The sequence below is a fragment of the Saccostrea echinata genome, unplaced genomic scaffold (assembly GCF_033153115.1).
Source record: "Saccostrea echinata isolate AGI-Se365-2 ecotype Australia unplaced genomic scaffold, CSIRO_AGI_Sech_v1 ptg000016l, whole genome shotgun sequence".
Classification (NCBI taxonomy): domain Eukaryota; kingdom Metazoa; phylum Mollusca; class Bivalvia; order Ostreida; family Ostreidae; genus Saccostrea; species Saccostrea echinata.
This window is the reverse complement of record NW_026889765.1, coordinates 4,718,133-4,862,311: the sequence shown is the minus strand read 5'-3', so window position 1 is coordinate 4,862,311 and position 144,179 is coordinate 4,718,133. Positions and strand designations below refer to the sequence as shown.

General features: G+C 32.0%; 3 protein-coding genes across 7 annotated transcripts; 2 read left to right on the top strand and 1 right to left on the bottom strand.

Moving 5' to 3' along the window:
- Positions 1-61,775: 61,775 nt before the first annotated feature.
- On the bottom strand, positions 61,776-105,425 carry LOC133188363 (rho GTPase-activating protein 15-like). 5 transcript variants are annotated; one of them, XM_061323751.1, is made up of 17 exons: positions 104,680-105,425; positions 90,319-90,546; positions 85,677-85,808; positions 84,241-84,321; positions 80,750-80,830; positions 77,778-77,828; positions 76,706-76,764; positions 76,097-76,277; positions 75,098-75,196; positions 72,963-73,050; positions 72,202-72,231; positions 69,344-69,466; positions 68,873-68,971; positions 66,417-66,494; positions 63,033-63,161; positions 62,466-62,571; positions 61,776-62,242 (listed from the first exon to the last, which is right to left on the bottom strand). In XM_061323751.1, exons 1-17 carry the CDS (start codon positions 105,331-105,333, stop codon positions 62,071-62,073), a joined length of 2,391 nt encoding a protein of 796 aa, XP_061179735.1. In that variant the 5' UTR covers positions 105,334-105,425; the 3' UTR covers positions 61,776-62,070. The 5 variants fall into 5 exon arrangements, with proteins under 5 accessions (XP_061179735.1, XP_061179736.1, XP_061179732.1 ...); XM_061323748.1 differs by having other exon boundaries at positions 61,780-62,242; positions 80,621-80,830; positions 104,680-105,421; XM_061323752.1 differs by lacking the exon at positions 84,241-84,321 and having other exon boundaries at positions 61,777-62,242; positions 104,680-105,424.
- A 4,291-nt stretch (positions 105,426-109,716) lies between these two features.
- On the top strand, positions 109,717-111,699 carry LOC133188838 (uncharacterized). The gene has a single exon (XM_061324321.1). The coding sequence runs from the start codon at positions 109,717-109,719 to the stop codon at positions 111,697-111,699; it is 1,983 nt and encodes a 660-aa protein (XP_061180305.1).
- Positions 111,700-115,012: 3,313 nt separating this feature from the next.
- LOC133188362 (uncharacterized) lies at positions 115,013-123,214 on the top strand. The gene is made up of 10 exons (XM_061323747.1): positions 115,013-115,108; positions 116,051-116,179; positions 117,389-117,974; positions 118,515-118,605; positions 119,073-119,207; positions 119,845-119,968; positions 120,286-120,417; positions 120,936-121,273; positions 121,600-121,741; positions 122,794-123,214. The coding sequence occupies exons 2-10, from the start codon at positions 116,062-116,064 to the stop codon at positions 123,093-123,095; spliced, it is 1,968 nt and encodes a 655-aa protein (XP_061179731.1). The 5' UTR covers positions 115,013-115,108; positions 116,051-116,061; the 3' UTR covers positions 123,096-123,214.
- The last annotated feature ends 20,965 nt before the right edge of the window (positions 123,215-144,179 follow it).

Genomic DNA, 144,179 nt, shown 5'->3' with positions numbered 1-144,179 from the left:
GTTAACCAGTCATGTGACCATGTGTCCTTCATCCCCTTAAACAGGAATGCTTATTCCTCTCTAAACACACAATAAACAAAATATTTAGATTATACGTGAAAAACATTAAGTTCCAGAGTTATTTGTACACTTTTTTGAATTAACTAGTATCTGCTAAGTCTATTCATTATGAGGTGTTAAAGGATAAACTGTAATTTTTAGAATATTGCAAACAACATACCTTGAACAGTAGCCACAAAACCACGAAATGGACCAACTTGATCAGTGGCCAGATGAAGGGTTAGAGTTGTCCCCACACTCTCATAAATCTTGTCATATTTGAAGTCCTGTAGAGAACATATTGAAGCTATGGGTTCTTTCCCTTCTATTTTTGGCCCTTGAGAATAAAAGAATATCATTACATTTGCATTCTGTTGAAGTAATGATTTTCTTGCCTAAATGCAAAAAATATTTAATTAATCTTTTATGATTTGTTTTTCTTTTAGATCTTGTTTTTGTCTTTCTAAAACACGGCTTAATTTTATTCTTTTGTCCCCATATAAGCCTTGTAAGTTATGTAATTGCTAGTAATTTAACTTAAACATTTCACAGACGTGATGGATAACTCAACATCTCTGTGTTGTGTAATGTTTTAATTACACACAAAATTGTGTAAATTTTGATTTTTAACTTACACTAAAATCGTTTGCTTAAATTTCCTTTTTTGTTTTTGTAATGTTTAATATACAAAGATAAAATAGGTTACAGTTGTATGTATCTTAAGATCAAGATCTAGTAAATGAGTTTAGACTTTCTTCTTGGTGCTAGATTCATTGTGACGTCATAATTGATTTAAACTTAATTTTCCCGTACTTTATGGCTTCAATAGAATTATGTAGAAAATAAAACCTTTTCATGGAATTCAATTTGAAATCATGACAAATGTAACCCCGATACCCTTATTCTGTTTAATATCATTTTAAAGTAGAGATCAGGAAGATATGAAAAACCGTTTTCTGAAAGACTGTACGCAATATTGATACATTTTCTTTGTCTGAGATGGAAAAAAAAACTCCCATATTTATACCAGACTTTGTTCATTTTTCATTGAAAATGGGCAGTTTATAATATGTTTTTTCCGATGAGTTTGCCCCAAAATTATGTTCGGATACCCCTTATTTTACCAAGCTATATTTGTAAAGGATCATTAAAAGAATGTGTATCTCAAATTTGAGAAATCTGCTGGCACCTTAGCTTTCATTCACTAGATCCTGAACTTAAAACAAAATACCTTGGTATATATCAATCCTATCACAACAAGAATTTTTACACTCCTTATGTACTTCAACATCAATATATTGGAATTTAACAATAACGCCAGTTGGAGATGTCAATTCGTATATGCAGTCCAGGTTGCTAGCAAGTAAATAAAATATAATCATTAGCATAACATTACATTGTAGCATTACTTCAAACGAAATTCAAATAAGATACACAACAAAGAAGAACGAAAAAGAGACTCACGATTCATATAAGTTTGGAAATTTTGGAGACGCAATCTGTTTTTTCTCAGTAATTTGGATCGGCTTCGGATCCACTGGGCAGTATTCTGAAAATTCTAATTTTGAGAAAAATCTATCAAAAAAAGGTATCACGCAGGTTGTGCGAATTTTTTATACTCAGCATGAATGTTGAAGTTGGATTGGTTAATCAAAAACTTTAAATACCATTGGAAAAGGTAAATTTAAACAGCTTTTCTGTATTCAAAGATAAAACAATTAAGGTTGATAACGTATAAGTATGATAACGTCGATATTCACTTTGGAAGAAAGAAAACAAAATAATCCCGAACATGACCCCTTACTGCTTCCATTGCTCTGTTTCGAATTGATTAAGGAGGCTGATAGCCAGATCCTAGCTAGATTGCAGAACTTATACTTTATTAAAAGATACAAAATTTCCTTTTTTCGCAGAGTATAAATGTTATATCTCTTAGTTTCAAATTAAAATAAACTGATTGTCATATATAGCAGTATTTTATGTTTACATCTAAAAAAAAACAAATGGGGTTACAAATATGTAGTCCTTTGCACAAAACATTTATTTACATTTCATTCACATTCATTCATTTAATAAGAAACAGAATTATCTTCATCAGATTTTAAAACTGGATACCATCTCTTATCTTTTATCATAGGATAACACTATCAGCTATTTGTAGCCTTCCTTAAGTAGTTTCATTAATATTTAAAAGTTACACCTTAATTTTATGCCGCATACGTTACATATGAACTACTGTATGCAATGTTTGACCATTTGAATAATTTACCAGTAGTTCCTTTCTTTTCAGATCTATTAATTACAAATATGATAAGTTGGGTTTTTTCATATCATGTCAAAAACGGAAAGTGTGTATCCATGGTTTCCCAATATTTCGTATACCATAACTTTAAGATTGTGTAAGCATGATCTCTTTTTTCCAAATAATATCACAAATGTTATGTGTTTACAAATAAAGATTATTCCTGCTCTCAAATTAATAATTTAATTACATGTAAATCACTGATAACATTTTAAGTGTCTTTTTTAAACGGAAATGTTAGTTTAAATACGAACTTTATACCAGAAAAAATGAAAAAAGTTCATTTCAGAAATAGGTGAAATAGAGTTGAACTTTGGTATCTCGAACACTGATATCTCGAATACCATGGATATTTCAAAGTGATTTTGAGGTCCCCAACCACTTGTTCTTTGAAGTATTTTACCCTCAATATCTCGAATATTCGGATATCTTTTCTGTCCCATCGAGTTCGAGATAACAAAGTTTGACTTTATGTGTGATAACAAATGCAATGTTTTTTATTAAGACCTTTGAAAGGACAATACGCTTTCCACTTCTTATTGCTCCTGTGAATTGTTGAGCCATATCTGGATCTACATTTTTGTACTCCATCTTAGAATAAATTGTTGTACCAATTATCTAAACCTACCATAATCCTTGGTGGCAACCAAATTCACTTCAAATCCCTTTTCGTAATCATGAGTTGTCCTATCAGAATTAAAATCTATCCTAAGCTCTTTCGATGGTGTTACAGAAACTGGTTTAGATATTGGACCACTCTTTGCACAATCGTTACAACAAACAGCTTCTTTGTTTGAAACGTCTTAAAGGAAGAAAAATAGTTGAATATCATGAAAATTGGTATCATATTGCATATCAAACCTATGACTATATATATATATATATATATATATATATATATATATATATATATATATATATATATATATATATATATATATATATATATATATATATATATACATATATATATATATATATATATATATATATATATATATATATATATATATATATATATATATATATATCCTAATTACAATAACTTTCAATTTGACCAGAATTTGGTTAAAAAGTCTACATGAACAAAATGATTCCAACAAGGTTTGTAAAAATATCGTCTCTGCTTGTAAGGCTCATAATTATATCTGTATTTTAAAAGAACGTGGTTTTAATTCTACATCTGGCATTCCTACTTATATACACAGTTCACTTTCTCAGGGGGAAATTCTTCCTAAATCACATTTTCGTCTTTAATACTTTTCACATTCCAGTCAACGATGGTGAGTTCAATCTACAATACCTACAGGTATACTTGATTCCTAAGCTTTAAAAAAAATATTTACAAACAAGATGTGTTTGTGAAACACTGATGTCCCCGTATGGCAGCTTATGGCGAAGGTTAAAGTTTCTCAAATGCAAGTCAAACTCCAGGTCAAGAGATCAAAAATGTTGATACCCAAAGAAAGGTCTTGTCTCAAGGAATATACTTGTGAAATATGAAAGTCTTAGCACAAACTGTTGAAAAGTTATGGCGAAGGTTAAAGTTTTTTAAAAGTAAGTAAAACGTCAAAGTCAAGGTCAAATGGTGCCCAAGGGAAGGTCTTGTCACAAGTGATACACATGTTCATGAAATGTGAAAGCCCTAGAACCAAACATTCAAATGTTATGGCCAAGTTTAAAGTTTTTCCACAGTAGGTCTAACTCCAAGGTCAAAGGGTCAAAGTTGTTCCTATCCAAAGGTAGATCTTGTCACAAGGAATGTACATGTAAAGTATGAAAGCCCTAGCACCAACTGTTTAAAAGTTATGGTCAAGGTTAAAGTTTTTCAAAAGTAGGTCAAACTCAAGGGTCTAGGTCAAAGGTCAAAGATGTTGGTATCCAAGGAAGGTCTTGTCACAAGGAATACACTGTGAAGTACGAAAACCCTATCACTAACTGATAAAAGTTAGGGCCAAGTTTAAAGTTTTCAAATTGAAGTAGTCAAACTCTAAGGTCAAGGTCAAAAGGTCAAAGTTGTTTGTATCCAAGGGAAGGTCTTTTCAAAAGGCATACACATGTGAAGTATGAAAGCCCTAGCTCTAATTGTTCAAAAGTTATTGCCAAGGTTACAGTTTTTTCAAAAGTAGGTCAAACTCCAAGGTCAAGGTTATTAAAGGGTCAAAGGTGTTGGTATCCAAAGAAAGATCTTTTCACAAGGATTACACATGTAAAGATTAAAAGCCCTAGCACTCATTGTTCAAAAGTTATGTCTAAGGTTAAAGTCTCATAAAATTTTGCAAAGTGGGTCAAACTCCAAGGTCAAAAGGTCAAATATGATGTTAAGAAAGGTCTTGTCACAAGGAAACACATGTGAAGTATGAAAACTATAGCACCAACTGGTAAAAAGTTACTGCCAAGGTTAAAGTATTTTTTTCAAAAGTAGGTCAAACTCCAATCTCAAGGTCAATGGGTCAGAGGTGTTGGTATCCAAAGAAAGATCTTTTCACAAGGACTACACATGTGAAGTTTGAAAGCCCAAGCACCAACTGTTCAAAAGTTATGGCCAAGGTTAAAGTCTCATAAAATCTTGCAAAAGTGGGTCAAACTCCAAGGTCAAGGTCAAAAATGATGGTACCCAAAGAGAGGTTTTGTCACAAGAAATACACATGTGAAATATGAAAACAATAGCTCCAACCAATTAAAAGTTATGGGCAAGGTTAAAGTTTTTGCGGACAAACAGACAGACAGACAGACGGATGGACATGACAAAAACTATATGCCCCCGAATCTTCGATTACGGGGGCAAAAAAAATATACATTCGGGTCAAAAAGTGATCTTCAAGTCCTTAGAGAAATTAAAAAGACAAAGATCTAACAATTGGTATGAAACGCCTCAGCCGAAGAACGAAATAAGAGCCTGCTTTCAGTACGACCAATTTTTAAACCGAAGCAGGTTACAAAACGATAAATTGATGTAACAAGGATTTCAACAATCTTGTTTGAAGTTAGCATTTCATAAATTTTATGGTATTTATAATGATCTTGTTTGCAAATAAAACTTATCACTGGGTCGTCGTTTTTAACTGACATAATTCAAACCAATTGTCAGGTTTTGTTTTTGTACTGAATTTGACTGGGGAATCTTCCGTTTAACTGATCAATACAAAGGGCTCACGGCAGGTGTGACCGATCGACAGGGGATGCTTATTCCTCCTACGCACCTGATTCCACCTATAAAAATTTCCTGAGGTCCGTATTTTGTGCCTTGCTAGAGGTTTGTATTGTTTGTAGTTTTTTTTTTTAAGATAGATCACTGTTCACTACTTTTTTTTCTTTTTCATTGGTAAAAAAAATCTTTGTATGGCACGGTTTAGCATAAGAAAATTCTATGTTTTAAAATTCATCACCCTTTTTTACTATCATTTTTAATAATATCAATAAAAATGCATGAAATCATTTTTTTCATGTAAAATAATCGACAATTTCTGGGTTTATCTTGATGATTTACAATCATTCTTAGAAAAAACATTAAAGAACTAAAATAAGTTTTTGCTTACCACCAGCATAAACTTCCAATACATCTTCACAGGGAACACTAACGTTGGAAATTTGATAAACTATTCGCATATCTGGTTCTTCGGCAACAAATCTCCATTCGCAAAATAAAAATCTACATAAAAATGAACAACTGTAAAGCGTACTAAGCTTTCTTAAGGATTAATAACGAAAAAAAGCAGAACCTTTGAAAAAGATAAAATGTTAGGTAAGTTTTGAAAGTATACGCATATGTCATCACACTTTTTCTCAAATTTTAGGGTAATTGATATAATGAAATATTCTTTCTCAACAATACAAGAAAACAGTCTATTCAGCCTATCTCTCTATCGTCAGATGTTTTAAGTAAAAACAGTATTTCAGTAAGTGTGGATTTTGATTTTTGTTTTACTTACTTTTCATAGGTGGTTTGGTTAGCTGGAGGAAATCGAACCGTGACCCTCTCTATACCCACAGATATTGTCTTCTCTTCCTTACACTGTGACAAAGCTAAAGTAAAAAAAAAAAGTATCTTTTTATGTTCCGCAAGATTTGGTATTGTCATAAAAATGTTACTCTTGTTAAACATTTTGTTTTCATTGAACGTAATTAAGATATATTTACATGGAATTCTTGTAATGTAAAAGGACTCAAATGCTTAAGGGGTTTAATTTTCGTTGTTTCCGTGGTATAAAGAGATCCACGAATTTATGACCTGAACGAAACGTAAAGTTTCAAATGTATTTCAACTCAAACTTTCTACAAACACGAAATAAAATAATCCCTATGTTCCAATATTTTTCCATAAAACTACAAAAATCGACATCACAAAAATATGAGCTTTTACACAATATACAAAGCGTTATCAAAAGTTTATACACTTGTGCTCAAATAAAAATAGAAGAAAGTGGCAAGATAATGAATGCCAAAAATTTGAAGAAGCTTAAGAGACTTGTGTCAAGAAGTGAAGTAATGTTTAACATATAAATACTAATTAAGCATGTCAGGACTTAATAGACTTAGTTAATTATTACTTACATTTTATTATGAAACAGGGAGAAAGATTTGACACACACGAACAGCTAATTAACCATCATTTATAAAGATGTCATTTTTTGGAAAAATCAAATATACAATAAGTATTTTGTTTTATTCATAGCTAATAATGTTATCTCCATAACTTCATCATTTAAATAAAGAATACATGTACACAATTATATGTAAGAAGTATCAATGAGAATCAGTATTTGTGGATCATTTAGCAATTAACAAATATTAAGTGGGTATCATGGTCATTTCACCCTTTATAATCATCCTTCATATTTTCATTAAAAAATTTTTAAAAAAATTAATACATTAACACTTTATCTAGGTAGTTTTATTTGCAGTGTATTCATGTCGTCAGTTTTTAGTTAAAATAACCTCTATGCGTATATGACTTCAAATAATTTGTAAAGTGTCATATCAATTAAGTAAAACAACATTATCTTGGGGTATTTAAACACCTGTCACGTGACCCTCATTATTTGTACATTAAAATAGTTCAGTAGGCTAGTTTAGTATGACATAACTTTGATATATCAGATGTTAATGCACAGTTGCAATGTAAATAGGTCATAAAGAATTTCCCATAGATATGGAGACACTTTCATGTCACGTTGTCAAATGTGGTAATTCCTTTTTTTTTTTTTTTTTATAAAACTGAATGATGAAATTACTTTATGATTAGAGACATTGACTTTATTTATTAAGAAAATGTGAACAAAAAATCATAAAACAAATATAATTCCGCATGTAATACACATAAACATTTACAATGTGTATATTTTCAACTTTTCTACGGTGTTTTTTATGGATTTGATTTGTAGAAGTGACTTCAAGAAACGACATTTGCTATAGTCTGACATGCAAAATAAATGTGAGAGAAATAAGAATATAGCAAAATGATAAATAGTTGAAATGCATGTGTTTAGATATTTCAGAGACTTTTTCTGTATTTTGACAATTAAAATTAATAGTTCGTACAACGAACAAATTTTAGCAAACATTTTATAGCTCCACTGAACAAATACGTGGAATAATGAGCTTCAATTGTCAAAGGAGTTTAAAAATGATGCTCATTGACCCATTTTTAGTTTTATTTTATATCAAATATATCAAACGTGCGCGTGTACCAAGTACATAATAATGTAATATTGATATTGGTATTTCACGAATAAACCTGGTGACTATGGTTTAAAGCTGTTGTGCATGCATGTAAAGTTTTAAACTGTTTTGCATTCACCTAAATGTATCAGTCATTAGAATCAATCTTATTTTTCAAACGCCAAGAAATATTTTCCAAATTTCAAAAGGGAAATACAAATTTTCATTAATACCAGTCAATTTTAAAAAATAAAATTATCAAAATATTTTTACCAGGTAATATATATTATATATACATCATGTGATAGATCGCTCCATAGAATGAAGAATATTTTTGAATACTTATCAGACGCGCTGAAACATGAATGAAGATTTATTTTTTCAAATCAAAAATAGCACTGGAAAAAATAAAATAATAGAGCATTGCTGTATGTTCTGGAACAGTAAAAATTCAAGTCTTTCCAGTGGACAGCTTCAATTTGTTCTAAAAGGAAGAAATGTTAACAAATATATTGTAATCTGTCGACCAGAACTTTATTGTATTTCAAACTATATAAGATATTTAAATATCTAAGAAAGAATTTGTGTCGGCACATAAAAAAATCAAAAATAAAAAAGCATAGCAAAAAATTCTGCACTCTATAATTAATCATCTAATTTAAAGTACCGCTTAAAAGATTTAACCTTTTTCTTAAAAGAAATTTGAAATATTTCACATTTTTTATCAAAATAACGTCATTAAAAATATTTTCCATCAAAATAAGAAAAAAATACAGTTTTTCCTCATATTGAAATACCAAATGATCTCGAACAGAAGGTTAGCTGCGTCTGCATGCTTCTGCACATTCAACCGCAGGATATGGTAATGATAAAATAATGTTATGTTAATGAAAGGAAATAAGTTTGTTATACTAAATCTTACCATAATGAAAATAAACCACAAGGACTAGCCAAACACAATATAAACGGTCCATATCGTACAAATGTATTACCACCATCTGCCACTGAGGTATTCAGCTATACAAGTTAAAAATTGAGGTGGAGAAAGAAAAAATTGGGAAAGGGGCGATAGAAGAATTATCATAATTAAACATGGAGACAAGACGGACATGATTAATGAAATTTAGTATCTGTGTGTTCACACAAACCAGTTACACTGGGCCCACGAAGCTACAGAAATGTCATTCGGTATATTTTCATTCAAAATGGAATTATTCTGCCCTTTTATGAAATGTACGAAATGCTATGTTGAAAATCGTCATTGGCGGATCAAAAGAAGAACAAATTTTAGTTACATCAGAAATGAAAGTGAAAAGTGATATACAAACATAAAAAAAGAACAATGGGAAAAACAATTTGCACATTGATAGACAGTTCGATGTTTTTTTTTACCTTATATATTAATACACTTTCTGATTTTGAATTTCGAAAGTTTTAAAATTTCGTAGAACAGCCTGACATATTAGATATCTAATAAGGCAATTTAAGTGCTATCAATGTATGCCACATATATGAATTTTGGACAGTAGTGGGAAAAAGATTGGTTTGCAATAAAGATTTCTAGGAACTCATAACATGATTAGGTGTTTCCATTTTTTAAAATCATACATACAAATGTCATACATGTATTAGATGATTAAATTTCGATTTAATGCAAACATAACGTGTGTCAAGGACTCTGGAACGTAGGTTTTTACCAATTTAGATGCTTTTGTAATTTTTTATTTTTTTTTTATTTTGCGCATATACACTAATGAAATCTCTGAGACGATTTTTCATTTCCCAATTCAGAATAGATTATTTATATATGTATACTTTTTTAAATCTTCAACTGTGAATTGAAAAATACCGTAAATTTTCATTTATTTTCATATCTAAGCAGGGTTGTTTTTTTGTTGAATATATGTTAACAGCCTAATATTATATTTAAAGCATTACCCATAGCATTCCTCAAAGACTATATTTCTGTCTCATAACTTGACTTATTCTCATAATAAATCTTCTTTAATTTATTTTTTCAACAACGAATATTTTCGGGAGTTGTCATAAAATACAGAGGACAGGTAAAATGAAAACTTTTTTTTTTTTTTTTTTACAAATTAGGACGATAAACATTACTATTTGAGGGAACGTGAATTTAAAAAAAATAAATCAAAAGGTCACAGGTTATAAGGCTAACCTTATTCAATTTATTTTCATCAAGGCCACAATCTTGCATAAACTAATTAATTGGACTGAAAAATGAATTAGTTGTTATTACTTACTGGATATAGTTTTCTTATTTATCACTGATGCCTATTTTTTCTTAAATTTCTCAGGTCAAGATTTTTCAAGGATCTTAGTATCTTTACTCCCCAAGGAACAAATTAAACAAACTTTCATTTCAGCAAGCGGTGTATTGGTGCATGATTGTCAAATACTGTGCCTTTGTATAGACGGCTGCATATAGGTTTCGAGGACCGTAGTGTATTACTCCGGTAGTTGTCCAATAAAATGAAGGAAATTGTATTGCATTTATAAAATAAAGTTTTGCTTTAAAATAAAATACATTTTTTAAAAAAAATATTCTTTTAATGTGTTATCGAGAACATTTTTACCTGTGGTCAAGCTATTGTATGTATTTTTTTTTATTAATGAAGTTTTTTTCAGGTGATTATGAGATGATAAGGTGTAAAATACAATATGTTTATATAAATCTGTCCAGTTTGAAGACTCCTCATTGACCATAATTAAATGTGCATAACCTGGTATGTTTTTGATTTATCAAATGTTAGCTTTGTTTCTCAAGATTTTTATCCGGTGTTCTCGATACTTCATTATAAGAAGACCTTTATGAGACCTTCATAAAAGCGCGAGGTACATATTAGTAATTTCCATGAAACAAATTTTCACTGATTAATTATAATTCGTGGACAATCAAACGAGGCGAAAGCAATAAAAAATTACAATCGTACGTAGAAAGTTATATACGAATATATAAGCAATCTCCTTTAAAGTCTTCAGTTCGGAAATGTTATGGTCCATACAATAACCTTGTTTTCAAATAAAATATGTTGTTAAGTCGAATGTTGATTGACGTATTTCAAAAAAAAAAAAAAAATTGCCAGGCCATTATTTTGACACTGATTTTTTTTGTTTATCCAATCTTATGACAAGGAGCACACGGCGGTTGTGACGAGTCTACAAGGGATGCCTTCTCCTCCATGGCATCTGATCACACCTCTGTTTGCAGAGGTCTGTTTTGGCTCTGCACATAATTTGTATTGTTTCGATGACCTTTTGAGAATGATCATTCTTTGTCTTCACATTTCATCCATTGACACCTTTTAACGATGTTTAGGAAAGGGATAGGGTTAGAAACAAACAAGTTAAAAAATATAATTTTAACATAGTAATAAAATAGTCACACAGTAATAAAAAAAATGACAGGCGAACAAAAGAAATCCTTTATGAACAGATTTTTATAACAGATAAATTCCAAAAAACATAGGAGCTGTAGTGACAAGAATATTGTAGATGTGAGCTATCAATAGGTTACAAACTCAAATAAATAGCACAAATCTCATGAATTGAGTTAGTAGGGCATCCATTGTTAATAACATATCAAAATGTCCCACATATTAGGTTTCAACTAGATTCAAGAAAAGTATAATTTTTCAATTTACATATAGAGTCACAAATACATGTAAATTCCTATTTTTGAGTATCATACCCCTTTGCCGTTTAGAAAAGTGTTTACAATTGAGTTTTCTATAATTGTAAATTAACTTTCATCAAATTATTCACTAGATCTATGCAACTCGACTTTGATTGTTTTAACATTATTCAATTATTAACTGTTTAGAAGGGAGACATTACAAATTATCAGGTCTGAGTAGGGTTGTCAAACGAGGGTGCTTGCACCCTAGGGTGAAAACTCTTTGTGTTGTCTCTCTTCTAAATAGTCCATAATAGTTTAATTATCCTAAAGAATCTAAATTTAATACAATAGAGTATATATTTTCAGTCAAACCTCTTTTGTTCTCCTATGCACTGATTTGATTCAATACTTTCAAAATCTGTCAACAGATAACTTTGACGTCACTTTTAGAATTAATTGTTTACCGATCCCGCATTTATAATTACCGTTATTCCAATTATATGCATGAGTTATCTCGTTTACGACATTTTATTTTCATCTAAAGGGAGGCAACACAGTTTCACCCTGCACGCTCACTTGCGCTATTTTATTGTCATATAAAGGAAAACAATTGTTGTCACCCTGTGCGTGAGGGAGACATCACGAATTGTCTCCCTGCAGGAAATATGAGGATAACGAACAGTATTCAATCTCGAAAGTCCAATGAATCGATACAAATTTGGAGCGGAGCAAACATGGACCTCAAAATGGAGGTGGGATCAGGTGTCATGGAAGAGTGAGTTCCTTGTCATGATCGAGAAAAAAAAAACAGAAAAATCCGTTGACAGTTCAGTGTATAAATAATGGCCTAACAATTAGTATGAAAACGTCAGTCAGCATTTGACTTGCTTTAAACCTATCAGATTGACTGTATCATTCTAAAGGATAATAACAGAAATTCTAGCTAACGTAAAAAAGAACACAACAACCGTTACGCTGCATTCATTATTTCTATAGCACTTTCTCAACATTGGTCAATTCTGGACAACTTTATTTTCATGAAACAAGCAGTTTAGACATTCTTGAAAAGGCAATATACGACAGTTGTTCGGAAGGTTCGTGGACTACTGTCGTAACTTTTTTATTTAACGTCATATTATGTCCAAATTGGTTAAAATGTTCCCAAAAGAAACATCATATGAAGTATATAAAAGATTAAAATATCGTGATTTATTTTTAACTTATTTAAAGATAAAAAAAAAAAATACGAAAATTGGATGGCGGAGCAGGTCAAAATTTTGTAATATACAATCAATACACTAAATGTCTGTAGTTATATCCTCTGTACATGTAAAATGGTACAAAAAGAAAAAAAAAACCTATACGTTCAAATTAAGAACTGTTACATCGTTTCATATTCCAAATTATGACTTCATATTTGCTTAGTTGGAAAGAAATCAATTTCAGAAGATAGGCAGTCCCCATTAAAAAGGGAAAAAAAGATGACGTCGTAGAAAGTCACGGAGCAGCAGTTAACGATACAATAAATTGATGTTGTACTATTGAAAACTTCGGGGGAAAAATCTGAAAATGCTTGAGGAAGTAGGAAATATGTCAAAAGTGAGCCATGCATAAGCGTGTACATGGGACAGGCGGTATTTGAATGATAGAGACTCTGTATCAGACGAGGACGATCTGTGAGGAAACCGATTATCTGCAAATATCTGTTAAAATCTTTAAAACGTTAGTAAGGTCATGTTAAGAGTTAGGCGCTTCACATTTGCTGATCTTGTGAAAGCACAGTTACGCAATAAAAAAAATATAACATTGACAAACAAAATTATGCTACTGGAACAAATGTTTAGCAAAATAAATTTCAAGTGATAAAGAAACGGTTCTAGTAAGTGCACTGGTATTGGGCTATGCTGTGTGAAATGTATAGGGAGAATATTTTTGTGAACCTCATGACGCTATATGTTTTTGACGTTGTAATGTTCTTGAGTTTGCTCCGTGGTTACCAAACATGTTGATTTTAAAATTAAATAACATGACTTCTATTAAATCACATGGAATGACACTTCTTACATCAACAAAATAATCATTTCGTACATAAAATAATGTGCTCAATTTAAATTTCTTAAAAATATTATAACGAAGATTGACATGGTCCGCGAACTTTCCGAACAACCTTAGGCCTCGTACTTAATCACTCTTGCTGTATTGTAAGAGCAGATAACAACTCTAACCAAAGTTTTCAAAGTAAAATCTGGTTGGAATTTTTGTTTTCATTGAACATTGCTCAAATATTGTATCAATAGCATTGTTACATTTCCAAAGAATGTCTATTCTTATACACAGGATAAAACTATGCCACTCAGTCAACTCAAAGTTGAATGAATGGCAAAAGTCATTCAGCCAGGCCTTTAAATGAGAAATTAGTTGACTTGATGGCGCAGTTCCATCCTAAGATAGTTGTCAGTTAACGTACTCGAGAAAAACAATTTACTGTCCGGATACCACGGCTTAGGTACTTCTAGAGAGAAATGCGTACAGTCCTTCAGAATCGTTTTTACATGATTTCATGAAAAACAGATAACAAACGGGGCAGAATAGGAAAATTTAACATTACTTACTTGAATTAGGTGCTGAGACAAGCAGATAAAGAACAATAATTATCAAATTCGAGCAAAGACTCATTTTTGTCACTACTCAACGTCTGCTTCCCTTCATGAAATCTGTAATAAAGTTGTTTTTACTGATTTACTCTCATCTGCTCGAAATATAACAACTTGTTGATTTCATATTATCATGATAAGAGATAAGAAATTGATTTTCAATTTCTCCATTTTTTTTATTTTAATGAAAATGGGATCCCCACTTCTCCTTTATCGACCAGTAAGCTTTAATAGATTGTACTTTTGACTCATTTTGTTAAAAAAATTACCTTACTTTTTAAAGAGATAATAAAATCTGAGAATAGGTATGTTTAATTATTTGATAAATATCTTTGTGACAACGGAGGGACGAAGAAATAAAAAAGTGAAATATGGAGATAGTGAACAGTATAACAGTATAACAGATAAAAATTTTAAAGCTTATTCATGAGGATCCATCAAGTATATTTCTTTAATTGCTGTCTTGTTTTTTTTTCCCATTATTTTGTCATTTTGATTCGCAGCTTGAATCCTGAAAAAAAGGGGATCAAATGGTCATGGACATCTGAGATGCAGAAAAAAATTACATGCTTAAAACTTTGGAATTTTAAATCATCCCAGAAACTAAGAGCGAAAATAAAAATATAACAAAGAAAAATCTGGTGCTTATTTTACATTACATTCAAAATAGGACAAATAAAGTAAACATACTACAGACGTAAGTAACATAACGTGTAATACAAGGTTTTCCTGTACATTTATAGATTTATTTCCATTCTTGCGTAGGTTTTTGAAGTATTTGGGTACTTATCCTGGCGCTCAAGTATTACTTAAAAACATAGTAAACATATTTTTAGGTATGATGCTTACCGGTACGCGAAAGTATACCATCAAATCTGTTGAATGAATTTGCACGAAATAAAAACCAGCTGATGTACCTTTTGTTTGCTTTATTACTAGATTTCAGATCTGAACCGCATGGATATTATATTTTATCTTGAAACTCGATTTTGTGTGTTATTTTATCTTTTGCATCGGAAAAGGTGACAATAACAAGCGGTGAATTATATCATAATTCTAAAATGCATCAAAACTTAGAACACAGTAAAATCGACATCATAGATCCCTAAAAAAAACCAGTTGGGGGATCAGATGCCATGGTGAAGTAAACATCCTATGTCGACCGGTCACACCCGTTGTGAGCCCTCAGTAATACGTAATCAAAATAGGTATGGAAACAATAGCCTAATTTTTAATATTTAAGATATCATTCAAATGCAACCTAATGACTGTGTTTGAAAACGAAGTCATTATAAAGACTATAAAATCTGTAAAATACAAACTTTGTAAGAGGCTTATTATAATTAAGTCTCAGTTTGTCAGTAGCAGACTTCGATTAAAACACAAGACATGATACTACTTGTCGATACATTCAAACATGACAGAGACACTAAATACCTGTGATAACAGAACAATGCTACATTATTATTGCAGATTGACAACGGGATAGCTGAGGTCATCCTAGTTGCTATGTATAGTTAAGATTGTTTACCAATGTCTCTATTCAGTAGAACATGAATTCAGCTATGAAGCAGAAATGGCAGACTCAGTGGTGTCTTTTATTTCAAGTTCACTTATACATGATACATGATCTATTATGTCGAGATATGGATGAGAATGAACATTTTTTTCTTGATTACTGTAGATTCCTAAATATACGCGAGGAATAAATTATCGCTTAATTACGCGAGAAGCACCGCTCGCGAAATAAAATTACTCGCTTTTATTTTTATGGTGCTTTAATGTGTGTAAAATCTCTAGATAAATCAACCATTCGCGAATTATTATTCTCGCGATTTGACGCCCTTGGGTCATTTCGCGATAATAAGTACTCGCGTAAAATAAGGAATCTACAGTAATTGTTGCTAGAGAAACACAAATATACACACATTTTCAGAGAGAAATAGAATGAGTAAGGGAAAGAAAGATAGGCTTGTCACCGGAATTGTATAATCATGAAACAGTTCTCCAATGCATAGGCGTAAAGGTTTCAAAAGTTTTAAAATTCTCTGGATGAAAAAAGGGAAAAAATTGAAAATTAATTTGAAATAAAGTATTACAAAGATTTTGCTTCAAATCTCAAATTCTCGGTATAAAAAGATGATGGTTTTTTTTTAAAAAAAAAAACAATATAATTATTGACATCATCTTCGTCATGCATTATTCGTAAAGCTGAATGATTGCAATAAGCTCAATGTTTAAATTCGTGTTATTACCGAGTACTCGGTTAACCGATGAACCGTTGAACAATGAGAGAATCGGTTGGTAAATCTGCTACTCGGACTTTAAGGAAGAAAAAAATAATTTTTAAAAAAATCATTATTTCTTTTTCAATCAGGAACCCCAAGCTCTAGTGGTCCCTTGGTTTCTTCTGTTCCTCAGACACGGTCGACTTCACTTGATTAGTTTTTAGTTAACATACCCTAACAAAAAATACTATAGTAAACTATAGTTAACTATAGTTTACTATAGTTAACTATAGTACCAAAGTAAAAACTTTGGAACTTTGATTCACTATAGTGAAAACTTTGGAACTTTGATTTACTATAGTAAAAACTTTGGAACTTTGATTTACTATAGTAAAAACTTTGGAACATTGATTCACTATAGTGAAAACTTTGGAACTTTGATTTACTATAGTGAAAACTTTGGAACTTTGATTTACTAGAGTAAAAACTTTGGAACTTTGATTTACTATAGTAAAAACTTTGGAACTTTGATTTACTATAGTGAAAACTTTGGAACTTTGATTTACTATAGTGAAAACTTTGGAACTTTGATTTACTATAGTAAAAACTTTGGAACTTTGATTTACTATAGTAAAAACTTTGGAACTTTGATTTACTATAGTGAAAACTTTGAAACTTTGATTTACTATAGTGAAAACTTTGGAATTTTGGTTTACTATGGTAAAAACTTTGAAACTTTGATTAAGTACGATAAATCCCGTGGAATTATGTTTTTGATTCCCATTCTTAACATTTTATGATATGTCAAGTTTAAAAACCCGACCTCTCCCCAGAAAGAATAATGTACAAGATGTGAATTTTAATGTAAAGGTTGTCGCCTGCGCCGATAAATAAGCAATATTTATTTCAATGTATTTAATTTTAATGTTATGCAGATGTAACGTAAGTCTTATTTATGGAGAAAAAAAAATATATTATAAAAAAAATGTGTCATTTAGAATCAAAATATCTGCTTCATCAGTTTTAGTCAACATGATATTTTTAAAAATTTATAAATGTATATATTACATTTGAATTAACTACATTGTATATTTGAATAAAGATGTACAAAAAAACCCAGCCCCCAACCAACCCCATATCCACCCCATCCCCTGCAACGGCTAAATAATAATAATAATAAATTAATAAAAATACATAAGTTGTTAAACTAATGAAAAAAACTTTGAAACTTTGATTAAGTATAGGGAAAACTTTGAAGCTTTAATTAACCATATTAAAAACTTTGGAACTTTGATTTACTATAGTAAAAACTTTGGAACTTTGATTTACTATGGTGAAAACTTTGGAACTTTGATTTACTATAGTAAAAACTTTGGAACTTTGATTTACTATAGTGAAAACTTTGAAACTTTGATTTACTATAGTAAAAACTTTGGAACTTTGATTTACTATAGTAAAAACTTTGGAACTTTGATTTACTATAGTTAACTATAGTAAACTATAGTTAACTATAGTTTACTATAGAATTTTTTTGTTAGGGTAATTGAAGGTTATGAAAAGCAAAGCAAGTTTTGAAGACCTGAGTTATAGTTAAAACTATACCTGAACAGTAATTCAATCCCGCAGCTTTAAAAAAAAAATGGCGCCTAGGGCATACAGAGTGTGGATTTTTTCAAGCATGTATTTTAATTGTCAGTGCAAACGTGACGATCAAAGAACAAAATACATTTAATTTTATGATTACATTTTTGCTCTATTTTTTTTATAATGAATAATTATTATCATAGTATTTGGAAAAAAAAAAGTTATTTGTATTACTATGCAATTAAGATCGATATAAAGAAACTGAAAAATGCAACATTCAAAATTTCAATAAATTCAAATTAAGAACTCAAGAGTTATCGCCCGGATATTTTAAAAGAGAGTCGGTCATACATGTATCAAAAATACGTCATGACTTCCTGTTATGGAGGGAAAACATAAACTGTCAGTTACTAGGTAGTATCTGATATTTATTCTAATGTTATTTTAGTTGAGAGAGATTTTTTTCTTCAAAATTTTCAAATATCAGTTTTGTCTGCAGCTTTAGAAATACCGTTAGATTTGATTACAATTGCCCTCGTCATAATTCACAACTGCAGAGGAAAATAAGGTCAAAAGAGGTTAAAGGATATATTCAAACAAAATATCAGCTGCCATGTGCTCCTTCCTTTTCACGATCCGGTAAACGGAAAATCCTTAGACCATTCTTTGTGAAAATAATGACCTTATAATTTGTATGAAAGATCTTAGTCAACATTCAACCTAACGACATATTGTATTTGCATTTAAGGTCATTGTATCGACCATAGAATTTGTGAAATGTTCTCTTTAGATGAGATTGTTTATATCCTTCTAACATTAACTTATTTGTAAATAGCCTGCCTCGTTACACATGTCACTTTGGTGTTCACATTAACAAGTACATTTCTTTTCTATTTTCTTTCTATAACTTTCTAAGGTTGCATATTCATGACAAATACTAGTAGATAAATTATAGTTTTGTATCTATATATCAATAACTGATCGAATCGATATAGTGTCAGGGACGGTCCTTCTTGATATTTCGTTCCATTAGTTCCTTTGTTGCAAAAGAGATTAAACTTATTTATTAATTATATAACCTTGGAAAACGAAATAGACTTCAATAAAAGTTTATGAAATACAAAATTGTGAATTTAGATTACAAGGTTTACATCAATTCAATCTTACTGAGATGATGGTTTTGAAAATACAAAAACAAATATGAAAGTCCTTTACTCAGGCAAATATAAATAAAATTTACACCACTATAGTCATTTCATGGTGGTAGAGAACAAGGAACGCGATGATTCTACTCTGACCTTTGGCGACCTTGTTCTTTGTACATTTGTGCTGTGATAGGAAATATACTTCCGTCTTTTTTTCAAAAAGAAAAATGCAATATGAACAGCTACGATAAAAAATATCATAATTATTCCAACCAGAGCTTAAGTCATTCTGTGTAATCATTTGTATATACTATTGTCATTGTCAAAAGGGGAACACTACTAGAAACAAGGAAAATCGTTTTGAATGAGAAAGAATAGGTAGTTGCAGGTGAAAAATGTGGTTGAATTATATGGTCAAATTGTATGAGAGTTCATGTCATACAAATTCAATTATTTCCCATTTCCTCTCCATTTTTCTGATGTTTTGTTCGCATTTCTTTATTTTTATTTCCTCTCAATAGAAATGATTTTTATTGGTAATCTAAATAATAAACAAGTTTCTTTTCTGAAAGAATAAAAAAAATCATTTGACAAAAATGTGTTATGTTACCTATTATCGAACGATTTTTCCCCAGTCTTACAGTGAGGCATTGCTTGGCTAAGCTCATTTGCAACAACGCTTGAACAAGAACTTTCTACCTTGTTGCATTTGGAGACATGCAAAACCAAGTGTAAAGGTAGGTAAAACCCCAATTTTCAATTTACTTTGGAGGAAGAGTTTATCAGCACTATATAAGAATTCTTAGTGATTAGATAAACCTCATAAACCGCTGACAGTATTGCATTATAAGACTGCATTAGATATACTGAGCAGCCTTTTTTATTTAGTATTTTATTTTTCCTTATTAAACTTTCCTATATTTCGAAGGTGATGTATTTTAATACATAATCGTATGTCATATAACGTTTTTTTTTAAATCTCTTCTGTTGTTTGATATCCAGCTGGTCGTATTCTTTATCCTGAATATTATCACTCTGAGATTCAGTGTATATCAAAATTTACAAAACGTTGTTAATCTATCGTGTCATTTCATTGAAACCGTGCCTTGCATTTTTTGAAATAAAGTAAATGATTGTTCATCATATTATTCACTGCAAAACATGATTTAAAAGTGTATGTGATCATTGATTCATATATATTTTAATAAGGAGAAAACAAAAAAAAATACCTATGTCGACTTGACAGTCTTCTCAAACCCAGAACCTTGTTACAAAGCTTTTACAATAGCCACTGACTGTCATAACATTCCCGTCGCCCGCGTGGCGCAGTGGTTAGAGCGTCTGCTCTAGAGTCGCGAAGTAAGGAGTTGATCCTTACGTCGCGGATTCGAATCCCACTGTGGGACGTGGAGGCCGGTCCTTCGGATGAGACCGTATAAACCGAGGTCCCGTGTCGCAGTAGGTGCTGGCACGAAAAAGATCCCTCACTGCTCAATGGCCGTAAGTGCCGAGTATAGGACAAAATTTGCAGCTCTCCACCGGCAATGGTGGCGTCTCCATATGAGTGAAAAATTCTCGAGAGGGGCGTTAAACAACATACAATCAATCAATCAATCACGCAGGTAGGTTAAGGCTTCCCGTAGAATATGACAGTGCACTCTGTGCCTTCACATCTCTGAACTACCAAAATATGACGTCATAATGGAAAATGATGTCAGGTCACTGCAAACCTGAGGTGTTATTACGGGGAGAGTGTCATGAACTTTACACTTTATTTCAAACTGCATGTAAAATGCTAGACAGCTATTGCAAAATTCACGGGTCCTTAAAGGTTTTTTAAGTCTTATATGTCCGAATATTTTAAAAATACACCGCTTACCTACCCTTGATTGAAATTCATCATTTTCAAAATGCTTATGAAAAATATACTTTTGAAATGTACTCTGTTTTATACCCGTGGTCGGAGGTAGAATTTATTTTGTGTGTATAAAAGAGTCTGGCGCAGGTGATTAATGAGGATTAATCTGAGAATTTTTGTGGAAATCTGTAAGAAGAGGTTGTTCTCTAACTGAATCTTGCTTGGGAAAAATGTGTGTTGGCTTTGTTTTAATACAGATTACGATATTGTGTGGAAAATACCCTCAAATTTGTAGGTAAGTTGAATTTCTCAGGAAATATTTTGTACCCATGTAATACTATGACTTTTCCCAAGCACATTTCGGATGCACAAGGATACGATGAGTTTATTTATATAACAAAATGATAATAATTATTGTGTTAATCAGCTGCGCCGAAGCGATTTATATGTAACACTTCAAAAAATTATAAATGAACGTCACGTGATCAACAAAGTCATGTGATATCATAACAAATATGCTAATATATAGCCGAGAAAACCCTTTATATAAATTGAAAGTACTTATGTTCAATACTTATAAATTAAAACCAAAACCGACCTCGCAATGACATATTATGTTTTGAGCGCATTTTAAAGCTTCGGGAAGCCTTAACATAGCTGCGCAATCATAACATTCCCTTTTCTCTACAGATTCTCTCCAAGTGTACATATAACCAGTGAGGCTTTATATTGTACAATTTGTTTTGTTTTTTTTTTTTATTTTGCATATTCTACATTCATATATTTTGCCCGTTATCTAAAGCTAGACCATTTTTCATGTGTACAATGTATATTTCATCCGACTATTTTAAAGGTCAGCAATTTAAAATAAATCTTTGAGAAGAAAGCGTCATATCAGTTTTGTTAACGTTTCATTAACAATGGAATAAAAATCCTAAGGGGGAAGTGAACATTTTATGTTTGCAATTTAGGCTTTTGATATTTTTTTTCATTGATTTATTATCTTTTTTACGAACATATATGTTTCCTGATTATATTAAAATCTCTTACTTATTAAGTTCCCAACAATGATCGCTATCAGACGGAAATATTAGCAATGATGTCCAGTATATTTCTTTAATCTCTAGACTTTTGGGGGGAAAAGTACATACCGGTAGTACAATACAGTACCAAAAGCATTTCATTTAAATATTGACTTAATTAATAATTATTTTTAGATTTATATATAGAAACTTCATTTTGTTACAAAATACTCCCTTTGTCCTTTTTTGGCAGTTTCTTATCTTCGCACTTAAATGGTTTAGTTATAAACAATCAATTTTTATATTTATTAAGACACTCCAAAAAAAGACTTTTTTTTGAAAATTGCAAAGCACAATATTAAACCAAATGGAAAAAATAAATATTCAAAACAACGTCTATTTGTAAAATATTTAAATAAAAAGTTTCAGCTATTTCAGTTTCATGTTTCTTTGTGGTTGTGTTCCATTTTATGTTAACCTTGTTCTTTGAATACAGTTCACAAATGGACATAAAATGTAAAGCAATCTTTTCTTGAATGTTTCATATAAGTCTGATATGATATTTACAATTCGTTTAACAATCATTTTCGGATAAATTTATTCTTGAATATTCAATTCAAGAAATGCTGAATACACTGTATTTCAAACGTAAAAAATACTCTTCAAATGATGCCAACAATTGGAAACTTCAACTACAGTTAAACCTTGTTATCTCGAACTCAGTGGGACTGAGAAAAAACTTCGAGATGTCCGAGGATTCGAGATATGCAGGCTAAAATACTTAAAGAATAAGGATTTGGGACTTCGAAATCACTGTACTATATTATTTCCTCTTTATATTGTGATCCACTTTGTTCTGATGTCCTCAATATTATTGTGTTTGTATGTGTGTTTCTTCTTTTTAGTTGTGTGAGAAAACATTTTAAGTAAGGCACTAATATATCACGGAAAAAATTGAAGAATATTTGGCGTACTTTCGTTTTTACCGAAACAAAATGCTACTTCAACTTACAGGAAGAAAACATGTTACATTTCTGGGTAAGTACCTTCATTTTTTTTTAGGGATGTCAATTTTGTCAATAATTAATATTCGAATATTCAATGAAAGTATTCGAATATATTCGAATATTCAATAAAATAAATAAAATCTGGTTTATTTTAAATACCGGTATGCATCATCCTACTCTCATGAAAGGTTTAGCGTAGTTATTCTTATATTGGAAGGGAAAATGTATGAAGACTTTTGTATATATATACAATAAAGAATTCTATTTGATAATTGTCAATGTTTGAAATAAAAATTGATTTAAATGTAGAAAAGTATAAATTTAACAAATGATACATGTGTATTTATAGTAGCTCCGAGGAACCAGTCGCCTTACCAACGATAGTCGTATACTGTTCAGATTTCAATACATGTAATTAATTACAATTATCAACCTAATAAGAGATATGATTATAATCTTTCATACAATGTTTTTAAGGAAGAGAAGGACCTTGAGCTGAAAAAATACTTGTCATTCACTTTTTTCATATTTTGTATATTTCTAATTAAGTATGTCCCACATATCTTAAAGCAGTTAAATCATTAGGTTTCTTACCTTATTTTGGAGATATTGATTGACAAATACTATGCCCTGCAGTATCTAAGTGGAGTTTTAATTCTCTATGTTTCCGGGCGCATTACTCTGTCCTTAATGGGATTTTTTAAGCATACATAAAAAATATAAAAGTGGACATGTGTCTTTTAAAATATTTCAGAGTATAACTAGGATTTAAAATTCGAAAAAGCAAGTTTTGTCTATCACACTGCATCTGGATAGGGAAAATAACTCACTTTTTAAGACAACTTAAACAATAAAAAACGTAATTTACAAAAAAATTCTATAATTCAATATTTTTTAATTTATGTTGAAATGCAAATCCTTCAAATTATTGATTATCTGTAAAAGTTTCGAATGATGAAGCTGACCTCATTATTTCACAGAACATCGTTAAAGAGGACATAAGCATGACAAAAACGTGTCATGTTACATTTCTCGAGTACGGGAAAAACCAACTATGACGTCACACGTAAGCTAAATAAGCGAAATAAGATATACCTACATAAGATTTCCGTCATCAGCCATGCAAAAATAATTTTTGTGTTCCCCGTTTCTCAAAATATTTCATCATATACATGTACTGATTATGACCTGTTTTTACATAATAATACCGCCCCTATGTTCACCGAGTATGATCTTGCTGTACTAACAGATCGTGTATGACGTCACCGACTTGTTGGACGCGCAGTTTAGGGAAACAGAGGAGTGGATCAATCTTTTTCATAATTTGTTATTGTTTACAAGAATGTTAAAACTTTTTTTATTCTTTTTATATAAGATGGTAATTAAAGTTAAAAAATGCTTTACACGTTTTGCACTTATATAAACGGAGACTATGACGTAGTAAAACAGAGTCATGTGACCATGTGTCCTTCATCCCCTTAAATATAAACAAATATTACCATACACAATTTTCCTAGGTAATTAACTAATTTCCCGATAATGAATATAAAATTCAAGATTATGCACAACTTGAGATCATCAAGTAATTTACACATTAACTCGGAAATTGAGCCCTCTACAAGATTAATTACAGACTAATTCTATCGGACAATCATTCAATGATCAATTAAATTTATTTTGATAAGTTTACTCTTCAGGTCTTTTAGACATTCTAAAAAGGTTTTCTATTCATTCAAATGCAAATCTTTCAAAAGAAAACCAGTTCAAAAATCGGATTTCAACTTAACTTAGATTTTCCTCTTGATCATTTACTTTGATATCAATGTAAATATAATATGAATTTTAAAATATTCCAATAAGAATGCAAATGTGTTATTAAAGTCTCGTTTAATTGGGGAATGTTATTACTTCACATTCGGAATTATATGAGATTATTGAGCAAAAAATGAACAGATCAACTGATGAAGTAGAAAAAAAACTCTCAGTTTTGCAAAAAAGATAAATGCAACAAAACACTTCAACTCAAGACTGCAGAAAGAAATTGCGAATTCCAGCAATACTCCACCCTCCAACTTTCAAAATGTCATTAAAAGAAACGGAAGCATATTTTAGCGTTCAACACAGCAGCACTTCTAATACTATGAAAATTAAGAACATTTAAGAGTATACACATACCCTGGTCATGACAGTTTTAAGCCATGTTGAGATAGAATCATTGGCAACTCTGTGGATTCACCTAGCTAACAAACAAAAATGTATGTCTTTTCTAAAATCGTTTGTTCTCTTCATATATTCTTTTAACACAATTATCACCTATAATCTTTGATCTGAAGGATAAGCGTTCAATTCTACACAGTTTGTTTGACATGCAGGTCTATTCTACATTAGACGACCTTTATAATACAACTTATATTGTACATTGCCACTTTTCTCAATTCCATCTACATCAATAAATGTAAAGACTTACATCTAGCTGCAATTAACATGCAAAATTTACGAGATTTATCTTTTAATGACAAATAATTTTCAATAAAAATGGAACTCGTAAATTTACTCACCTTGGCATTGGTCATTTGCAAAATTATTTTGTTAAAAAAACATTCTGATTGTACACACAAGTACTCTGAGTTTGACACTAAAAAGATGCTTGAGTTTCTGATTGACAAATCTATGTGGTTTTTGGAGACCAGATCTTCCAACAATCTATTGGAATTCCCATGGGTACCAATTGCGCCGTTATTAGCAGACCTTTTTTGTATTCATATGAAGCAGAATTTGTCCAAAATCTTATATGTGAAAAGAATAAAACACTTGCTGTGGCCTTTAACTCGACATTTAAATATATCGACGACGTATTGTCAATTAACGATGGTTATTTCCATTCTTATGTCGATACGATTTATCCTGGTGAGCTTGAGATAAAAGATACCACAGAGTCTGACACATCTGTTTCAACTTAGGATATTTTACTTGAAAAAGACGTTAATAGTAATCTAACACCTAAGCTTTATGATAAACGTGATGATGACTTTAACTTTTCAATCGTCAACTTCCCTTACTTATGCAGCAATATACCTTCATCACCTGCACACGGGGTCTATATCTTTCAGTTGATTCGATACGCAAGAGCATGTTCTACGTATGTACAATTTCTAAAACGAGGTAAATTATTGACAAACAAGTTGATGAAACAAGAATTCAGCTGTCTCGTTTAAAGTCAACATTTCTATTTCTATGGTCGATACAATGACCTTGTTTGCAAATACAATTTATCATTGAGTCAAATGCTGACTGACGTTTTTCATACTAATTGTTAGGTCATTATTTACACACTGAATTGTCGACGAATTTTTCCGTTATTTCCCGATCATGACAAGGAGCACACGGCGGGTGTGACCAGTCGGCAGGGGATGCTCAATCCACCATGGCACCTAATCCCACCTCTGATGTTTTGGAGGTCCGTGTTTGCTCTGCTCCTATTTTGTATTGTTTAATGGACTTTTGAGCTTGAATACTGTTCGTTATCTCCATATATTTCATATTTAAAAGGAGATAATTTCCTCAGTACAAACAATATATTAGAATCATAAGTAAGCAAATTCTTTAATGACCTCGGAATATTTTTCGTTTGTTTTATTTTGTTAAGTTGACCGAGGGTTTAATCACAGCCGATTGACTACATGCACTTGAAATTTGGCATCACAATTACGCGTACGTGTTTTGGGTTCAAAGTTCACATGGTTTACTTTACTCTTGTTTTTACCAAGCTGTGCAGTTTCCAGGTCTTTCAACACTTTTCACAGTTCATTGAAATTGTCATCATTAAGACCCTCTGAACATTTCGTTTATCATTGAGGCCAATTCGTCGTCCACATTTTCGTCACAGTCTTCTTAACCTTCTAATCTACATCAAGCAGTTCTGCAATCCTCTTTTGTTCACTGGGTTCACAATCCCTATCAACGTCGACTTCAGACGACTGGTTTATGTTAGGAGTCGTCAACAAATGCCCTTCCTCCAATTCATTAATATTTCCATTATTTAACTGTTTTGTTCATTTTTTCAATCTTCCGATCTTGGATATCTTGATTTTCTTTATTTTCTTCCTCCACCAGTCCCAGCATAACAACAGCTGAACAAGTCATACTTCCAGTAACAGCATGTTTTTTTTTTCATTATTCTCACACAAAACAGTTACCGCTTTCTTTGCTGGTAACATTTTTCTCGTTCGACTTCTTCAAGGAACCTTAAGATGACTCATGATCTTTTACGGCGCGGTCCCATTTCATTGTGTCACGCCATTTTTCACACTTTGATAGTCTCTAAACCAAAATAAAAAAATTCACCAGCAAATTAGAGAAAAAAATGTCTACGTTATATTGTGACGAGTATCCAAATAAATAAAAAAAAATATAACCACTCCTTAGTTATAATTGTGATAACTACCAAATACCATATCTACTCTCAAAAGCAAATCGAAGTACACAAAGTAAGCATCTCATAAGATTCCGGAAGTGACGGAATAAAATTGATCGTATGAAAGGAGATACTCAGAATAAGTGGGACATGAATTGTTATCATGATTTAAAAAATATGCTATTCTTTAAACTTCCTGCATGAAAAAATATAAGAAAAAGTAGTGTGTGAAAACTTCTATTAAATGAATTTTCACTGTTTTAATTCATACCATGTATTTTAATTTTACACAGGAATTCTATTCTTCCCTTTCATGATTGATGCAGATGCCAAATGTTCTTCTATATATGTGAATAACATATGCGGCACGAGTGGTCTTTTATATGACTGTCAAAATGAGCATTTAACTTCTGTACCACGGAACATTGCTTCAGGGGTAATTGCTATTGATCTGTCGGACAACGATATTTCAGTATTAACCAACTCAGATTTTGAAGAGTTTGGGACTCTGAAAGCATTATACCTCAACAGAAACAAGCTGCGACGTATCGAAATGAATGCATTTCAAAATTTATCTCAGCTGTGTATTCTAGATTTAAGCTCGAATGACATCACAAAAGATAATATACAGGAAGGTGCATTCAGACATTTAACGTCACTTATAGATCTCAGAATGTCTGGCATCCTTTTCTCTACAGATGGATATCCTGATATTGAAATAGGAAGATTAACGTCATTGACAAATCTGTCATTAGATATTATTCCTACATTATATTTTTCTAGAGAATTCCGGAACCTGAAAAGACTACAACATCTAGAAATTTTATCATCAAATTATTTCACATTTGACAAATATTCGTTTCAAAATTTGGAAAATCTAAGTATTAAACATTTAAACTTCCAATTCAGTGACAACGCTGCTTGTGAACACAATTTTGAAGATATGCTTTGGCCATTTTCTTATCTGAAGGGATTAACTTTCTGTACATATTGTGGTTTGAGATATGCTTTACAATCTTTGAAAAAATTACAATCCTATCAAATGGATTACATAAACTTTGAATATTCTATATCTTCTAATGGAGTACCTAATTTCCTCAGAGATGATGACGTAGCATTTCTCAAGAACATTTGTGTAAAATCCTTTTCTTTGCAGAGCACAAACACTGTATGGATACCAATATTATATCCTTCAAGATTTATGAATTGTATTGAACAAATTGATTTATCGCATAATTCACTAAATAACTTTCAGACTTTATTTATGTTTGTGCAAGCAAGTAAAATCAGAGCTGTTGATTTTAGTCATTTGACTGACTGCCAAACACCGAGCTTAAAAAGAAACTTTATGAACTCAAGGGGCGATCTAACAATGCTTTCGGTGAACGTCACCTTACCGTCTTCATTGGAAGATATTACTCTTTCGTATTCTTTTGTCAGTATGTATTTAGAAAAAATGCAATTAAAGATATTTGGTAGAAACCTCAAGACCATAAACTTATCATACACAGGATTTCCTTTGTGTTCCTATCGTAATATAGAATTATATTTACCGAGTCTAAGAATAATTGATGTTACAGGTTGTTCTTGTGAAAATTTATACTTAAAATTTTTAAACAATCTTCACTCTTTAACTGAAGTTCATATGCGTAATACCAACTTAAACAGAGGTCTAGCCAAGGATGTCAATGGCTTGTTCCTTCATGGATTGTCGACATTAAAAATGGCTGATTTTTCAGAAAACGGTTTAAAGGAGCTGCCCCCAAATTTGTTTCGTAGCCAGACGTCTTCAATGAAGAATCTGAAACTCAGCAACAATTTATTTTCCACAGTACCACGTACCTTACTTCTCACTCCGATGCTTAAATTTCTTGATTTTAGATCCAACAAACTGGCCTTTTTTTCAGATGAATCCATTTCTGTTATTGACAATTTACCCGACATAATGATGGATGTCAGAAGCAATCCTTTCGACTGTTCTTGTAGCGCTCTTGCATCCTTAAAATGGATTAAGGAAAATATCAGAAAATTTGTTCATTTGAATCTGACGTATTGTAACAAGGACCAGCAGAAAACTGTTCTTGATGTTGTAACCAATGTCCAAGCATTAGAATTAAAGTGCATTTCCCAACTCTGGTTGGATATATCTTTGACAATTTTGTCTTTCACATTTTTGATTTTGTTAGTGGTAACGATATTGTATCGATATAGAATGGTCCTTCGTTATGGAATTCTGAGAATAAGGTTATTCTGGAGACGTGGCTTTGCCCTTAATTTTACACGAGAATCGGCTTCTTTTGATGCATACATATCATATTCTCCTGTTGACTCCATATTTGTAACTTTGCATCTCTATCCTAAGTTGCAGAAAGAAAACCTTCGCATTTCTTTCCAGGATAAAGATTTTGAACCCGGAAGCACCTTTGCGGAAGAGGTTGTTAAGTTTATAAACATAAGTAATTGTGTTGTTTTTGTAGTTACAGATACATTTTTGAAATATGACTGGGGAACCTATGAAATCCAGGTCGCAAAGATTCACGCAATTCATAAAAATGCACGAATTTTATTAATTATAAAGGATGACATCGGAGTTGAAGATCTTCCTCGAGATCTCTTGTACATTTGGTGGAAGATTAAACCAATCAGATGGTCCGATAGTAACAACGCATCAAAGAAGGAACAGTTCTGGAAAAAATTGATTAAAGCTATTAGGGAATCTTAACATTTCCTTGATATAATGCTTTTCATTGTTGAGATTGCAAAAAGTTTGTGTTGTATCCGTTTTTCACAATCAATATTAATGTGTTTTGAATGATATTCATGAAATTGTAAATTATGTGTTAGCAATATAATCAGATATTAATAAGTATTTTGTTAACTCTTGAACTAAAACGGCTGCTTTGTTTTCTAATTCATTTATTTCATGTGAAAGCTATGAGGTGTCGTTATCCTATGTTACACCAGTTTCAAAAGATCCATTAATAAAGTAATTAACATTTTTACAAATGTCATAAGCTACATTTTCTACTCAGGCAATACAACTTGAACATATTTGTATACATATAGTATAATTTTCAATTGGTAGAATATTTATGTACTTTAATTTATAGTTTACATCAGGTCTAGCATATATTTATGTAAAATATGTAATTATTTATAAACAATTTAAGAGCCAGTCCGCGAGAAAACCATGCAAAATTCAAAAAATCGTCCAAATGGAAGGTTGCAACATTAGGATTTTTAGTGGCTTAAAATTTTCTGCATAAAAGTAGAAGTCAGAATATCTACAAAAAAATGTTGAACCTCGCATCTTTTTTTAGTAACATCTCATTTGCATATTTGCCATAAATCACACTAAATTATACAGAAAAACCATACAAACTTTTTAATTCGAAAAATGACCTCCTTCTGCCATCAGTTTATTTTCAAATTTTGTTTTCTTTTCAAAATCATGGTCTTATTTATACAATTAATGAAGAAAAATGTAATTCAAATGAATGTTTTATTTTTCAAAGGTCTATTTATAGATCCTAAATCAATGAGTATGATTTTTTAGCCATATTTAGATGCTATTTTCTCTCAAGACCAAGTAAAAAATTAAATTAAAATAAGTGTAATCTTTAGAATAGTCTTAGGTCTACTAGGCAGTAAAATATTGAGCTTGGGAAATAATATCTACATGTTGATAATTAACTTTGAAACACCATACGTAGCTACAATTTCACATATTTTAAATAACAGTCTATTATCATATTTATAGACTATTTCTTAAATATCTAAATGAAAAAAAAAAGATTCTAAGTCTAATATATTTTTAAAAATAGGAATAACTAATTTAGATACTTCATATAAATTTCTAATGCTCATTTTAGACCCCTGCAACCAATTTCCTGAAGTTAAATTGTTATCTCCCCTTGTTGGAACTCTTCAGTATTATTGGGTAAAAATCACAGTCCTGTATATCAACATGAAATAAAGAAGGTTATGTGTGATCATTTTATATGAAACTAGTGAGTTGTGGAGCATAATTGCACTATGGAAGTGGAAAAACTCATTTTTTAAGATCTTTGAATGTGAAAAAAACCCAACAATCCAGCTTGAACAAGCAAATAGCTCCTGCGCTGAGGCTTTTTATGTTGTATCGCTGTGTAGAAATGGAAATTGTGATAAACTGTACTTGTTAAAACCTTTATTATATGCTTTAAAACTTCTTGATGACGTTTTGTTTACTGGCGTGACAAGCAAACATTGTGCATGTATCATTGTATCGGATAGAGGGCTCATCCTAAAACAAGCAAGGACAAAGCAAGTATCATGATACACGTCTACAATATTCCGCTTGTGCAAAGAACAAATGATTGCAGCCAAAACATATTCCATTCTGCGGTACAAACTGGTAAGAATTACAAACGGGCATGAATGTTAGATCTATAAACATGATAAAGGATTGATAATTTCATTCAAATGGGAAGGGGGTGCTGTCGAATTTTGTTATGGCATTTATTTTATTATTTTTATAGTATTATTAATAAAATTGTTTTGTGCTTTGTAATTTATTTGATACTTTGTCTGAATAACCATAATAGTAACAATAATACCCTTGCAGACAGAGTTTAATTTTGGAGATGATAGGAGAATTTTTTTGTATATATGTGTTCACTGAAAACAGTTGGCGGTGGGGGGGGGGGGGGGTGGCACCATTCAAGGTCACTTTAACTTCTTTCCAGTGAAGGAGAGATTATTCATTTTCAAGTTTAGGTTCTATATACATGTGTATCTACCCAGTAGTTTTACCCCACCCATGCACCCACCTCCGTGCAAATGAAATTGAAATGGTTGTTCCCGAAGAAAATGCATGCTATTATAAATAATTAACAATGGTTTATTGTTTATCAGGACGGTTATACCAGTTTCAAACTAAATCAAAAAAGTAAGGTATGTTTATGGATTGATATTGAGAAATTTATTAGCTGTACATACACCCAAATATGTAAAGGTACTCGCATAGGGTCATAAACATAATTTTGGTAAAACTTTTCATTACCTATAAAATATACACATTTTGTATGTCTATTACCAGTCACAATGTAGTGCAGCATGTGTAGATGCAGTTTATCTAAGGAATTTAAAATGACCATGTAATTTTATTGAAATAATTGTGCTTACAGGTCTGTACACACATTCCTTTTCACAAGACTAGAATACTGTAACATGTATGATATTCAATGATCTGATATATATGCCTATTTATACAAAGCACTAAAATAATTTAATATACAAATACAATTTTTAAGCGGATGTTGAAAATATTGGTATCAGGCGCGGATCCAGGAATTGAAGTTGGGGGGGGGGGGGGGGGGAGGAAGTAGATAGGGGGTTTGGGGGCCGCCTTGAGGACCCCAGTGGGTTCAGGGCGAAGCCCTGGTGGGGGCTCAGGGGGCGAAGCTATTGATTTTGTAGGGTAAAAATGAGGTCTACCAAGTAGACATTTTACATTTTCTCGACGAAACTATGACTTACGCTAACTTTGACAATTTTAGGGATGGCGTGGCGCCGGGTGCGCCCCACTTAAATCCGCCACTGGGTATGTTGAAATTACTGGATAACACAATTGATAACATAGTTAAATATTTGGAATCTAAAACTGGAAGGGGGGGTCATTGTTGTTAGTGGTATGAAGAGTAAATTTTGGAATATGCAACAACTAAACACCTCAGAGCCGAATCTCCGCACTTTATTTTTTTTTCTTAAGCAACAAAATATAAATGATTTAACAGTATATCATTTTACAAAATCCATTTAAGTAAGATTATAAGAAAAAAAAAATGAAATAATAAATAATTTAAAAAAAAAATCCAGATTTTAATAATGATTTTTACTTATGTTCCTCATATATCAGAATTATACCGTAATAAAATCCACATGGATGTAAGAAAATTAAGTTCTATGATTTGAAAAAAAAAATGCTTAACTCCCTTACAGAGTATTCTGTGTAGCATTTCGTCATTTTTAAGTCAAGTATTTTGATAATTCAAAAATGTGGTTTTGACAAGATGGCGCCAATTTAAAATTAACAGAATGCAAACAACTTATCGGAGGCTCAAATGTGTTCAAGTCTCATAATTTATATGTATGGTGAACCGTGATGTAATAGAGTCCTCCAGAATTTAAATACATGTAAATTTCATTTTTTTTTTTTTTTATTATAGAGAAACTAATAAAATGAAAGAAAAATGAATATTCAATATGAACGTTGAAAAATTACAAGTACGAATGAACATTTTATCATGAATTCATTCCATTTCTAAACAGATGGCAGAATGCTAATCCTCATATTGGGGGGATTTTTGAAATTTTTATTTAATTTTCAATTTTATTATTTTTTAAATTTTAATTATGGTTATAAAGAAAATAATAACATTTTTTTCTTATCTAACAACAAGCATTTATAATTTAAAGTTCTATATCTGACTTTGTAACCCATTGGAATTTGAAGAATTTTTGGGAAAATTGGCAATTTGTAAATCTCAATATCTCAATAAATTATAAAATCCCAAGCATAATATTTTGCGAAGATATTATTTTGAGTTATATTTTGACAATAAGATCAACAATTTTAATTTTGTAGCTAGGTCTTGGAAGATTTTAGCCATTCAATATGTAATAATTTTGTCAATTCTTCAAAATTGGCATTGTGCCAATTTTTAAGAGTTGTCTACCCTTTGATATGTTGGATATTTGATTATGATAAATGTCAGTTTTAGAAGAACATAGTCATATGTTACTCTAAAATACCTTAAAGGAAATGCAAATTTAATTTTGAGTAAAATAAATCAAATGTAATTTTTAAGATTTTGCTTTAACTATTTAAGTGCATTTGCACTTAAATGTGCAAAAAGAAGGTGGCGCTTCCTACGGCTGCCATGTTGGATGATGAGGAAAATTTTTCGCTTTTTTGAATTACATGTTTTGAAGTCTAACTACCCACCAAATTTCATCAAGTTATGACAACCTTCGATTTGAACAGTTTTGCATGGTTTTCTCGCGGACTGGCTCTTAATGACATAACTTAACATTACAGTTACATGTTCGTAGCATAAAGTTAAAACTTTTTTAAAAGAAATGTCATCAAAAATGCCATACTCTATATATGTATTGAATAGATTCAGCTCCTTTATGCCTCACATAAGAAAATAAATTGTATTAAATTTACTTGGTGTCTTTGATGTTCATTATGAAGTATACAAATGTAATTTCTGCAATAAATTATTAACTGTTTGTATTATTTGGTTAACTGTGGTTCTATAGACTTCAAACAGTTTCCCGGGTTTTCCTTGTTACCTCGTAATACGGTTTGGCTGCTTCTCTCTCAGTCATGAAATAAGTGTTAGTTAGTTAGTATATTATTGATATAGTGATAAAATTGTCACAACAATATCAAGTTTATGTTAGAAGAGGAACTGTTATTGTACAGTGACCAAGTTGTTCAGGAACTCTTAGGAATATTTTAGGAATACTTCGCTATTTGAACCCTAGCGAAGTATTCCTAAAATATTCCTAAGAGTTCCTGCAAATTTCAAGAGATTTTTCAAAACGTGACTTTTCTTGGGACTAGAATATGCAAGTATCGTATATAGTTCTTGAATAGATCTAGAAGAGTTGTATTATTGACAACATGAAAAGAATGAAAAAGGAAGATATCGTGTCTTATCAAATATAGTTTTTTAATGCATGAAACTTTTGTACAGTGTATTTCATTTTTATTCGATTCTACTCGCTGAAATATTCCTTTTCAGATCTGAAAGAGATACATTGGTTTTGACTTCTTACCGATTCCACAGAATATATAATATTCAAATATATTAAGAACAGGGAACTATATACATGTACGATACTTGCACATTCTAGTCCCAAGAAAAGTCACGTTTTGAAAAATTTCTTGAAATTTGCACAATTGTATATACATGTATTCATGAAAAATTTGAATTACCAAATTATAATATAAATTAGACGTAAATTATTAGAAAGTTTTGTTTTTGTGGCGTCACAAACTGTTTTTCCTTTATTTAAGAAAGAGGAAAAAATGAACAAATTTGTTCAATATTCTCAGAGTGCAAATTTGTTCAAGTACAATATTTACAAATTCAAAGTTTTATGGGGGCAGATATTGGCCATTGCAGAATTTAGCTTTCTACATTAGTAGGGTTTGTCAATATTTATGTAAAAGTATGTGCAAGGATCAGATATGCTTCTAAAAATCACACAATTCTATAACATTTCTTCAAGCCATGACATTCATCCTATTTACTTTTTTCCCTTTAACCTTCTTGCAAAAATATTATCATATTATTATATTAAAAGAAAGTTGTGATAAAACTAAAGCAGATAAAATTAAAACAGAATTTAGAAAATCCTGCGTTGCTGAATTTGAGTTATCTGCTGTTACAATGTATCCAAGACAATGTCAGCAATGTGAATTCTGCAGGAGAATAATGCCAAAACGGGCCCATGAAACTGCTTTGGTCACACTTTTCAATTGTGTATCAGATCAGCTTTAAAATTTGCACCTTTTTCCAATTGCGAGTTCATAGCTAAAGCACGTAAGTTTATAGGTCATTCCAAACACTAAACAACTCTGAGAGCCGAAATGAGAAAATGACAGGTATTTAACTTCCTCATCACCAACTACCCAATGGAATTCCATACAAATTATGCTTTAATGTGAAGTTGTGCAAATAAAAGGTAAGTGATAGCGATGTCGTACTTGATAAATCAATTTCCATAAAGGTAGACGACGGTAGACAAATATTTATCGCTTAAAGAAAAATACATGTATTTGGATGATGTTTTCAAGCTTTCTACTTTCCTGTGTCATTTCACAAAATTTACGCCGATGGATCTACGACTTCTGCTACATATCCGATAATATTTGAACTACAGAAAAAAAAAACTTAATTGAGGATAAAGATGACCATTCACTGATTAAAAGATTTCTAAGGTGCATACGTGTGCTGATTAATGTCAAGCGTGAATAAATGGACTTTTTTTAAATTGCTAGGCATTGATTGTATAGATGATCTTACGTTGTTATATATATATATCTGTTTTTGTTTATATGATACAAGCCTGACATATTCAAAACCAGAAGTTATGTATACCGTATGCATGTCAAATATATGTGTTGAACATTGTGAACATTCGTTCGGGACGGAACAGTAAGGAAGTCTTAGCAGGGTTAGTGTTTTTCTTTTTTCGCCAAACCTATATTAAACAAGATGTGTTTGTGAAACACTATGCACCCGGCGGCAACAAAGTTCGAAAAAGCTATTTTTAGCGTATAGGTCACAGTCAAGGTCACAAGGTCATTGACCTTGGTGTCATTTGAAAGAACTTAATTAGTGGAGTATGCATACCAAATATGAAGTCTCTATCTCCTATGGTTCAAAAGTTATGGCGAAGGTTAAAGTTGACAACAGACAGACAAACAGACAAACAGATAGACAGGACAAAAACAATATGCGCCCCCGATCTATCGATCCGGGCGCATAACAAGTACCTATGACCCCTCTCTTTTTTGGTTTTCAAAAATACAATGATCCAGGACGTTAGCCCCCCCCCCCCCCCCCTTAAACACACTTCTTATTTGTTTCCAATGTATATCGAGTGCTTTCAAATAACACATGAAATCGATAATGCATCGCGTTCTCGCTTCCCCCAAACCCCATTCGGCAAACCTCGGCTGATTCCGTCACCTTCATCAAACCTCGGCTGTACGAGGAAGCTTGATATGCGTCTCCGCTTAACATTTGTGATAAGGCTGCCTGTTTACCGCTTAGGGAAAACGTAACGCTTTGAAAACGATAATAAACATGCATCTGACATACGATAAAAAATTTCAAAAGCATTTAAGTAACACTAAGAATAACACTTACCAAGAAACATGCACTTAGTATCTTTACATAATGACATGTTTGTTAACGGATCGAATTCAGCACACTGTGCACGTGTAAATGTAGGGCGCAGCCATATTGCGTATAAAGTAGCTCCGGCTCAATGGAGGTTTACATGATACAGCCGAGGTTTGATGAGGTACGAATCGGCCGAGGTGTGCCGAGTGCCCCAAACCCAACCCTACCCCTGTGTTCTATTAACTTTTCTCTCTTTTTGCTTACTTTTCTTTTCGTTCTCTTTTCTTTTCCTTTCTTTTCTTTTCTTAGTTAATAGGTACTCCGATAAATATGGTTTCTACTTGGAATCTAAGGTTGTAGGTGTGAAAACTGCAGCGTTAATGGCTATATTTCGGAAGATAGATTAGAACATTCAACATCCATTCATTTAGCCTAGTCTTAACGGCCAGTAGATATTCTCTACATGAGTGATCATGATCGGCTGTTTGACTAAGGTTAATAGTCAGTGTCCTAAAATAAACTGTAATGTGATAGAGGTTACTTTTATTTCATTGCAGATGTATTTTATATCCACATCTGTATTTTATAAATTAAAATGATCATATTTTTTTAAACGTTTTAATAGCATACAAAGTGTAATGCTGCGGCACGGATAAGTTTAAATGTGGCCGAGTCTAATTATTTCCACCCTTGATATTTTGATAAATTTTCTTGAATGAATTTTTTATTATGTTAATTATATTAATTATTTTAAGATAAAAATATCAAATGTTCACCATTCCGATTTCTAAGAGGGCCATCTAAAAAGTTATCAAATTTCACTATGGGAATTTGTTTGAAAAGCGCCAAATTGTCACATTTTCACCATATTTTTTTGTATTTCTGCCCTAGAGATTTTGTTTTCAGTCAAATACATGAAAGTTATTGTAAAAAGTCAACAAATTGTGAAATTTAAAAAAGTTGACCATCTGGTTTGGTCTAGAAATTATTACAAAGTTTATTTTTTTCCCAATGCCCAAGACCTCTAAATTTGCCATATTGCGGTGTTTAACAAAATGTCCATGGACGTCCCTTGGCGTCTTGAATACTCAAGCGAGTCAAGTGTCATTCTTCAGCGTCATGCATTTAATTCTGGAAAACAGTGACGTCGTGAAAAGCCATTTCAGCATTCATTCCTAAATATTGTCGTAAAAGCACATTTTAAGACCCATAAACGTCACAGATAATGTTAATTTGTATTACAATTACAATACTTGGATAGATGTTATGTTGCAGATACGACTGCATGAAACTAAAAAGCTGCGCAAAGTCATGCGCACTGAATTAGACAGGGCCTCGTTAAACATGGTTTAAAATAGACTACAGCCTATACGGTTAACAGGAACATAATTATACAAAAGTATGCGTGCAATTCTTAATTTCTATAATTAGTTTCTGAAATAAAATAATTCGTGTTGGATTTAACTCATTGTATTTTCCTAGACACGAAGATAACGATATTTAATCCAGGGCGATTCAATACGTCATCATTATTTCTCAAGGTGACGTTGCATAAAATTGAACCAACAGATATTGATAAAGATTAACTACATGTAGTTAGCTTTATTTACCATGAAATTTCACTGCTCACTTCACTTTACTAACGGGGGGCTTTGAAAATTGACACTCATAATTTGACCCTTTTTTATAACTTTATACATGTATTTAATAAGTATCAGGAAGTTAAACTTACACGAAGATTATTTATGACCTGTTCTGCTTTCAAGCAATAAGTTTTATATTTATTTGGGCAAGGTTAAAGTCGCACGGATAAAACATTTGATTCTTCCTTAACCGTAACTGTTTAATACCAAGATTTTGAAAGCAAACACTTTTATTCCTGGCTCACAGGACGATGTACAATAACCTTGAATCATTTATTTGTCAACAGGATGTAAGTAAATTGATTCCATGGTCTATTTCTTTTTGTAAGATTAAATCCAGTGTCTTTTTACACTTTCAATTATTCTTTTGGGTTTTCTTGTCGCAAATAATAATAGAGGGTTGATATATAGGATCCAATTGTGTGAGAGATAAAACAAATTTAAGTACTTCCCCCCTTTTCCTCCCTTATATTGTTCTGCTTATTCGTATTTCTTTCTTTTTTTTTTCTTTTCTCTCTGTAGCGATGATTTTTATTGTACGCCAAGGAGCAAACTGGTTTCTTTTGTAAATGAGATGATTTTTATTTGTCATAGATGTTTTATCTTATGTTGCAAGGGTTTTTCCAAGTTTTCCCATTGCTTTACTAAGCTTGTTTGAGCTCCATTTTTTTTTTAATTTTATCTCCTAGGTCAGAATTTACCTCAGGAAATGCAAGACAGACACTAAAGGTACGTTGACACCTCATTTTTCAACCTACTTTAGAAAAAGACTTTTTCTCAACAACTGCGATTTTTCTTGATTAGATCTACTAGACATACTTAACAAATCTCATAGATTTGCATTATGAGATTACAATTAATATATGAAGCAGGTATTCTTATAAGATTTCTTATTCTCTTCAAAGAAGGTTGTTTGTTTTTATATTTCAAAGATACGTCTTACTTTTGGATCCCGATGTGTCAATATTCTAACATGAATATATGCTATTAAGATTTTTTTAAAAGAATTAATTTTTCAAACACAATTATAACTTTTGATCTACTCGGTTGCACTAGACCCATCTGGCCACGTTCTTTATCGTAAATATAAAAAAATTTAGACTTTGAATATCTCGAATTCTATTGCTTATTATGTTCCCCAAACGAAGTTTGGGAACATATTGTTTTTACTCTGTTTCTTATTATTATTATTATTAAGGTCTTCCGTCTCCACGGAAGACCTTATAGTGATTCTATTGTTTCTTATTAAGGTCTTCCGTCTTCACGGAAGACCTTATAGTGATTCTACTGTTTCTTCTTCTTCTTATTATTAAGGTCTTCCGTCTTCACGGAAGACCTTATAGTGATTCTACTGTTTCTTATTATTATTATTATTATTTTTTTTTTCCCCAAAATTTTGTGCAGGCGATTTCTCAAAAACTATTCAGTGGTTTTAAATGAAACTTTCAGGAATTATGCGTCGTCAAATGAACTTTGTTCATCAGAAGGAAAATTTGGAAAACTCGCTTCTGGTGCCAAGTTATTGACAGTTTTCTGATTTTAAAATGAAATTTTGTCCCCCCTTTTTTTCAAAAATGGTTTAAGATATGAACTGGAGACTTGTTAGAGATGATAGGTTATGTCTTCTAGATGAGGGGAATCACCTTTTTGTGCGTCGTCAATACTTCCGGTCGTTACCGGATGCGAATTTAAAAAAGTCGTATTTTTAAACTTTTTTGTTTTTCTATATTTTTCTTTTATTTTAATAAGGTTAATAGAGACTCTTCTGAAAATGCTTTATATATAATTTATTTTAGAATTGATCAATCCAAACTCTAGATATTCGCATTTCTAAATTTGAAGCGGGTCCAAAATGGCGGCTGTCTCTGTAAACTCCGATAAGTAGGTCAGAATTTACGGAGTCAGCCGAGCGTTTGTGTGAATGAAAGTACCATAAGGATCAAAGAAATGTGAAGGAAATGTTGGATTGTCACATCACAATTACGTTGCAATTCTGTTTCGCAATATAGTTTTAATCCGGGGTTTCCTCAAAAGTCTACAATAATTTTTCTTGTCTGTATCTCAAAGTAGAAAAACGACATGACTACAAGTGGAAATACGATAACTACAACCTTTTGTTTTACACCACGGAAAAAAACTGATCCTAAACCATGGTTATAAGTAAAAGCTTTTCAAGAAACTTGCCTGACTAAAGCAATCAATATATAGTAATTATTACGTGGCCATTGTTTTTTCCCCATGCAGGCTTGTGTCATATTAAATGAACAGAAAAGACAGAAATAAAAAACCATTTTTTTAAAGATTGTTTAATGAAAATGATTTAAATATTTTTTTTTTTCTAAAAGATGTTGTTATTGAACATAAATGGTATCAGATTCCTTGACCGTCGCAGGACGAGACATGTTTTTGGGCGAAACATTCTAGTCTTCCCATGAATGTGTAACTAATCGGGATAGTCCACTTTGGGGGTAAACAGGAAAATAAAACTTGTAGAAAATCTTACCTAAATCACTGCTTCAGTGTTACTTATCCATACGATATATAATAAGTACAATATGATAAAAATACTTTCTCAAGCTCGATATTCAGGTTATAAGAACATACATTTTGAAATTTCATTGAAACCATCACCATTCAATAGAAAATACATTCCGAAGGATATGCACGAATATTTACCCGTGACATTTCGCGCGAAATAATGTATCGTGATCAACCTTTCGTAGTAGACAAATGGTCTGATGCAGAAGTATATAGAAGTGCAGAAAAAGATTACATGGACATGCCTGTATATGGAATTACATGAAATAAAAAGTTGAATACATAAAGAATAAAAGAAAGTAAACAGTATCAACAGAGAATGGCTAAAGATATGAATATGAAACTTGCTGAGGTGATAGAGCATCAAATGTAGATATATTGATCGACAATTAATTTTCGTCGTTCTTACTTCCGGTCGCAAACGAAAGTGAATTCAAAAATGTTAAATTTGCAACTTTTTTGTTTTTCAATATTTTTCTTTGGGATTTACAGGGTTAATAGAGAGTCTTCTAGGAGTTTTATGTATGTTTTCATCTTTTTGATTGAAAAAGTTTGCAGAGATTTTTAATAAAATTCACTTCCGGTCGAGTGATTACCTGTCCTCAAAATTAGAATTTATTCTCACAATATTGCTCAGCAACAGTTAACGACTGAAGTCTAAAACTTTCATGTCTGATAGTCAGTCATCAGTTTATTTAAATCGTGAGAAAATCTTGTATCGCCGTTACTTCCGGTCGTGACAGGAAGTGATGCAAAAAAGTGAATGGTTAATGGTTAGCTTTCTTGGATTTTCACGCTGAATTTCTTTTATGACTTTTTCAGAGTGAATTTTTGCTTTTATTTTCAGAATCGGACGGAAGACCTCTCATTGCTCGCAATGAGTTTCTAGTTATTATTATTATTCTTTTTTTTTGACAAAATTTTGTGCACGCGATTTCTCAAAAAGTATTCAGTCGTTTTCAATGAAACTTTCAGGAAAAATCAGTCATTGTATGAACTTTGTTCATCACAAGGAAAATTTGGAAAATTCCATTTTGGTTCCAAGTTACGGGCAATTTCCTGATTTTAAAATGAAATTTTGTCGCCCCTTTTTTTCAAGAATGGCTAAAGATATGAACTGGAGACCTATTGGAGAGCATAGAACGTGACTTCTAAATTTGCAGAATCGCCTTTTCGTTCGTCGTCGGCACTTCCGGTCGTTTACGGAAGTGATCAAAGAAATCGTAAAATTTCAACTTTCTTTTTTTAAATGAATACTTACATCACATTATTGCATCTCTTTTGTAGTTTCGAAATATGTTGGTCCCACCGGAAACAAAAACGTCAACTTCCGGTTATAAGAGAAAAACTACATAATTTGAGTATTTTTCTGTCCCATTAATATCCTTTGTAGATAAAGTATTTGAAATGAATTTTAAATATGTTATTTAGACTGCAAATATCTAGAGTAACCTCAAATATCTTTGTAAAATTCACTTCCGGTCGCGTGTTTTCCTGTCCTCAAAATGAGAAGTTGTCTGAGCAAGATCTCGGAAACGGTGAGAGATTAAGACACTAAACTTATTTGAGCAACAGACCTTAAGATGTAGGCAAAACCATTTGGGTTCAGAGCGTCAGCCGTCACTTCCGGTCGTCACAGGAAGTGATCAAAGAAATCGAAAATTTCAACTTTTCTTTTTTTAATTAAAAATTGCATAACTTTATTGCATCTTTTTCTCAGATTCGAAAGATGTTGGTACCACCGGAAATAAAAATGTCAACTTCCGGTTTTAGGAGATAAACTACGTTATTTTTATATTTAACATTCTCGTAAATATTGCTTATCGATAAAGTACTTGAAATAATTTTATGTATGTTGTAGATACTGCAAATGTCTAGAGAAAAGTCAGAGATTTTTATAAAATTCACTTCCGGTCGCGTGTTTACCTGTCCTCAAAATTAGAATTTGTTCTTACAATATTGCTCGGCAACAATAAAGGACTGAAGTCTAAAACTTTCAGGACTGATAGTCAGTCATCAGTTTATTTGAATCGTGACAAAATCTTGTATCGCCGTTACTTCCGATCGTGACAGGAAGTGATGCAAATAGGTGAATGGTTAATGGTTAGCACGCTGGATTTTCACGCTGACGACCAGGGTTTAATCTCCCAAGATGTCTGAATTTCTTTTATCACTTTTTCAGCTTGAATTTTCGTTTTTATTTTCAGAATCGGACGGAAGACCTCTCATTGCTCGCAATGAGTTTCTAGTTATTATTCTTTTTTTTTTTGACAAAATTTTGTGCACGCGATTTCTCGAAAACTATTCAATGAATTTCTTTGAAATTTTCAGGGATAAAAGGTCTTTATATGAAGTTTATATAAAATTCCGTTTTTTGGTAAATTCGGTTCCAGTGCCAAGTTATGGACAATTTCCTGATTTTAAAATGAAATTTTGTCCTCGAAGGATCTAAGAAACGGCTAAAGATATGAACTGGAGACTTATTAGAGATGATAGACCATGACTTCTAGATGTTCGAAATTACCTTGGTTTTCGTCGTCAGTACTTCCGGTCGTCACCGGAAGTGTTCAAAGAAATCGAAAATTTCAACTTTTCTTTTTTTAATCAAATCTTGCATCACATTATTGCATCTCTTTCGCAGTTTCGAAATATGTTGGTCCCACCGGAAACAAAAACGACAACTTCCGGTTATAAGAGAAAAACTACATAATTTGAGTATTTTTCTTTCCCATAAATATCTTTTATAGGTAAAGTATTTGAAATAATTTTTAGATATGTTATTCAGATTGCAAATGTCTAGAGTAACGCCAAATATCTTTGCAAAATTCACTTCCGGTCGCGTGTTTTTCTGTCCTCAAAGTGAGAAAATATCTGAGCGAGATCTCAGAAACGGTAGGAGATTAAGACAACAAACTTATATGAGTAATAGACCTTGAAGAGTAGGCAAAATTATTTGGATTAAACTGTCAGCCGTCACTTCCGGTCGTCACAGGAAGTGATCAAAGAAATCAAAAAATTCAACTTTTCTTGTTTAAATTAAGACTTGCATCACCTTATTGCATCTCTTTTGCTGTTTTGAAATATGTTAGACTCCTCCGGAAACAAAATCGTCAACTTCCGGTTTTAGGAGATAAAATACATAATTTCGATATTTAACTTTCTCATAAATATCGCTTAAAGAAAAAGAATTGAAATGTTTTAATACATGTTGTAGATATTGCAAATGTCTAGAGACACGTTAGAGATTTTTTTTTATAAAATTCACTTCCAGTTGCGTGTTTTCCTGTCCTCAAAATTAGAATTTGTTCTCACAATTGTTCGGCAACAATGAACGACTGAAGTCTGAAACTTTCAGGATTGACAGTCCGTCATCAGTTTATTTGCATCGTATGAAAATCGTGTGTCGCCGTTACTTCCGGTTGTGACAGGAAGTGATGCAAAAAAAGTGAATGGTTAATGGTTAGCACGTTGGATTTTCACGCTGAAGACCAGGGTTAAATCTCCAGAGTGTCTGAATTTCTTTTATCACTTTTTCAGCTTGAATTTTCGTTTTTATATTCAGAATCGGACGGAAGACCTCTCATTGCTCGCAATGAGTTTCTAGTTATTATTATTTTTCTTCCTGGGTACTTTTTTGTCCGTGAGTGATCTCCGAAACTATACATCCGATTGAGTTGAAACCTTTTTAGGGTTAGTAGGAATGTTATGTAGATTTGCGGAACGAAGGTCATTTTGCGCGCACGTGCATGCACGTGCGTGTGCGTGCAATGAGTAAAATGACCAATATACTTGATATAGCCATAACTTTCATATCTTTTGATGAAATACTTTGATACTCGGAATATAAGGATATATTAATAGTGTAGACAAGATGACATGTCAGAATGTACATGTATGCACGTGCGCGCATGCGCATTGATTGAAAATACCAATACAATTGATATAGACTTTACTTGTACATTTTTTGATGAATTGGTTTGAAACTCAGAATATAAATATATATTAGAAGTGTAGACAAGAAGACTTGATCAGCTCACACATGCATGCACGTGCGTGCACGGGCGTGCGCGTGCAATGAGTAAAATGACAAATATACTTGATATAGCCATAACTTTCATATCTTTTGATGAAATGCTTTGATACTCAGGATATCAGGATATATTAATAGTGAAGACAAGATGACATGGTCAGAATGCACATTCATGCACGTGTGTGCATGCGCAATGATTACAATAACCTATACAAATGATATAGACTTAACTTGTATATTTTTCGATGAATTGCTTTGAAACTCAGAATATAAATATATATTAGAAGTACAGACAAGATGACATGATCAGTGCACACATGCATACATTTGCATGCACGTGCATGCGCGTGCAATGAGTAAAATGACCAATATACTTGATATAGCCAGAACTTTTACATTTTTTGATGTAATGCTTTGATAATCAGAATATATAGACATATTATAAATGTAGACAAGACGACATTGTCAACATGCATATGCATGCACGTGCGCGCGCATGCAATGCTGAAATGACCAATATACTTGATATAGCTGTAACTTTTATACTTTTTGATGAAATGATTTGATACCCAAAATATGTAGATATATTAATAGTGTTGACAAGATGACACGATCATCATGGACATGCATGCACGTGCGCGCGCGTGCAATGCGGAAAATGATAGATATACTTAATATAGCCGAATTTTTTTTATCTTTCAATGAAATTTGAATATAAAGATGTATTAAAAGTGTAGACAAGTTGACATGGTCATTTTGTACATGCATGCCCGTGCGCGCGAGTGTAATGCGTAAAAAAAAAACCAATATACTTGATTGCCTTATTTAATGAGGCTTACAGGGAATAAGACACCAAAAGGAAGTTGGGGAGCGTTTGGGGAACATCTGTAACGGTCCCCGTTACAATTAATACTAGTTCAGGTTGCCCTTCCCATTTCTATTCCTTGTACATGTCAGTAAAAACTATTTGCTGTGTGGTATTAAATCTCCTCCATTTTAAACCATTATAAAAAATAAGTGTGAATGATGGCGCATGAATAATGTAACAAAAAACATCATATAGCATATCTATGCCAACTTGTATGAAGGATTCGAACCCTATAGCTATGTTACAGAGCGTTACAGCTTTTGTGATAGTTACTGTATGGCAACATATTTCTAGTCCTTTGCCTTTCCCAGTTTATAAATTCTCAATGACTAGTTCACATTGTAAATTCTTTAACGAGGTTGGAACCTGATATTTAAAGTCTTAAACTTTTTTTATCAAGTATATTTTTAGTTTCTACACACATAGCCTAATTAAAAATCAAAACAAAAAATGGGGGTCAATATGCTTCTTTCGGCGCTACAATACATTTAATTTGACCTTTTTGCACTGATATTTGTGTCTTAATCAAAAATCACATCTTCGACGTTTTCCCTCCAAAGTTTTTATCCAAATAAATCATGGGACAAAATAAACTATTAGTCTATTTAAAAAAAGACGCATTAAAATTGTGACGAAGAAAAAGTTTCAAATTGCTTCGCATAATGAATTATTTGACCTTTCTGCACTCACAAAATGTGATTTTTCTGGCATTAAAAATTTAAAAAGCAAGAGAATTATTTTAAAGTCTTAAACTTTTGCTGAATTTAAGCAGATTGATCAAAGTTATCTTATATATTCAGAAAAGAAAAACAAAAGTGGGGGTTTATGATCTAAATTTTTAGATATTACAAAAAAAGTGTTAATTTTATGTTAAAATTGGCTCAATTTTTTCCTGGACTTTCAGAATATATTTACTATATTTGTCACAATATAATGAAAGAATTCATAAGAAATAATTTATTAGATATTTCAGAGCCAGCATAATACATTTCACTGCAAAAAACAGCTCTATGTGCAACCAGCATGGAAAAATAGTAATTTAAACTTAACAGTACTGTATATATTTCAAATTGGAAAAATTTATCATTTTCTTCTAAAAAACCTTCCGCCACAAAATATAGTTCCTGGCTTAATCCTATTTTAATGGAATTTCATCGCGGTTTTTTCATTGGATATTGTTTAATTTGCATTGTAGAATCCAGATTCAATGTTAGAACATAAAAATGATGCAGAATTTTAGAAATAAAGGTCCTGACCAAAATCTGCCCAAAAGCTCAGGATCGAACCTCCTTAATTATGTTTTACACGTATTCTCATTTTTGTCCAATCTCAAACACTTAAACAATTCATCATTGTCCTAGGAATACTTCATCCGACTTTCACTCCTACAAAATAAATTTGTTTTAGCATAGTCCAGGAAGTTGAAGGAATTTCACTCTTACAAAAAAAAGTTTGTTTCAACATTGTTATATTTAAGTGTCAAGGAAGGACTTAGAGTTTAATGGATCAAATAAAAATCAGCAATCGGAAATATCTTTCAGAAAAGTATCGCCTCAGTTTTTTTTTACATGAACTGTAGGATAAGAATCCGAAAGGGGAAGTCAAACTTTTTGTCATTTGCAGTTTATGTCGTTATATTTTTCTTATTTACAAATTACAAACGTAATTGTTTTCTTGTTCCTATAAAAATCTTATATTACCCACAAAGGCCGTTTCCAGACTCAAATTAGGATATATTAGCAATATTTCCCAGAATATTTCTTTTGTAATTTATTACTTCATTCAATTATTTCAGTGAGACAGAGTATGTATATTTTATTATTTAAAAATATCTTTGTCTTTCCTTATTATTTTTTTTATTTCAATTCCCAAGCATTTTAATATTTTTCTAGTTGTGTGAGAGATCATTCTCAAATACTGATTCAGTGAGGAAACAGTACTAGTGAAAAAAAATTGCTTGTGTTCTCTTCATTGGCACAAAATGTTTCTTCAACTAAAGCCAAGAGAAAATATTACATTTCTGGGTATGTATCTTCGGACTGTTGCATGTAATCAGCCTGAGAAAAATAATCATGCATAACAATGTTTGTTCTCTGCATCTGCATGTGTGGCCTAATTCCGTTTACAAATTAAGACTCTTAGTCCAAAGGCCTTGAAATCAAAGGTAAACAAAATTTGATCAGTGACTCATCAGAGTTGACTCACGTATACTAAAAATCAACTCAATATCTACAATCGTGTAGCTGGAATTCTTGAAAACTAGATAGGTCAGACTGAGTGACAGAAAGAGGCACATGCAAACAGGTATATGTAGATACACGAAGAGGAAGCTTAAAGTGCTCTCCAATCTTATTGGTAAGGGAAAATCAGCTTAATTAGCATTTTATCCCCAGATATAATTTCATCATAGATAGAATATCTCGACATATCTATTATTTTTTGTCGAAAAATAACATTGAGCATCTAAAAAAGACATTTGAATTGAGAAGGCTACGAGTCATTATCATGATGCCAAAAGAATGCATTCTTAAATTCTTCTTATTTCAATCTACAGTGGAATGAGGCATCTAGACTACAGGCAGTATTATTAAGCCTAATTTTTTTTTTTATCAAATCAACTCAAATATTTTTTTTTTAAACAGGAATTATCCTCTTCCCTTTCTTGATTGATGTAGATGCTAAATGTTCGTCCAAATATGTTAATAACATATGCGGAATAAGCGGTCTTTTATATGACTGTCAACATCAGGAAGTTACATCTGTACCAAAGAACATCGTTTTAAGAATAATTGGTATGGATCTCTCATACAACAATATTACGAGTCTTACAAATTCAGACTTTGAAGAACTGGGGACTATGAAAGCACTATACATCAGAGGAAACAAATTACAACATATCGAAATGAATGCTTTTCAACATTTGTCTCAGCTGTGTATCCTAGACTTAAGTTCCAATGATATCAAAAAGGATTCAATACAGGAAGGTGCATTTAAACATTTAATGTCACTTATAGATCTAAGAATGACTGATAACCCTTTTTCAAATGATGGATATCCTGATACTGAAATAGGAAGATTAACGTCATTGAGAAATTTGTCATTAAATGCTATTCCTAACTTAAATTTTTCTACAGAGTTCCAGAACTTGAAAAGGCTACAATATCTCGAAATTTCGTCAACAAAGTATTTCAAATTTGACAGTAACTCATTTATGAATTTGAAAAATTTGCGCATTGAACATTTAAACCTCCAATACAGTGACAACGGTGCTTGTGAACACAATTTTGAAGATATGCTTTGGCCATTTTCTTATCTGAAGGGATTAACTTTCTTTACATATTGTGGTTTGAAATATGCTCTGCAATCTTTGAAAAGATTACAGACCTATCAAATGGATTACATCAACTTTCAGAATTCAACACCTTTTAATGGCGTACCTGTTCTCCTCAAAGATGATGACTTAGAATTTCTCAATAAAATTTGTGTCAAATCCTTTTCTATACAGGACACAAACACTGTATGGATACCAACTTTATATCCTTCAAGATTTATCAATTGCGTTGAAAAAATTGATTTGTCGCATAATTCATTATATAACTACCAGACTTTATTCATGTTTTTGAGAGCAAGTCAAATAAAAGCCGTTGATTTTAGTCATCTGACTGATTGCCGATCACCCACCTTAATCAAGTCCATAGGAAATCTAGGACTCTCGATTAACATCACTCTCTCATCCTCATTGGAGGAAATCGATCTTTCTTATTCTTATGCCAATCTATATGTAGAAAATGTTCAAATAATAAAAATATTTGGTAAAAATCTAAAGAGGTTAAACTTACAATATATAGGTTTTCCTCTGTGTTCCTATCGTAATATAGATTTATATTTACCGAGTCTAAGAATCATTGACGTTACAGGTTGTTCTTGTGAAAATTTGTACTTAAAATTTTTAAACAATCTTCACTCTTTAACTGAAGTTCATATGCGTAATACCAACTTAAATAGAGGTCTAGCCAAGGATGTCAATGGCGTTTTCCTTCATGGATTGTCGAAATTAAGGATGGTGGATTTTTCGGAAAACGGTTTAAATGATTTGCCCTCAAATTTATTTCGTAACCAGACGACTTCAATGAGGGATCTGATAATCAGCAACAATGTATTTACCGCAATACCACGTACCTTACTTCTCACACCTCTTATTAAGTTTCTTGATTTACGATCGAACAAACTGGCCTCTTTTTCAAAGGAATCCATTTCTATTATTAACAATTTACCCGACATTATGATAGATGTCAGGAACAATCCATTTGACTGTTCTTGCAGTGCTCTTGCATCCTTAAAATGGATAAATGAAAATATGGAAAAATTCGTTCATTTGAACCTGACTTATTGTAACGAAAAGCCGATGATAACTGTTCATGAAATAGTTACCAATGTAAATACATTAGAATTAAAGTGCCTCTCGAAACTCTGGTTGGATATATCTTTGACAATTTTGTCTTTCACATTTTTGATTTTGCTAGTGGTAACGATATTGTATCGGTATAGGATGGTACTTCGTTATGGAGTACTGAGAATAAGACTATTCTGGAGACGTGGTTTTGCCCTTAATTTTACAAAAGAGTCAGCTACTTTTGATGCATACATATCATATTCTCCTGTTGACTCCATTTTTGTAACTTTGCATCTCTATCCTAAGTTGCAGAAAGAAAACCTTCGCATTTCCATCCAGGATAAAGATTTTGAACCCGGAAGTACCTTTGCAGAAGAGGTTGTTAAGTTTATAAACATAAGTAAATGCGTTGTTTTTGTAGTTACACATACATTTTTGAAATATGACTGGGGAACCTATGAAATCCAGGTCTCAAAAATTCATGCAATTCATAAAAATGCACGAATTTTATTAATTATAAAGGATGACATCGGAGTTGAAGATCTTCCTCGAGATCTCCTGTACATTTAGTGGAAGATTAAACCAATCAGATGGTCCGATAGTAACAACGCATCAAAGAAGGAACACTTCTGGAAAAAGTTGATTAAATCTATCAAAGAATCTTGAATCTTGTTTTAATTATGGGTTTTTTGGTCTTGGAGATTATGTATTTTTATCAAAAAGTTGTGTATTATAATTTTATCGTCGTCACATGATATCTTGTTTTGCATGATATCCATGAAATTATGAGTATAAAGTGTTAATAATGAAAATAAACAGATACCAGGCAGCGTCCTATTTACTCTTGAACTTCAACGGCTACTTTGTTTTAATCAAATTCTTTTCAAGTCAAAGCTTTCATTTGTTGTTATCTTATGTTTACATTATTTTAAAAATATCTGTCACTGTAGAATATTGTTAATTCGTAGTGTATTTTATTTAACTTCAGAGTTATTTTTTCTATACGTATTTTGTATCTATCTCCTATCCTTCTTTTTGTCTATTTAATAATAGATTATATGAATATATATGTTTTTTAAGAATTCATGGAATAATTATCACTCTCAGAGACTCATCTCAGTATATCATTTCTTTTTGTAATAATGAAGGTTTTTTAAGGTTGTTAAAAATGATACACTCTATTGTATAAGCTACTTATTCTTACCCTTTTGCAAATTCTAATTGAATAGAAAAGAAATTTCAACTAAAAGAAATTGATACACATGTACTTGATATTATATGTTTCTTGAAATATTTATGTAAATACAGGTATATAATTTACGAGTTTTTTTTTTAAATTGCTTAATATCGCAGTTTTGTCGTTTCCATTAGTCCATGTTTTTGTCCTGTTCATCATTCATATTGCTTACAGGACTTAAGATATACGTAGATTTTGTTCCTTAATGCTATGTATATATTTGTTATAATAAATTACATTTGCTTTGTTTGGATTTTTATTTCCTTTATAATAAAGCAAAGCAAAATTTTTGCAAAAGAAATGACTTATCGCTCATTACAATTTCTGTTTATTTCCCTTACATTGTTCTTAAAGGAAGAGAATCGAATTTCATAAACCATGTTAAACTGTCTTTAGTTAACATTGTAAAAGATCTTCCACACATGAAATCTGTTCGTGATCCAGGAAAATTTCTAAAATATTAAGAATTTGTAAACTTTCTATCATGTTCGAAATTATACCTCTCAGCAACAATCCTTATTAATCTTTACAATTTTTTGTTAGAGGTTCGTTCCTGAGCTTTTGAGCTGATTTTTGTCTTGTCTATCTTTAAAAAAAAAACATCTGCGCAATGGTTTAGTTCGTATAATAAATTTGGATTCTAGATTGCAAATTTAACTACTTTCAATTAAAACCCCATGATTAAATCTCATACCAAAAGCATAAAGTGAGGAACTATATTTTGTGGTGGAAGGCTTTTTTGAGGAAAATAATCAATTTTTCTCTTTCCAAGTATTTACAATATTGTTAAGTTTAAATACCTATTTTCCATGCAGCCAGCACAAAGAGTTATTTTGTGCAGTGTTTAACACTGTTTTATACTCGTCCTAAATTACACATTTATTTAACTTTCATGGATTCTATCATCATATTTGACAAATATAGCAAATATATTGTGAAAGTTCAGGAAAAAATAGCTCCAATTTAAGGACATGCTCTACCTAATTATGAACTAAAATTTCTTATCTAAAATTTCTTATTCCCTGTTTGATTTAAAAGTTACAATTATTGAAGGACCTTTTTGCGATTCATTGATGTTTGGCAATATTGTACACCTCCTCTAAATCATAAATTTGGGAAATACCAGCTAAAACTATATATGTTAATTTTTCTTTTAAAAAAATATAAGAATTTTTATCATTTAATATCTGGTCAAAACTCCTGGTAATGTATGCTGATTTTTTTGTGTAAGAACATCTTATGGTACTATGATGTAAAATAGAGAATATTAATATTTTAAAAAATTATCAGTGGGAAAGGCACATTGTAGGGTTTGTGTACATGTACTTAGCGTATGTCCTTAAGTTTAAAATTAACACTTTATTAGTAATATCTAAAAATTAACATCATAGACCCCCACTTTTAATTTTATTTTCTGAATATATATGATAATTTTAACCACTCTGAGTAAATTCAGTAAAATGACATTACTTTCAAATGATTTTATTGTTTGCTAGATTTTTAATGCCAGAAAAATGACATTTTTTGAGTGCAGGGGGTCAAATAATTGACCATGCTAAAATTTTAATGTGTCTATTCAAGATGAACGGGACTGTGTTTGTTCCAATAATTTATTCGAATAAAAAATATTGGAGGAAACAATTGAGCTACATGTACATGTATGTGTGTAGATTCTAAAAATATACATGATAAAAAAAATCTCAATATTTTAGATAGCAGAATCCAACCTCCTTAAAATCATATTATTGTGAAATTGTGAATAAAAAATTAAAATCTATGCGGTTACACATTTTCATTTTACTCATGTAATCATGACTAAAGTGATTATTTTCAAAATTTTTGATTGTATCATCTGTCCTTAATTCCAATTCCATCTTTTGGGATATGCATTTGATGTGTAACAAGGTTTTTTTCCCTTTCTTTGTTTGTTTTTTCTCCTTTTTTTCCTTTGGGTATTTGGGGTCGAAAAACTATGTTTTTCTAAAAAAAAAAAAAAAACCCTTGTTAATAGAACTCACGCATTAGCTATTTCGTCTTTAGGAATATGATTGGTGTTAATTCATGTTCTATTAATGTATAACAATGATCTGGAATTTTTATTTTTCACCAGAGAGGCCAAACGGGGGCCGAAAAACAGATTTTCTACAACAACAAAATTGGTTTCCAGAACGCTTAAATTTCACGCAGTAGCTAAATCATCTTTTGGAATACGATTGGTGTTGTCCTGTAGATGTTCAATAAGGTTTAGGAATTTTCATTTAATTTCATCCTTCAGGCCAAATTGGGATAAAAAAAAAACATTTTCTTCAAAAACCTGGTTTCCAGATCGAATTTTTACATTTTGTTCAGTACTCTAATTATCTTCTGGAATATAATTGGAGGTGTCCTGTAGATGTAGAATTAGGTTTCGGAATTTTTATTTTCCTCCACGATGCCTTTGAGGTTAGAACATATAAAACTATTTTTTAATAAAACCATCTTTCCAAAACTCGGTCCCTTTTTAAACGGAAATTTTGCTTATTAAATTCATGAATTTCAAACTGGTAGTGAATTTGTTATATGAAATACTAATATAAGAGGCCAATGGACCACATAATTACCTGAGCATTTTATGCTCAATTTGATACCTAGTAGTTATGTAATTTATGATACCTTCTATAGTTACTCAGGTACGAAGCAGAGTAGTCGTCCGCGTGGCGGAGTGGTTACAGCGTTTTCTCTAGAGTCGTAGAATACGGAGTTCATCCTGTGTGAACTGTGTGACGCGGAAACCAGTCCTTCGGATGAGACCGTATAAACCGAGGTCCCATGTTGCAGTAGGTGCTGGCACGAAAAACATCCCTCACTGCTCAATGGCCCTAAGTGCCGAGTACAGGTTATTTGCAGCCCTCCACCGGCAAGTGGTGGCGTCTCAATACGAGTGAAAAATTCTCACAGAGATGTTAAACAACAAACAAAGGAGAGTACGTTTAGCTGTGTTTCTTGCGTGCGGATTTTAATGTTATGACAGCATCTAGTTTATTTCTTCATTTTATTTTTAGGGAGATTCGTGGTACATGTAGTTTCTTTGTTGTCAAATTTATTTTTATCAATTAATTAATACTTTTTTCTAACCTATCATTGGATCAAATTTGGTTGACTTGTGTCATACCAATTGTTCGGCTTTTGTTTTCATACTCAAATTGACTACGGAATGTTCCGTCTACCTGATCAATACATAGGGCTCACGGAGTTTGACCGGTTAACAGGGGATGCTTACTCCTCCTAGGCACTTGATCCCACCTATGAATTTTCCAGGGGTCCGTGTTTTATGGCATCTTCACAGAACTGTGTTGTCTATAATTTTTAATACTTTTTTTAGATTAATCACTCTTCATTAGCTTCGCCTTTTCCATTCTCTGTGTGTTTTTGATATCTATTTTTCTGGCATATATATGGTTTTACATATTTTATTAACTTCAATTTTCGTCTCATTGCGATAAATTAATTTTTTTTAATAAGCAGCCTTCAATTATATTGAATGTCAGTTATATTAATCTTAGTAGTGAAATTATAATATTCAGAGTATGTGCCTTTGACCGTTTGGAGATGTTCGCTACATATATATATATATATATATATATATATATATATATATATATATATATATATATATATATATATATATATATATATCATAAAAACAAGAAACTTCAATTAACACAATCAAGATATCTATTATTTATTCTCTTTTAAGCTAAGGAAGTCATGCACTTATAAATCTTTCTTAATATAACATGTGCGTTTAGATTTTAATTTTTGAACAAAACTCATGAAACTACATTTTTTTTAACAGTATGGCATTGCATTTGTGAAATTATCCATTTAGTAAACTTATTTCTTATAAACGGCTTAACCGATATCCATGTATAAACTGCATATACCTTAAATAAAATGATACCGTGAGTATAACTATACATTTTTTTCAAAATTTACTGTTTTCGACATCTATCAACTTAAATTGAAAGGGTTTTTAGAGATTTTTAATCCACAGACATAAGGAACAGTTCTATAAAACAACTGTTAATTCCATGCAGATGAGCATTAATTTTGATAAAATCGTGAACACTCGGTGTAAGCCACAGTTCAGTAGTCGTACGGTTGCTCTGCCGTAGGATTTCCATCTGAGCAGGGTCGACACGCGCAGTTTACAGGGATTGCCACGTGAAACACTCGGAATCCTCTGGACGTATTAGGACAAGTCAGTGTCACACTCCTCCTCAAAGATGCTAAAGGCTCACAACAAGTACAAAAGGAAACAAGACGAACTGCCTGTTCATCATATCGCCATTCTGGTACAGCACGTGAATGACAGGTGCCCCGACAAGCAATCGCTTTCACAACTTTGGAATGACACCCCGGGTGGGAAAGGGAAAGTCCAACAAGTCGAATGGCACATGTTTCAGATGAGGAATAATGTTGACGTTTTACTAGTAATGTTTCGTCCACCGTAACACAGTTATTTCCTACGATTATTAGTGAAAATATAAATTCTAATAGAAACAGGTTCCAAACATAGTACCGTCCGACTGCATTCATTGCAAAGTCTCAAAGAGAACTGCTTCTTCTATACAACGATTTGAAATGCCATGAAAAAACCAATTCTTGATATAATCTGGCTGCTGAGAAATGAACTGGCGATGGATTTTTTGCTCACTTTGTCTACGCTGAAGTGGCAAATGACCGTTTGGAGACGTTTGCTATAGTACTTAATATCTTCTTCTGTTTCAGAGAGCGTGTTCTGCCTGTCACGCTGTCGTTCAGAAACGTTCATTAATCTCCATTACATACTTTCCGCACCTTCTTTTCGTGTAACGGACGGTTTAAATTTATCATGAGACTATTTGAATGAGATCATTTTGAAAACTTAAGTCTAACACATCATGTTTGAATTAGGTAACATTGATTTCAATTAAAGCAAGGTTTGGCAGCATTAGGTTTTCACTGTACTTTAAGACTCAACGCAACCCATTCAAAATACAAATTTTGCTGACTAGAGTCTGTAGCCACGTCCTGAAAAAAAATTGTATACGTTATTTGTGTGTATTCCCTCATTTGTTGTATATTATGTTATTCTTGTTTGTTTTACAATTATTCGGTGAAATCTTAACCATTTTCATTGAAACTCAAGATAAATAATGAATAGCTATTGAAATAGCAGAAAAAAATAACGTCCAGGCGCGAGTTCACAAGGGGCGCCCCATCCCCCATCCAAAACAAAAAAAAATTAAATATAATTTCACTGTCATACATTTTTGTGATAAACTTTGGTGTCAAAATTGAGCTCTTTAATTGCTGATTCTCAGGGGCTTACAAAGATTTTGGAACCAGTTGTAGAGACCCCACCTAACGCAACCCTAGACCCGCTGTAAGTCATTAAAATATTTTTATAGTTAAATACATGCAGTTAATTTTACTGGGTAGACTGTGTACTACATGTTTCAAGCTTTATCGTCAAATAATGAACTGTCCTAAAACTCTGCTTTCAAACTTATACAAACTTGATTAAAATTACAAATATTAAAAATACAGATACAACTTTACAACACGCATAAGGCGTGAATTAAGTCCCTTTACACAGCCGATCTAGCGAAACTTAAAAATTGATATCTAAATAGTATTAATCGTTAAAAGTTTGAAACATTAAAACTTCCCTGGTTTAATGCAGGTTAAACAAATTTTTCAACGGTTTACTAATAATTTTTAACGTGTTTCTTTTATGCCACTAAAGATTTTTAAACATATGGAACATTTTTAAAGGTCAAATAGAACATACATGACAACGTATCTTACCCATTGATAATTTCCCCAATATATTCGTATTTTAAAATCACAGCACCATCGTCAGATGTTCTTTGACCAGAAAAATTAGCATATCTTATCAGGGGTTCTGAACAGATATGAAATAAAAATCATGAAATGCTTTGTCTTGAGAAAGAAGAGGGTTAAAACATGTTTCGTTTTTGCAACTTTATGAAATAAAATCAAAATTCAAGAATATGTTAAATGTTTTATTAATACATTTCTTGTTTGAACAAAAAACAAGCACACATATTTTAAATATTAATCCGATCTATACATATTTGTATTAACAGATTAGAGTTTTTGTAACATAATATTTACACGATAATAAATGTTTCATATATCAACAAAAAAATATAATGAACTCGTTGTTTTGTATAAATCTATCTATATATAGCAACACGAAATACTATGTTAACAAATGTTCATTTATACCCCTTGTACTCAGTTCAATACATTCAACTGAAAACATACAAACAGGAATGTAAAAAGCATCACATCTTCAGAGTGCTATTTTTTTTTTTCTGATTTGTCCAAAAACATTTACCTAACAACCCACTGCAGACTCTTATTCAATTACATGTACTGCTTAAAATTATTTTATGCTTCATTTGGTCCTATACATAAACTGAAGTTAACAAACACACATAATAAATTTCAGGAAAAGTACATGTAGATATTCCATGAAGGAATCTTTCACATTTAAATGACACGTTTTCAAACAAAATCCACAATAACCTTTATCCCCAACAAGAAATATAAAGTCTGCGATGTCCCTTCAAACTTGAAACTGTGTGATGATATAAAAAGAATTTTAATGGATGGGGAGGTTGAAGGGTCTTGGAGAAACATAAAAATAAAACAGCGACTTTGACATAACATCAAAATGTTCTCCTGGTATAAAATGTCGAAGTGAACATCAAACGCTGTACATAGAAGACAGTACACAATCACAGACAATGTCTTCATATAGCACCATAACTGTAGGAAGATCAAACGAGAATGGACTGGTATAGGCTTATATCAATAACACAGAACAGTAAGTACACACTGGATGTTCTTAATATTCTATTACAATAAATCCATCTTTTTACCTGTCTGTCTTCATATTAAATAAGGAAAAATACCTCTATGGCATTCTATTTTCATATTTATGATTAAAAGAGGGCAGCAAAAGATTAACAAAACGATTTGATATAATTTATGAAGGAGAAAAAATATTTGATTTAAATCAAAGATGCTATGTCTCTGCATTTTTCTAAAGTACCCAAAACTCCACAACATGATCATATTCCATAATTATAGGGAAAAGTCAATTTTAGTATAAAGTATAAAATTTATTTTAGTCCATAAATTTTCTGTTACTAACTTACAAAATAATTTACTGATATTTCATCAATGATATTCTTGTATGCTGAACGAAAAAGATCAATGCATTTCAAATCAATATGGCAGAATGCAGAAACACATGAATCACAAAATGTAACAAAAAAAGGTAAGTTGCTGTAGTTTATCAAGATATATAAGCTAAAAAAGATTGTCAACCGTCAGGTGAGTTTATACATGATTAACACATATTCATTATCTAGTAAGTATCAGCATATTCTCTAAGACTTTGGCAGAGAGTGTGGACTGATGTTTCAAATTACCGTAATATAATAATTCAACATGCATGAAAGATAACTCTCAGCCAGGTATATATTTTTCTCTAACCCTGAAAAAATTTTGAACCATTTTTGTTTGTTTTAATTCAGAAATAAAAATTTTTCATTTAAAAAAAATAAATAAGGAAATATTTCTAAGGGAATGTATAAATGCAGTTTCTTACCAGATCGAAATACTGTAAATCACTTTTTATTTGCAAGAATGTTATTTTTGAATAAGTACATGAGGCTGCTGCTGCAAACATTTCATTCCTACTTCATATATCTGTATCATGAAAGATTATTTAAAACAATAACCAAAATATGTGAAATACCTAATAAATTACTAGTAAAATAAGGTGTTACGAAAGTTAAGTGATCTATTCTTTTACCACAAAAATCATATTTGACGAAATGGAAAATTCTTCTTTGAAATACATTCCATTTTTATACTGAAATGCAGATGTAAAGATATTTATCTCAAAAACGAAGATATCAGAAAATAGAACATATATATAGAAATACAGAAGAGAAATGTGAACAGTTGGTCCATTGTTGTAAAGAGAAATGTTAAGAAATTATAACCGGGTAACATTTGTGTCCCTTTGTATGTTTGAAAAATGTTTGGTTTGAAAAAAGTATGTCTAACTCAATTATTTTTCCATTCAAATACACAACATAAAAGTATATCAAAAGGAAAAAAATGAGTTCTGCTTAGAATCTGTGCTGCATCTCAATTGACTTTTAGATGATAAATATGACCCATAAACTTCGGATGGTACAGTGAAGAAACATTTTTAAAAAACATACCTGAAAAACATTATTATGCAGACTATAATTCAAACAATATTGGTGAAAAAAAGGCATCAACCACAAGCACCGATTAAAATAATCAGGAAAAAAATTCCTTGCCAAATTTGTAAGATTTTGCTTACAAGAATAATAATATTAAATTGAATTCATATCTATTTAAAGAAGAAATGCTTTCAAGAAAATAGACATACCAATAACAGAATTAAATAAGAATATCTGAATCATGCAGAATTACAGATAGGTTCACATAATGTAAAAACAGGAGATAAACCAGTGGAAATACCTGCTGAACCTGAATAACAAAAATGTACACAGGTTCAACGCTATCCACTGAATACCAAAGCATACTAATTACTTATATATCTAGAAAAAATTTACATATTCGTAACTAACCTCTAACGATAGTAGTAATCATTCTCTGCCTTCCAACTGCAATATTAGCAATAAAAGAAGAGTATTTAAATAAAATGGTAACAAGGGAAATTATGTTTGTCCCAATTATGTAATAAATTTACAGTCAAATCTTGCCATCTCCAACTAGACAGAACCTAGTTTAAACTAAATATCTGTGGATTCGAGATAACAAGGTTAAAAAACATAAGGACTACCATATTGCTTCAAAATATCCCTAGTATTCGAGATATTGGTGTTCCAGATAATGAAGTTTAACTGTAATTATGTTATACATTGTATATTGTTAGTAATACTCTCTGTAATGTCTGATTATAATTTGTTAACACATTTTTGCATTTAAGTAACTATCATTTAAATGACAATGATTTAAAAGATGTATACATAAATTATGAATTAAATGTAAATAAATATCTGTATTTAAAAATAGAACAGAATATATACATTAGGAATGTTACCAAAATGGAATGTTTTCATTGAGAACACATGCACATCTACATTTGAATAAACAAGCTGTTTTCAGTAAACGAAAAATTAATCTGTTTGGATGTGATTTCTTGTGAAACATTCATCATATTTAAATTTCAAGAAAAAAAAACTAAAATCTAAAACAAATGAATTTCTTGCTACTGACTAAGCTTTACAGCACATACAGTAGAGAATTTTAAAAAATCATTTGTCAAAAAATTTCTTTCAATTTTCACCATCAGATATTTAGCATTTAAATATAAAGGAAATCATTAATGTTTAAGCATAAAGCTAAATCTTAAACAGAAGAAGCTATAAATAAGTTTTGTAAATAGTTTGCAGACTTTGACAGCACTTTGTAGAAAGACAACAAAAACTCTCCATTTTGGCATATACTGAGCATTCTTTAACAGCCGGTCATCCTTGAAATCACTAATGACCTTGTAACATTTGACCTCTGACCTTGTCAGATAGGACAAATTCTCTACAGCTGTAACTGATGCCTCTGTATCTCTGATCTCTCATGTAGTTTTCATCTCAATAATTCCCAGACTGATTCCTCATTTTGAAAATCATCATCTTACTTTGAGCCTTAGCATAATACTTTTACTTGTATTTTTTCTTCTATCCCAATCTGACCAAGTTCTTTCATACACAGTATTTGTAGTCTAGAGCACGAAATAGAGAAAAAGTGCACTGTACACAAATCATGCTTCTTTTTTTTCACCTAAAAATATTTCTGTACTCCAAAAGACAGTACTCTACAATCCGACTCTGGTAAATCATATTGGCAGCTAAGTTTGGCGTTACAGTCTCTGGCCAAATTAACGTGGGGCCAAAGACTATGGCAACACTATGGACCTGCATCCGATTCTCCTTGCTATGCTCTATGACCCTACAATTAGAAGGACACCATTTGTTCATGTTTGCTTCTTTATTTATTTATTTTTATCTTTATCATTCTTTTGGAATTTAAAAAAAGAAGACAAATGCATTAATAAAGGACTGTAAAAAAAAAAAGACACACAAAGAAAGAATTATAAATTTACATATATTCAAGGTTGAAGATTTCCTATTAAGATCTCAAATGAAATATTTCTTATAAACTTCAGACTTACTTGCATAAGTGGGCAAGCAGGAATTTCAATGTTTCATAGTTATACTTTGGTAGTGTGTTGATTAAATCTCTCACGGCTTTTAAACGATCATTGTTCTTTTCCTTGCCTTTTTAAACAGTAAATGAAATGTTCCGTTAATTTACAAAAACTATAATATAGAAGGAAAGTCAGAAATCCAGGATCCAATTTTTATTATTATATGAAATATGATAAGAAAGACCTTTTATCATCATAGACAAAATTTTTCAATGGCAGAAAAAAACATTTCTTGATATTTCCAGTAAAAAATTATGCATTTCGGAATATCAAACATCATTATCTCGAGTATGATGGATGTGTCAAACTGAGTTTGAAGTCCAAGACACTTAAATTTTCTAAATATATTTTAACCTTGATATTTCAAATGCTCAAATATCTCAAATTATTTTCTTGTCTCCACTGAGTTCGAGATAATGAAGTTTGACTGTATATATAACAAAGAGTGATTTATAAAGATGACCTTAACAATCTCTTAGAGATGGAACAAAACATTGATTAACAAAGGCATATCAAAATCTTCCCTCTTACCTAGAGCAGGAATAAACTTGTCAAATACTCCAAAAGTGAACAAAGGCTCTTTTAATTCTCTGAAGAACAGTTTAAGGGAACCAGTTAAAACATGGATGTCCCAGCATTCATCCTCTAAGTTATAGTGGTCTGTAATGTAAGATGATGTGATGTCAGGAAATGAAGAAGTAGTCACATACAAGTTCTTAATTACTTTGGACAAATACTTAATATCATAATATGTTGTTGAAAGGTTGAAAGGTTCATTATACATGTAAGTAGTCTCAATTTTAGTAAGTGGTTAAGAACTTAAATGTAGAATTTGCATTAAATTTGTATGTCCCTATTAAGTTTCCAAACAGGCAGAACAAATAGTATATCATTCAAAATAACATTCATAAGTAAAAAAAAAAATTGTTATATAGCTATCACTATTTATTTGTATAAAACTAGCTACTAACCAAACAAATCTTATTAGAAGAAACACTCTGATGTTGAAATATTTTACTCTATCCGATTAGAAATTTAAATTAAATTTTCAAACAAAATCAAATAGGAATGATCTAAGTGCATTACTCATTCATAGACATGCTATTTTCATTTCATTTGTAAATTTGTCAAATTAAGTTCACACAAAATATGGCCAAATCACGTAATTTTATATATATCTCGTAATTTTGTGCAAATTCATGCTATAAAAGACAGAGAAGTTAAAGAAATTAAGAGTTAACTGAAATGCAGAATCAAAGTCTAGAGTTGTGCATACATTTGTAACATGTTTAATTATAATATTTCAAAAGTCAAATTTACTAAAACATTTTATCAAGTATGAAATTTTTTCAAATAGATTGCTCCAAAATAAATACTCTGATATTCTAAAAATCAATCAATGATATACAGTGGAGAGCAATGCAGACTAAGACAGTTATACTTTATTGTGTACTTCTTGTCTATTACCTTTCTGAGTCTCATTTAATGTGTTGCGCTCTGCATCTATTTATTGTTAAAATTAAGAGAGAAAAAATAAATACAAGCTATTTAAAAACATGCAGGGTTATTGCTTCCATTTTTGTTTTTAATCTCCTTTTATATACATGTAATCAACAGTGGTGAAATTGTTTTCTTCCCCTATCCACTTTCCAAATTCTCTTTTTTTAACAAAGTAACTGCACAGAGAGAGTTTCTCAGAATATGTTTATTGTAGTGATGCAGAAATTTTTAATAAAGGCTTGTCATCAAGAATTATTTTAATTTGACAGATACTATTAATTGTAATTATGAGGCCAAATTCCTCTGCCCAATTCCCATGAGATGAAGATAACAGGTACCTGCTTGATCAGAGAATCTCGAACAGAAATGATCAAGACTGTCACAGTCTTCTTACACTAACTCTTGAAGCTTTGTAGTTCATGTACCTCATGAATTTTCAAAAATTTAATTCATTTCTTATATTTACATTATTTTCTGATGAGTTGTAACAAATTACGCCATTCAACTGTCATTTTTAAAAGCAAAACAGTTTGCACTATAGTTTTGACGTCAAGTACAGTATAATGACATAACAATTGCGGTATTCATGCTCACCAATGGTAGTTCATGACAAAATGAACAGTCTTCTAATTTGCAAAGAATATTAATGAAAAATATTTGGAAATATATATATATATATATATATATATATATCTATATCTATATATATATATATATATATATATATATATATATATATATTAGCTGTACAGTATATCATGAAAAAAAATGTGTATTTTCTTGATTTTAAATAAGAAACTCTTAAGCTTACACCTACAGAGAATTCTCCCCTAAAACATACTTTAAAAAAAAAAAAAAAGATACCACCTTAATTTAAAGTCACAATGACCTCAATGTAGGGTGTGACATACTCTCTACTTAAGATGCATTAACTGACCAAGTTTGATGATTCTAAGTGTAATAGTTTTCCAGTCTTGCATGACCTTGACAGGATTTTGCCATATTTGGCTATATATCATCTTCATTGAAGGTCATTATGACCTAGTTTTATTGTATGACAAACCTTCTATCAGCTGATTAAGTTTGATTATTCTATCTTCACAGAACTTAATTTATGAGCCAAACATGAAAAAGCTAATAGACAGATGGACATGAACACCATAACATAATACAACCATCTTAGGAGGGGCGTATAAAACAAAATTAAGGAACTGATATAACAACCCAACCAGTAAGTCATATATCCAGGTCTTAATTTTAACATACATATCCTATAATACAGAACTCTTTATTTTAACTTTACAAGTTATGATTAGTAAAACAGAAACATGCTACTAATCTGTATTTAAATTGTTAACATAAATTCACGTCAAGTTAATAAAAATTTAAATAAATGTTAGGAAGTATTATGTCATAAAAGATTATGTTCCATGCATTTATTTTTTTTTTATTATTTCAATACAGTGCTGAATATAATTATAAACTCTGCTTCTGTACTTATTTTACATGAGAAAATATTTAAAGCTAGCTGATATTCACAGTGTATGTCATTGAAGTGTACAGTAACATATATTCATATGCAGATTTACAGCAATTATGTATAAATATGATATTCATATGTAAAATATACACTACAATAAGCACTTATTAATTTCAGCATAATTTCCCTAATTTTGGCCAAGGATATACAATAATTGCTGCCCTATACAAGGTCAATACAGTCTTTTTCTCTCCAAGAAGGACAGTATTTACAAAATGTTTAAGTGTTAGGGAATCTGAATCAGACTGGCAAGGTGAATATTATTCTTTGAGTAAAATGATTGTTTTGAGCATATACAATAATTGTTTCATAATAATTATGAACACATCGATTTGCAAGACACATCTTTTTTTCTGTTTTCATTAACTCAAACCATCAACTCATATCCCTGAAGAGTACTCTTGATTGTACTGCTTGAAATGTCATACAATTATGACATCATGATTATATGTTTAAATAAAGAAACCCGACATATCACAATTACAAACTAGAATTTCTATTTATGTTTACATGTCAATGGCACACAAGGTGAATGTTATATATTTTCAAAATGTTAACTAAAGATTTCAACCAATCAGAAAGAGGGATATCTCTTGCTTATCAGTATTTCATAATTTAATGGACAAGAGTAAAATATAATTGCTAAAATGTCATACATTATACTAATAACCAACTTTCAGCTCTCACCTTCATCCATCTGGCAAAGAATGCTTTTATTCCCCACCCCACCCCCTTCCATTTCAATTCTTACATAATCCATCAAGGTGCCTCAGGGCTCAATAAAATATGAAAATTATTACCATGCCTGCAAGATCCAGGAATTTTATACTTAAAATGACCTTGACCTATCTGTAAACCATTTGTTCATCTCTTACCTTGATCAACCTGGCACCTGAGTTTCTGGATTTGAGCAAGATTTCCACTTATCCTGTACATCCCATCATGATCCAGACCTATAAATACAGAGTAGGAACCTTAGGAAGGAATAGACATATAGAAATAATATCTACAACACTCACATGAATAATATCAATTATCAAATCATGGTAACATCTTCTTGCTTCTTCATATAATTTGTTATATAATAATAATAAAATATATTGCAATGTACAAAGGAAGGTTAAGGTTTCCCGTAAAATATCACACTACATCTTATGCAGCCACTTCTCTGAACTACCAAGATATGATGGCATAATGCAATATGACATCTAGACACAGCAAACTTGAGAAGTCATGACGGGGAGAGTGTCATAAAGTTCACATCTTATTTCAATCCATGAGTAAAGTATTAAATGTTATTGTAAAACTCACGTCTTGACTGTTGTTTTCATATCAGGGTGTGTAATTATTATTGAATATTAAATATTTACTTTGTTAAATGACTCTGGATTGAAATTGAGTGTATTCAATGAATATTACAAAACTTTGAAAAAAAAATTCAAAAATTTTTACTTGGTAATAACTTTTGAATGAGAGAAGAGAGGGCATTGAATCATATTTCATATGTGCATATTACCTTTTACCTTGCCAAATTTACCTCTTCTTTTTTTACCTTGTGACCTTAACCTTTAAGTTTAACCCATAATACTTTTCAAAACTTCATGACTTTGACCTAGAAGTTTGGCCTACTTAACTAAAATTTAAACTTTGGTCCTTACTTTTGCTCCAGAAAAGCAGGACTTTCATATTTTTTTCATATGTGAATTACTTGTGACTAGACCTTTTAGATTGTACATGTACTATATTTGAACTCATGACCTTCATCTTGAAGTTTGTACACTTTTAAGAAACTTTAATTTTCATGGATGCAACTCTAAATCATTCTAAAATTTAAATTTTTCTTTTTATGATGGACTGCCAAGACAGGATACACAGACAAGACAGTTAAAATATGGCATAAATAATTGCATCTAACCACTGAGACACCAAAAGTGGGGTACCAAAATTCTTAGAATTTGCTTGTTTAGCTTTATGAAGCATTAAGAATTTTCATGCTTTCAAATACTGCAGGTTTTAACAAAACATTCTACCCAAAAAAATACATTATTCAACTGAGGCTTTAACATGGAGTCATGTTTGGTGCTTTGCAAATGCAGAGCCAAATCCAGAAATGTATTTTGTCCAGTATTCTATAAACTGTGACTCATGCCTTATTTGTACAGATCATTTATTTACAAGCTGGTACTTATAAGTATTACTAAGCACCCTAATTAATAAGATCAAAATATTTTAGTAATGAAGAGTATGTTGGATGTTTTAATATCCTTTTTACAAAAATACAGAAAAAACTAGAAATATGTCCATAGGACATGAATGCCCCGCCGAGGGTATATTAGTAACACAACATTTTAACACAAATTGAGAAAAGTGAGGTCAAGGTGAAAGGAAAGGTCAAGGTGAAAAAATATTGATGCAGTTGAATAGCTTACATCAGTATGTATCACCATATGCAGTTTGACACTAATTTAAGAAAAGTGAGGTCAAGGTGAAAGGAAAGGTCAAGGTCAAAAATTGTTGATGCAGTTGAAAATGTTACATCAGTATGTATTAGCATATGAAGTTTGATAAAAATATTAGGAATGGTTTCTTTAAAACTGAGCTAAACAATAATTTAAGAAAAGTGAGGTCAAGGTTAAAGGAAAGGTCAAGGTCAAAAAATATTGATGCAGTTGAATAGCTCTCATCAGTATGTATCAGCATATGAAGTATGATAACACTATCTTGAATGGTATCTTTAAAACTGAGCTAAACACTTATTTAAGAAAAGTGAGGTCAAGGTCAAAGGAAAGGTCAAGGTAAAAAATATTGATGCAGTTGAATAGCTCTCATCAGTATGTATCAGCATATGAAGTTTGTTAAAAATATCTTGAATGGTTTCATTAAATCTGAGCTAAACACTAATTCAGAGGTCAAGGTCAAAAGAAAGGTCAAGGTCAAAAAATGTTGATGCAGTTGAATAGTTTACATCAGTATGTATCAACATATGAAGTTTGATTACACTATCTTGAATGGTATCTTTAAAACTGAGCTAAACACTAATTTAAGAAAAGTGAGGTCAAGGTCAAAGGAAAGGTCAAGGTCAAAAAATGTTGATGCAGTTGCATAGCTCTCATCAATATCTATCAGCATATGAAGTTTGATAAAAATATCTTGGATAGTTTCTTTGAAACTGAGCTTTGAACAGAGCTAAATGCAAAGTGTGACGGAAGGACAGATGGAAGGACGGAAGGACAGAAGGATGGAAGGAAGGAAGACGGACATGACAAACACTATATGCCCCGGCCATATTCATGGCGGGGCATAAAAACATGTCCCATTAAGTGAGAGTGACCTTTCTTCTCTATCGCCACAACACATTTCTGCACAAATTTAGGAATCTTTCCTTTTTCTCTCTCACAAAGTTGTTTAAGATGAGCTCCAAAAACAGCATCTGAAAAAAAGTGCAAAATTTTCTATCTAAATATCACAAGTTTAATCCTGCTTGTAAAGATGTGTCAAAATTATGAACTAATCAATGTATGTAAAACTTATAGAAATAGATTTCACTTGACAATAATTGTAATGATAAAGCTTTCAAAAAGCAAAAAGTGTGTAAAATTATACTTCAGATACAGTGGCTATCAAAAAAAAATTAAGCACATACTTGTGCATTCATATTAACATTTTCAATTGATAATTATTAAAAAAAAAAAAATAGGATTTTTAATTGGATAGAAAAATTTCTTAATTCTCAAGGGATAACTGTGTGTGGCACAATAAGTATACAAGAAATGGCTGAATTGAAGGATTTACAAGTAATTACCCTTGATAATGCCCTTTTGCTCAAGAGACTCTTTTGTGGGTCTTGATTTTAAGAAGTTGAATAGTTTGGTCCTCATTTTGCCCCTCTCCAAACTTCCTTCCTCATTAGAACTTCCTTTTCTGACTGAAATGTTATTTATCAACAAAATTAAATACGAAGAGAAAAAAAATTAAATACATTATCTTAGATAAGCCAGTATACAGTAACCACTCAATAAAACTGATTATATCTTATATATACAGGAAAGGGTGTAATTTCTTAAGATAAAAATAGTTATATATAAACAAAAATATCTAAAATTTTCAAAACTCTTAAAGCTAAGTTATGCAACATTTAAATCTGGTTCATAACATGGATCAAAATATTGAACCGAAAGTAAAATCAGTCTGTTTTGCAATATGATGCAAATATATTTATATGCATGATGTCAGTAATTTTTGGAAATGCATATACAGTAAAACTGGGTTATAGCAAAGTCCTTGGGACCTGTTAATTTACTTCACTATATCTGTAACTTGTTGTATATCCATAAAATGAATTTATTAAATTATATATAGCAAATTCACAATACCAGTACACATTTTCCTTTTAAGTATGACTACAAAATATGTTCGGGTAAGTATTAAATACAGACATTATCTTGCAGAACTAAAAATTTCAGATGAATTTAATTTCAAACATAAATACTTGTGAAAAAATGTCATTTTAATGCTTTGAATTTTATTTTAAATGATGTACATTACATTATTTTTATCTTCTACAGGTCACAAAATCAATTCGCTACATCTGTAATTTTTTTTTTTTTTAAATCTCATTTCAATATTACAAGGAATTGTTAAAATTTTGCCTGGGATCCCCAAAAAACTTCATTAAATCCAAAAATTCGCTATATCCATGTTAATACTTAACAAGTTTTACTGTATTGAGAAATAATATATACTAGGTGTAAAATAAATTTCAAAAAAAAAAAAAAAAGGCATGTATTGGGTAACAATATGTTTAATTTGATAGGTGTTATTAAGCAGTAGTTTCCATTTTTTTCATTATATTATATATATTTTAAAGTTATTATTACAAAAAATATAACAAATCAATTTGATCTAAGACTTTCATAGATTTTTTTCTGGTGTGTAACACCTGAAATATATGCATGTAGATACAGTAAAACTTGTTTAGTATGAACATGGATATAGCGAATTTACAGATATAGCAAATTTCTTTGCAATCCCTGGCGAAATTCTTAACAGTTCCTTTAAAATTTTAGGGATATAATGAACTCGGATAAAGCAAATTTACCATTATAGCAAACTGATTTTGTGTCCCCTAAAAGTTAACAATCATGAATTACATCTTTTATTGCGAATTTTTAAAGATCTAAATTTTTTTAAATGTGAACTGATATTAATTTTTTAACTATTTATATTTGAAACTCAATTCATCTGAAAACTTTTGAACTCCTGGGTAAATATTGTAATGTATACTTCCCTAAATACATTTGGTAGTCATATATATACATGAATGGAAAAAATCTTTATTGCAAATTCGCTATGTATACTTTAAGGAAATCTTTATATGGATATAACAAATTACAGATATAGCAAAGTAAATTTGCAGGTCCCCAGAACTTTGCTATAATCAGGTTTTACTGTACACAGGTTTACTTATTTTAACATACATATAATGTTTTATGTTAATGTTCCATATTATAATCAATCATGTTCCTTAATCACTGTAAAATTTGAAAGTCAAAATCACAGTCAATCACTACGTTATCATTATGAAAATGTTGTTTGTTTGTTTGTTGTTTAACATCCCCCTAGAGAATTTTTTCACTCATACGAGACGCCACCACTTGCCAGTGAAGGGCTGCAAATTTTGACCTATACTTGGCACTCAGGGCCATTGAGCAGTGACGGATCTTTTTCATGAAAATATTTTCAATGAGTTTTACCTTCCAGATCACAAAGGAATTAAAACATACACTCTTTGTCGGCCTTTAAACTGCATCAAAAAATTTCTTTGCAAAATACGGTTTAACTTTGGTATCTCAAACACTGATATCTTGAATACCATGAATATATCAAAGTGATTTGGAAGTCCCAAAGTTTAACACTTATCCTATGAGTATTTTGCCATAAATATCTCAAATTCTTGGATATCTCCAGGTTTTTTCTCAGTCCAACTGAGCTCAAGATAATGACATTTGACTGTATAATAAACATGGCAGTTTGAATCTTTATACATAAATTAAAAATTTGAAAATTATAATTAAAAGGATTATGAGATTAAAGCTTTGGAATGTGTTAAATGAATGAGCTAGGATAAAAGTGTTAAGTTTAAAAGGAAATGAAATTGAAAATCCTTAATTTCATTACTAAAAATGAAACAAAGAAAAAAGTAAAAGTTTTTTGCAAATTCAAAGTAAAATTATAATTAAACAAACTGATTAAATTACTACAGTTCTTCAAATTAGTCGTTGACAAGTATATTTTCAAGTACTGACAAATACCGAAATACATTCATTTCAAGAATCATCTCACTTTTTAATAAACTTTACAATTTATTTATATAATGAGCTTCTAAAATAATATATTCATAAAACCCATCAAACTTCTCACATAAATTTGTCTGTAGCATATGTATGGGACTTAGTATGATTTAAAAAGTAAAGCTAATTAAAGAATTAAATTGCATTAAACAGAGCTTCTATTACATGGTGATATTGATGTCAACATTTTCTTTCATTTTTTGCAACCTCTGTAAATTTAGAATAATTCTTGCAATATTTATGACATTACTTATTAGAATTCTGTTAAATCAGAGAGAATTATAAAAGCAAGAGATGAGATGAATATTACCTAATGTTAATGATTCCTTTGAGGGGCTTGCTAATGTAATAATAATTAATGTAATGTAACAATAATGTAATAATAATGTAATGTAACAATAATGTAATAATAATGTAATGTAATAATAATGATGAAACATTTACATTTATATACAATGCTTTTAAATACGCTAGTAAATTTAGCTGAATTTTTCTTAGAATACAATTAATGAACGAATTAGTCAGAAAAAACTTATCATCTTATTTTAAGTAATACCGAAACTTTTGTCATTTCACAAAATATTTTATAAACATGTTCTTCATAAATATGTAAACTAACCAACAGTCCACACACATATGTTCAATAAAGATTTGCATTCACCTTTTTAATTATCAATTTAAAATGCATTTATTTAAAATTAGCCAAACAATAAAAACTAATTCCCTTTCACTGTAATAATTTCTCTGACATGATATTAACAGCTTCCCCAACCAATTGCAATTTCCAGTTTTTTTGAGAAAATCAGAAAGAGGTCTAACAGTGTAAATATTCATTTATCAAATTATTACATTTTACTCTTATTAGGGAAATGTCTTGTTTTGGAGAACTATAATAAGATATTTGTAGGTTTGAAACAAATATGTTACAAATCCTAACTGCATGTACAAGGAAAACATAAAATCCAAGAATACATACATCGAAATGAAATGAAAATAAGAGGAAGATTCTTATAAACTGATGAATATAGGTACATTATAAAAAGGACAGCAGCCAATATGGTAAAAACCTACTTTTAAAGGAAGGTTTTTTCTTTGGCAATTTTTCTGGTTCCGGCCTTAACTGTGACGGTGAAGGTGGTGTGACATCTGTAGATCCTCCCTGTATTAAAAATAGAAGTCATTGAGAGTATGAACCATTTAGCCAGGGTTCAACATTCAACTTTCGAATGAGAGAAGATACAGATTTCATATATCACATTTGCATTGCTTTTGACAAGTCCTTTGACATACTAATCAAAAATTTTAATACTAGTTATAACTTTTGAAGGAGGGAAGATTTGGCTTTCCTATTTCACATGTACATTACATATTGACATCAACTTTTAAAAAGTACAAAGTACTACAATATCACTTTTGAACTCATGACCTTAAAACTTGATTGATCTACTTTTCAAAAATTTTAACATTGGCCATAACTTTACATTGAGAGAAGATATGGCTTTCATATTTCACATGTCCATTACTTGTGACATGAACTTTCCGAATGTACTACAGTCAAACTTTGTTATCTCGAGCTCAATGGGACTGAGAAAAACTTTGAGATATCCAAGGGTTCCAGATATCGAGGGTAAAATACTTAAGAAATACATGGTTAGGACTTCACAACCACTTCAACATATCCATGGTATTTGAGATATCCGTGTTCGAGATACCAAAGTTCAACTGTATATTTTTTACCTTGTGACCCTGACCTTGAAGTTTGACCTACTTTTCAAAAATTTTAATATTGGTAATAACTTTTGAAAGAGGGAAGATATTGTTATTCTTTTTCACCTGTACATTACCTGTGACATCATCTTTCCAGAAGTACTATCAATTTTAACCTCATGACCTTGACCTGGAAGTTTGACCCACTCAAAAATTTAAACATTGGTTATAACTTTTGAAAAAGGATAGGGCTAACATAAATTATTTCTATGGTGCATTACCAGTGGTATCACCTTTCCAGAAGTACTACCATTTTTTGACCTCATGACCTTGACCTTATAATTTGTCCTAATTTTTCCTTTTTTTTTTACTTTTTCTGTAGCTTTTGAACCTAAAGAGAAATGGTTTTCATACTGCTACATGTCCATAGCCTGTGTCAAGACCTTTCCCCATATAAGATGATTTTTTGCCTCATTCAATTGACTTTGAAATTAGATAATGTACTTTTCCAAAATTTAACCTTGGTCAAAGCTTTCGCACCTAACAGACAGGGCTTTCATATTTTTTTCCTTTGTGCTTTACTTGTGACATTCAGAATGTACTATGATTTTTGACCTCATCCTCATGACCTAGACCAGTTTGACTTTCAAAAACTCTCTTCACTGTAACCTTTTGATGCAACATTTATGCAGTTTTGGTCTGATAGGGCTTGCAGTTACTTGGGAATGGTCTTATCTAAAAACTTAAAACTATAGTCACTCATCCAGAAAATGTAAGTCTGACTCAAATCTGAAGCAGGTTTGAGAGATTTCATCATTTAAAGTTTTTAACTGCAATATATTACAATTTTAATTGAGCTTTGATTTTTGTATCAAATAATGGGCCAAATTCAGGCATCACCATGTCTTTTCCTTTTAAATTAATAGAACAACTATAAAAAAAAATCATTAGGAAAAGACCCAGAAAGTTTTTGGACTAAAAAAAGACAGGCAGACATAATGATTACTATAAGACACCCACAGATCCTTGCAGTGCCCTAATAAGGTTTGATGCTTAAGTAAATTTTAACCTCTCCAATACAGAGTTATCAAGTAAATGAATAGAATTCAATCAAAAAGATTGAATGCTCTTTTCTTGAAGTTCTTGCATTGCAGAATATCGTACACAAGTAAAACTCTTCTAATACTGAACAGTAATATTTGTTAATTAAGATGTCAAATATTTGAATTCCAGCTTCTCACTCTATAAACACAACACAAGCTCATCAATCATTTAAGATGCCTATTTCTGAACTAAAGTTATACAGTTGAACTTTGGTATCTTGAAAACAATATCTCAAATACCATGGATATGTCCAAGTGATGTCCCAAACACTTTTCTTTATGTATTTTAAGCTCAATATCTCAAACCCTTGGATATATTGAAGTTTTTTTTCTAGGTCCCATTAAGTTTGAGATAAGGTTTGACTGTACGAGTTCTATGTTAGAAAGACAACTCACCAGACTTCTTATTGTTTTATCTATTTGAGTTAGCCAACTTATCATCATGATGTCATCCTCAAACTGTAGTATATACTGGTCTCCTTGGCTCGTAGTCAACTGTAAATAAACTCTGTCATTTCAATCATAACCATTTTATTCTTAACATATCAATACACAATCTTCATTACTTAACCTCTGATTGTGGAGGAAATACAAATATTGGTCATTTTAATATCTGTTTTAAACATTTTAAAATAAAAACTAGAGGAACTTTGAACAATGACCTTACAAAATTAACCCCCGCTCCCCTAAAAATATAATGGCAAAGTTCATGTAAGCCCAAATATGTGTTTGATCGAAAGATTAAATAGGAGGTGCACAATGAAACTATGTAATTAAGATTTTAGAAAAGTCTCATTAAATATATTCAGTGGTATTTTTGAAGTTACAGATAAGGGAGGGGTACCTACTCACCCCATATTATAGAAAGAATGGCAGTTTCCATGTTTTGCTATAGTAAACTTCATATGTGTCTGATCAATACATTAAATAAAAGGTGCACAATGGCACTATGTCATAAAGTCTCTGTAAAAGTCTCATTCAATTTTATTCAGTAATATAGGATGAGTTGCCAAAAAAACATGGGTACCCCCCTCCCCACTCTTTATTATAGAGTGAATGGCTGTGACCATGTTTTGCTATGGGAAACTCCAAATATGTTTAATGAAAATGTAAAATAGGAGGTGCACAATGGCACCATGTAATAATCCAGATTTTATCAAAGTCTCATTAAGTTTTATTGAGTGGTAAAGGAGGAGTTGTGGATAAGAGATGGGAACCCCCCAGCATAACAGATGGAAGAACAGACAGACAAGTGGACAGACACCCCCTTTTCAAGCGTGGGGTATAATGAGCAGTATGTGAAAAATTGTCAATTCTTGGACTGAAAGAGACAGTCTTCCATTGCCATAAACATTTTGTTGTTTCTTTGTTATGAGTTATAGCCACTCCCTTTACCTTTAAATACTTCTTGTTAGCCTTTTCCTTGCCATGCTTTTCTACCATCCCCCCATGTAAGGGTACTATAAACTCTGGTCTTCCATTTGGGGAACCTGGCTGGCTTTTTGATGCCCTTAGATCCTTATAAAACACCATATTAGAGCCAGATAGCTTGACAAAGTTCTGGTTTGAACTTTTTCTGAAAAATTTAATATAAAATATTTTTGTCATCTGAGAATCATATTAAAATGCTATCCCCCTATATCCATGTATCCAGAATATCAAAACACTATGACAGGGTTTTACTGTTCCATGCAGTGAAGTTGATGGTTTTTTAATATTTACAATCAGATAATTGCACAATGTTTTAAAAATCTCTGCAGAAAGCAGGATTTTTAATATTCCATGCAGAAAGTTAGGCAGTGATTTCAATTTCCATTCAAAGAATATGTAGTTATATACTCTTTCAATGAATGTAAAAACATTATCCTTATATTTTCTTCATATTAAATTCTACTGCATAGATTATCAAACACCACCTTTCAGCATGGACTATTAAGAAATTAAAGTGAAAGCAAAAACATTATTTCATGCCCCACATGAAAAATCAAAGGGAAGAACTCTTACTTCTTTGGTTTTCCAGCCTCCATGACTTTGGCAACCTTGAAAGTTCCTGAGAGTCCCTCCTGTACAAAATGTCAAATAATAAATTATGCTAATGCTTTGTTTTGTAAAATGCAATTTGATTTGCTAATGGACTGATGTTTGAGGTCGTTAAATGAGTATTAACAAGAGTTAAAGCTTTTGAATGTGACGTCATAATAGAACAACGCAAAACATGCTGCTTCACGATGTACTTCATATAACCAAAAAAAATAAGATGTAAACATCAAACAAAATGCATAAATTGCATTAAAATAGTAATAACTACATGTATTTCCTCATTTGTAAATTGCGACTGTTAATGCTGATTTAAGGGTTGCAAACATCCACTTGACCAGTTCCGATGATGTGTTGCCAGTAAAACTCAGTTTGCGACTGTAAAATCAGCATTAACAGTCACAGAAAACAAATGAGAAGACAGCTATTCCCAGATTTTTTGTCTCTGTTTTCTTCATTATTTGTTGCAACATTGCTACAGAAACAGAATATTTGGAAGGAACTTCAAAATTTTTTTTTAGATCAGTGCAATGTACAACCTCTTGAAAAATTGACATCTCTAGTTTATATATATGCATATGAATTGCCCCCTTTTTTCAGGTAAGTTGTCAATTTTTTCCCTTATAATGCCCCCCCCCCCCCATTCAAAATTGATCTTATATACGTGCCTGACATTTATTTTTCTACATTGCATCTAAACAAAAAATTTAAAATGCCAAATTAAGATGACTGGTAATTAAATTAAACGTTTATTTTAACCCCGCTTCTCTCATTGAGTTTGGATAGGGCTTAAAAATAAACAAGATGGCATGGATTGCTTAATAAGTTTGCAACATTTAATCACTGAATCATATAATAATACAATTATTGCTGTTTTTTCAGTTAATACAATGATTTAGCCACCTTCAAAGTACAATATTCACCTCGTCCTTTGAACTCAGTGAATATAGTACTCCTCAGGTGGCAAAAACATCATGCTGACCTCAAAAACAGTGCTAATTGTATAATGTTTTACATACACCAGTATATATAATATCACCTGCATCTGTGGAGCCACTGTTGCACTTCTTTGGTCATTGGAAACACTTTCCTACAATAACAAGGTCAACGTCATTCCAAAACATTACACTGCAGAATAGTACAAGTAACATAAAATACAAGTTAAATAGCTCTCTTTCTTGAAAAACTGTAATCCTTTCATCTCTATGTAGAATATTTACAAAAATGATACAGAGGTAATCTGATGTCTTATAAATCTTAAAATTTATTTTCACAATTAGCATTATTGAAACAAAGAAAATATTAAAAATATTTTTCATTTATATTTTATAGATATTTGCTTTATAGTCATAGAACCTTCCAAAGCTGTGAGAAAATTTATATGAACTGATTTCATTGTAGGATTCAAGCTGCAAGGCTGCCTTATATGATTTTTATAATAATTAATTATGTTTTCTTTAATCTAACAAAAATATATATTTAGAACAGAATCTTTGGACCACTTCATGCACAGAATACATCAATTCAAAGTGCATGTTTTGATTGAAGCTTGTTTAGTCAATACCACACTATATATATGTACCCTTATAAATAACTTTGCATTTTATTTATATATATTTATTATTTTTAATTTATGCTTTGTTATGCATTACATCAAGAAAAGGTTTTTTTTTTTTATTATAAAATTATGAATTAATTTAAAAACTCTGCATGACCTTAATGTAGAAAGAACCAGAAAAGTTTTTTAAAAAGATTATAATAATGAACAAAAGTGATTGAATCAGATTATATATCGTTCAATAAGTAAATGATATTTGGTAGCTGTGCACAATTATCTAAAGTCATTATCAATAAAAGTATAATCAAAACTCATAAACACATGATAAAACAAAATCATGCTAAATTCATCCAAAGACAGTAAAAAGTTGCCTCTCTCAAAAACATGCAAAGTTTTAATTTATTCACACACACACACACACACACACACACACACACACACATAAATATGATATCATTGCTAGCACACAATTATTATGCAATGATTCATGCTGTCTAGCTTTTGTTTTCAGATTTTGTGGTAAGTACATATTAAGTCAGATTCATTAAATCAAACCTTAAATCTAAAATGTTACCAAGAATTAATCAAAAATATGATTTTAAAAAGCAAAAAATTTCTTCTTTTTTTAAAAAAAAAAATAATTAATAAATTCTGATACATCATATTTTCTTTTAATTCAATGGTCTAATTTGTATTTTAAGTTATTTTGCATTTAGCATTTTGAATAAAAATTTAAACTTTGGTTATTTTAAGAATATAAAAGATAAATAATTACGTTTTAATCAACATTTAATTCAATTTTTATTAGCAACTCAATTCAAATACCTGTGAAATGGGTTACATTTATCTCTAGTATTAAATTTAAATTTATGACAAACTGTTATTCATGGATAAATAATGACCTTCATACACAGTTTATTGTCATGGTAACTTTCCTAGGATACAGATATGAAATACAAATCACATATTCAGAATTTCCTCATCAGGTAAGTTATTATTTTAAAAAATTCAAAACTTTTATGATTGAGCTTCTTTTCACAGCCTCTGGTGACATTTTTAAAAGAATTAAATCCTATGGTCACTTTTTTACGTTTGTTCTGTATATGTATTACAATTTCTTTTTGATTGCCTGTGACCTTGAGGACTCTCTCACACTGAGACACTGAGAAAATTATATTGTATACAGGGGAAAATACTGAGCTTATTTATATTATTTTCAACATAGGGTGCCTAGCTTTTACATGTACCCTCAGGAAAAATGTTCTCAGTCAACAAAGTTTTGATGAGCAGAAATCACTGTTGTTTACCCAAGAGGGGAAAAATGCAGATGAAGTGTTCAATTGATTTATCTTGGCCTATCAAAAATGTTAAAAATGCTTGAATTGATTAAAAATTGATTGATAAACTTTAGATTTCAATTTATTTATTTTAGATCTATGGGCAGATTACTCTTAACTACATAAAAATTCCACGTAATCAGAACTCTTTGGTGTGCAGTTACAGTCAAGGGAACTTAATTAAGTTCTACTAAATGCTTCTTGGATTTATTATGTCTAACACCAATTTTAAATTTCAGTTTCCCTGCTGAACATTTATATTTAATTTATAGAAAATTAACTTAAAGACATCATCTGAACTACATGTTGACATGCACTTAAGGAGTTATTTTCGGACATAATTCTTAAAGCTTAAGGTTCCAAGGATATTAAATTTTATTTTACTTTTTAATTTAATTTAAATCTAATTTAATTTAATTTAATTTAATCTACATCTTAATAAACTAGCTCCTAAAAGTTACTTTATTTAGATGTGGAATTAAAATGAAATTTAGTGGATGCAATCAACTGCTCTTGCAACAAAATGGACAAAACATTTCCAGTTAAAGTTTATCAATGTCAAGATCTGCATAGAAAAGAAACGTAAAGTAACTGATTTAGACACAGTGTATTATCAAAGTCTGATTGAGAAAAATTTTTACAGAATTCCATAAAAAATATTATTTCACAAAAATGTATGCTCAACACGTAAAAAGCTGAAATGAAAAGAAAGCCAATATAATTAAGTATAATATCAGCAAAGGAAAAACAAAGGGATGATAAGTTAACCAACCAACAAATGGATAAAGAAAAGTTTTCCTGGTTTCATGCATATACATAATGGCCAGTTTAAAACAAACTAAGGAGAAATTTAAAACAACTAAAATCTGAACAATTTTTAACTTAGAAAATGAAAGGCTGGTTTTCAATGCATTAAAAGCAAATCATTAACAAGTAAAATGGAGAATTTTTCTCAATTAGTCCACCCTTGTCACCATGACAACATACCATTATGAGAGGGGTAGACATGTTGGCAGGCAAAGTTTGCGACTTTGGAATTTGTGCAGATGCATGTATGGTAGGCATATAGGGCTGAAAGTTAATTTTGTTCCCAATGATCAAGGATTGGGCTTTTACCGATCGTGCCATTCGGGGGGACCTGCTAGGGGAACGTGTAGGAGGGGGCCCAACAGGGGGCGGACTACTTGGTTCATCAATCTGTAAAAAAAGCATAAACAGAGAAAAATGTTCTGATTAGTCATTTAGTCAATTAAAATGATAATGCACATTGTTAAAAACTATAGCATGCATTAACAAAGATTCAGCAACTCTTTTTTTTCTGGAGGATTAGTCTTGGCAACATTTCAACAAAATATTAGAATATGCACATATATATTCAGGGCTTTAAATTGTCTATATTTGGAGCCCATCCCCAATTCAAAAAAGAAATTTTTTTTCTAACTGAATGTGTTGATTTTTCCATTAGTCATTTTCCCCCAAGATTTAAGAACGTTACAGTTACATATGTAATATGTAATAACTGAACTAGTTATTCATATTCTTCTATACAGAAAAAGGTAGTAACAAACACCAGAAACTCAATTTATAAAAATCATTTTTCCAAAATTCCCTAGAGGATTGCTAATTTTCCCAATTTTTACACACTCTGCCCAATGTGAGAGTCCTGTATATTTTCCCCCAGACGCTACCTCAGCTTTGATCAACAAACAGAGAGGGTATAATTCAACATTTATTTGATGAAACTAAGTTTTTCTTCACTATAAAATTACTTTTAGTACAATTTGTTATTTTATATCAATTTTTTGTGCTTTCGGTCAATTATTTTACATCTGTCTACTTAAATATAAAGCTGAAAAATTTTATAAGTACTTTATCATCATTACTATTTTGAACGCCTTAAATTAATACCTTCACTTAATTCTACACCAAAACGTTTCTTGGGACATTGGTCTGGTTTGTTAGAAATATGGGACATTTGGCAATACAAGAGGCATAGAAATTTTATTATGAAAATACAAATATGTGGGGGGGGGGGGGGGGGGGGGGGGGGGAACTGAAAATTTAGATTTAATTAAATAAAGAATTCGATCCTCATTACTTTTCACAATTTGTACACATTAGTAAATCCCATGATGCAAATGATAAAGAAATGTTTTGGAAATGTCTTTTTCAATTATGTACAAGAAATAAGGCGTTGACAAACATATATAATTAAGACGCCATGCATCCTCCATAAAAAATAAAACTTTTGAAAGTTTAGATGATTTACAAAGAGATTTCACTAAAAATTTGTTTGTAAAGACTTGTAATCGATTGATCCTCACAGTTTTACAAAAGGGCATACTTGTATGACCAAGACCAAAATGTATGTTAATTTCCTAGACATTTGACTTACTTAGAACAAATACTGAATGATCTGATATCTTTTCAATATTTTAATAAACAATGAAAAATAAGTCCTATAACATGAACAATTTAGCATATCCTAGTATGGAAAAAGAATAAAAATGAAAGTTTGAGAGTTAAATACTCTGGTAGTGGATTTCTTCTATATAATAATTATACATATACAGAGTAAAGTAATTAAAGTGTTTGCCTGGTAATACATAAATTATAATTTAAAGATTCATATCTGAAAAATAATTTTGATGCTTATCTAGCTATACTGACAATGTGTGGATAAGTGGAATGTTGAAGTAAATACTAAATGCTGATCATGAGAATCACTATTATTTATTATATAAATGTTTTGAGATACCTAAATTGTCTAAATTGATTATGTTTTGTAGTTTTGCAAAACAGAAGAAGAGCTACAGAAGCACACTCTAGATAATTAAGCAAGGAGACAATGTTGGAATCTAAAGAACCTGGATACAAGATACATTTGCACACTCAAATTTAAAAAAGCCTGCAGTCTCAACTAGAGTCCCTAGGACTGTAGCTAAATTTACAATTTACCAAGGATCTCAAGCTAGCAAACATTATTTCAATTTTTTTTAAATTAATATTTCTAAAAGCATATGATGGGCTTAGTTACAAACAATTGTCATACTATACATGTTCTGTTATTCTAATATGAATAATCTGACAAATAAACAGAAGAGCACGTATCCTTTGCAACAATAAAATACATTGTATATATTTATAACAGAAACTTCCTGGTTATAATACTCTGAATATGTCACTGAATCTTGAAATAGTCTGAACCTGTGATGAATGTTTTTCACTTATATAACAAATAATTTTAATTATATATAAATAGAATACAAGTTCCTTCCTTTCTGACCTTGACCTTTGAATAATGTTCTCTGCTACCTCTTATTTATAGAAATCAAAGTTTTGCAAACCACACAAAATGTGTGACATTTTTATTTTGTGACCATGAGATTTTGCTTTACAAATAAGTGTAGCACATCATTTTCATGAGGTCTTTGGTTGGTAAATGCAAAGGACAAGGTATGGTAACGGCCAAATAGGCCCCTTATTTGATGTAAAAATCAGTTTCAGTTAAAATTGTGATAGTTCGTAGTTAAGAACTCAAAACAATGCTTGTTTTAAAACAAGCTCTAATTTTGATTCAAAACTTACACAGAGGCCACAAGAGGGTGCAGAAGTAGGACATTTTCCCGAATTTCCTCAATTCTGTTGGAAATTTGTCAAATTTGAGATACTTTTCACTTCGGGAAACATAGAGCACAAGCTTGCCTATCTGAGATTTTTATACATAAGGTGCATCTGATACTAGTGAATGAAATATATAAATTTGGTAGATAGGCAAGCTTGTGCTCTATGTTTTCTGAAACAAAATGTGGTGTAAAATCGATGGAAATTCGCGTAAAAATGAGAAAATTCGGAAATTGACATATTTTCTGACCTTCCTGTGACCTCTGGGTATCCCATAATTTAGAACCAATACTCATTTGAAGACATTGGTGGCAACAGGTTTATATTGATAAACTGTGGCATCATTCTAAAAGACACCCCAAACCAGGGGCCAAAAGGGTGTCTTAGCCTATCTTGTCCTTTATGAATGTTCAATACAAATCTACACAGGAGTCTATAATTGTTTGGGATGCAAAAATAAGATGATGGTTAAGTCTTAACATACAAATGTTAAAGTGAAGAGCCAATCTTCCAATTCACTTATAAGCCCAACATAGTTGGGTCCGTCCAGGCTTTGTGAAACAGGTGTGAACAATGAAATTATGGACAGAAAAAAAATCAAGTTGTCTTTTCTGGTTTAGGGTCATGAGAATTTTCTTTGTATTTATACATTATTTCTTTTTAAAAAGTATGACACTTTATTTCAACAAATTTCAATCACTTCATGCAAAAATACTTTCAGATAAGGTCAATTGAAATAGGTCCATTGGTTTTCGAGAAAAAGTAGGAAATGTGATACATTTTCCCACAACACTCTGAGCATGCATATCAATTGATGTATGAAAGATATCAAAACATTGCAAGACTGATGCAGGTGAGCTAAATCCTAACATAACTAGATGCAGTAACTGAGATCCCATGACTAAGACTACAATCAATGGTCAATTGGTCATCATGATTATGGTGGAATACATGCAGTACTTATATATAGACCATGCACACACCTTCGGGAGTTCCCAGGCAGACTCATCACCGTCAATTTTGAAGTAATACCGCTGACCGTCTTCGTTGACTTTTGAGGCCCACTATGACACATGCATAAAGTAGAGAAGATGTGATTATGAACAGAGATATTAAGGGGGTGCAACAAAAACACAAAATCTCTACACTACATCTACTATTATAATCAGCTGAAAACTGAAAGTTTAACTTTTCATTTAAAATAACTCTCTTCCACAATTAAAGATTTGAAATCCCTTTTAGCAGTTATCTCTGAAAATTTGTATTTTTATTTTTACTCCATAAAGCATTAAACTTATGCTTTTCTTCTTACTCTCTAAACTGAATAATTTTATTTGACTTTAACTACTGAATTAATCACTGAAGTAAAATTTCTTCCATGTCGCGATCTTTTTTCCTAATGGAATCTAAATATCTAAAAACTTTTATTTATATATGTCCCATAATTTAGGATCAAAAGGAAAATAAAGTCTCTGATGAAGCTGTAGCTCTACTGGTGTGTTCTGTAAAAGTGGACAAGAAGAGTTACACTTGGACTGAAACACCAAAATAAAAAAATAATGATAAACAGAATAAAGTGTCTTGATAAAGTCTACATGACTGTGCACAAAGTTTTATCGAAATCAAAACCAAAATTGTAGGAGATGTATTGTTTTGAAGAATTTTACATTAATATATAAATTTCCATTTTCAGTAACTAGGGCAACACAGTTCAACCATTGATGATCTACACCTTACCAATGCATATATATGTACTAAGCTCTTCTAGTCTTTGAACAGTAATAATAAAATAAAAATGCTGCAATATTTCCATAATTCTAGTGATTGATGCATGAAATAGCAATTATAAGACCACTACAAATGTGCATATAAGCATATAAACAAAGCCAAGACACTCAAAGTAATGCATAAAAAAGCACTAAAAAAACGGCTTTGATACATAGAAGGAAGCAATGAACTTAACCACAATTTTAAAAAAAAGTGTATCAGGGAAATTGGAGGGGGTCAATAATATAAAACATCAACTATTGATATATTACTGAAATAGAATCATCCATACTTCATTTTTACAAGCATATACACTGTACTTCATTGAGGATGTAAAATTATATATTTTGATTAATAAGTGGTTGTTTGCTATTAATATGCATTATTTAGCATTCAAGTCAAAGTATGATTATTTTTTAATATCAAAATTTTTTTTGTTTTATTTTAATGAAATATTACTATGTGTCTTGAATCCTTCTGAAAACATAAGATACAACTTATACACTTATTTTCATGTATTAGGCCAATTAATTCTAATTATTCAGAACCACAAACTATTAAACCTACAATTAGAGAAACTACACCCTATTATATTTATTATCACTACTGACTACTACTAGAACAGGCAACTAATAATAGAACTCTCAATAACCTTCTCATTTGTGGCAGAGTTAACGAATATTTTCCCCGCAGCACTGTCTTCCACTCGCCATCCACTAGGCACGGTATCATTGTTTACGAGGATTTCAGGTAGACTGACCTTCCTACTGTTCAAGGCTTCAACCTAAAATTGCAAAGTTTGTACTGATTAACAGTTCCAACTGATGAACTAGAAGCATGTCTTTAACACATCAATGTCATTCTGAGGGTTATACTGTATTTATTACATGTATTGCAAAATTGAGAGTTGTCAGGTTAAGGTCATAAGTAATGTCAAGGTAACAAAATTTTGGTATGGTTAAAATGCTCCAGGCAAAATGAAGCATTTTGCATGATGTAATATATAGCCATACATTTGGAAATGTATTTAGATCAGAAGCAAAAAGCAAGGGCCCTCGTCCCTATAGCTGCAATATTTGAAAAGAATGGCAAAAATATTGCTAAAGAGCAGCTTTGGAAATAAAATTTTATAAAGGTAAAAATGCTCCTGACAAGATGATCTGCATATAAAGTCTTTAAATAGTCAATATAATAACAACATTTCAAAAAACATTGATCAACAATTTCAAAATAGTATTACATTGATCGGCATCAAATTAAGACATCCGAAGTAGCGAGATGAATAATGATTTAGATCAGAAGCAGTAAGTCCTAGGTTGAACATCAATTATTTACCATTTTTACCTTATATGACTGAAATTTACCTCACGTGGAGCCTTCAAAACAATGTGTGCACTATTTATAGAAAGTCTTTCCAAAATGTCTAAAATACTGACCAATTAAATTTGATTGAATTATTTTATAATTTTTTCTTCAGAAATACGAGCAAGTTAAAAATGTGTTGACAAACATTAAACCTCTCAAACACCTGGTACATTTTAAACTCTGTCAAATATAAAATTTCTTAATTCTGTGGTTCAAATGTTATTTGGATGCTATATAAGGTTAAAGTTTATGATAGAAATACAGACAGAGAGACGGTCAGACAGGACAAAAACAATATGCCCCCCGATCTTCAATCTCAGGGCCTAAAAATCATCTAATTAACCCTGAAGTTAATAGTGTAACATAAGTATATAGATAGGAGATACATTTTCAAGATCTATAAACATAAAATATTTAATACCGGTATGTATATTCTACATTGTACATGCAGTTTGCATAATTTTATCAACGATAATGTAAATAATTATGAATTTATTATTGTCAAAGATGTACATGTTGTAAAGATCATATAACATGAGACCGTATGTAACAACCAAATCTTAATACAATCATTTAATTTCATGAAATGTATACAATGCCAATCCTTGGTCAAGAAGAAAATAGGATCCTTATTTTAAGTCTTCAGTATCACCAATCATCATGACCTGCAGGTCAAATTGTGAGGACATATCACGTATTCTTGAGTGGACTGTTAATCATGATTTTGTACATGTATTTCAAAGCTTAGCCTAGAAGTATTTTTTCTGCAAGTGGTGATTCTTGCAAAATTACACAATTAATAAATTCCTCATGTTATGTTTTGGAAATATATATTACAAGTATTAATCAGTAACTTGATCCAAAGAGCCATATCACGTCAAGTTGACAGGCGCGGATCATCACATCAAAGGAGATGGGAAGTTTGATCTAATGATCCGTGCCTGTCAACAAGATGTACATGATTTGGTTCTTCGGATCAAGTTACTGTTATAATGATAAATTTATTATATACCCCTCTATAATTCGCAAAATATGATAAAAGAAAACTTTTGGGATCAATTATACAACTTTTATCCATAAAACAAAACATTTTTTTAAGGAACTATTTGATATGCAAGAAAAAATGTCATTTTTACTGTGTACTACGTCATCAGTTTCAGAGAGGGGTGCCCCTAATATGGATTCAGAAAAACCAAAGTGTGGTGTTCTGGAAAGTTGGATCACATGGTCACAAGATTGCATGAAATCAACAGTAAAACTGAGTGAAACACAGTTGGGTATATAAAAATCTACAGTATCGCAACCAATAATATTCTGAGATTTCTTTATGAAATTATCTCTGAACATTGCTAATAAATTAGTGCTCAGATTCCTAACCTTGTTACATTCACTATAACAATAATTTAAAATGTAAATCACAGGTTTCAAATATTTTTTTTTAAATAAAAGAGATAATCTTATTCATATATGAATATTTAGCATAGTATTTAAATGTACACGTATATAAGTAAGCATACTGTTTACAGGGTTATATTCGCCCTTTCACACTTGCAAACAATTTTGTCTCATTCTAAATTCGACAAGTCACAGTTTTTTAAAAAGAAATTATACTGCGCTCTTTGAATTTGCCCCATTTTAAATTCGCCCGAGAGTACGGCGAAAGGGGCAAAAATGAAATGGGGGTGAAAATTTCCCTGTATACAATATAGTTACTTTTAAAATATTGAAATACCACATGTAACTGAATTTTAATGCTACAGTAATAATAAAACACAGTGAAATCAATAACACTTCATGGATTGGCTCAACATTCTTATATACTGAGAAGAATTCATTATTCATACTTGTCAATCATTTAAAACACCTGATATATACTCACTCAAAATATGTTAACAGTAGATTTAATGTATTCATAGAAAACAGCTCTCCAGAAATAAAATTGATTTCACGTACAATACAAAATAATATGACAAACTTCACATCTTACCCTTCTATGAACATAATGCTCTTGGACAAAGCTATATGGATTCACATAATCTGAGATTTCCTACATTAAGATAGTAAAATCAAAACATTGCTAAATGGGCTTAACAATGTGTGATTACATTTCAACAATAAAATAAAACATTATTGTATATTTTTTTTTCAATTTTTTCTAGTTTCCCATATCAGAGATGTCTCTAAAATTATCTTGCTCAAACCCTTGAAGCTGGTATAATAAGACCACATTGAATTGTCTATTAAAATTCATTTAATTCAAAGTGAACTCAACAGATTTTAAATTTTAATCTTTTGAATGAGATGACTTGGCTGCTTTCAAATGGGTAGTGGAAAACCTATCCTTAACTTAGATATCTAGCTCTCTTGAATGATCATTTAACTACCTGCTAGTTGCCAATTTTTTTATACAAATATCCTTAAAAAACAAGAAAAAGTTCAGAACAAGTTTGGTGAAGTCAAGCAAAAAAGTATACAATCATATAAATAAGCATTTTAATTCCCTAAAATGGACTCCGAAAAACAACTCCAGGTTGTATAACAATTGATGCAAAGTAATACATTACTAAGGTGACTATCATTAATTATTAATTGGCACTTAACATATTTTTGCTAGTACAACTAGCAGCCAGGCTAACATATTGTTCTAGCCCTACTTAGTTCTAAGAACCTTATTCACATAAGTTAGATGTATTTTTTCCGATTTTTGGGAAGAATTTTATAAGTTGGTATAATTTTTCGCCAGAATCGGTTGCTAATTTCACATATATATTCTATTTTGGGTACATCAATATTTGATATGTCCAACTTTTGGCAATAATAATCGTTCAGATTGTTAAGAAAATACTGTACTTAATTTCATCATATTGTCCAGAAAAATGACAATGTTTCAGGGACTAACTTATAATTAGTTATATATAAGAGTTTTGAACCAAGATTTAACTCCCCAAAGTCTGACTAATATAGGCAAGATAAGGTACCAGGTGTAATTATCTCTGCTATATCAAGTCATACAGCAGAATAATAATTAAGAAACAACGTGTTTTGCTGCAACTCAAATTTAGCAAACTTTTAAGATTTATGCATTTATCTGAATTCAGATCTTTAAGGCTATCACAGGTTTCTTGAGAAGGAGGGTGCAGAGGAGGGTCTAGGAGAGGTTCCCTAAGTCCCTCTCCTCTGAGCCAGAAAATTGCTAATAAATGGGCACCATCATTTTTGGGAGTTTGGGTGCAGTCTAGAGTCATTCTTTCAAATATTAAAAAAACAGAAATCTATAGCTGAATTACTTTCAAAAGATGGATATCTCGAATCCTTGGATATCTCGAAGTATTTTCTTGGTCCCCTGAAGTTCGAGATAACAAGGTTTGACTGTATTTGAATTGGTATATAATAACATGAATTGAGGACAGTCAAATAGCTAGGCATACAAAAGTGTAAATAAGCTGAACAGTTTTTCACACCGAATGAGGAAATTTGGACCAAGGATGACACTCTTCAAATTTAAGGAAGGGGAAATACACAAATCTTTACATATTATTCAATACACATTTTACATCCAAAACTGTGGACAACTGCTAAACAAGACATGGCAAAAGTTTTCATTCCCAGAAGAATGTATCACTGCATGGTCAATAACATTTGAAATCTGAGAAAATAAATATTAATGAGAATGAGCAAATTCTACGTGATGCAGCCAAAAGTTTGTAGGAATGGTAGCAGATAAAACTGACTTGCAATATTTACCGTCTAGTAATTCACATAACCTGCCATAATATACTTTAATTGGACTTTATTGAGGTGTAATTATGGTGGGAGTTATGTCAGTCTAAACTCTTCTATCATTCCAAAGCAAATTCTCTGTGACCATATGTACAAAATAGTAGTCATTTGTAATTTATTAAGGGTGTTAATGGGGCTGTTTTGCTCACCTGTTTTTGCCTGTCTGCGGGACGTGGAGGTTTATATGTTCTTTCATGTGTTTCCCTATTAACGTAGTAGATTCGCTTCGTGACAGGGTCCAGAAAACTATCCCATACCCCCAAAAGTGTCTTTAAGTAATTCCCCTCTGTTGAGGGGGGTGGTGAATCAGGGGTTTTGATTGTGTCCCCTGAATGGATCTCCGTAACGTTGGCATAAAGGTCCTCTTGGATTCTCTCCTAAAATCAAACATGGAAATACATTTATACATGTTTATGTGTGTGAGCATTACATTTATAATATACTGTAGATCATCATAATTTTCCTGAAACCTAATTTTCATGGGATAGTTATATGGCATATAAAATCTCTAGTATAATTATCTACAAAAATGAAATTTTCATGAGGAGATGGTCTCAGGTAAATACACGAAAATAAAGTTCTCGTGAATAAAAAGTGATTTGCAGTACAATAAAGCACCTTTGTAGTGACTTGTACATTGGAACAAAAGGACTTTAGTACTTATGGGCATATATCTCTTCAGCAAGTACATTGTACTTTTTTAACTATTAAAATGCATTACAATACATCCCAATGTAGGCATTTTACAAGAAATTGTAAACATCACACGTCTTTTCTGTTACACGTAAAACCATAAAGATATTTCCAAATCATGAAGCAAAACTGTTATGTTTACATCAGACTTTCATGGGAAGAAAACTCTAATAAATATATGTAATTATTCTAGCAGTACTCTGTTATAATGGCATAGTTTGTAAAGCAGTCAAAATATACATACTGTAAACTAAACCAACTTTCATTTGTGTGACAGAAATATCAGCGAGTTTTGGAAGTTTTTTTTTTTTCAATTGTGAATAGTTCTTGCTGTGAATAATTTTTTTAATTATGTACATAAATATAGGTCTTAATTTCCTCATCTCAACAATTCATACTTGTACATGTTGTAGTCGCATTTGGATTTCAAACTGACGAATTGCTAATCAGTATTGTTATTATATGAATACAATTAATTGTAAAACAGTTACTGAGTTTCCTGTTCTAATTTCTGGCTTTGTACAATCCAGTTTACAATACAGAACCATCATGACCTTTTTATGTCATGTTAGTGTAATAACTGATTCCACTTTTGATTTATTAAAAAATAAATCCAGTCCTCTACTTTACCAAAAATCATTTAATATCAGGTGCGGATCCAGGAATGGAAGTTAGGGGGGTAGGCAGGGGTCTGGCGGCTGCCTTGAGGCCCCCAGTGGGTCCAAAGCAAAGTCCTGGTGGGGGCCCAAGAGGCGAAGCCCCCAGAAGCTCGTGGATTCTAGAGATTTTGTAGGGTAAAAATGAGGTCTACCAAGTAGACATTTTTTACATTTTCTCAACGAAACTATTATTTACGCTAACATTGACAATTTTAGGGGTGCACCCCCCTTAAATCTGCCACTTAATATGTATACAGTCAGTCTTGTATTTACACAGTCTACTCAGCATCTGTAAAGACAATGTCTTGTGGCTAATAAATATGTACACCTAGCAGCTAGGCTAACTATAATAGGGACCATAAGTTTGTGAATCAAACTTAAGGTGGTGCAGGTTAAAAATTACTAAGGAGTATAATGTACTATCTGAAACAGTAGATTAGACCAGAAAACCCATACTCAATGGTTAAATGAACACAGCATAAAATACAGTTGAACTTCAGTATCTGGAACACCGATATCCCAAATACCACTTATTCTTTAAGTATTTTACCCTCGATATTTCGAATCCTTGGATATCTCTAAGTTTTTTTTCAGTCTCATCAAGATTGAGATATCGAGATTTGACTGTAGTTCTTAAATCTCAACAAATTGCATCTAGGCTGAAATCTGATCCTCAAGCTATACAGTTGTATCTCCGAATATCTGATGGTCTGAATTAGAAAAGACAGTTTGGGAGTACTGCACTTAAACAGGTGCAGGGATCTGAGATCTTGAACATGTGAATGATGAACATGACGAAAGAGCCTTAGACTCTTGCAAAATTTCAAAATTACACATGTGTATACTGTTTTAAACTGCAAACCCCTTCTTCCATCTAGGTGTGAAACTGTTCACACTTTACAGTGGTATCGATTCACTGCGGTATTTTTTCTCCGTTTGATACACGGTACAAAATCTCCATTTTCGGTTCAGTTCATTTTTTGGTCGGGTTTGTTATTCAGCCAGGTTTGGTATAAGTAAAAACACGCTACTCGGCGTAATTTAATTTTAAAAACCTAAATTTTTGAGGACTGGTAGTTTGTAAAACAATCTTTAACAGTCAAATCATTCTAATTAATTTCTTTAGTCAATTTGCACGTAGATTCAGTGACAGGATTTAATGAAACAAAACATAAAACAACGTTAAACTTGTTTCTTTCTATCAAAATGTATCGTATCGAAAATAACTGTATCAAGACAAAATTATACGATACGTATCATATCGTGAAGGAGGCGTATCATTTCACCCCCTATTAATCCTATCTTTTTCTTAGACATATCCCTAAAAATAGTAGTGTGGTCCCTTTTTACATCCTTGGTTTACCGGTTAAATATTAGCATACGGTATTTAGTTTGTTTTCATTGTGTATAACGAAGTATTTCTAATTAAACATTCATTTGTGTATTTATAATGAATAATCAAACATATCAAAAAATACAAGCCTATTTTTAACACCTATCGCACTAAAAAATGCCGGAACATTTTCCCCCAATCAGACTACAGTTTCTCTATTACATGGAAATGGGCGGAGACATTTATATTAGATACTATAAAAAGAATATCTTGGTATGATATTTTTTTTCAAAGACGAATAATATGTTCAAGATTCACAATCAACTACATATAGAATTTTCTATTAACAAAACTTTGGCAATAAAAGCTATAACAAGATTAACCAAACAAGTTCATGCTGATCGATATAAAACTGAGTACGTTTCAACTGAGAACTAGCACGATTACTGGGGGCATTTACCCGTAACGATACAAATCCACGTGGCTTGTTATGATTCTAAACAGGTCATAAAGAGGTTAATCGCATGTAAATGAAGTCAGCGAAGAGATTCAAAATCTCAATACTTTTAATTAAAAAACATAGAGCACAAGGTTGTTCAACAAAGATATTTTCACTCAACCTTTACACATATAATATGCACATTATATTTCAAACTCGACTCTGAACAAACCTGTGCTCGGTGTTTACGAAAGCTTTGAAGTGTGTACCTGTCACTGATTTCTTTTGATATTCATGAAAATCAAAGGACCTTACCTTCAACGCACAGCTTCGTATGCTGCCTATATCTATTGTTTGACATTTTTAGATGATGATTCAAATAATAAAGACATTAGTTAATAATAAAATTTAATTTTTAAAAATGTTAATAAATGTTCGAAATTTGACGAGTAACCGGGGACCACAGATAAGCTTTATTGAGACTTGTTCTTATCTGGAAAAAAAACCCAGAAGTTTAAGTCTATCACAAACTACTGTACCTTACACACTTGTTCTAAAATTATGAAAATATAGAGACCACTTATCATAACAACCATTTGTAATATGTTAAGATAGTCAAAGTACCAAGGAAGTTTTTTTTCTTGCTTATCAAGAAGTGAAACCCATCCAGTTTTCCCAAGGTTACAATACACTGTTGATTCCTTATTTAAGCGAGTACACGATATCATAAAATAATGTGAAGACATCAAATCCTAAGATTAACATGAATTTGTGAGTGGCCATGGACCATTAGCCAAGACTTTTTACATGTATTTCAGCCATTTTAATTAAATAGAGCAAACTACTTGTACTGATTTTATGCTCAATAGAATTATGAAAATTGAAATTTAATTTTATAAACATGATAAATATAGGATAGTATGATAAAATATTGACCTTCTTATATCATTACCATAATACAACTTGAGAGTACTTAAAATTATAAACACAAAAAGTCGGTGTTTTTGGCCCATATTTTTTTTAAAAGCAACCTATTAGATCCATTTTGGGAAGAATGTTTCATTGAAATCTAAAAAAAAAATTGGGTAAATGTAGTTATTTTTTTTCTTGGGGGGAAGGACATTTCCTACGAGGGAAACTGTCCCCATTTGGCTGTGAATTTGGGTCAGGAAAAACAATGAGAGTGTGCATCAATCAATACACACAACATTTAGCAGGATGAATAACTCCCCAGCAGAAGTAGATCACATTTATAAAGGCTCTTAAGCAGAGCAAAGGTCTCCCATCTGCTGAATAGGACACAGTCATATGCCTGTATAATGTTGGTGTAACTCCCATACAAAACCCAGTAAAACATACAGCACTTACCAAACCATGATATTATCTTAACTTTAAATTGTCTTATCAAAAAAATAAGGAAACACCTTCCTTCTACTGATATAAGTATCTTGTCCTTAAAAGTTTTGCACATCTTTTTTTCCATGCATTGAATTGTAATGTGACTTCCTTTTTTGTAGATAATGAACCATCTTAACATTTCTGTAGGAAAAATGAAAGAATTTATCCATGCATGTGGCTTAAGCCAAGATCCAATTGATGCAAAAACTCTCTTATCTATATAATTTAGTTATACACATGTAAATGATGTCCTGTAAAAGGTATTATTATCTATATTAAATTATTCAAACAGGGAATGACAAAGCTCAAAGAAAAGACTGCATTTTGAAATATTCTGACCAAAAAAAACTCTCTTTGACTGACATATAAAGATAAACAAGCAAAATGTACCACTTGGTACATCCAGTTACAGTACCTGACCATAGGGCTCCTCTACAACGTCTGAAGTCCGAGGACTGTAATCCGTGACTAAATTATAATACAGCGACATATCTCACACACACCGATAATAATCCATAAAGAAACAACACTCACAAATCAGGATTTAAATTTCAATAATGTCACAATAACATGGACGATATACTCCCAAATCAACAAGACCCACGCGTAAATCCAAAATGTTTTCAGGAAATAGCAAGCAGATAATATTGGGGATGTGTACGTATATATACATCTAGTTTCCTCTCTGTCACTCATACTAATAATAGTGGAGCTATCAAGCTTACATCCTGTTGCTTTTATCCCCAAGCCTGGGGAGGACCTCTTATGTTTAAACAACTACAACTTAATATTACATCTGTATGTACATCCATAGACTCGGTTTGTCCATTACACAATTAAAATCTAAAATGCACCACTTCCAAAAAATTTACATTTTCTACTGCATAGACTATATATATCGACATGACTGAACAAATTTGTGAATTAAATTCGTACAATGCGCAGTTAAGGAACTGATTTCCTTATATCAACTCAAATATGTGTATGTTTGCAAATAATAGTGCTGAAATACAACTCATCTTTGACACACGATGGATTAATAATATAATTTACCAAACATTTTCTTTTTGAAATAACTAAAGATTGCACACATTGCATATATATAATACAAATTTGTTTAAGTATTGAGTCACATGTAGAAATCTACCCAACATAAACAGGGTTCCTGGAGACAATATTTAACAATTTTAACATCATCACATGTTAATCACAGGAAGACGATCACATGGCAACATTAATTAGTATACTGATTAATTATTGCAAGTCAATTTTGCATGTATTATACATGTTTTAATTCTATATGCTAGTAAAATGCTAAATGCAATAAAATGCTATAATGCAATATCCTTAAAAATTACTTAATCCTGCAAATAGCATGCACTTACAATTTGACCAAAATAAAGGTAACCCAATAAACCAAAGCTAAGTAATATTAATTTTGTTCAATGCCAAAATATAGCATTCCGATGTCCTTGAAGCATTGTGATGTAATCTGTATTGTATTGGTTTTTGCCATGACAGCATAGTTTCAACTGCAGAGATATGCCTAAATTTGTTGAAAAAAGCTCGTTTTGGTGATCAAATGTAAAACTATGTTGCAGGATAAAATAAATACAATAATAATTGGTTTGAAATATAAGGGATATCTGGGCTTGGGTTGAAAACATAAATGAGGATTCGGAGGCCTCTATCACACTTTCTTTTCCAAATATTCCTTATATATTTCACAACAGTAACCAAGTATTTTATATCTACCCAGTCTATATTTATTTATTAGATGATTCTAAAATCTATGAAGATTTCATTTTTGATAGTCTTTAGTCATTATAAGATTTAATTATATGCATGTTTACATCACTTGGATATATGTTATTTTTCCGCACTGGTTTTACATGTTTAAGAGTGTGATATATAAGTGATCAATGTACATATTATATGCTGTATGATTCAGTCTGTGCATACTTAATCAGGAAGTACAGATATATAATACTGCTCGTCTGTCCCTCTCAACACAGCTGCTAGTAACATGTACACAAAGGGAGATAACTCAAATCAATTTCACTAAACAGTGGAATGTCATTATAAAATCTAATGTGTACAGTTTAACTTCACATGTGCTTTATTCAAAAAACAGGAGATTTCATTAATTCCTCACATTTTTCAACAAGATTATAATGCTGCTATTGAATAGTCCGACACTGAAACCCCAAGGATATCATTTTGATTTTTATATCATTTGATATCATTTAGTCTGAGAACTTAATACAGTGGTTTTAGACATGTGGTATGCAGAAGTTTCTGAATAATTTCTGCATCATAAGAATATAAAAACAGTTAACAAAGAAGCACAATTTTTAAAATGCCTAATGCTTACAGAAAACATGCAAACCTCTTTATCTTGAACCTGATGGGACTGAGAAAAAACTTTCAAGATGTGATATCGACTGATGATTTGAGATATCAAGATTAAAATACTGTAAACACACTTTTTTCCATGGGGTCATAATTTTGCGGAATCACAATATCTGTTCAATCCATGCCAGTATAAAGTTACGCTTGGCCCAATTTGTAAATTAATCCCAAGGCATAAAAAAGTATGTAAAGAAAAAGTAGCTGGGACATTCATCTCACTTCAACAAATCCATGGTTTTTAAGATAATAAAGTTCAAGTGTATTACCAAGAGGCATTAGACTGGTAAAGTAGTTCACATATTGCCTCCCTCCATCCTTGTTGGCAGTTACTAGATTCTCTCAATGGATTAATTTTTAATAATGAATCTGCTTTTAATGTATATGAAGTCATTAAGTTTTTGCAAGAGATAGTAGTATATTTAAGGTAAAAATCTTATATTATTAACTAAAATGTTTAACTGTCTAAAAGACCTGACAAACACTCGGAATCATGCTCCTTTTAAAAATAAATAAATTAATGTTAATCGTATTATTTTGTACTCTCATTTTCTAAATCTTTGAAAGATTGCCATGGTTTGATATGCACTAATAGCAAGCACAGCGAGCTCAATGGACTGACATGTAAGAACAGAAGAAATTTGGAATGAAGTCTGTAAAATTGTCAGGCAAATTTCCTGTGCAATCTTCCCAGAATTCCTTCGCTACCAGGATTCCATGCGATAATGGCAAATATACAGTCCCGCATTTTTTATCATGTATTAGGATTAAGTTCTTGCAGAGAGCTTAAGGACATACGCAACGTACCTTACCTACTGGTAGTTTTTCAAGATATTCTTAATTTAAGATTATAGTGCCATCAGATGTTCGTCGACAAAAAATCAGAATGCATTACCAGGGGTTTTGAAAAGATATCAATTGATGGAAATTCTTGAATAATTCAAAGAAAAATACACAAAAATTACTAAACACATATTCTAGATGTTTTGTATATCCAAACTTGTTTTAGAAGAAGTGTACAACACCATATATAGACATACAAATGTAGCACACAATTCCTTTAAGTATTGGAACTCTTCAACTCCAGGGAAAAAGACAATAAAGTTCAAACTACGTTGCGTATGTCCTTAAACAAAACAAAAAAGTCTACTTTACAATGCCTTTTGTACAAAATTGTGAAAGGCCTTTTTAGACTCAGTTACAGAGAAACAACTTACATATGACGTCATGTGACATCACAGTCTAGACCGTCTCATGCGGTTTGAAGTTCGAGGAGGTGGATCAAAGTTTTAAGTATAAGCTATGTAATGTTTTTATGCCCCCGTATCGAAGATTCGGGGGTATATAGCTTTTGCCCTGTCTGTCCATCTGTCTGTCTGTCTAGCTGTCTGTTTGTCCACTAAAACTTTAACACTGCCCAAAACTTTTGATTGGTTGAAGCTATGGCTTTCATATTTCACACATGTATTCCTTGTGACAAGACCTTTCTTTGGGTACCACCATATTTGACCTTTTGACCTTGGAGTTTGACCCAGTTTTGCAAAATTTTTCCCAACTTTAATCTTGGCCATAACTTTTGAACAATTGGTGCTAGGGCTTTCATACTTCACATATATAATCCACGTGACAAGACCTTCCTTTGGATACCAACAACTTTGACCCTTTGACTTTGACCTCAGAATTTGACCTACTTTTCGAAAACTTTAACCTTGGACACAATTTTTGAAAAGTTGTTGCTAAGGCTTTCCTTGTGACAAGACCTTCCTTTGGATACCAACAATTGTAATCCATTGACTTTGAACTTGGCATTTGACCTACTTTTGAAACACTTTAACCTTGGTCATAACTTTTGAACGATTGGTGCTTCAGCTTTCATATTTCACCATATATTTCTTGTGAGAAGGCCTTTCCTTACACATGTGAAATATGAAAGCCTTTCCTTACGCACATTAATTTTAACCATTTGACCTTGACCTTGATGTTTGAATTACTTTTGAAAAACTTCAACCTTTTCCTTATCTATTCAATGGTTTCTACTAGGGCTTTCATATTTCACAGGTATATTCCTTGAGACAAGACCTTACTTTGGGTACCAACATTTTTGATTTGCATTTGAGTAAGTTTGACCTTTGCTATAAGTTACCATACGGGGGCATCAGTGTTTCACAAACACATCTTGTTTTTCATGATGTGCAACTGCGCTCGCCCCAATGGTGGCACTGTAAAACATTTTTATGCCCCCGGATCGAAAGATCCCAAGGGTATATTGTTTTTGTCCTGTCTGTCTGTTTGTTTGTTTATCTGTTTGTCTGAATGTCTGTTGTCAACTTTAACCTTGCCCATAACTTTTGATTGGTTGAAGCTATGACTTTCATATTTCACATGTGTATTCCTTGTGACAAGACCTTTCTTTGGGTACTAGGGCTGTCACGAGTACCCGAAATAACAGAGAACCTCGGTCCAAGTTGTTCGGTTTGGTTCCGGTTCCATTTTTCCGGATTTCGGTTCGGGTCTGGTTTATATATTAGAGTCTGTTCAATCAAAAAATGGGGTCGAAATCAAAGGAATGATGACGATAACAGTGATAAATAAACATCACAATTGAAATCTACTTCATTCCATGACAGAACACTTGTCACGGAAGTATTAGATAATTATCAAAACGAGTAGGAATGATCAGGTTGTGGCTAATAGTAGGCCAAGTCACCGATGTCTAGACGTTCGCATGGTTATGACTTGGTTTCAATTTAAATTTAATATAACAAATAAAGATTTTTCAAGTTAAAGGTTTAAAATAAATGTAAATAACCGACCCGAAAAACCCGAAACCGAACCGAAAATTTACAGAACCGACCCGACCTGAAAAATTTTGGAACCGCAACAGCCCTATTGGGTACCATCATATTTGACCTTTTGACCTTGACCTTGGAGTTTGACCAATTTTTGCAAAATTTTACGAGACTTTAACCTTGGCCATAACTTCTGAACAGTTGGTGCTTGAGGTTTCAAACTTCACATGTGTATTCCTTTTGACAGGACCTTCCTCTGGATATCAATCTCTTTGACCTTTTGACCTTGACCTAGGAGTTTGAAAAACTTTAATAACCTTGGCCATAACTTTTGAATGATTGACGCTAGGGCTTTCAAACTTCAAATATGTAATCCTTGTGACATCACCTTCCTTTGGATACTAACCATTTTGAACCTTTGACTTTGACATAGGAGATTGACCTACTTTTGGAAAACTTTAACCTTGGCCATAACTTTTGAATGGTTGGTGCTAGGGCTTTCATACTTAACATATGTAATCCTTGTGACAAGACCTTCCTTTGGATACCAACCAACCACTTTGACCTTGACATAGGAGTTTCACCTACTTTCGAAAAACTTTAAACTTGATCTTAACTTTTATATGGTTAGTGCTAGGGCTTTCATACTTCACATATGTAATCCTTGTGACAAGACCTTCTTTTGGATACCAACCACTTTGACCTTGACATAGGAGTTTGACCTACTTTCGAAAAACTTTAACCTTGATCTTAACTTTTGAATGGTTGGTGCTAGGGCTTTCATACTTCACATATGTAATCCTTGTGACAAGACCTTCCTTTGGATACAAACAACTTTGACCTTGACCTTGACATTTTACTTACTTTTAAAAAACTTTAACCTTCGCCATAACTTTTGAACAGTTGCAGCTAGAGCTTTCAAATTTCACAGGTATATTCCTCGAGACAAGACCTTTCTTTGGGTACCAACATTTTTTTTATCTTTTATGCTAGATTTTGACTTGCATTTGAGAAACTTTAACCTTTGCCATAAGCTGCCATTAACAGGGGAATCAGTGTTTCACAAACACATCTTCTTTATATAAGAAATGCTCCAGATCACTTCCACATAAATCCACTAGCCATGTTTTAATTCAATGAAACCCTAAGTTTTACATTTCTTGATTAGATTTTAAAATCTTATAGCATGCAAAGGATTAAGGCTACAGTTTCTATATTTAATATCCTAAATTTTTTTACAGGTTATGTTTTGCTTTGGTACAATTCACATACATGTAGTAGTCTGTAGATGAATTTCATTTTACTTCCCACTAAACTACTTGAGTAAGATTTGTACTACTGATAATGCTTCAATACAAGTGTAACTGAAAATGTTACTGAAATCTGAGATGTTGAAGGGGGCCAACATTTTATTCAGCATCTTCCCTAGCCAAGGGTTTCTGATCTGCTACTCTCCTCACAAAACCTTGGCCTATGGTGCTATCAAAAGTCCAGATTTTTTTCTTGACAAGTTGTGATATTTGGAGTTTATTAATATTGTTCAACCAATTAGTGATGGCTTTTGTATTAATGACAATATCTCATTTGGGATATATCTTGATTCTTTAGTCTCGGGAATGACAAAAAGTAAACAATGATCCGTAAGATAATATGCCATTTTATAAATAGCTATGATCATTTGCAGGTCTTAAATTGCAAATAAAAATTGCTTGATACCTGCTTGTTAATTATACTTTAAACACTTTAACTTATAAATATGCTTTTTATTTCTGTCAATGACGTATGCAGTAAGATTTGAGATCATGTGATATAAACGATCCCGACTTGTGATATCAACATACGCCAAGGGATTTTAGGCGAGTTGAAGATCAGAAATCCTCGCCTAGCAAAGATGTTTTCAACTGAATCAGTATATATCATTCCTTTGACCCAAAAGCATAGAACAAAATCAAAAGGGTGATTTTTTCACTTCAAATGTGAACAAGCTGTCAATGGCTTCATAAAAGTTGAAATTGGGCAAAAATTTAAGACTTACAATGCTCTTTTTGAATTTTGTGTAATATATGCTGCCATATCTGGGAGATAAAACTTAAAAAGAGAACTGAATAATACAATTTTACAACAACAACAAAAATATATTTGGGTCAGTGCGTAAAGGTATAGGGTCAGTTGGGTAACCATACAAAAAATTTTTTTTTCTTGGGCCTTAGCATAGTCAATGGTGCATATACATGATAAAGTAATTAAGGGTCAGCTGGAACTTAACCATAAACAAATGCTTTCTTCTTAGACCTTATTAATTTAGTAAATGAACACCATAACAATTTAGTCAATGAACACAGGCTTGTAACTGCTTCATGTAATGACGTATTTAAGGGCTACAGAAGGATATGCATGCATGTATTACTTGAATGTATTTATTAATAAATTAAATTTATAAATAAAACTAAATACTGTAGGAATGAAATACATAAAATTAGCATACACGATGCCACCACACTCATAAATGAAACATTTGATTTTTAAGACAGATGAATAAATATATAATAAATTTTCTTAACTTTAAGCTCATTGTTTTAAAATTAACAAATTTAATGAACAGTGTGCTGATGATAATTAGAACTCATTAATATTCTAAGTCCTGTAGAATGAAAGTCTGGGAGTTATACCTTAGAATGCTGCAATGAAAGAATATTAAAATATCTAACCTTTTACTTGAACTCCTTTACCTGATAATATATAATCATTTCTTTTCAAAGAAGGAATGGTACCATGATTTAACAGGAAATTGACAATTTTAAGGGGTACATCCCACCCACCCACCCACCCCTTTAAATCCGCCATTTGGCTAAACTATTGATGCTGTACAGTAGAGTTATGAAAAGACAATATATCTAATCAACACCAGGAAATAGTCTGAAGACCACAAATTTTAATGGGGCCTTGAGGCATAATTTAATACTTAAATATATATGTCTTCAAGTATAGATCATCGAGTGCATTTAGCAAAATTTGTGTCAAACTCTTCAGCCTCTCGTGGATATGTAAATTTCCTGCTGAGACCGAGGATCATTTTTGGAACAAAATTAAGAGGAAATATTGCACTGACTAACAGTGGTTTTGGTCACTGTTACTCATGAAAGTAAAACATTTTTATCCTTGTTCTACCAATACACTTTTAGTCACACGCATGGCACAGTTGTTAGAGTGTTTGCTCTAGAGTCACAGAGTAGGGTGCTGATCCTTACGTTGCAGATTCAAATCCCACTGACGGACCTGGTGACCGGTCCTTCGGATGAGACCGTATAAAACAAGGTCCTAATCACAGTAGTTGCTGGTACAAAAAAGATCCTTCACTGCTCAATGGCCCTGAGTGCAGAGTATATGTCTAAAATTTGCAGCCCTCCACCAGCAAGTGGTTGTGTTTCAATAAGAGTGAAAAATTCTCAAAAGGGACGTTAAACAAACAAACCAACCAATGCACTTTCCAAAGAAATTTAAAATACTGTTAAAATGTCCAACACATAGTGAGACCGACAAGTTAGCATTAAGACCAATGTTAATGTACATTTGTTATACATATATTACCAATGAATCGACATTAACATTGGTCTTTAATACTCCTAAATTACAATAATTTGTAGCCCTGGATGCATGATTTTATCGATATACCAGGTATATCATGATTTTCTATTGCACAATACATGTTGTGATACGGAGACTAAAATACCGTTATTTTGTATGCAATTATAAATTCCTGAAATAGTCATCATATATATTATTAATTATTATACACAGAATGGCAGTGTTCATGTTTTGCGATGGGAAACCCAAACAAAAGGCCCATGGGCCACATCACTCACCTGAGCACTTTGCTTAGAGAAAAGCAGAAATCAGTTGAGTATTGAAAAGTTTAACATATGTGGTCCCATCATACCCCAGGAGGGGTGGGGGAGAGGGTCATGATTTGAATAAGGCCAAATAAAAGAATGTGTGTGTTTCCATGCAGTAACATGTGATGCCAAAGAAAATTACGGTAGGAAGGTAGGTGATAACTTTTTCTTTAAACTTAACTTTTTATTTTGAAAGCATCAGTTAATTATTCAATATGCTGGGTTTTTTTTCTTTTCATATATACAAACACATATATGAATAAACATACACAACAAAACAAGTGTACTCTTTAAAACTGTTAGACATGTTTTTACAGTATCTGAAACATGCATTTTATTGACTACACTATGAAAAAATTGTACTTTTTAACAAAAGTACAGTTCAAAATACAGATTTGGAATAAAAGGTGGTAGGTCGGTGGATAAAAATTATGGTAGGTCAGCTTACCGAAACATTTTTTTTAAAGCCTAATTAACTTCACTTCCTTGTTTATACATATCACAGCAGACAACAACTTGTCAGCTGTCCAAATCATGCTTTAAAGTGAAAGTTAAAATGTTTTGAATGCTGATCCTGATCAGAATCAACATGATCAAGACGTCCAACTCTTAAATTTTATGGACTTTTTTTGTAAAAAAGAGAAATTAAAAAATTGAGGAGGGATAACAATCTGGCATTCAAGGATGAAAATCTAGCTTTTTTTTTTTTAAATATGGCCTTAATTGACTAGTAACGCACAGAAATCTTGCCCTGAAACTCAACCTGCATATATACAAATATCATTAAGTAGAAAAATTCTTCTGCTGTAAGAGGACTTCACAAAACTATTATACGCCTTTTTCATGCATTTTAAAAAAGAATAAAATTTCATTTTGGAATAATAATACATAACTCACCTGTGTCCCATCTCTTCTCTCTGAATTCAGACCAGCATTAAGTCTGTACTCATCTAAATTCACATAATCTCCTTCATCTGAAAAACTTCTTCTATATCCTTTGTTTTCAGCAATCTTAGTGTTTAGATTTATAGACCCTGTGGTCTGAGTCCCGAATGTGGAAAAGGTGGTTGATTGTTTTCGCTCGAATGTTACCTCACTGCCTAATTCCTCCATCTTGCTATTTAATCCCACCACTCCATTTTCTGTTTTGCCGACATTTTTTTCCGGAGTCACTTGTGCACTTGAGAGGTCAGAGGAATCTTCATCTAGTGTGCTATTTCCTGATCTGATTTCTTCATCCCTCTCAAGTCCTGAATCATCCGTTTTTGTTGTGGCGTCCACATTACTTCCGCTGTTGTCAACAACACGTACATAATTAGCAGGAACGTAGAACGAGAGATCGTCCAAATTACCCATGTCTCTAATAACCTCCCACCAATCACCCTCTTTTTGGATTAGATGATATTTTTCCCCTTCTTTCATATGAACTATATGACCATCATCATCTTGATAAGAATAATCATACAAGGCCACAAGTTTAGTAACAGGCATCATTGAATATGGATCATATTCCTCTTCATCTGAGCCTGTGTTTCCCAAATCAAAACTCATTGTGATTAGCTTTTATAATTAGCTTCTTTTTAAAGTTTCAATTTTAAAAAAATGGGTTAACAGGAACAGGAAAATTTGTCTGTTTGTTGTTTCATGAGTTTTCAGGCATAAAGGGCAGTTCTAGGTTCTGTCTTACGATTTCAAAACAAGTTATTATCTGACTTCAATTGATCAAATAGGTTGTGGTTTTCTTGCAGCATTCAATTTCCATTAATAAAAACTCAAAATGTTTAGAGTTCTTTTGGCCTTATCTTGCTTTGCTTTTATTCTAAATTATCAAGACTTTGTACTATGAATATGAAATCTAAAATGAAAGTTTTGGACTTTTTTCCCTGAACAAGCCCTTTGCTGTAATCGGGCACCAGCAGATGTTTACCATGGATAACGAACTCCCTTGTTTAATCATTAACACGCTTCACTTTCCGTTTAAACTTTGTACAGGTTGTGTGTATCACTTTGTGTCTACATTCTGATACAAAATTTGTTCAGGAAACTGCTACTCGTTATTCCGGAAGTTCACAAGTGGCAGACATCGCCCTCTGCTGTTTACTATTTTCCGAATGTTTTTGTTACATTGCATATGATTGGTCGAAAGTTTTGTCACTTTGTTATCTCGCACACTAAATATTCGGTTCCATATATATTTGTTTCCTAATTAAAATTTTGCTAGCACCCCCTCGCCCCGAATCAAATCGTTGGGTTGTCCCCTTAGGCAATAAATAGCGGTTTGTTGCATTTAAACATCTGAAACTAAGGCGAAATATCATGAATTTTTCCATGTAAAAACTTAAGTATTTTAGCGTTGAAAAGTGAAAATAATCCATTGAATAAAATTGATATTTTTCACACAGTGCTTCTTGTATTCTAATTACTTAGAAAGCATTTTAAACTATATTTACATTTTTATTTCACATATACATGTGTAAATGAAAATAATTAGGACAGCCCCGTAGCAAAGGTTTGAAAAAAGGGGGGGGGGGCTTCCAAAAAATCTGACGAGCAACCTTGGACAAAAAGCTAAATTGTTGGGGGGGGGGGGGCTTCTCAGAATAATTCTGACAATTAAAAAATAACTAAATGTCCAAATCATGGAATTTTGCAGTGCTCGACCTTAACACAAAAAAGCGGGAAAGTTTACTATAGCAATACTCAGAAAAAAGTGGAGGAGCAGACCCCCCCCCCCCGCCCCACCCCTGTGTTCTATTTCAGGCCTGAAGGAGGAATCAATGTCTAGTTCAGTAAGGGAAGTCCCTACTAAAGGATCATCCCAGAAGATGGTATATAATAGAAAAGAGGATAAAATTTGAATTAAAAAGAGAAAAGTGATGGATGAAAATGAGTTAGTAAAACCTACTTCACTATTGTGCAATAAATATAAAATTAGGAGTGCTATATAAAGTCAGCCTTTAAAATAAGAGAAGTAATTGTACATCAGCATAAATTATTTGTTTTTTTTCAATATTTACATGACCCTACATTAAAATTTAGTTGTAGGCCGTGAGCAAATTTTCCCCACAGTTTGCAGACTCTCTCTCTCTCTCTCTCTCTCTCTGAATATTCTCCATAGTATTTCTTGACCTTTCTCACTGGTATTTCCTCGTACTGTTTCCAGCCCTTTTCACAGGTATTTCCCCACACTGTTTTTAGACTCTCTCACTTCGTCTTGCTTTATGACAGTGTAGACCGAATACTATGTTGCGGGTCAGGTTCTCTGTAAATCCCTGGATTTTCAATGAAGTTTTTTGAGTTGTTCTGTGAAAATATAGTATGGGAGGAGTCGATAATGATTTGCAGTAATATTCTCTCGTCTTGATATATAATTATGAATTTGACTCCTGGCTACCAGTTTCCTTGCTGAGATAGGATATGCTAGTTCGGTCACGTATAATGGCTGTCTAGTGTCATGTATAGAATAGGCGACATTTTAACAAGAAATGGAGCCTATCCTCTATACTCTCCTGGCATAACAAGCACTCTCTATTCACTTCATACTGATTAAACTTGTTTGTGTTGGTTTGTTACCGGTAGGTGTTTGTTGCGAGTTGGGCTTTTACAATGGCTTTCCTGGAAGCATTAGGAGAATCTGTACTTGCCTGCCATAGTAGATGAGGATGTCAACACGAATTTGTCTGTAGTTTGAGATCGTGTAGGGAAACGTTTCCTGAAATTTCAATTTCATTTTTAATTTGCCAATAATCATGACATTTTTTTTTATTCCTGCTTCCACTGATTGGCTTCTAATTAAATATCTCTTATATTTCCTAATAGATCGAGTGGATCTGGCAGATCATACTTTTCTTACGTACTTTTAATTGGTCCTAATTAATCAGTTGGAACCTTTACTTCCAGACTTTATTATGAACTGTCGTACTGCTATTTTGATGCTCTAGTTGAGGGATGTTTGGCAACATTAAGGAAAGGAATCAGTATGGGCCTCTATCGTTTTGGCTCCATTGCTGGCTATAGTGGCTACTGACGCAGTCATTTAGGGGAGAGTTTGAAGTTGCTTCAACACCTTCTTTTGATATCTTTCGAGTTTCTCCAGATCCATTTTCCTTACATTTGATAATTCAATCCCATGGAGGAGTCTAGGTATAACAAATGTCGTCTACATATTTACAGTAATGATAAGGGATAGCGCATTTTTGATCATGAATGCCACTTCCTAGTAGAGCATAAAGAGTTCGTGAAGTTTCTATTCTTTGAACTATATAAGGAGAATTTGTTGGGTTTCTTTCAAAACCTAAAGGTTTTAAGGAGGTTACTAAATCACATCATTTCCGAGCTTTGACCTCAATGTTCTGTTGTTGTTGTTTTTTGTTTTTGTTTTTTTTTTACCAGTATTAAGAAACAAGTATTTGACGAGTTTATACTGAATTTGTATTTGAAGTTGTATCTACAATATTAGTCAGGACCTGTTCATCTATTTGATTTTAAGTTAATAGAGTAATGCCATATCTGCGCATGTTGGTGAGGTAATAGAAAGGGTTCCGATATACACCCTTTCAGGAATTGACTACAGAGAATCGGTTCAGATCTTTATATTGAATCTTTTGTACATTAGTGTAGATAATTTGCCCTGCTGTCTTATATTTTGATAGAGTTTCGTTCCATTTTATTATAGTGTAAGCATCAGTATGTAGAGATTTCACTAAGTTCCAAAAGTCACTTTCAGTACCATCTTTATACAGTTTGCACAGCAAATTTTCATGCCATACTACATCAAACGCCTTTTCTGCATCAATGGTTTGTCAAACATAATAAAAAATATATTCAGTCCCCTGTTCCTCACGATATAAAAAAGCACCCAGTATATAAAAATGATAATTATTGATAGTGGTGTAGAATAATTCGTTAATAATTTAAAACCTGTTTTAGTTAGAGAACCATCTCCCTCTAAACTGCTGCCATGATAGCCTCAGATCTCTCTCATAAGAATATCAATGTTAAGCGTTTTTTATTTATCTATTTTTTTATTTTTATTATTATTATTATTTTTTTTTTTGGCAAATAGCGTTTTTATTAAGTTTACATTAAATCTGGACTAGGGGCAGTATTTCTTGGCTTACTGGAGGAATCAGTGAAGGTATATATAAAAGGTTTAATAAATGTATGTTTTGAAGCAATCTAAAGACACATAAAGTAAAACTCTTTAGCAGAGCGTGACTTTACATCATTATTTATATAAAAAGAATTGGTTGTGCTCAATATCAGTTATTGATCTTTTATACTGGTGCTTTATTGACTTCTTTTAAATCCATTTCCTCTGGTTTGCTTTCAGTTAATGTTTGTCATCGCTGAAAAGAAATAAAGAATATAATGCAAGTTCCTTCTATAGTAGCCCCACGGTTCATGTTCAGATATTATCTATATAACTTAAAATCAATATGTTCCACATTTTAACCAAATTTCGATTTTAAAGTGCATTCTTCTCTTCATACCTTTAGAATGTACATACTGTATGTACATGTACAATGAAATTTACATATGCTTGAATTCCAATCAGCCAGAAGAGCTTAAAAGAGCCGTCACGTTCTTTTTCCGGTAGATTTCCTTTCAAATTGGAACCTGTATATCTGCGATCCCGTAGCAGATTTATAGAGGTAACATTCATTTAACATCGTCTTTTGAAGTAAATTATTTTTCCTTGCGATGTCATGAAAATTTTCTAAAAAGATTGTCTCAATAATTATACGTTCCTACTTATAGCTAGAAATAAAACGAGCTGTATCTGAATGTTTTTACCAATATTAACTGATTGTTTGAACCATGAATTTATGCATTTTCTGTGCTTGTGGTCATTAAGAATAAGGCACATGTATATGATCCAATAATCATATTGGTAACTCTGGGTTGTTTTGTTTTTTTTTTAACAGATCTACAATGGATTCAGCCTTTATAACCTGTAAAATTTGTTCCAAAAAATTTACTGACCCTTGTCATTTGGAGTGTTTGCATGATTTCTGTAAAGAGTGTATTCGAAATGATCTGAAACAAAATCTAAGCACAAGACTAGATGCATATTCATGTCCAATTTGCAAACAACTAACACCAACCAAAAACAAATCTCCCGAAGATTGGGTTGAGCAACTTCCACCGAGTGACTTTGTATCCGCCCTAACGGAAGTGTATAAACTGAAAATAGATGATGTCTATTGTTCTCCTTGCAACCGGAAGGGGAGGTCAACAACAGGAAGTAAATGGTGTCGAACTTGCCGTGAGACCCTTTGTATAAATTGCCTCGACGTTCACGGTTCATTGAAAACTACGATGAAACATACCATTCTGGACCTACAGGAAGTCAAATCCAGAGAAACAAAGAAGATCATTTTCGATCCAAACTGTATGAACCATGAACATCAACCTCTGACGTCATTCTGTGAAGCTCATGACGAACTAATATGTTCGCTTTGTATCGGAGAGAAACACAAAGACTGTACATCGATCAGGACTATCAACGACGAAGTTAAAGACAAGTCGCATGAAATTCAAGATATCTCATCGAAAACTTCAGAACATCTTCAGATCACTAATAACGCCTTACAGTCGTCACAGGCATCTCTCCGAGAACTGGACAATTCGTTTCTGAACTTAAGCAATAGTATTCGAAGTGTTCGAAAGCGTATCGATGAAATGCTTAGTAAATACGAACGAAAGTCTTTGGAAAAACTTGCTGGGATAGAAAATGAATTCCGAGAAAAATTGCAACATGACATACAAAAATTAGAATCCTTAAACGCAGAATGTTCACACACAAATCAATTGCTCGGCAATGTGAAAGATTATGGTACAGATGGTCACATCTTGCAATGTCTCCAACAAGTTAGAGGTAGGAATGTCAGTCACTCGACAGTTGTTGAAGAATATAAAGAAATGTATGGATTGCCAACGGTTAATTTTGTGATCAACAGTCAACTGGATGATGTGCTGAACACCTTGACTTCTGTAGGAGAGCTTGTCGTGAATGATATTGGAAACAACAAGAAAACACAGCAGCTGCCTTCTAAATCCAGACAGACAGAGCATAAACCAAAACTTACAGAGATAAAACGTAGGTTAGCGGACAAAACGGTGTCTGTGAGAACTCGGTCTGACGAGAACGCGTGTTTGATCACAGGCATTCTCTCTTTGCCTTCACTAGACTGGTTTCTCTGTGACAAAGGAAACAAAAAATTAAAACTTTATGACAGTCAGTTTCAGATTAAGTCGGAGCACATCCTCGAACAAACGCCATATGACACCACCTGCCTCGATGACCACGTGGTTGCTGTGACGGTGCCAGAGGAAATGAGAATATTGGTCTTCAGGGTCCTAGCTGGAATCAATTTACAAGAGGAACTGAAGATAAACGATCGCTGCTACGGAATAAGTTATTCTTCAAAAGAGGACAAATTTGTAGTAACGTGTCCTTTTGCATCACCAGCTTCTGTTCGAATTCTTTCCAGAAAAGGAGAAGAATTGATGAATCTAACTCCAGAAGAGAACCTGCAGTCTTTGTTTCTTCGTCCATGGTATGTCGCATTTGATGGAACTGGAAACTCATATTTTGTCAGCGATAGTCAAAGGAATCGGGTTACATCTATCACTAGATCTGTATACAGACGGTTTCACTACACGCACGCTAACATGAAAAGCCCACGTGGTCTAGCTATGATATCGAATGGCGAGATGTTCATCGCGGGATGGGGTTCGGACACTGTGCACAGAGTTGATGAGAACGGAAGACTCAAGGAAGAATTTTTGTCCCGCCATGATGGGATCATAAGTCCTCAGGCCGTTTGTGTATCGAAAGACAACACCACACTGGTCTTGTCTCTAGATCAGACCAGCTGTCGTAGCGATCTGCTGCAGATTTTTCTTATATGAACATATACGTATACAGTGCATCTTTTCTAATTTTAAAGCCTTGTTAAACTGTTAGTGTAATGAATCCAATTTCAGTTTAGCCGATAAACTAACTTGTTTCTGCTTGAACAAATATACTCATCTTTTGGAGAAAGCATAGAATGACACACTATATGCAATATAATATTATAATATAATATTATATAATATATAATGAATAATCCGATCCGCTGTCAGGTGATGTATTTCAAGGATTTTCTTGGAAAATATGTATTATTGTTGTAGTATGGAAAGGAGGAATGAGTTAATATACATTGAAAACTCATAAATAGATATATAATGAAAAACATACGGCTGGAGCGGGAATCGAACCCGGGACCCCTGCATTACTAGTCAGGTGCTCTAACCACTGAGCTATCCAGGCCGATGTCCTCCATCCAGCCTAAATTCCTACATTGTACACAAAGGAGGAACCAGATCTCTGTGTTTTTGGATTATCATTGTAAATATACAGTTTATAGGAAACTTAAGGCGTTTTCCACAGACACCTGATGAATGGATGATGTAACCCCGTCCCCTTTCTGAGAATTTGTATTAGACACGATTACTTACCAAAAATACATGAATTCCTAGCCTATCATACCTATATTCCGATATCTCATATCGTTTTCCGTTTTTGTTAAGTTATAGAGGTTGGCCGTCTACGGTATATAAAAAAATAATACCATTTTTAATTTATATAGGGCCAATCTCTTAACCGTAACAAAAGCGAAAAATTATATCAGATATTGGAATACTAGTATAGGTATGGAGGATAGGAATGCATGTATTTCTGATAAATTTTCGCGTCTAATAATAAAAATTCTCAGAAGGTTGTGTGGGTTTAACATGCATGTCCAAGACGAATTCGATGTCGATATTGACAATAACGATATTGACAATATCGCATCGATACCGATCCTGATCAGTACTATGAAATTGAAAATACTGGATACCATGTACAAGACAGAGAGCTGTATGTCGATATCGACTATATCATGATGATATCGTATCGATATACGATCCTGAAGTGTAAAATTTATTTTCAAGTTAAGGTATAACTTAATTATTTAAGCCCACAAGCGAAATCAATATTGATTCATTGTAAATAAATAAGGATGACAAACAGAACGTTAAGGGTCGTTAATGTCAGGGTTAGGGTTAGGGGTAAGGTGAAGTTTGGTAAAAACGTGTTTTGAACAATCATGATTCGATATTGACAGTAGGACAAAGTTATAGGAAAGTAAATACACACAAATATTGCATGAAGAAATACAGCCACAAGAGCGATGACAAAAATGGCACAAATGATTCGATATTGATGCGATATCGACCACAAGCTAGTACAATCTTCATCAGATACACAATAGCAAGGGCGGTGTCAGCCATGGGTTGAGCAAACACGATTCGATATCGACGAAAACTTCATAAAGCGATAGTGTTCAAATAACCCACATGTTTAAAAAAAAAACATAGTATTAAGAGTGGTAACCATTCGATGGCGATGCGATGTGGGGGATGACGTGGAAATTGACTGTAAGGAAACATCGATCGTAAATAGAAAGTATTCTTATACACACAAGTATACAGAAATATTGTAGCATTTTAAACTATAAAAAAGTAATCCGTCAGGTACCTGTGGTTTGTTCAGTCAAGAATAACACATTACTCAAAATGCACGACTGTGCATCGTCAAATAAGAGATCCATATGATTAAGAAAAGTACTTACCTAACTAATTTAAAATTTCACTTCTATTTATCTTTGAAAACTGTCCAAGAAAAAGAAAGCTCGAGAGCTGGAGATGAAAACGGCAAAACGATCGATCAAACAACCACAATCACACGCAAGTAAGGAGGAGTCAAATGATGTACACTTCTTGGTGAGGCTTTAGACACCCCCACGCCCGACCCCAATTTGAAAGAAGTGTGAAGATACCAAACAATTATCATGCTCAAAAGTCTATTTTAACCATAGAATTTGCGAAATGTTGATTTTCAACAAGAAATTTGATACCTTGTATTATCAATTTATTTGTCAGTAGCCTGCCTCGTATTAGAAATTGTTCGTACGTAGAAAATTCTCATGCATATCGAATCAACTGGGAGACACACCAGAGGCCCAAAGTCCTTATAGCGGTCACTTGAATATGATACAACCATGTGGAGGATCCACAGAAGTATAGCATAAAACAAAATAAACTGAAAGATGAAGCTATATTGCCCAAAGGCAGAGAAATATGATGATCAGGGATCATCAAAATAATTAGTCTAGCACTCGGTAACAAATCTTAAAGTATTATATTTACTTGCCTGGCTAACCCATATTTGTCACTATTACCATGCAGACTAAACAAAACAGTGCTTGAGTACTATTATAGCAACTGAGTCAATCTCATTTTCACATTGGCCTCTCTCGGTCTTTGAAGAACATTTAATGTACAAAGATAAGGAACGAGTATTTATGTCTCATTTTTATTTATTATTAACAAGTCTGTCTGCCTAATAAAAGCTATGCAATTAATTTTTGTATTATGTATTATACAAATACTTGTGTATGGGCCTTTCAAATAAATTATTAAATAATTAAATTAAATGATTATTTACCGTGATTTATTATCATAGGTGAATTGCAAAGGGGAATAATAACTCCTCTCAGTAGAATACAATTTAATAGAACCCTGCCCAGCACCATAGCACTTGATCAAGGTGTCAAGAACTACAAAAATCTGTTAAAAATATCCTTTCTTATTATATTTATAACTTTGTACTCTGTTTGCCCCCTAGATGTCCAGGAGCGGAGAAGAAAACTTTTAAAGAAATAATCCATTTTCACTAAAGATTCAACACAGCTCTACTCTAACTCCGGGAGCTAGAGAGTCCAGAACCCCTGACACTGGGGCTATGAAATTCACAATTTTGACAGAGGCAAACTCGCTCGTCATAACAATGCTTTTAGTGTATCTGCTACATACCCAGGAGCAGATAAAAAGATTTTTAAAAGGAAATAATGCATTTTCACTCAATAATCAATAACCCCCCGATCCCTGACTTTTGGGGGGGGGGGGGTCTTTTTTACCCTTTCCCCGGTCCAAGCAAACTTAAATAAAGAAATTCAGTTCAAAGCCTAAAATTTATGTTAATGAATCTATTTAAAATGTTATAATTGGTAGAGGAATGAATTTGCACATGTCAGACCAGTCATAAATAACAGACAAAGCATTTTAGGAAACTTTTTGGTTAGTGTGTTTTTAACCAATTGAATGAGAATGAAATGACGAACGAATTGTCTAAAAGCGACAGTTCGCGAAAACAATGAAAAACTACAGAACAAGGAAAAAATCAATTATTGATAAAAATAGATAAGAAAGCAAGTTTTTAGGGTAGAACCAGGTAAGAATTTTGTTTGTTTACAAAGTAATTATACCTTAGAGTTAATGACAATCTTAAGGGAATGCCAAGTACGTTTTTTTATTAAAGCTGCCATTAACCGTCAGGATGACGCCATTTTGACTGTAATCAAATGTAAATATTTTGCTATTTCTCATCATAATTTGACATTTTCACTGTAATTTCTGTTCTTGGTTAAATAATGATTTAAAATGATTTTTTTTGTTCCCGTGAGTTGGGTTACGGTATTTATTTGTTCTCCCCAAAGGTGTAAAGATTTTGTACTTATATTTATACTAGGGGAATTCCAGTCTGTAAATCCCCCACTGGAAATTTCATCAGACATTCTGAAATATTGTTTTATGTAAATATTCATAGATTTTGGGATTATTCATGCTACAATGTGAGTAATTGATCATTTTGAACTTAGTATTGACTATATTCTATGACGGAAAGTTAACAAAATTGAAATGAAATTAAAATCAAATAGAAAAATGGAGCGATACTGGTATTACTTCCTTATCTTATTCCTTGTAATTTATGTAAAAAAATCTATTGATTTAGAAAATGTCTTTACAAGTACAATAATGCCTTCAGAGTTTGTGATGATTTATAAAAATGAATCATTTTTGTAATGTTGGATAATAGATACTTGTAAACAGGAAGCCCCACCCTTTTCAGACAATGAAATAGAGTACATTTATTTTCCTATTTCAGTATGCTGGAACATCTGTTTATTTCCAATAAAGTCCATCTGTACATCTTGAAAAATGATGTTTTTTGAAAAGCAATGGAATTTAATGACATAACAGATTGTATCTCTTTCTTGAATGCGTGTTATTTGATTGCATGGTTTCCAGACAGAGGAAACTGTGAGAATTGATATGTTTATTTAAATCTGCATCCACATTATAAAATTTCCTGTTTTTTTTTTTTTTTAACCAGTCTCAGACAGTATGGAGAGGGTGGTGTACCAGCAGCCTATGGATGATGGAGGTCAGGAGCATCATCCCATGTTGTTGAATGATGGCCGAGAGGTTCCCAAACTGCCTCAGCCTGATCTAACAATATATGGTAATTTGTGATTACATTTTGCATTGAGTATCAAAATCCACTCTACAATCTGTTACAGTAAATAGCAGGAGGATTACATTTCTTACGCAAATTTCATTGATATATTTAAACTTAAAGACATCTGAAATGTGAAAGTATCATCAATGTTATGTAAGTATCACAAAACATTGAAAAAGAATATTCCTTGTCAGTCAGTAAACACAACATATTTATTTTTTTTATGCCCTGCTATGAATATGGGTGGGGCATATAGTGTTTGTCATGTCCGTCTTCCATCCTTCTGTCTGTCCTTCAGTCCCACTTTGCGTTTAGCTCGGTTCAAAGCTCAGTTTCAAAGAAACTCTCCAAGATATTTTTATCAAACTTCATGTGCTGATAGATATTGATGAGAGCAACATTTTTGGACCTTGACCTTTCCTTTGACCTTGACTTCACTTTTCTTAAATTAGTGTTTAGCTCAGTTTTAAAGAAACCATTCAGGATAGTATTATCAAACTTCATATGCTGATACATACTGATAAGAGCTATTCAACTGCATCAACATTTTTTGACCTTGACCTTTCCTTTGACCTTGACCCTATTTTTCTCAATTTGTGTTTTAACTCAGTTTTAAAGAAACCATTCATAATATTTTTATCAAACTTCATATGCTAATACATACTGATGTAAACTTTCAACTGCATCAACATTTTTTGACCTTGACTTTTCCTTTGACCTTAACTTCATTTATTTAAAATTAGTGTTTAGCTCAGTTTTAAATAAACCGTTCCAAATATTTTTATCAAATTCAATATGCTGATATGTATTTGTGAGAACTATTCAACTGCATCAAAAATGTTTAACCTTGGAACTTTCCTGTCACCTTGACCTCACTTTTCTTAAATTTGCATTTTGCTTCGTTTTAAAGAAACCATTTAAGATATATTTATGTAAGCTTATGCACTTATACATAATTTGGTGATAATTTATCATTTATATCTAACTTTTTAGATTTCAATTTCAATTTTAAAGAAACTATTCAAGATATTCTCATCAAATTTTATACACTAATACAAATTTTCATGTTGCATTACAAATATACCCTTGGTGGGGCATTCATGTCTTATGGACATATTTCTAGTTTATACAGAGAAACATTTAGTGAAAAATGCAGTTTAAAAAATTTTAAAGTTTATTACTAAGAAACTTTAACTCTGGCTTTTGCAACAGGTAATGATCTCTCCTACTTCACTCTGTTGAGACAACAGCTGAGTAACAGCTCGCATCAGAAACACCATGGATTTATTCACAGCAATCAGCAACCACAAAAGATCAAGCTTAATGTCTCCAAGGCAACACGGGTCCTTGAGCCTCCTCCTTCTCCGGATGAAGTTATCTTGATTGACAGTGATGAAGAAGATGACAGCACATCATCAAAGATTAATTTTCCCAAAGAATTCAAAGATCTTCAGATGGAAAGCTCAATTCAACTGAACCAGACTGTGGATTCTTCTGCTTGGACTCATCCGACTTCTCCTGCTCCAAGATGTGTACCAGTCCAAAAAAAGAAGCTGCGTATGTCCACCAAACTGGTAGCCGATGAGGAGGATCAAGGTTGTGACCTGAAACTAAAGCATGAAGATATCAAGACCATGGTGGTGGATCCTACTCCGGAACCGCAGACAATAGACACAGGACAGCTGGGAATACAGATGAGAACAGGAGGAATTGATGACTTAAATGAGATTCTCGAGTTGATGCATGAGATTGGCGAGATTCCGAAAGTGAAGGAGAGGAAAATCAGTTTTGAGGAAGGGTAAGAATTTTATCACCATAATAATACTTTTTACAGAGAATTTCTGTTTCTTTTTTCAATCAAAGGATGCCAAACACCTTGATAATAGATCCAAGTGTGTGCATGTAACACTGTAAATGAGGCAGAAGAAGACAAAGACAGCTTTTGCTCTGAAACATGAACAGTACAGAACTGGGAAACAGTTGTGTTCACTCAGCTGCAAAATCATAGTTTTAATTATTTTATTAATCTGTATCATTTTGTTCATATTGAAACTCTATGCTCTAAGAGTGTCTGTAGAAATATCATATTGAAAATCAGTTGGGTAGGTTCTGTTGAAAATTATGGAAGATATTGCAGAGTCAAAATTCCCTTCCACTCACCTGGGTTTGAAATAATTCTTCCTTCTAAGTTTGAAATAATTTTACATATTAAAACTTTACAAGTAAATACCTTTGAGGCAGTGGGCCACATTTATTTCCCTAGCCCTTTTTTTCCTCGTATGAAATCATTGACATGGAGAAGGAAGTTAACAATACAACTATGCATTTATTTTTGCAGGAAAGTGGTGGATGGAGAGAAGGAGGCACTAGTAGAACTGCTGAACACCCAGGAGAAACTGAAGAATGGAACCACAGGAGTCATCTGTCAGGTACGTAGGAGCTAGTTCAAGAAATATGTGTCTTCACACATGCCTAAATTTTTAAAGAAATTTTTAGTGACTTACGTGTATTTGTTTTCCTCAGAAAATGAATGAGTTTATTTACAATATTGTTGAAAACTTGAAATGTTTGTAAAATCTGTGTATGGTCTAATTCACTGAATTATTGATTAAATCAAATAAAAGTGTAACTTGCTTGGACATTCTAAATTTGCATTTCAAAGAACATAAGCATTTAGAAGTAGAAATTGCTTTCTCAAGTTTTCAAATCAATGTAAACACTCAATGACATGTAAAATTGAAAATTTGATGGTTTTTTAAATAAAAAAAAAATATTTAAAAAAAAAACAATATCATATAAATTTTCATACAGATAAAGCTGTTTCATAATGATATTTCAGCGATTGCAGAAACATATTTCACAAATATATCTAGACTAACTTCTTTGTTATACACAGAGGTTGGAGAGTTCTCGCTACGAGGAGTACAACGAGGGACATTTCACCGTCCTAAAACAGTTGGGGGAGGGGTCGTACGGAACGGTGGACCTGTGTAAAGATAGTGCCACAGAAGAACAGTTTGTTCTCAAAAAGGTAGGCAAGGCTTGTCAGTGTTTGAAATGCCCATGTGCCCAAGATGCACAAATTTTGCAGCGGGCGAACAAATTTGCATGTATTGATGGCCGGCTGGAGGTGTTAAATTTTCGATTATTAAAATTCATACATTTGATAAATTTCTTTCATATCAACTAATAGTATTAGTATCAAAGTGTAACAAGCCAAGAGGAAGAATTCATCAGTTTATAGATTCAGGATCGAAGTTTTGGTGAAATGGTTCTAGTCACATAATGGTTAAAAGACAATATTTTCTCGGGCTATTGTATTTTTGGCATTGCTGACAACTTTTACTAGCAGTCAGCCCTGCATCTCTGGCTAATTTTACAGTGAATTTCAAACACAGCTGCTTGTATAGGTGTGATTACTCTGGTAGTACTTGAAATAATGTCAGCATAATGCCATAAATCTTGTAAATGGTTTCTTATTTGGTGCTGAGTTCCAGTTGTTTAAGGTTTAATGAATCTATTAATGAACAATCTGCATATTTTTAAATGAAAGTTTTTTTTTTTTAGAAAGGATTAACACATTATCACAATTTTTCCAGTCAGAAGAATTGTAGATATAAAATCAAAGTCAGTGAAATTGGTGTTGTGAAGAGAAATTTGTTTTGTAGGTACAGAAGGACTTCAAAGTAGAAGAAGTAGTGGTGCTGTTGTACCTTGAACATGAGAACATCACTGCTCTGTATGGATACATCAAAAGAGATGGAATTTCTGAAATTCTAATGGAGTATGCAGGTTAGAACTTAATTTTGCTCATTAGATTTAAAACATGAGCAAGTTTTAAATATAAGTACTTTTTTCCTTGATACTTATTCTTTTAAAAAAAAAAATTAAATGTTAGAGGTAAAAAAAGGAAAGAAATTGTTTATTTTATTTTGGAAGATATATGCATTAATATATTATTACTTCTAGGTTTGTATATTAGATATTTAAAAAAAAGAGAGAAGTGAAACTCAAGAACTTTTTGTATTAATATGCTATTCCAGGTTGTGCCCCATCATATGGTCATATTTATGTCAAAGGCCAGTGCATTACTGATTAAAATATTTTAGGGATGAACCTGTTGAACTTTGTCCTGAAGAAACAAACGATGGAGGAGCAGGTCATTTGGAACATCACCAGACAGGCTTTGTCAGCCCTCAAATACCTGGACCAACACCAGGTCAAACACCTGGATCTTAAACGTAAGAATTGACATATTTATTGCTTGTAGGATTACAAAAGGATTTTCTTACAGAAATGGTTGCATGCGTAACAGAATAATGCAACAAATAACAGAACGATGTACTGTCTTTTAATCAAATTATTAAGTCATTTGGGTGACCCATGTTTATCCATTTTTGTCTATCATGTGTTGTGCTTTGTAAACTTTTGAACATTTTCACTTCTTTTCTGGAAAAACAAACAATTTCAATGTTGGTACATATCACCTATGGGTAAAAGAATACAAAAATTATGGTCTTGTCCTCCCTTGAACCCATGGGATGGGTCAGGGTCTTAGGGTGGGGCTTATTTGGTCAAATATTGAAAATACGTAAAGTCTGAGAATCTTCTCTACTTATGGACATTAGGCAGACAAACTGTTTACATGATTATAATAAACACTTAACCCCCTACCAAAACTGCGAAATTCATCACCAGTCACATTTGAAGACCTATTTTAGCCATTGGGAAAAAAATTAAAGTTTTTGTCTTTACACAGCTGAGAACATCTGTGTCACAGACAACATGGTGGTGAAACTGACTGACTTTGGTTCGGCAAAAATGGCCATGCAGGAACAGGACTACCAGGGTTGGACCTCCGAGTACATGGCTCCGGAGATGTGCCGCTCCTTCCTAAAAAGCCGTTACCCCAATGTCTTCAAGGACGAGAAAGAGGACTTCTCTCTGACTGGGAAGGTTGATGTGTTTGCTTTTGGTCTTGTGGTGCAGTTCATGCTTGAGAGAGCACACACACAGACCAAATTTTACACCGATGGAGCCAACTCCTACAAAGATGTGAAAGATGTTAACCAGCTGAGATTGCAGATCATCATTGCTGTATGTAGTCTCTTTTTAAGCGTAGTTCTGTGTTCTTGATGTTACAAATCCTTGATTTTACATAACAAGGTTAGAGATTGAGGTCAAATGATCAAAATAAAATTTATCATCAGAGGAATTTGGCTTTTGTGAGGGTAGTGGAGTTCATAAACATTTTTCCCTCTCCTTTTATCTCTCTCCTAGGGAGATGTGTTGATTTCATACCCCATATTTTGACTTATTATTGACAATATTAATATATGATAAAAGAGTGAAAAATTACTCCTATTAAGTACAACATATGGTTGTTGTTTATTTGATGGTTGTGTTATTTTATCTTTTAACAGAATGCGAAGGATCCGGACATGATTCTCAAATTAATGTTGACAGAGAAAGGAAGTGTGGGCATCAGAGAACTTCTCCGAGGCCTCCTACAGGGTGTGCCTAAAAACAGACTATCCGCAGAACAAGCCCTCCTCAAGATTGAAGGTACTTTTTCATAAAGAAAGTGAAACTCATCAGGGGATGTTGTTAGCTCACCTGAGCCAAAGGCTCAAGTGAGCTTTTCTGATCAAAATTTGTCTGTTGTATGTGGTCGTTAACTTTTCACAATGTCATCTTCTTCTCCAGAACCACTGGGCCAATGTCCAACCAAACTTGGCACAGAGTATCCTTGGGTGAAGGGAAATTGAGTTTGTTCAAATGAAGGGCCACTCCCTCTTCCAAGGGGAGATAATTACAAAATAGTTGAAAATTAATGGCGTCTTTTAAAAATCTTCTTCTCAAGAACCAATGGGCCAGGAAAGATGAAACTCATGTGGAATCATCATTAGGTAGTGTATATTAAAGTTTGTTCAAATCATGACCCCCTGGGGTAGGATGGGGCCACAATGGAAGATCAAATTTTTACATAGGAATATATAGGAAAAATCTTTAAAAATCTTCTTCTCAAGAACAGCAAAGCCATGATTGCTCATATTTATGTGGAAGTATTCTCAGGTAGTGTAGATTCAATTTTGTTCAAATCATGACCCCGGGGGTAGGGTGGGGCCACAATGGGGGATCAAAGTTTTACACAGGAGTATATAGGAAAAATCTTTAAAAATCTTCTTTTCAAGAACAGCAAAGCTGTGATTGGTCATATTTAAATGGAAAGATCCTCAGGTAGTGTAGATTCAAGTTTGTTCAAATCATGACCCCTGGGGACAGTGTGGGGCCACAACGGACGATCAAAGTTTAACATAGGAGTATATAAGAAAAATCTTCTTCTTAAGAACAGCAAAGCTATGATTGGTTATATTTATATGGAAGCATCCTCAGGTGGTGTAGATTCAAGTTTGTTCAATTCATGACCCCCGGGAGTAAAGTGGGGCCACAATGGACAATCAAAGTTTAACATAGGAGTATATAGGAAAAATCTTTAAAAATCTTCTCAAGAACAACAAAGCCATGATTGCTCATATTTATATGGAAGCATCCTTAGTTAGTGTAGATTCAGTTTTGTTCAAATCAGACTTAATGCTTCATTAAAATTTTTACAGCCATGGAGAGAAAGCACATGATTCCAGGACTCCCTCCACCCGAGACGAAAGATGACACAGTATCTACGAAGTTAGCGTCTTTCCATCGACGCCGCTCTACTGCACGACAGCTCAGCACTCTGGCCTCCATTAGCAGCAACACATCTCAGATAGAGGAGCCACTGTCTCCTGGTCCTGTGAAAGGACGACGGAAGGGCAGAAAAAGAATTTGTCCTTACGACTTTGATGACAATAACAAGCCAATTGCAGTGGATGAGAATCTTCTTGGAAATGTTCCTGATTTCTCAGTGCTTCAAGCTTAAGACTTGTAAAATTTATAAATGTGAATTATGAAACTAAAAACTAAAATACCACCAACAGTTTTTTATTCTTTAGTTAAGATATGTTAGATAGTTGTTGCAAACTGCAAATGTATAAGTTTAATAAGCATTTTTGTCAGCTGTCAAATTTATTCTTTTTTTTTTTTTTTTTTTTGGTTTCTTGAATTTTTTTTTTTAAATTTCAAATATTTTTTGTTAACTTTGATAAAATACCTGAAATGACATAACAAGAAAAACTACTTGTAGGTGCCACTTGAAAAGAATTGCAAAATGATTAAGCGTCAGAAATGTACTGTAATACCATTTGTTTGACATTTTCTTGCATGTGTTTAGATATTTGAAGCAATTCTAGAGAGATAAATGCAAAGAATAATTAGAACTGTTTGTGTATCTACTCACATTTTTACACTAACAAAAAGACATTGAGGAATTTTATAAATATATATATAATTGATATTTCATCCAGGATTCTGAAATCAAAGGTTAAACCAAAAACTCCAAAATATGAATCCTGATTACACACACAAACAGTATCACAAAGGTTATAAAATGTATTCCCTGTTATATAAATTTTTCTATGATATGAAGTGAAAAAAGAATTGTGCAGCTTTTATTTCTCTAGAATACCTTATGTATAGATGAAGATCCTTAATGATGAAGTCTAAATTTGTCCAAATTTAAGTGACAAGTTCCTTTTCAACAGGCGATAATAAGGAAAAAATTCTCAAGAATTGGGGGGGGGGGGGAAAACAAACAAAACTTTTAAGAAGCTCCCTCTTTTAGTGAAGATTGAGATTGTCTAATCATGCCCAATGGGTACTATTGGAGCCACAATTGGGGGGGGGGGATTTTGCATTGGAATATATACCAAAAAATCTTTTTTAAAGTCTTCTTCTCAGGAACGGAGGTTTGTCATATTTAGATTTAAGATTGTTCAAGTCAGGTTGAGGCCAGAATAGGGGGCAGAATTTTACATTCCGATAAGTATATATTAGTGAAATCAAATAATGAAAGAGGGCTACATCTGATCATATACATCTATTGATTTACAAACATGGCCATGTAGAAAGTTTTGTCTTAGGGCAAGAGTGGGGTCACATATGGGGGTCAGATGTTTACATGGGAGTTGAAGGAATTTTTTTTACGTCAGGCCCAGTTGTGGCTCATATTTTATGGACATTTCATCAGTTACTGCGTATGCTACCAGTAAGCTGTTGTAAACAGCAGTGGGGCTAAGCGAAGTCTTCTCTGCTATGTCCACATTTTTCAATATATATTTTATTAAGATGCATTTTCACAATGACAAAAGAGAATGGGTTAAAAGCATTAGAAAAAGTGCAGCGAATGAAGACAACCACAAATCCTAGAGGCCGCATTTTTCGTCCCACCTCTCCACCAACACCCCCTGTTAAACTTTGCTAGCTAGGCAAAACAAAGGCATCTTAGGGAATCATAATATTTATCCTTTTTATTGTAAATTTCTTTGATATTTAAAGCCTTGAGAAATTCAGAAAATTTATGCATACTTTACTGTTACACATGGAATTATCAAAATACAAACCAGTGTTTTTACAGATGTTGAAATGATAGTGGCCTTTGTGTATTTAGCTGCATTCTTAACGAAGAAGGGGGGTGGGGTCTTTGTTGAAAGTGCATCTATTTCAGACTCATACGAGTTTGTTCAAGAGAAATTTAAGAGGAGCAGGAAGTTTTCTGCTAAGGAATGATGTCAGTCTTAGAACTGCATGAAGCACAAGTTCAGGTGCTTGTATTCCATGGAGAAATTGAATTTGGTTGAGTATGAAACCTTAATATTTATTGAGCCTTATGTGATGCTTCCTGGACTCGCCATTTTATTCCACCCATCCATCCATTTACATATTGCATATATCATTCATCGTTTTATGATTATGCTATTTTGACAATTGTTTTAAGCTCTATGCACGGATCTAGATGGAGGGGATGGGTGGGTCTGGACCCCCCTGGAATATGTAAAGTTATTAAAATTATACACTGAAGCAAGCAAATAAAAATGACCTTGGAACCCCCCAATCCCCCCCCCCCCCCCCGGGCGAATTTTTTTTTTTTTTTTTTTTTTTTTTTTTTTTGCATGCCAAGAAAAATTTCTGGGTTTGATAAGTTGGGGAAAGGAGTGTTTTTTGTTTTGTTTTTTTGTCAAGAAATTTTATGGATTGGCAATTTTTATTTTTTTTTTGACTGGAGTGGAACCCCCCCCCCCCCCCTTTTGAAAAAATTTCTGGATCCGTGCCTGAGCTCTAAAAATTTATGTACATAGATATGCAAACAAAGTGCTATAAAAAAATTCTTAGGATTTATTTGGATAAAGAAAAACAGAGATACTTCCAAATATTCAGTAATAAAAAAAGGTTGAGTTTGAAACCTTCTGTGTAATTATGGTACATGTATGGATTACGAACTTGTTGAGTTGTCACTTGTTGAGTATACATTGTGATCCAGGGTATGTAGGATCAATTGACACTCATGAGATTTCTTATGAGGTTTAAATTTTGCTATTGACAATATTCTTTTATGGGTATATTTGTTCACCAAATTATAGAATTAACAGAAAATTGATTAAATACATGTACTTGTCAAATGTTTGATTTTCAAACAGTGATTGTACAGGTTTTGTTCATTCATTAATGTTTTTCTATAGAAAAAGGGTGATGTTGTAAAAATTAAAAAAAGATAAATAACAACAAACAAAAGTAAAAGTTTTGATTTTTTTATTGTGAAAAAGATATTTTAAGAAAATCTTACTAGTATCACTACGCAAATCAAACCTTCAATTCTTTTCAGTCCATGTTCATAATGTTCATATGATGTTCTTAACATTATAAAGTTTAACCATTGCATGCAAATGTTTCATCATCAAAAATAAAATGGATTTCATGTATATTTATATTGTTTTGTTGTGTGACTGCAAAATTAGTTGTGGATGTTTAGAATAACTCTCTTCCATTTATGTAACTTTTTCCACACAAGTTTCAAAATGTGGTCTTTCAGAAGATATTTTTGAGTTATTTAAAATTGGTTTCACGCGAGACATTCCAGTGATCTATTGTTATCTGTATTTTCTTGTGTTGGTTGTAAAGACACAATCAGCTTCTTCTCTAAAACTACTGGGCCAATATCAACCAAATTTGGCATATAGTTAAAGGGGTCAGAATAACCCAAAACGCCTGCAAAAATCAATAATACCAAAAACAGCAATTTATTTACAGAAAAAGTATATAGCAGTGAAAATTACAATCTTGCATTTATAGTTCAGAAAAAAACTGTCTGTTTTTAGGATTTCACAAAATCGTCTATAAAGTAACGTCCATGCAATACCCGATTATAGAACTCCTAAGGTAGCATGGACGAGTCTGCATACATAGACGAGTTTGGGGTAACTTCAAAATCCATTTTACTTAAACATAAATCCCTAGAAATGTCTAGAAAATGTAAACACAAATAATACACTTTTAAAATAATTACTCACAAGAGCATGTGTACCCTAGAAATAACACTTAGTCTTCTAAAAATAAAGATTCACGAGAACACCCTAGAAATAACACTTCTCAAAATGATCATGTTTATACATGTAACAGGATGTTTAGGGGAGTAATTGAGACAATCTATATCATTACATTAAACCATTACAATTAGTTCCTGTGTTTTACAAACTAACAGTCCCATAAAATGTTTTATGCCGGTCAATAGCATTCACCAAATGTTTTAGCATATAAAGTTTGACAAAATATCTTGATTTGTTTCTTAAGACTGGGGTTTTCATTGCGCAATACTTCACGCTGCATTGGAAAAAAAGCATATTTATTCTTTTAAAGCAGCTTTTTTTTACATAATTTATAAAATATCAAATTTAGGAAATCTCAGGTTACAAAATCTTATTACATTTTTAAATAACTGATTTTTAAATAATTTTTCAAATGATGGGTAGATAGACGTCGTAATAGCGTGTTTTTGACGTTATGAATAACCGACGTTCTTTAAGAGGGGTCATTAATTATGTCAAATAAAAAGTATAAAATAGATGCTCTTGAAATTTTAAACATAGGAAATTGAGAATCTTACAATAATTTTCATTATTCTCTTTATAAATTTGTGATATCTGTCCTATTTTGTAGTACTCCATAAAAACAGGAAAATGTCATGAATTTTGACATATTTTGAGATGTCTTCTCTGGAAACCAGACGGTAGAATTTTGTGTTTCTTGCATAAAATGTACAATATAGTATTACTCATCAAATAATATAATTTGAGCAAAAAGTCTATAGTAGTATTTATATAATTTGCTCCGGAGTGCGAAAAAAGAGCATTTTCCTATATAATCCTATTAAATGTACCTGTATTTTGAGATGGTCCCTAAAATAGCTAGACGGTAGATTTTCACTAAACTTGGCATGTATACTGAAGTCACTGTAAGGTACATATGGTATAAAATTAAAGAGTTTCTCCATAGTAGTTTTCACACAATAAAGCCCCAGTCGGCTCCCTTAAGAACTGAGCTAAACACAAAATTGAGAAAAGTGAGGTCAAGGTCAAGAACAGGTAAGAAATGTTGATCCAATTGAATAGCTCCAATCAATATTTGTAAGCTTATGAAGTTTGATAAAAAGATCTTGAATAGTTTCTTTAAAATTGAGCAAAACACTTTTTTTTTTAAAAGCAAGGTCAGTGTGAAAGAAAAGGTCAAGGTAAAAAAAAAATGTTAATGCAGTTGAATACCTCCCATCAATATTTGTCAGCATATAAGGTTTTATTAAAATATTTTGATTAGTTTCTTTGAAACAGCTAAATACAAATTTTGAAAAGATGGGTCGAAGAAAAGGTAAGGGTTAAATATGTTTATCCAGTTGAATAGCTCTATGTATCAGGATATGAAGTTTGATAAAAATATATGTAAAGTCCATCTACAGGACAAACCCAGACTTCTTCCTCTCCCAAAATCTAATTGGGCTAATGTGAAAAACGTACGAGTTCAGAGAACAAGGTTTTGGTAAAATAAATGAACAAATTTTTTTTTAAAAAAAGATCATATTTTGACCCCTTTTTGGCCCCCATAGTTTAAAAATAAAAATTCTGAAACTTTATTGTACATATACAGGACACCACCAATCATATTCCAAAAGATGAGTTGCATGGTTATTGCAAAAAATGTAAGAGGAGTTAAGGCAACAGGTTTTTGTAAAATAACATTTTTTCCCCATCCTCAGGGTGAAAATTTAAATCGAAATTCAAAAACCTTATTGCACACCTGCAAAACACTCCCAATCATATTCAAACATATTAATAGACTACTGTGAAAAATGTAAGAATTCACAGAACCTGGCTTTTGTACTAAATGAACGACCCCAATCGACCCAAGGGTGAAAAACATAATTCCGAAACCTTATAATTGCATATCTACAAGACGCCAACAATCATATTTCAGAAGATGAGTTGATTACTGCCAAAAATATGAGAAGAGTTCACGGAACCAGGTTTTTGGTAAAAAAAAAAAAAAGGGTTGTTTTTTTTTTTTTACTCCCAATCGTGGCCAGGGTGAAAAAAGAAATTCAAAAATCCTAGCTGCACATTTACAAGACACCACCAATCATATTCCAAAAGATAAGTTGGTTACTACATGTTAAGAGTTCAGGGAATCCGATTTTGGAAGAAAAAAATACGATTTTTGACCCCCATTGACCTTCATTAAATTCAGACACCTAAATGCGAATCTACAGGACACACCCAGGCATCTTCCAAAATATAAATTGTCTACTGCGAAAAAATGTAATAGCAGTTCAGGGAAAAACAAATGTTTTTGACCCCCAATCGCGCCTTGGGTGAAAATTCCAGAAACCTAATTGCACAAGAACACCGACAATCATATTCCAAAAGAAAAGTTGGTAACTGCAATAAAAGTCAGATATGGTGCAGAAGAGTTTATAGGTAACTAGGTTTTTTGTAGAAAAAACGTCGTTTTTTACCCCCAAGTGATGAAATGACAACTGCTCAAAATGTAAGAGTAGTATATAGCAAGAAAAAAGTGTGACGGACGGATTGATGGACCAGAATATTAACAATATACCCGAACTTTCTCTAGAAAGTGCGGGAAAAATGACTTGTAGTCAATACTAATACAAAAAATACTAATTGTTGGTTGATATACATTTAAATTCTGTCTTGAAATTGATTGTTAAAAAGGGGCATTTTGTCCATTTTTACACGTAGCTTTTCAAGCGGTATGTTATGGCTTGCCGAAATTTCAAGACTTAAAAATCAAAAATTAAAAAAAAATTAAAAATTAAAATTAAAAATGAATAAAAACATGTTGAAATTTTTGAATCTTTAATTATGTAAGATAACGAATGTTTAGAAGCAAATATTATGCCTATTGTTTGTAATTCATTTTGGAAATAATGTTGGTAACCAAATAATAAGATGTCATCAGCTTATTTTAAATGAAACAAGCAGTCGTGCAAGTACCCAAAAGGCGGAACCCCCCCCCCCCTCCGTATGAATTTTTTGTATGTAGAACTTATATGGCCATTATCCTAAAAATCAAGGGAAAAACCGCTCTTATTTGTAAGAATTCGTCAGCTTCCGGGGGCTTCGGACCCCGGACCCACTGGGGGCTTCAATGCAGCACCAAAAACCCCTGCCTTTTACTGTGCCCCCTCCCGGTATGATATTCCTGGATCCGCCACCGTACCCCGATCATCATGTCCTTTAAAATTCTTAAAAATATCATGGAATGCAAATGTTAATAATTAACAACGTTATTCAGCAAATATGGAAAAATTGATCAGCAGTTATTTTTATCACGATGCCCTAACGGACATTTACAGAGCAATAACTGTTCGTAACCTAATGTTAATTTAATTTAATCAATATTTTATAACGTAAAGGCATTAATGACATAATTGGATTGGACATCAGGGATTGCCTTATAAGTCCACTACAAGCAGGTCAACGTTACAAATGTTTAGAATTTATAATAATGTGTAATGGTTGACAATGATGGAGAAGTTCATAATCAATAATATTAATTTCTAATGTAACGAAAAAAGAAAGCAAGAAATGAAAAAGTTAAATTAATACAAAGGAGTATAATGAAATATGGATTTTTTTTTTTTTTTTTAACAAAATAACTGAGAATATATCAATATTCTGCAATCTAAAAAAAAAATGCAAAAAGAATGCAAAAAAAAAAAAAAAAAAAAAAAAAAAAAAAAAAAAAAAAAAAAAAAGAACTGAATAGGGGGAAATAGTGCAAAAGAGAAATAATAAGATTAATATGAATTTAAATGAAATAATATCAAAATCTCTTCGAAGACTTGATATACAGTTGGACTGCTTCAAAGGGTTTATCATGTAATTGTTTATCATCAGAGAGAAGGCTAAAATAGGCTGAGCCTGCTGCCCAAAGCCATTCACTTCTGTGAATAAAATATTGTTTAAATTAAACTATAAATCATCAAACAGCAAGGTATGCTAAACATTTTTAAGATAAAATGAAATTCATCTTCTACATCATTTATGTCACATAATAATCACACTCTGTTATTTCAATTCTATATAATCTGTTTAATCAGTATTTAAGTGAAACAGCATCTTGTACTAGGTGCGGAAATCTAAGCAAGAATGATTAGCACTTAAATTTTTCTTATGCTGTCCTGCCTATAACAATCAGAGAATGATACTTTTTGAAAATCTTCAGAATATAATCGTATAAGAAAACCTCTTTTTCGATCCATGCATACCTTGCTGTTTGATGATTTATAGTTTAATTTAAACAATATTTTATTCACAGAAGTGAATGGAATTGCATGGGCAGCAGGCAACAAAATGTATTCCTTTTCAAGTTTAAAGAATATATTTAAGAAACCTATTGTAGATAGAATAAAAAATGTCATGATTTTTAATTTTGCTAACCGCGGGGAAAACATCATACATTGTCAACTAAGAAATGAATCTGTTTAATCTATTCTATTCTTTTATTTTCCTTTTTGTTTATAATGTTAAGAAGGTTGGATCCTGTTATCAAAAGTTATGAGAATTTTTATCAAGTATATTTTTAGAATCTACACACATAGCTTAATTAAAGATAAATGGGGATCAATGCGCTTCTTTTGGTGCTACGGATTATTTAATATGACCTTTTTGCACTGTAATTACGATATACATAATTCACAATATATTTGCTATACTAGTATTTGTCAAATATGATGATAGAATTCATGACAGATAATAATATATAATTTTGGACCAGTATAAAATATTTCACTGCACAAAATAACTCTTTGTGCAGGCTGCATGGGAAAATAGGAATCCAAACTTAACAATACTGTAAATACTTCGAAAGAGAACAATTGATCATTTTCTTCTAAAAAAAAAAAAACCTTCCGCCACAAAATGTAGTTCCCCACTTAATGCTTTCGCTATAGAATTTAATTATGGGGTTTTAATTGGATATAGTTTAGTTAGCATTGTAGAATCCAATTTTATTGTAAGACCTAAAACACTAAGCAGAATTTTTTAAATAGATGTCAAGACAAAAATCTGCTCAAAAGCTCAGGAACAAACCTCTTTAAGATGTTCCATAACTGAATCATGTGAATATATAGTACATAAAGAAGACAAGAAACTGTTGAAATATGAGACTGCTCTTAACTGCGGTATGACAAAATTAAAATTTCCAATATTTCTAAGATTATAACCATGCTTTGGTGGCAAAAAGGGTTGGACTATTTCTTGCAAGTAAAGAGGATATGTACCATACATTATTTTGTAGAATAACAAGTACGAGTTTTTGTCTTTCCGTTCTTTTATTTAATGGTTCCAAACCTCATGCTAAATATAGAGCATTCCTGGATGAGTATGAGTAACCTAATGTTCACTGAAAAAATATTTCTTTATTGGTGTCTTGTTAGGAGTCATATACGTAGCTAAAATGCCATGTGGCGTCAAAATACCAGCATATTATTTGCAACACCAATTATAGGATTTTTTTTTAAAAGTAAAGCAATAATTTTGAATTTAGTAGCGTATTTCATTCTATACCTTTATTTACAATATATTTAATTGTCTGGTCCAGCTATTTAGTTAACCCGTACAGTTAGAATAATTAACTTTACTTTTCTTGCATATGGAAATTATGGGTCCTCTCTAAGTCTCCAAAGTAATCTGAACTGAACTGAATTTATTAATCTCTTCACAATTTTACAATTGTATAAAGAGATATAAATGTAAACAATGATGACAAATAAAAAAGATTTTAGCATGCGTGAGTATGAGGATAGACAAATAGTACAATTATAGATATAGATCTTTACTAATTCGGGGAGCACGTTTTAATAATTTTTCTAATAAATGTACACAGTTTTCTTAAAAATGATTGTTTTAATCCGAATAATTGAAATGAGGAAAACATGTATATCATCAAGATAAATTGATCATGAAGTGGTTCCGTACCATTCGAGTTGTCCAAGGACCAAATAACAAATGATGATGCATAGTGCAATATCTGGAAGACCCCACAATACATCTATTTGAGGGGATATTACGCTAGACAAAAGGATTTTGCCAATAACTGTTTTCAAAAAGGGAGTGGTGACTATATCGTTCATATTCAAAAGAAAAACAAAGTGGAATTGAACACCCAACTACAGGGATAACATATGCAATGGTATCAAGGCTGAAGCTCACCACCGTTGGAATCTGGCTCTTGGAAAAAAAGTCCATTGTTGATCAGACGAGACGAGACGAATGCTTGTCTGGCGCCAGCCTAGCTCTGCATATGCTTAACGCAACATTGCTGAAACGAATCCGTTTGAAGGTGTATCAGTTAGAGTTTAAGGTTGTGTTTCCAATACTTGTTAGCTGAATCTTATCCCAGTTAAAGGCACCTGCTACAGAAGAGATATTCTTCCTGCAAGTGTTGTGTTTTATTTAACAATCATCGAACTACGAACAAGTCCAGTTTTCATGTGTGACAATGCCAGACCACATTGTATTTATGCAGTATAGGATTTTTTGGCTTTGAGAGTCATGGGGCAGTTGCAACACTACTATGGCCTGCTTGAAGTCTGGATTAAAACCCTTTTGAACACATATTTGCCCCAATAATTTTTCCGATGTGTAGTCTACTATAGAAAACTTATTTTTTTTCTTCTTGTGCCCTTTAATAATAAAGTCTAATGACCTTTTTAGCTCACCTGAGCTGAAAGCTCAAGTGAGCTTTTCTGATCACATTTTGTCTGTAGTCCGTCTGTCCGTTCGTCTGTCCGTCTGTCTGTAAACTTTTCACATTTTCGACTTCTTCTCCAGAACCACTGGGCCAATTTCAACCAAACTTGCCACAAAGTATCCTTGGGTAAAGGGGATTCAAGTTTGACAAATGAAGGGCCACGCCTTCTTCCAAGGGGAGATAATTATGAATTCGTGAAAAATTAATGGCATCATTAAAAAATCTTCTTCTCAAGAACTACAGGGCCAGGAAAGATGAAACTCATATGGAAGCATCCCCAGGTAGTGAAGATTCAAGTTTGTTCAAATCATGACCCCGGGGGTAGGGCGGGGCCACAATGGAGGATCAAAGTTTTACATAGAAATATATAGGAAAATTCTTTGAAAATCTTCTTCTTAAGAACAGCAAAGCCATGATGGGTCATATTTATATAGAAGCATCCTCAGGTAGTGTAGATTCAAGTTTGTTCAAATCATGACCATTGGGGGTAGGGCGGGACCACAATGGAGGATCAAAGTTTTACATAGAAATATATAGGGAAAATCTTTAAAAATCTTCTTTTCAAGAACAGCAAAGCCATGATGAGTCATATTCAGATGGAAGCATCCTTAGGTAGTGTAAATTTTTGTATTTATACAGATCAGATGTTGTTATCAAAAATAAAGTGAAGAAACACTTATTTATCCTATAGTGTGAAATCATTCTTTGATTAGGAGAAAAAGTTGTTGCGATACTTATTTTACATGTTCATATTACAAGCTTAGTACGATACCTATTGTGCGCATCATATATCCAGTCCGCCTTCTTCCCTGAGCTTGACTTAGCTCTTTTATTATAAGATCACCTGTCCATACTTGCATTAAGATCTAAGCATGCAAGGCTGGAGATTTACCCGGACTTTAATTCTCTGTTGTTTCTTAATTAGTTTAGGTGAGTAACACTTAGTAGAAAATGGAATTATAGAAGCAATACATACTGATAAAAATGTGAGGTTTTTTTTTTTTTGGTTTTTGTTTTTGTTTTTTTTTTTTTGAGAACTTATATCATGTAAAGGTATACATAATATTTTTTTTTTCAAAATAGAATACTCGTCGAATTCCTTAATTTTTTTTAAAGACATTGAAGTCTTAGAGAACAGAAATCACACTTCTTTACATATTTTGGGAAAATATTTGCAAATAATTCTTTGAATTACTTTATCGTGGTCTAGAATAATGTACAGAATATTTAAATCCATATCAGAGTGTGTCATTTACTGTAGATTTCCTTTTATTCGATGATACATCGAAGGGCATACCACTCCATTCTACCATACCATAATTGCATAAAATGGGCATAGAATCTTCCGTGAGCAGTGCTTAGAGCTTCCTCAATATCGAATAAAATTACTTATGTATTAATAAAATTTTCTTCGATAATATTTCTGATTAGGTTTAAGCAACGAAACAACTTCAAATTTTCCAAAGAGCATTAGATCCTAAATTTACTGTCAATGAAAGACATATTAGACCTTTTGGTCAATACCTTCTTGGTTAACGTAAATAATTATTAACTTTTGTAACTACCACTGTATATACTAATTATCTGCAATGATTCATAATAAATTTCTTCTGAATCGATACTTTATAATATATATTTCTTATGAATGCTAAGTTAATTATTACTTAATGCTCCGTACATGTATATTGGTTTTGGTAAATATGCGGATTATTTATTGAGGAATATGTCTTTGCCTAGAAACTGTAACTCTTTAATAACTGCATTCAGAAAACATTGCACTTCAAGGTGTCTCTCTATCTTTCTACCAATAAATCATTGTCTTTGTACGAAAATGTATATATATCGATTTATTTCAGAAGTTAAACTATAAGGAGGGATGTCAACGAGTGTGAGAGTAAAAAAAAACCGTGACTAAATATTTTTTTACTCAGTTACTCGTTAAAAAAATATGCTATTGATTACTTATTCTAAATTCAAATTTATAAGCTGATTTTTTTCATCTTCAGCTTGTCTATTTGATGTCATAGAATAGATCTTTCTTTAATGTAGATCAAAGTATCTTTTTTGGAACAGAAATGATTACATGCTTGACCTTGAAGTTGCATTTGTGAATTTTTAACCTTGGCCATAGCTGTCATACAGGGGTATCAGTGTCTAACAAACAAACCGTGTTAACCTATGCATTTCAGTCAGGTATCTAATAATAATTCCTGTGCAAGATGTTTTATAGTATTCCTTGATTTGTATGTAACAGTAATACGTGTACCTGTATGTACTATATTCTGCTAAGAGGTACTCACCTGAAAGTATTATAATGTCAGTTTTCATGAGGTATACTTTTTAATACATGTATCTTTAAAAAAATAAAATACTAAAGAGAAAGAAAGGTGACAAATGCCTTGTTTCTTAGTGAAAAACAGTTAAGCTTGACCTTTGTGCACTTAGAATAAGTGTAAAATATTTATTTTAACTACTGCTTAATTCTTGGAAAAAAAATTATAAACATAACAATTCCTTTTCATGCAAATATTACTCACAGACAGTATAAATCATGATTAATAGTTTTGATCAGAAAAAAAAAATCTTAAAACATAAAATATGATTCGTGATCTTTCTGCACTTAAATACTAAGAAAAAAAACTTTGAATGAATATTTTCGTTATATCTCATATTTTCTATATCTAAAACAAAAATGTGAGATTACACTTCATTTTTTCATGATATCGATACTGAGGTTATAAATAAAATATTAAATGAAATATTAATGAAAAAAATGAATTTATTATTCAATGTTTTTGTGATTGTAAGACGACTTGTGTATTTTAAAAAAATATCGAAAGGTTTATTCTTGAATACCATTGATAAGATTTAAGAATGGCATATATTTTTAACAGACACAGATCCAGGAATTTTTTTTCAGGGGGGGGGGGGGGATCCATCCCAGTCAAAAAAAATTTCCGATCAAAAATTCTTTGACAAGCCAAAAAAATAAATAAATAAATAGATAATAATAATAATAATAATAATAATAATAATAATAATTAAATCCGAAAATTTCTTGACACCCCCCCCAAAAAAAAAACAAAAAACGTGAAATCCATTTACCAAACGTGAAAAAACACCTATTTCGTGGTAGTAATTGTGGGGTCCACATTTTCGGGGGTGGGGGGTCCAAAGTCATTTTATTTTTGCTTCGGTATATACTTTTAATAAGTATCCAAATTCCGGACCCCCACCCCCCGACCTCCCTCTAGATCCGCGCATGTCTAAGGAGATGTTTAGAAGCCACTATAAAATGAAGGAAGCCACTATATAAAATGAAGATAAGCAATCTGTATGCATTTCCTGTTTAGAATTCTACCGCAAGAAAAAAATAGTTCCCGAGTAAACTTGCTAAAAAATGCATCTGACTTTTAAATTAAATGTTTGGTTGTATATACATGGGTTGTTCCAGAAAATTGCAATTTTTTTTTAAATATTTCAGAAACTACTTGATCAAAATACCTAGCAATTCTTTTTTGAATAATGTTCGGAAGTGCTATTTTTGTTATTTTGACAAAATATTAAAAAGGTTGTATGCAGATGGAAACAGAATTTAAAGGGTGTTAATAGCATTGCCAGCGATATTTTTCTTCATTACCATGATATACGGAAATATAATAATATTACAAAATTTACATCCATGATAGAACGTGCCTATTGTACTCATGTGTAATAATGTATTATTTTGATTTCATAAGTGACCAAAAAATGACGTTTTATATACAAAAACTCTTAGAGTTAGGTATTGTCAAGCTTGGATATGATTGAATATTGCAAATGGTCACGTTCTTCTTGGACAACCCTCGTATATGCAATATTTTATAAATATGACGATAAATAATAAAATCACATTTTAAAAAGATATTTTAAATCATTTCACTTTGAAATCCATAGGCATAGAAGCGTACTTCTTACGATAAATTAAGTAGAAAATAAAGCTTTTTCAGGGCATTTAATTTGAAAAAGTGAAAAGTAACCCACACCACTCATATTCAATCCGATATTATTTTAAAGAAGTCCAGAAAGTTACCCTTTTCGTAGGGTCAGTAAGTAATTTGTATACATTTCATTTGTGTGGCATGGAGAATAGTCATGAACTGAATTTATATTTTTAGTCAGCTTGTATAATGCTGACGTCTCAAAAATATTGCATTGCGTAATGTGATGTGTTTAGATATTGATTTAGACATCTACTTATAAAATTTAATTATACGTTAACGTACCCCGGTATATATATTTACCCAAACTATCATTTCGCACAGGATTACTTTCAGGGGCGTGTCCACAGCAGATATCTTGTCCAAGAAGGTGTCCATTTAGGTACGCTAAAGATGCAAATGGATGCCGAACATGTCAGTGTAAGTATCAAGAAGATAAACAGCATGGTATATAGTTATCGCTCTTGCTAATAAGAACAAAAGAAAATTCTGAACATTCGATGAAAGGCGTTTAGCATTATTATGTTGTATAGAATAATGCTGGTCTATGTGCAATTTATCATTAACAGCATCGACCATCAATCTCGCAGGTATGTTTAATGGTACCAGTAAAATCAACAGTCCATTTTCTGAAGACCCTTCTCTAAACCTACCTAGATATGACGTCATTACTACTTATAAGGGTTGTTACTGACTGTCTACATAAATATATTTGGTTGATCAATCTCGACTTGTTAAGTATTTGATTAGGAATAGATATACAAGTTACAGTAAATTATGAAAATACGAATACTTGTATCCCTAATTCATGACATTATTACAAATCTAGTTTAACGTTGGACTGAGCCATGAAGCCTTTATATACGAAGGGGCCAATTTATACTGATGAAGTTGATAAGATAATGTGAATTGTTTAATTGTTATACATTTTATAAATCATGGCATTTAAAATATTATTGCACATATTTTTTGGACAAACCTCATATACTGTGATCACCAAATTTTCGCAACAACTTATTTCTGCGAGATACTTCTTTGGCATGTATAATCGAGTCAATATTTTTTCGAATTCTGGTCATTATTGTATATAATCATAAAACAAAAATATATACGAGAATCATTTTTTTCTCTCGAGCAGATGGTCTCGTATAATAATATGAAAATAAAATTTTCGCTTACAAAAATTAATTTCGGTATGAACGAGGGACATTTGAAAAGTTCTTAGAACTGTTTGTTTTGTATCACTGCTTTGATTTTATACAATACTATAATGTGTTTTAGGTTGTCCTATTGTACGATGTCCATTCTGCTGGAGAGGTTATATATTAAGCAAAAAAGACAACCAATGTATCACGTGTCATTGTAAATGGGGACTTTGGTGAAGATATTGGATTGAGACGACGTTTTTCGTGAAAACAAACTTTACAAATTGTATTTCTCTGAAATGTTGTCATTAATTTAAAAAATAAACACCATTTATACAGGTATGTTGATTTATATTTATAATCAAGCTCGAAAAAACTTATGCTGTGGAAATATGCTAACTGCTATTCTTAAAATCTATACTACTATATTAAAATAATAGACTCGAATTTTTGGCCTTTAATACCGATAAATCGGAAGAGTAATGTCTATTGTTTTATATATTTTAAACATCATTGGTACTTGAAGATTACCAATTTGTTTTTATTTTTTCTCAATTAAGCTTCGCTAATTAATAATCAACGAAAATTCCTCAAAAAAATTCCGGAAATCATCTGGATTTTTTGGATTTTACAATCTTGCGCGTGCGCATTACATTCACGCTAAATCACGGTGTTCAAATCAGAGAAGACAAAAGTAATTTGTACTAAGTAGATATATATTTGTTATTTAGCACTTTTATTTTGCGTTTTAAATACGCTTAAAATGCGTTTCCTTTCGTGTTTCCTTTTTTTATATTAAAAGAAAATATAAAAGAAATATTAAAGTCCTTTTTTATTTGTCTAAATAGGGAAAAATCATAAAAAATAAAACAAAATAACAAGAAATATTCAGTAATAATGGAGCGCAAAAAGTGCTAACTTTGAGAATAAATTGCAAAATATCTAGACATAGAATCTCAAATCGCCACATACAATCGATAGTTTAATGTTTGAACTTTTATTTGCATGTACTCTGGTGCTTGCACTTTTTGATTAAAGGTAGGCACGAGGCCTTTGAAAATTACCTGTATTATCCTCTGAAATCGGAGGATAAACTATCCCACAATGCAACGCGGTTTCCTTATATGGTAAAAATTTTGGCCGCCATATTGAATTTAGCTATCCTCCAAAAACAGAGGCCGCCCAGACCTGTTAATAGGTAGTCTGAAGTCAGCCCTTGCGGCCCGTACAGTTCATTCTATCTATGCTGCTAAAATATCGATCATTTGCATAGGCGTCGGAAGCAAATTGAAAGTGGGGTGGCTAAATGAAAGTGGAGGGGCTAAACCAACGAAAAAAGGTAAGCCCCAATTTTCAATACCTATACTATGTCTATCTTTGCAAAAAAAAAGTGGGGGGGGGGCTAAGCCCCCCTAGCCCCCCCCCCCCCCCCCCCGGTTCCGACGCCTATGATTTGTAAAATATAATCCATGCATAGTAAATCTCAAAACTATGAGGTGGGACAAAATTAAGATCATAAAGAATATTTATTCATTAATGAAATGAATTATATTTAATCGTAGCAAACAAACTAACGTTTAATTAAATCGCCAAAAGAAAAAATACACCAGCGTGAAAACCAGTTGTCTTCTTCAGCAGCCATGACAGTTCTCATGTGATGTAATGACTTTTGATTGAAAACGTTTAATACTGCAGAAGATTAACTTTTGTTATCACTAAACAGATATATAAATGTTTATGAGGTATGTATTTTACTTTTGCTGCATTATTTACGTATGTAGTAAGAAAAATTCCCATATTCAGTTCAAGATCCGCTCCCAAATTCTCATTGGCTGTCCCAAAATAAAATCGGTCAAGGTCAGTAAACTTTAAAGTTTGGTAAACTCAGACTTTACTAAATATTTTGAAAAAAAAATATGCTTTGAATAATTACATCAAAAACATTTATTTTAAAATGTTTCTGATTACATTGTATGATTTCAATTAAAAAATGGAAATGATATTGTATGATCCAAAAAGAGTTGTACCCCCCCCCCCACCCCCATGAAAAGGCTTCATTATTGCAGCAAGAAGTACTTTCAAGTTCATACTTTCCTACTTGGGATACCCTTGGTAAATGTCCGATATGCACATGGATGCATTGATAACAATGTCAACCCGTGCACGCACGGGTCAAAGTCTAGTACCAATTAAGAAAAAATAAAACTTTTTTTTAAAATCACCTTTATATAATATATCTAAGAAAATAACTCCCACATAAAACTTTTGAAAACTTAAGGAAGCTTGTTCTCTTTGGGGACAAATGAATAAATAATAAAATTTTTAGCTCACGTCGACTAACTTGAGGGGAGGGGGGCAATACCCCCAGCGTCGGCGTTTAAAGTTTTAAGCGCAGTTTTGTTTTAAGTGTTTCTTTGCCATATATTGATACTTGTTGCACGAATAATTTACGTTTTATATTTCATTGTATCGTCCGGGTTTCAGATACTGCATTTTAAGCGAACATTTTCTATAAAAATGACCAGATTTATGTTTTTGAATACTGTTGGTTATCTCTAGGGATGGGTATCGCCTAAAATTTCGTATCGTGATATATCACGATTTTTTCCCAGAATATCACGATAATATTGTGATATTTTTACACACAATTTTTACAACAAATTCCAATGAATTTCCGTAATATTTCTTACAAAGATGCTATAAAAACATTGCTTCACTTTTCAATTTTTTATTTTTATAATATAAAGCTTGTTTGGATGCCATTGTTTAACTTTTTTCAACATTCTTTACACTTCCTGTAATTGTTATTCAATAGTTTGAACAAATACATGAATAATTTCTGGAATTTATAATCATGTACCAAAAACCGGTATTTCAGTCTCCGTATCACGATACGTATCACACAATAAAAAATCACGATAAACCGGTATACCGATAAAATCGCGCATCCCTAGTTATCTCTGTATTTAACAGAATTCACGGCGGGTGTGGCCGGTAGACAGGTGATGCTAATTCCACCTCTGGTGTTTCCTGGGGTCCGTGTCTTTGCCCTGATTCGTTTCTCTTGATTTATGAAATTGATCACTGATCGTTGTCTCCACCTTTTTCGTACTGGATCCGACCATTTCTTGATGAATTACCATGCAGTTTAACGTTAACGTTTTTGAAAAGGTCACTTGCCAGGTTACAGTCCTATGGTGACCAAATATCACGATTCAGATGCATCTAGGGATTCACACTACCAGATTTGCTTCAGTTGCTGAATAGTATTTTTCTAGATAATGAAATAAAAAAACGTTTTTCCAACATTTAATTAAACATACTACTTAGACCAAATGTGCATAAATGTTCCTATGTCTAGGATTGCACACTACCAGAAAATTTGTTTGGTGTGGAACTTTGCCTTACTGAAAGATAAAATTCGATGAAATGGGCTTTGAAATCTTTGATAACCTATGTTTCAGCTATGAAATTCATGTATGTCGAAAAAAGATAATCAAATTCGGAAATTTCTTGGGAGTTTGTCCTTGCGCAAGTTCATTCTTTAACCTTGGTATTCAGCAGTCATTCTTGTAGTTTACAATTTTTTTTCATTCTTTATGTTCAAAAATACAACAGGAATTGGGATAAAATATCAAAGGATATTCCCGGCTAATCCTCAACTTTGGTGCCAGGTGTCTATTGGATTGGATGGATGCTATAACTGATGTATCATATACAAATAAACGTAGGCATGCTTCACTAATTTTCAAGATCAAAATAATAACATTTTCTTTATATATAGAAAAAATAAACAAATATTTGCTAGTCTAGAATTAGTAATCGATCTTTAGAGTTCTGTAGTTTACAATTAACTGCGATGAGCCCTTGTTTTAATAACACTCGAGGGTTTATTAATTCCACAATTACGAGGATTGCTATACTATACGTGGATTAGATTCAGAGTGATTAAACTTGTAAAATCATAGGTTGATTTTGTATTTCTGATTTAAAAAAAAAAATATATACTATATATACTAGTAGCTAAAGGACGTGGCAAATCACTATCACATGGAAATCTTCTTTGTCATTTATTATGGCGATTAAAGGCAAATAACAAATCAACAAGCGCTAACAATCACAATACCACATTGTCTAAGATAGTCAGAATATTTCCTGATATAAAACTCAAGTAAGAAATACTCAATCTATTCCATGATCACAAAAACTGTGAATGAAACATCTAAAAATAGAAACAACTGTAAAATTCTACGTCATCATATTCTGATTTATTCTAGAGAATTTCTTGATAATTCATTCAAATAACATGTAGCATATTCTATATTATATGTAATTAAAATAAATTCATTAAATTTCAAGAAAAAATTCTTGTATTGCGACTTTACACAGCAGCTGACAAAGTTTTGATTTTAAAGCAATTTTGTGATGTCATCTTTTGTAGTAAATTTCTTAATAACCTTCAATCCGTTTAATAATGTTACCTGAAATTGTTCAGTAATATTCAACTCATCGGGAAGACGCATGTAACATTCGAATAAAAAAAGAAAGAAAATGCAAATTAAAAAAAAAAACATGATTGACAAATTACAAAATTTAAAATAAAACTAATAGTTACAAATACTCCAAATGAAAAAGTGTTGATTGTTAGTTGGAGAAAAAATCCTCCAAAACTTTCGGTTTCGAAAAACTGTTTCGTGCAAATTCAAAGATATCAGAAGTTATCACCAATTAATAGTCGATAATTTCACACCTAAATTTACCTTGTTTTCTCAATTAATGACATCTTGAATATCTGAATCAGAAGAGGTTGTTAGTAATAATGAAATTAGTGTTTGAAAACGTAAATCGGAATTCATGGCATTGCAATGTAATATGAATAGATTTAAGAATTTGATATTAAATTACGCATATGTAGTGCACACTGAAAATGTCGCAATGCCGATAACTAAGACTTAACAAAATAACAAATTTATAATGTTAAAATTTTCCGATACAAATAAAGTAAAGATATTTACTGGTAAACTTAACGTGCAGTGGCAAATTCACACACTTGACATAATTGGCCTAGGTAAAGTTATCGAATAAAATATATAAATATAACGAACAGTAATCAAGCTCAGAAGTCCATTGAAACAATGTAAACTGGGAGCAGAGCAAACACAGACCTCCAAAAACAGCAGCGGTGGGATCAGGTGTCATGAAGGAGTAAGCATTCCCTTTCGAACGGTCATGTCTACCGTGTACTCCTTGTCATGATCGGCAAACCGAAAAAATCTAACAGTTCGTATAAAAAAGTCAGTCAACATTCGACTTAACGATAGATTGTATTTGCTGAGAAGGTCATTGTATCGACCATAGATTTTGAAAAATGAGACTGTTTATATCCTTATATCATCAACTTTTTTTGTCAATAGATTGCCTTGTTTTAGAAATTCTTTGTACGTAGAGCATGATCTTGCGTATCGAAATAACAGGGAGACATATTAAATCCATATGTAGGGGGGAATGGTATATTGCTACAAAAAATAACGGAAGTTGACGAAAGAAAATTTAAGTCATCACGTTGATTATACAGTTCTGCTGTCAGGTTGCCATTAACGCCCATTTCAGTAAAATATCCAAACATTAAACAGATGTGTCAGACCCTGTGGTATCTTTTCTTCCGATCTTAAAGCGAATATC

What these genes read in the sequence shown, in the direction of transcription:
- LOC133188363 (XM_061323748.1), bottom strand. Translation starts at nt 105,333, where the DNA reads ATGAGTTTTGATTTGGGAAACACAGGCTCAGATGAAGAGGAATATGAT. An exon ending in CCGCAGACAGGCAAAAACAG is followed by an intron (nt 85,809 to 90,318) that starts GTGAGCAAAACA and finishes TTGCAATTTTAG; the next exon opens with GTTGAAGCCTTGAACAGTAG. An exon ending in CAGTGGCTCCACAGATGCAG is followed by an intron (nt 76,765 to 77,777) that starts GTGATATTATAT and finishes CATTTTGTACAG; the next exon opens with GAGGGACTCTCAGGAACTTT.
- LOC133188838 (XM_061324321.1), top strand. Translation starts at nt 109,717, where the DNA reads ATGGATTCAGCCTTTATAACCTGTAAAATTTGTTCCAAAAAATTTACT.
- LOC133188362 (XM_061323747.1), top strand. Translation starts at nt 116,062, where the DNA reads ATGGAGAGGGTGGTGTACCAGCAGCCTATGGATGATGGAGGTCAGGAG. An exon ending in CCACAGGAGTCATCTGTCAG is followed by an intron (nt 118,606 to 119,072) that starts GTACGTAGGAGC and finishes TGTTATACACAG; the next exon opens with AGGTTGGAGAGTTCTCGCTA. An exon ending in GATTGCAGATCATCATTGCT is followed by an intron (nt 121,274 to 121,599) that starts GTATGTAGTCTC and finishes ATCTTTTAACAG; the next exon opens with AATGCGAAGGATCCGGACAT.